The 115,281-nt window shown below is 44.1% G+C and overlaps 5 protein-coding genes across 8 annotated transcripts; 2 read left to right on the top strand and 3 right to left on the bottom strand.

Moving 5' to 3' along the window:
• Positions 1-24,399: 24,399 nt before the first annotated feature.
• On the bottom strand, positions 24,400-44,348 carry CCDC25 (coiled-coil domain containing 25). Of its 2 annotated transcripts, XM_054988935.1 has the most exons (9): positions 44,222-44,348; positions 41,235-41,282; positions 40,179-40,218; positions 37,711-37,762; positions 36,374-36,449; positions 34,863-34,966; positions 31,226-31,428; positions 29,532-29,577; positions 24,400-28,400 (listed from the first exon to the last, which is right to left on the bottom strand). In XM_054988935.1, exons 1-9 carry the CDS (start codon positions 44,244-44,246, stop codon positions 28,371-28,373), a joined length of 624 nt encoding a protein of 207 aa, XP_054844910.1. In that variant the 5' UTR covers positions 44,247-44,348; the 3' UTR covers positions 24,400-28,370. The 2 variants fall into 2 exon arrangements, with proteins under 2 accessions (XP_054844910.1, XP_054844917.1); XM_054988942.1 differs by lacking the exons at positions 37,711-37,762; positions 41,235-41,282; positions 44,222-44,348 and having other exon boundaries at positions 40,179-40,217.
• Positions 44,245-66,747, top strand: LOC129325177 (uncharacterized). Its single transcript, XM_054972760.1, has 6 exons — positions 44,245-44,491; positions 56,949-56,985; positions 59,872-59,964; positions 63,852-65,477; positions 65,652-65,716; positions 66,032-66,747. The coding sequence occupies exons 1-6, from the start codon at positions 44,245-44,247 to the stop codon at positions 66,745-66,747; spliced, it is 2,784 nt and encodes a 927-aa protein (XP_054828735.1).
• A 2,855-nt stretch (positions 66,748-69,602) lies between these two features.
• Positions 69,603-82,539, top strand: ESCO2 (establishment of sister chromatid cohesion N-acetyltransferase 2). Its single transcript, XM_054987154.1, has 11 exons — positions 69,603-69,662; positions 72,667-72,732; positions 73,270-74,299; positions 75,120-75,210; positions 75,400-75,451; positions 78,018-78,150; positions 78,348-78,479; positions 78,848-78,937; positions 79,369-79,509; positions 81,017-81,192; positions 81,915-82,539. The coding sequence occupies exons 2-11, from the start codon at positions 72,683-72,685 to the stop codon at positions 82,045-82,047; spliced, it is 2,028 nt and encodes a 675-aa protein (XP_054843129.1). The 5' UTR covers positions 69,603-69,662; positions 72,667-72,682; the 3' UTR covers positions 82,048-82,539.
• A 4,036-nt stretch (positions 82,540-86,575) lies between these two features.
• PBK (PDZ binding kinase) lies at positions 86,576-96,384 on the bottom strand. Of its 3 annotated transcripts, none has more exons than XM_054986146.1 (8): positions 96,297-96,384; positions 94,882-94,953; positions 94,211-94,307; positions 92,940-93,082; positions 91,885-92,054; positions 89,665-89,794; positions 87,732-87,914; positions 86,576-87,259 (listed from the first exon to the last, which is right to left on the bottom strand). In XM_054986146.1, exons 2-8 carry the CDS (start codon positions 94,937-94,939, stop codon positions 87,069-87,071), a joined length of 972 nt encoding a protein of 323 aa, XP_054842121.1. In that variant the 5' UTR covers positions 94,940-94,953; positions 96,297-96,384; the 3' UTR covers positions 86,576-87,068. The 3 variants fall into 3 exon arrangements, with proteins under 3 accessions (XP_054842121.1, XP_054842113.1, XP_054842128.1); XM_054986138.1 differs by having other exon boundaries at positions 96,118-96,305; XM_054986153.1 differs by lacking the exon at positions 96,297-96,384 and adding an exon at positions 95,914-96,032.
• A 5,915-nt stretch (positions 96,385-102,299) lies between these two features.
• On the bottom strand, positions 102,300-107,786 carry LOC129325185 (interferon-induced very large GTPase 1-like). The gene has a single exon (XM_054972772.1). The coding sequence runs from the start codon at positions 107,784-107,786 to the stop codon at positions 102,300-102,302; it is 5,487 nt and encodes a 1,828-aa protein (XP_054828747.1).
• Between the last annotated feature and the right edge of the window lie 7,495 nt (positions 107,787-115,281).

Consider the following 115,281-nt stretch of genomic DNA (forward strand, 5'->3'; position numbering starts at 1 on the left):
TTATAATCCTGCTAGTGCCTGTACCAATGTAGGCTTTGTGCTTGACCACTGGCAATTTAGTCTTTAACTGCTGCTGGAAATTTATTACTTTCCACCCAAGATGCTAGAAAGAGGCAATGTGGAACTCAGGACTGCTGTTTGCAAAAGGAAGGGAATGCAACCCAACAGCAGCCTTGCTTGGCAAACTATCAGATTTCTGCAAACTAAACAGGATGATCAAAAGATGAATGACTAATTTCCATGACTGGAGACAAGTGAATCAAAATGCTCGTGCCTGTTATCGAACAGAAGCAATCTCCCCAAGCAGGACCATAGCCTGGGTCAGATTACAGGCAAATTTTACAAGCCAAGTGCCATGTCAACGTACCATCAAGGCTGCATGGCCTGCCATAGGATTGTGGGAGAGGGAGCCACTCACACAAGAAGCCCCCCCTCCCATTGCAGAATTGGGTTTTTCATTGGTCCAAAGGAAGAGAGACACCACCAACCTTTTCCCTCCAATCTGGGGGACAGAACATCAGTGACCAGCTGAATCTTGGAGAACAAGCCTTTGAGTTCTATACGGAGGTATCCTTCTTATTTAAACAAATCAATAGCCTAATCCACTGCAATTCCTCCTGATCCATGGAATTACTAGGATGCTGGAACATGAGAAGTCCCTGCAACAAATGAACTAGTAAAGATAACACGTTCCCCAGGAAACAGTCTTTTTCTCCTTTTTTAATGCTAACAGCAAACTCAGTTTTGAACAACAAAACAATGGATGTTGAGTTAATCCTCTTCTTTCTTCCCAGTATAGCCCCAAGGCAAATTGAGGTGGCCTCGGACTGCAATTAGCAATTTATAGACAGAACAAAGCATGTGATCTCTTAGCCTCTTCTGCTTGTACTCTCAGCCACTGTGGGCTATTTTTTTAAAAACTGGTGGTTTAGATTCCAGCATTAAGCCTGTGAGTCACCTGATGACCTTGGTTGCTTGTACACTAGCTATTTAGTCTGGGATTGCCATGATTCCTTCACTCTGTTTTAATGGAAAATCCAGAGGGTACCACTGTTAACCCATTTAATTCTCATGTTTTCTATGGCTGTTCCCACATAGGGACATAAACTTTAGACTGGCAGTGGAGTTCATGTCCCCTCTGTGATATCCCTACAGGGGCAATGCCCCCACCCCTGGGCTGCCAGGTAGCATCATGAAGCGGCTCTGGCTGTCCTGTTCAGTCAGTCCTGGTTATCTTTGCAAGTTCATAGGAGGCACAGGGCTGGTTTTGTAAAGATAAGATGAGAAGGGACCTTCAGCGGATGACATGGGCTGGGTGAAGAAACAGCAAAGAGAGAGAAAGAGCCAGGAATTATGGAATCCATGTAGGAATCAGAAGGCCTCAGTGGTTGGACAGAATGTGTTTCCTGCAGCCAGCAACACAAACTCTGATGTAAGTCATGGATCAAGAAAATTATGATTTGCCTTTCCAGACTGGATAGTAATAATTGTAATAGTACTATTGTGTCCTTGTAGGCCGTGCCTTAGACAAAGAAATGGTCTCATCTCCATGTTATCTTTAGATAAGGGTGGGGGGAGAAAAACTGGTTCCCTAAAGGTGGCAAGGTTATTCTACTACCCAAGACCTCCTTTAAATAAGGAAATATTTTCCTCTCCATTGTATATTTAGACTGGTGTGTGTGGGGTGTGTGTGTGTGTGCAAAAGCCTGTTGCGCAGATAAGTTGTGTGTTGGGGGTAGGGTTGCAGTTCCCTCACTCCCACCCTCCACTCCCCGCTGCCACTCACCTGGCCAGCGGGGTGGGGATGCTCCTGGGATGATGCAAGGACATCACTCCCGGGAATCATTGCACTGCCCCACTTTGCACTGGGCCAATTTGGGCTTCAAATAGGGGACTTACCTTTTCTGCGTGTGGTATGAGCATGCACGTTCCCACACTCTCCCTCCACAGAAAAGTCCCAGAGTGCAGTTTTACTTTCAGTGAGCACTGGGATTCCTCTTCAGAAGGGGAGCATGTGCATGCTCTTGCCCCCTTCCATGCTCCCCCCACTGGCCAATTGAACATGGGCGACAGGTAGGGTTGCCAGGTCCCCTTACCTTCCTGGTGGAAGGGGGGACCCAGCACTTACCTTTCAGTCATCCACATGGTCCTCTTCATATGTGCATTTATTTCACTTCTGGGAGTGACATCATCGCGCCGCCCTGAGAGCGCTCCTGTGCTTCACAGCGGGCTGATTTGGGCCCCAAACAGGCCTGATTCAGCATGTCTGGGGCCCAGATTGGCCCACTGTCAAGTGCAGGAGCGCTCTCAGGGCGGCACGATGACATAACTCCCAGGAAGCGACATCGTTGCACCGCCCTGGGAGCATGCCCAGGAGGTCCGTTCTCGCACCTTTCTCCCCCGCCAACCAGGTAAGTGGTGGCAGGGGGTGCAGAGGGTGAAAGTGGGGGATCCTCCACCCCCACCAGGAGCATATGATTCCTAGCAGCAGGTGGGGGCAGGGGATCCCTGCCACAGGCGGGGGGATGGCAAGACTAAATGGAGATGGGAATATTTCTGTCTTTAGCCATTTTTGTTTGTGGGTCTATAGATAGTGGGGAGAGATAAATATGGAAAATGAGGTGATTCTGCTGTCTTGGACCATGCTACAACCAAACAAATACTCCCATATTTTCAGGCCAGGGTATCTGAGAAATCAGCATTTGAGTGGTGATTCATACTGAGTATCTAGTATGTGAGCAGTTTACTTGTTAAGAGTGCTGTTCTATGCCTCATCTATGTCATAGGGTAATAGTGAGGAAAAGAGAGAGAGAGGAAGTATTTCCTTTCATACACAAATGAAATATCAATAGATCTAATTCTCAACCCATCCAACCTGAGGATACAGGCAAAGCTCACAATTAAACAAAGAATTTGTGATATAGAACACCAACAAGACCTAATGAGATCTCCTGGATTTAGGGCTCCTGAGGCGACCAAATCTAGTATGAATATGGCCCAATATCTCAAGTTCCTAGATTTTCCCTCCCATAGCCAGTTTGGTATAGTGGTTAAGAGCACGGGACTCTAATCTGGAGAGCCAGGTTTGATTCCCTACTCCTCCACTTGAAGCCAGCTGGGTGACCTTGGGCGAGTCACAGTTCTCTGGAGCTCTCTCAGCTCCACCCACCTCACAGGGTGTTTTGTTGTGGGGTAATAATAACATACTTTGTAAACCACTCTGAGTGGGCATTAAGTTGTCCTGAAGGGAAGTATATAAATCGAATGTTGTTGTTGTTGTTATAGGAGGGCTTTTATATTGGCCAGATGTAGTGTCATGCCTTCAATGATCTTGGAGGGGAGATATAAAAAGATTCCATATTTTGAGAGGATCTGTCCCTGCCCCCTGGCTGAGGTGGAAACCATGGGACATGTTTTTTTTGTGCTGTCCACTCTATAAAGGAATTACGAGTTCAGACGATTTTTCCAGTTATAAATAGAGCTGACACAGTGATGGGCAGTGCATGTTTAGATAATCTATTAAAAGACGAATCTTTAGCCACTACTAAGGCAACAGCTAAATTTTGTGCGATGGTGATCAAATTATGCAACAAACACCAACCAGGCATATCCGGGCTTTAATTCAGACCACTTTAGGAGGTTACCATATGGTGGCTGTTTAAGATCTCTGCTTCCTAATTTCAAAGTGTTTATGCGGGGCTATATTTATAATAACTGTTATAAGATATGTGATGTATGCTAATTAGATTTTATAATATTTATATTTGTACTATTTTAACTGAAGTTTTAACTTGTATAATTCTTACCAAATAAGGGAATGTCTTATTTTACTAGTTTAAAGCTGGTCGTGAACCAAAATAAATAAATTCATTCATTCAACCTGAGGATACTTAAATCTGGAGACTGGAGCCATGAACAGACAAGATAGTTGTTTCAGAAAATTCTGAAATCTTAAAAAAAGTTTTTAAAAAACCCAACATGATAAAAGGAGCAGCTGTAGCTTTAAGAAAAAACTGCCATCAGTGGCAGATGCTAGGCAACTAAAAAAGTTTTACCAGCATTTCTGGCAGTAAAGAGCCCAGGGAGAGGGCAGGGACCTTTCCAGGGCTGTTTTGGCTATTGAGGGAGGAGTCATTGAGGCCAGGCCTGCCAGCAACCAGTGGGCAACACGCTACCACTTGATCTGCATGACTCACCTAGGCCTATCTACTTTCTACTGTTTCACAGCAACCACCCCACAAAAGCTATTGTGGGGTAGTGGTTAGATTCAGACTAGAATTTCAAATCCCTATTCTGACTGCGCCAGCTAGAGCTGCCAGCTATCTGGTTTTCACCCAGACAGTCCACTATTACGGGGAATTGTCTGGGGAAAACATTCCCCCCAAACTGGACACCTGGCCCTTCCTACCCCCCCCAGCTGTGTGATGTGGCCCCAGAGAGCAGCCAGCAGCCCAGGTGGCATCCTGTGTCTGTGTGATGCCACTTAGGAGTGGCACACAAAAGTGGGAATGGCATGATGGTGTCACCTCCTGTAGTGATGTCATCACAACATTCCAGGAGTGCATGCGTGCTCTGTGCATGTGCGTTGCTTACAAAAAGAGTAAGTTTCCTCCTACACCTTTCTCTGGCGTCCAGTATTAGTCCGGACCCCATCTGACAACCCTAGGATCAGCCCTGTGACAGAGGGCTGAGCGTGGCCCACCTGAACCCTTCACAATATTGGGGAAGGCAGGGCCCAGTTTGTCCAAGCCCTTTGTGAGGCAAGGGAGGAGTCATTAGTGACACCTGGCTCAGCCTGCATGAGGTAAGAAAGGTACGGTGGTGGAGGCCAGCCAGCCCTATGCCCCACCCCCAGGAAACTGAGTCTATGAATGTTGCCCCAGTTTCTTGGGGCAAGCTGAACTTTAAACCCTCGAATCCTCTGCACCACAGCAAGGGGTGGGGGGAGTCATTTTTTTAGACTGTGTTGCAGCTAGGACTGTCAGGTCTCCTGGTGGGGGTGGGGAATCCCCCGCTCCTAGCGTCTGCCTCCCACCACTACTCACCTGGCTAGTGGGGGGGGGGAAGGCCCTGGGGAAAAAGCCCAGTGGCGTGATGACATCACTTCTGGAAGCGACATCATTGTGCCTCCTGGGAGCACATGCAAAAGGACCAACAAGGTAAGTGGCAGGTCTCCACCCCCTTCCCACTGGGAGGTGAAGGGAACCTGGTAAACCTAGTTGCAGCCATTCTGGGCTGAACAAAATCTTGAGCCAGCTGTGGGCTTGCCAGCTCTGGGTTAGGACATTCCTGGAGATTTGAGGGGCAGAACCTGGGGAGAATGAAATTTGGGGAGGGAAAGTTTGAGGAGATTGCCTTTGAGTGTAAAGGGGTGCCTGGAGTTTTCTCCTTGCTAGCCTGTATATTAGAGTTGATGGTGTCTGCTGGCCACCATTCAGGACCCTCCCAGGCATTTCTGCAGCCTGTTCCAGCTTTCTCTGGACTCAGGCCATATTCTGCCAAGCGCCACATACTCAGAAGGGAGAAAGCTTTTTCTGGGCAGCTTTCACCACCCTAAGCATGGCAGACAAAGCTGCTGATTATATTTCACCACTTCACCCCTGCCCCAGCAAAACTGATGGCCTGATCCTCACAAGCTTCCAAGGAGATATATTTATTTATTTAAATGTGGCACCAGCTTACTGCATCCCTAGGACAGTATGTGCATGTCTTCATGTGCAAAAAGCAATAAGGAAGCATGACTCAAACACTTCCCCCCCCCTTCAGCTTATCTTTAAAGTTCTCCACAATCATTTCCCCAGCTGATCCTTCTGCCCTTTTTTCCTATTCCTGCTCATGACCTTAACTCTTCCAGCTCTGCCTTCCTCAGATGCTTAATAGCGCGCGCTCTCTCTCTCTCTCTCAAATGGCTCTACCTTTTCCATCTTGCTGATCCTTATTTCCTCCTGAACCCTCCCTGAAAACCCATCCCTCCGTGAGCAAGGGTGAGGTAGTGTTTACACTGTTGAACTAAGATCCAGGAGACAGAGGTTTAAATCTTCAATCTGCCATGAAACTTGCTAGCTGTTGGCCTCTGTCTCTCTCAGCATAAGCCATCTCACAGGGCGGTTGTGAGGATAAAACGGAGGAGGGGGGGAGACAACAATGCATGCTGCCGAGCTCTTAGGAGGAAGTTCAGGGTAACAACGTTCTGAATAAATAAACAAAGCCTTTGGCTTAATCCTAACCCTCAGCTGAAAGAAAGCATAAATATGTGTAACTGGAACTGTACATTTTGGTCCTGTTACCCTGGCCTGTTTCCCTTCTTCTGTTTTCTCCCCTTTTAACAGTGAGTTTGTAATCTCTCTTTTCCCCCTGTATGTTACTCTGTAAAGTGTCGTGTATGTTGATGGCATAATCATGATCTTTGTCAGAGGAATTTCTGTCCTGACTTTTTATTAAAAATGCACTTAAACAGGCTTACAAAAATAGAATAATAATAAAGCGAGGTTATCAGGAGCCAGTGAGCTGTGGCTTCATAGACCAGTGGACAACATGCACACCACAGTTTAGAAGACTGCCGATCTGATCTTCTGCACCATTACATTTTAAAGATGACTGCCATTAAGTGTTAACGGGTGCACACGGAAGTACCTTGAAACAGGAGCACATTTGTTTTCCTTGCTGGCCCCAGATCTGCTGCGTCTACTTTGGTAGAACATATAATGCTCTGCAGTACCGTTACACACAGAAACAGACGTGCACACTATGCTGCCACACAGAACTATCATCACCTTCGTCTGGCACAGCTGCTCTCTCCGCTGATGCAGGATTGGCCAAGGCATCACAACAACATTGCTCAAATTGGCTATTGGCCCCATAGAAGACAGCTGTATGTACCTGATCCAAACTAGAAAATGAGCTGTCCAGGGAAGCTTCAATGGTTTTGTTCCCTGGCTGATGTACCTTTATCTCTTCTGAAGAGACCACATGCCAACAATGTGAGTACTAAACCAGGCTGCCTCTAACTTAGCACCAGCCATGATTCAATATTTAAAACATTCTTTTGGCTGGAGGAGAGACAACAGTACCAAAAGTATTCTCCTCTGTTCAAATTCCTCGTGTCTAATAAAAGCAGGGGCAGTATGCATCCTGCAATCGAAATTTAAAAAACTCAAAATCAGGCTGTAGTCCTGAATCTTCCTTTGGGGACTCTATTTGGGTGGAAAGGCGGCATAAATATGTCTTAAATAAATATATAAAATAAATAAATTTCCCAATGAAGTGCAGAGCAGCGTAAGACCATTCTTGTTAAAGGGGCAAGAGTCAGCATTTGGTTAATAGCGGCTAATTAGAATTGTTTCTTGGTATGAGAGAAAGCTTGTGATTCACTGCTTATTTGTTATGTTAAAGTAGTAACTTCAAATAGTAACATTGAACATGTTATTTGAACATATTTATCCTTTTCCACCAGTGGGTTCAAGGGTTGTTTCATTGTACATCTCTTTCACATATAAGTCACATCCTTCTGTACTTTTGGACTTTTGTATTGTCTAATCTTTAAGATGTACATATACATAAATGCTTGTGAACCTGTAGCATTCTGAGTCAGGCCGTTAGTCTATCAAGGTCAACATAACCTTCTCGGACTGGCAGTGGCCCTCTTGGGTCTCTGGATCTTTCACATCACTGACCTCCTATTCATTTTAATTTGGGAATGTTAGGGACTGAAACCAGGACCTTCTCCATGCTCAGCAAACGTTCTACCACTGAGCTATGGATAGTGTTGCCACTCTCCAGGTGGTGGCTGAAGATCTCCTGGAATTATAACTGTCCTCCAGGCAACAGAGATCAGTTGCCCTGGAGACAATGGCTGCTTTGGAAGATGGACTCTATGGTTATACCTTGATGAGGTCTCTCCCATCCCCAAACCCTGCCCTCCCCACGCACCACCCCAAGATCTCCAGGAGGTTGTCAACCAAGAACTGGCAACCCTAGCTATGGATCATCCCCCAAAATGCCACAGGAGATCTTTCTACTAGGTTCTCTTGCTTGGATAGGCACTGCACATGAGTAGCAATAGCTCATGCTTGAGATGTGACAGGTGGTACCCTTTTTAAAAGACAGGCTAAGAGACTGAATCAGTGTCATTCTTTAGACACAAACATATTTACAGCATTCCTGGAAATCTGGGAGCAGTGCCTGGAGAGTAGAGTTTAGGGAGGGAGCTTAGTGGAGATGCGATGTGAGAGAGCCCGTCCTCATTTCCCACTTCCTCAGGGGAAATGATGTCTTTAGTCTAGAGATCAGTTGTGACACCTAGATGTTGGTAAGCCTATCTGAGTAGGTTTGCCAGCTCCAGGTTGAGAAATTCCTGGAGATTTGGTGGGTGGAGCCTGGAGGTTTGGGCAGGGTTGGTGAGGGGAGGGACCTCGGCAAGGTATAATGCCAAAGAGTCCATTTCTGAGGCCTGGAGATTAGTTGGAATTCCAGGAGATTTCTAGCCACCGCCTGGAGATTGGCAAATCTAATTTGAGGTGAAAAGACCCAGTTCAATTGTGGTCTGCCTTTTGGATTACTCAACCTCTGCCTTGATGGACCTTGTACTTGGTTAAGGATGGTGTGCTTTGCCATCTTCCATTACCAAGTGGTGCAGAGTTTCCTGCCTGGTCCGCAAGCAGCCGGGCCCATGTTCATTGCCAAGGCCTGCTCAGTTTCCACGGCTGGAGTAGAAAAGAGGAGGCTTAAGTGATTGTTTTGGTTGGGCTTTAAGGTTTTCCATTAAATTAAACTCTGGCATGCAGCAGCAGCCCAGTCACTGGGAATAGAGCCCACCCCCTCAGGGTACCCAAGTGACTCACAACCATGCGGGGTTATGTTGCAAAACAAGGCAAAAAACTGCCATCTCTGGTTGCCTAAGAAGAAATGCTGTGGGTATGTCATGAGAGACAAGAGTGCTGCTGAAGTCAGCTCTGGAAACATAGGCCTCAGTTGGAAGACGGGGTGCCAGTGAGTGACAGGCCCATTTCTGCAGCATGTTTAAAATTCTAGCCGCTGTAGTATATTACACTGGCTTTCTGTAGGCTCCAAAGTTGTTATTTGGGATTAAAGGCAGTTCATAAAGGCTGTTCCGCTCCACTTTCACTGTGATCATCTAAACCTGAACTACTCAGGAGGAGCCAACAACGTGTACCAAGTCAATCTGTCGAAAGCAGGAACTGTGTTGTCATGTTGCACTCATGTGACATCCTTGGCAACCCTTTCTACAAGTCAGGGAGACTAGAGGGCAGCCTCGGGCACTGTGTGAATTAATCTGTTTGGATGCACGCTGAAGCGCAACTGGGATGTGGTGCGCTTGCAGGCTTAGCTTGGGCTGGGATGTGGAAGGACCATTGCTCAGGGCATCAGCCGTGTACAGAGAAGGTGTGCCAAGTTCCTTCCCTGGTATCTGCAGGGAAAGGGCTCCAGAAAACAGGTGATGGCGAACAGCTGCCAGCTTGAGTAGGCAATACTGAGCTAAATGCAGCACCTTCAGATGGTGTGTTATAGGTGGGGCAAAACAATGCTCCCAGTTGGGTGATAGACCACCCCCCCATGACCCTAACCTGGTTACAACTCAGTTAGCTGGTATGAGCAGATCTTTGCCTACCCCAAAGGGATCGTGTAATTGCTTCCAGATGGGTACAGTTTTTGGTGTCTTCCAAAGGTTCATCTGGCAATGGGAGACGTCTCTGCTTTCCCTCACTATGCAACTTGCCTCAACTGTTGTAATAAATGTGATCAAAGTGAATCTTTTTTATTATTATTCCCAGGGCAGAGAGGTTCTTACACTAGAAAGCAACTAGCAGTGACAGAAGTGCCACCATTAGCAGAATGGATCCACAGGATCTGACCCCATTTCCTCTTCTTTCTTAAAACCACCCTCATTGCCCATCATGATGTTGCACTTCTGATTTTAATAATCCTTTACCTTGCTGGCTATGAAGGAACTATGAAGCGCTTTAGTCTTACCCTCCCTTTTATCCCACCCTCTTTCTAAGGCACTCAAGGATCCAGCATGCACATGCTCAGCCTCTTTCAGGTCACCTCAGGCCAGAGCAAATGCATGCACCAGCTTGCTCTCCACAAAACACCCCTACTGTGCACGGAACTGCAAAAAGAATGCCATCATCGTCTTTCCCTAGAACTCCTGGAACCTCGCCAGACTTCAGGAGGGGAAACAGAGGCCCAACCCAGAAGCACAAGGTCTGTGATGGTAGAAAGGGGTCACAAAACCCAAAGGAGGAGATGAGGTTCCCTGAAAACCACCATAGGATAACATCAGGCAGCAAAATGAGCCGACGCTTGAGGGCGGAAGCTCTTCCCATCTTTATTTTACAGAATGTGTTTGGGGGAACAGTTTTTCTTTTATAGATGGAAATTCTGCAAGGGCAGCACATTATGGTTGTTAACGTAGGATTGGAACAGAGGAGGGAGAGTCTGGCAATAGGAAGGCAGGAATTGCAGAATAAAATTTCAAACGGGTTAGCAAAAACGCTCAAACGGGTTAGCTCAAACGCTCAAACGGGTTAGCAAAAACGCAGCTCAGGCTGCGAAGGGCAAACAAAACACCCATGGAGAAGCAGCTCAAGTCTTCTTGTAACTAATGTGTGTTTTACATTGAGGAGGGGTGACCCAGTGAGAAACTAGTTCCCCAGTTTGGCTATGATTACACCCCAACATCTCCTTTGCAGGTGGAATTAGAAGCTGGTATATGGGCGTGTGAAATCAGAGACTGCCACCCAGATCACAACCTCAAGGGGACACAGTAGTGGGAAGGCAAAACGTAACTCTCTGCAGCAGCTATACCAGGGGCCTGATAAGTCATTGGCTGCTGCTTTTCTCAAGGGTGAGAGGCTGACCGATTCTTTTGTCCAGCTGGGCAAACAGTGAGTGGGCGGCAAGCTGAATCATTAGGGCCAGGCCGGGAAGGCAAAGCCAAAGCAGAATGGGGCTCCCTGCACAGCACGGTTACAAGTCCAAGGATATGCATAGATTAGCAAACAGGCCAAGCAAGGCCCAAGGGAGCTGGGGGTGGTAGTAGAGGTACTAGCTGGGGGAACAAATGTCAGGGTGTTTTCTTAAGAACAGTCTACTAACAAAGGCCAGATGTGCTCTCACCTTCCAGCAGCTGCCACAGCAGAGTATCTAGTCAATCTAGGCACAGCATCACCATAACCTGGTGCTTCTACCTTACTGGTGGTGTTCTGGGCAGTCAGATTGCAAAGTGTTCCCCATTTCCATTTTTTCAGCATGCTGGGCTTCAGGCGTCAAGCACCTTCTGATGCTGTCTGGGGGTATGCACAAACCAGAGTCCCAGTATGGTGGGAGTCTTTGACATCTTGTGTGACATCGCCTGCAAAGGGTTGGTGGAGGGGAGTGGGGTTCATAAAACAAAATGGGAAACCGTGACAAACATGATGGTCAGAACTGGAAATCTGGAAAAGGCAGTGTGGATTCCATGCTTGGTAGCAGCCTGGTGCTCAAGAAGCACTGACGAGCCAGTTTCAAAAGGGGGAGTTTGTACAAAGGAAATGTGTCATTTGGCTACTAACATGGAAAGGATTAGATATTGCAGTATGTTGACGGGGAACACAAAGTGGAGCAGCTGAAAAATATTTCTGGGGCACAATTTAAATTGCTGATTCTTAAGGCACTAAGTGGCTTGGGGGTGGTGTACCTGAAGAACTGTCTCTTCCCATACCTTTCAGCCCGTCAGTTAAAACCTTCTTCCCACACTTCGCACTCTCTGCATCCTCACCTGCAGAGGTGGGGAAGGTGGCAACCCAAAACAGGTGAGCTGCTGTAGCACAGTGGTTAAGTGGTTCAGCTGCGAATCAGCACTCTAACCGGTTCAAATGTCCCTACTGCCATGAGCTCTGCAGGTGGCCTTGAGTAAGCCACCCTTCTCAGCCCCAGCTCCCAGCTGTATTATGGGGATAATAACACTAACTTGTTCACTGCTCTGCCTGAGGCACTAATCTGTCTAGAGGAGCAGTATATCATCATCATCATCATCTTCAGTGGTGGCACCTCACCTGTGGAAGGCCCTCTCCCCTTCCTGGTGCCTGTTTTACTGTCCTTAGAGCTCAAAGCTAAAAAAATTATTTTTACCCAGGCTTTTTGAGGAGTTTCATTTTTTCTTAGCTGTTTTTATGGTCTGCTTCTAGTCCATTTTATGGCTATTATTTTAGGCTGCTGGATGGCATTTTTATGGCCTGGCTTGTTTTATTATTGATCATTCTTATGCTGCTTTTAAAAAGAGTTTTATTGTACTGTTCTCACTTTGAGACAGACAAAAAGAAATACGGGTAACTACTGCTGGGTGCAAGAGAGAGGCCAATGAGCACAAAAGGTCCCAAAGACGCAGGCTGGAGCAGGAGGCTCTGTGCCCACATGTTCGCCTGGATCTAAGGCAAGATGAAGTGGCAGAATGTGGATGCTCCTGAAGGTGGCAGAGTGGGAGACAGAAAGGGAGACTGTGCTCTTTGTACATTTCAAGGCGAATTCTTCTGCAGAGCTCCCTGCTAGGTTTGGCTCATGACAATTAATGGGAAGGGGTGCCATTTGGATTTCCGACTTCAGGCATCAGATCATCCTCAGCTGGGTTTGCCAAGCAATTTCCCCTTGCCCTCATTCCAACTCCAGCCTGGACCCATGCCAGGCGCCTTGAAAATAACCCCCGTGGCCTTTATGTTACCAGCGAAGCAAGACAAGAAACCCTTTCAGGCTGTGCCAGACAAGCAGCTGGTTACATTTATTGACCATGTTATCAGCAGTTGCCAAGTGGCAAGTAAAAATTACCATCCAATGAAACGATAAGAAAGTGAGGGAGAAAACCAGGTTCCCAGAAAACTGGAAAGGACCCCCCTCCCCCGCAACCTGGCCAGAGAAACAGTGTTAGAAAGTTACTTTGCTGCACACTCCTTGGCTTGCCGGCCAATTAACCTTTTAATTGCTAAATCACTTTAACCAGACATAAGGAAATGTGAATAATTTCCTCGCCCGCTTCCTTTCCTCTTTTACATGCTTTATTTGAGGATTGTTATTGTGAGTCAGGAATGTGAAAAAACACTTGCCCCATTTTTTCCCAGGAAGGTCCCAATTGGCAGAGAACTAGAGCAATAATCCTATAAATTGTCAAAAAGCGAGGATTAAAAAATATTGAATAAAAATATTGGTTCCATGGTTCCAAAGTTGGTGTGAGAAACACCCTTCTTCAATTCAGCGGTGGCCCTTGGGCAGAAATAAATACATAAATAAATAAAATGTTGCTTTGCATAACCCTTTCGGGAAGAAAAATCATTAAGCAGATCTTTAAGTTTAGATCTGGCCAGCATTTTCATGCAATCTCACCTAAATCCCCTCCGCATTCTAGTCCCCATTGCATGGGCTTTTTGGTTGTCAGACGAACCCTTTCCTCCTTTTTCTCCAACAGAAAAGCTAGTTGGATCAATTATTTCCGTTATATACCACCCTTCTCCCCACTGGAGAACCAAAATGGCTTATATTGTTGTCCCCTCCTCCCTTTTATCCTCACAACAACCCTATGTGGTAGGTTAAGCTGAGAGTGTTTGACCAGCTCAAGATCACCCAGGCCGTTTCCACACAACTTACTGGCCTCCAGAACGTTGCACAAAACACGCAGAAGATAGCGTCTTCTCATGTGAAATCGTGCCAGGAAGACACTATCATCCAGGAGTTTTGCGCGACATCACGTTGTCCTGGCGCAATTCCGCGCAAGAAGATACTATTTTCCATGTGTTTTGCGCAACGTTCCAAAGGCCAGTAAGTCGTGTGGAAACAGCCCCAGCAAGTTTCCGTGGCAGAGCAGGGATTCAAACCTGGTATCTTTCAGATCCTAGTCTGACACTAACTACTAACAACAACCTGTGCTCCTTCTTTGACCTAGTCACCTATGTTCCTGGAAGACAGAGTAGAATCTGGGGGCGTGATTAGCCCATTTCCTTGGAAATGTGAAGACAGCTGCTTCGCTGCTAGGCCTATCATCGAGCCAGGACAATTTTTCTACTCACACACCAGCTTTGAATTCAGAAGGCCCTAGGTTCAATCCCCGGCATCTCCAGCTAACGATCAGGTCAAAGTTGATGATAAAAAACCATGAGACCCTGGAGAGCTGCTGCCAGTCTGAGTAAACAATACTGACTTTGATGGGCCAATGGCCTCATTCAGTACAAGGCAGCCTCATGTATTATGTTCATGTGTGTATGTGACTGATCTGTGTTTGCCCATGAGCTTCATGGCAGAGTGAAGATTTGAACTTGGGTTTCCCCAGTCCTAAACTGATACTCTCATTGCAGGTCAATGGGCTTAGAACAGCTTGTCTGCTTTAGATTGCACCATAAATACACTGCTGTAGACAACTGTAAACAACAAAAAATTGTGCAAAACTGCATAAACCACCTTGGAACTCATCCTAGGTTTAGAAAGAGTAAGAACTGTTTCTCACTTATCCTAGGTTTGTATAGTGTTTTGTTTTGCATGTTGACACTACTAGAATTTTGCTGGGGGAGAAAGACATTAAACTTTGATTATTAACTTGATCTGTAAGGACACCCTGTCTCAAAGACTTTGAATGGTTAACACCATGGTAAAGCTACAAAATCTGCTTTAGCTGTTATACCCTGTATATGATCACCAAAGGAAGAAAAAAAACCCCACTGAACTAAAAATGCTGCTTCAGGTAAGATACTCCTCCTCAACTTTGGTAAGTCTGTAGGAAGACAATATTCCACAACTTAAGGCAACAAGCAAAATAAAGAGAGGGCAATTTCTTCTGCTGGTTACTAGGTGGAAATCTTCAGTCGACCACAAGGGCAGGTTTAGGGCCATTCCCAGACTGACAAGCTAGACTTTTATAAAATTATTTTATAAATGTTGTGAAATTCATGCAATTCACCATATCATGATTCCACACGGCTTACCTGAAGCTGGGACGTTGCGGAACATTGCGGATTGTGCCGGGAAAAAAGCGGGAGATCGCATTTTCTCGCGCGAGTTTTGCACGAGACAACGCAATCTTCCACGTTTTTTCCAGCATGATCCTCAACGTTCCGCAGTGTCCTGGCTTCAGGTAAGCTGTGTGGAATCAGCCCATGTCTGAAAGTTCTCCAGGCCATAATGAGGTGTTCCAAAATGCACTGGGAAATTAACCTGCCAGAAACCTCTCCCAAAATTCTCCCCAAGTTTCATGAGCATGGTAGCTTTCTCACATAAATAGTTTTTAAAAATCATACAAACAACCTCCGAGGCTATAGAAATCCTCTCCTCTCTTCAATCTGCTACAAAACAGTCATTCATAAACATCCCCCCAAATCTTGTTAAGAAGGGCATTGGAAAAAGTGCCCCCCAAGTCGCGTTACCCCTCAGTCAACCAAGATTTCCCCAGCAGTGCTGGCTCAGCAGGAAGACAAGTGATTACATAAAATGAAGTGCCAGGAACAGTCCAAAACCTTGGGTCTTGTTGAGTTTTCATATGCTCCAGCGGGCCAGGCCAAGGACAACATTTCCCCAGCTGTTGGGGCTGCTGGCAAGCCTGATTCTGATGACAAAGTAACTTTTAAAAGATGCTCCTTGTTATTTGGGAGCCTGGCAAAAGCAAATTTTTGATGAAAGCCTCTATTCAAGCGGGAAGGAAGGGCCAAAGCAGGTTAAATGGATATGGTTCACCCTGGGGAAAGGCTGGTAAAAGGAGGAAAGTGGAAACTAGAGCTAAGACAGGCACTCGGGCTTGGTGCTCAAAAGGTTCCTCTGATCACATGGCATTTTATCTCAGGGAAAAAAAGCAACAACTGGCTTGCCAACATTTGAGATTCTGGGACAGGGCTTTTAGGGCAGAAGGTCAGAAGTAGGGAAGGTCTGTGGGACTACTGGCCCTTAGAAAAATATATCCTCTCCTTTGCAAAAGAAAGGGTTGTATTGATGCGTTACACCTGATGCCAAAATCAAGTCGTTACTTCCGTTTCTTACCATGTGTATAGTTCAAGATTTATTTACTTCATTTCTCCCCATTGGGGACCCAAAGTGGCTTACATCACTTTCCTCCATTTATCTTCACAACAACCCTGTGAGGTAGGTTAGGCTGAGTGTGCGCGACTGGTTCAAGGTCACCCAGCAAGTTTCCGTGGCAGCTGGGGGATTTTGAACCTTGATCTCCCAGCTCCTAGACTGCCATTTCTAAGCATTACACCACACTAATTCCCATGAGGCCATTTTGTAGGTTGGGCCTATGCAACTGGGGATTCTAAGCCCAACTCAAAGCATTGGTTTTGACCTTTGACATTCTGAGTACAGTGAGAGCGGGACCACCAGTGATGCCTGACACAGGTTGGACACTTGCCAGCTTCCCTCAAGTTTTGATGGGAAATGTAGGCAGCTTGGCGGAATGTTGGACAAGTGACAGTTGAAAAGTCCATTGGACAGCAGTCAGAGAGTCAAGCTGCAAGACCAGGATGCCTACATTTCCCATCAAAACTTGAGGGAAGCTGACTAGTGTCCAACCTGTGTCAGGCGTCACTTGTGGTCCCGCTCTGAGTGAGCACAGATGAGAGGAGGCTGGATCTTCTGAACTGCAACTGCATCTTTGCCCACCTTCCTTTTCCTCCAGCAGACCTATAAAGTCAAGGCGGAGTGACAAAGGAGAAAGAGCCTTACAGACAGTCCCATGAGGCACAGGGAGCTACTGCAAGGATGGTAAATTGGGCAAAGTCACTCTCGCCTCCTTCCCTCCACTAGTGGAAGAAAAGCTTTCCTTCAGCACAAGAGGGAGAGGTGAACTTGAGATTCTTTGCTGCTGCTGCTACCTCTCCCCACCTATAGGGTTTTTTTGGCCTGTGAGGCTTCCCCACAGCCCAGCATTTGAGACAAGTCTCAAAGGGTTGCTGGGGAAAAGGGAAGTGGGCTGATTCACCACTACAAACACTTTATGCTCACAATTCATAGGCTCCAACCCAGGGCCTTTTTGGCGGTGGCTCCCAGCCTTTGGAAGTCATGCACAGGCATGGAAATAGCTAACCTTTGGATCTCTCATGTGATCTGACTAGTTCTGCTATATTTTGAATCTGATGCTGTATAATTTAAATTCTGTGCTATTTAATATGCTAATGTTCTCATTACTGTGAGCCACTTTACCCTCCAGGACCCAAATGTGACCAAAAAGACAAGGTAAAAAAAAAAATTGAAACAAATAACCTTGTGACCCATCAATCCCAATACAACCTCCTGGCTACCTATTGTGAGCAATGTTCACCTGGCCCACTTTCTCAGCAACAGGTATCTTTACTGGGACTTTTCAGAGCTACTCTCCAAGCCTTGTGGACTGTGTTGAGACTGGCTGAGGCGCCAAGTTTTCCTGCCCCAAAATAAGATGCTCAGTGTCAATACCCCAAGGTGGTACTGGATCTTATCAAAAAGGTAGCAAAAACAGGGTCAAAACTCGTCAAAATCTGGTGCTCAGTCTTTGTCTGCAATTCTCACCTAACACACACACACACACACACACACACACACACACACACAGAGTGTATGTGTTTGTGTGGGCTGAGTCACACCAGAGCATTTGTTCAATCTTAGATCACCAGAGCAGGGAAGAGGCAGAGGCAGCAACCCGGAGTTGGCCCCAGCACATATGCACTGACTCAGCCTTCCTAGGGGACCAGGAGGGAAAGAAGTGCCATCAGGACCATTCATTTTGATCCAAGCATGAGTTAGAGCAACATCATTTAAACATGAGAGGCAGCATGGTCCCACAGCTAGAGTATTGGATAGAAAAGCAGAAGCTATGACATACCAAGTTGGCCCATCTTTTTTGCACGCCAATCAGCAACAGTAGGAATGTTTCAATGAGAAAAAAAGTAATAGAGGCCAAGGGCCATTGGGAAGGGAGCTCGCTCATCGCTGCCGCTGGTCCTCTACAATGTAACCGTGTGGGAAGGTAGGGTACATTGCACAGCATATGCACGGTTTATGCTGAATGACCAGCTCACACAGCCATGTCTACCAAAAAACCTTCTGCAACACAATCTGCAGGAGACTAATGGAGCTTGCTCCTCCACAGCTAAGTCAGCATGGAAAGAGTTTTCTAAAATCTAAAACCGAGCAACAAGTTCTTCATTTATTTTTAAAAATATTGTTTTAAAACCACCACCCCAAAAGCATGTGCTTGGATTTAGGTCATATCTGCCAACCAATCTGTCAGGACTTCCCCCTAAAGAATTCTGGAGGGTCACAGGACAGGAGCACCCACTCCCAGGACTAATTTCCAGGATTCCTTTGGGGAAGTCATGAGAATTAAACCAGTTGAAACCTACACCAGGTTGCATTCCATTATGTTGTTAATGGATTTGTAATCCTCACCCCCAACACACAAACGAGAAACCTACAGTGACTAGTTTTTATAGACTGCCACCATCTCCTATTTTATATTTTTGAACCAATGGGTATGCAGCCCTTCTCTGCAGCAAAATTGGTTATATTTACAGGACTGCGGGTGGTGGGGCCTGGCTGAGTCAAACCAGAGGTGGCAGGAGCCCATCGCAAGGTCAAATTCCTAGCCCTGGCAGCCAGAACCCAGCAGTGAATGTTCAGCCAGTTCTCCCTCTGAAGACCACACCTACGGGACTCAAGCAGGCCTCCCACACAGACAGGGGAAGGACCAGCCAAGTGAGTGAGGCAGCAGACGAGCAGGAAAGACTCAATGTTCTGCAGAGGCCTCCAGAACAAGCAAGAGAGAAGGTGTCCCCACCCAAAAGCCTCTCCTTTGCACAACTGCAGCTGGAGATTGGCACCCACCAACCAGCCTGGAAAACAGAGACAGCCCCCTCTTGTGGGACACAACGGAGATTGCTTTTAAGCTGGTCAAAAGAGGAAGTAGGTGCTCTTGGCTGTCTCCTAGTCCAAGCCTGATACTTCATTACACAGGAGAAGCATCAGGTCCAGTGAAGCTCACTTGGTTATGATCATATAGATGGTCTATGGCAAAGTCAGTTACAATGGACTACAGATCCATTGTAACCCCAAGCTCTATCACTGCATCTTAGGTCAAAGGCAAAAAAGGTCTTACGAGTTAAGGCAGGGAGTGCCCACTGACACCTTTTCTGACACCCGTCAAGTGTTTTAGAATGTGGGTAGGGCCAAGTGGGGCTTTTGCTCAGCAGGGCTTCTGATTGGCCACTGGAGATATGGTTGGCTGTGCAGATTAAAATGTTGTTTCTGTGGCAGGTGCCACCACAGAGTTGGTTTTATTCTCACTCCTCTTTCCTAGTGTCTTTTAAAAGTCCCTCTCTTCTCCCCAGCACTTGGGGTTCATGTGTGTGTGTCCCCACCTCCTGTGGCAACCATTTCGTGGTTGCGCCCACCAGCCTGTGTCAGAATTCCAAAGGTCCCTTCAGGTTGAAAAAGGTTAAGGACCCCTGAGTTAAGGGAGTGGTTAGAAGCAAATTAGATGCTGCAGGAGATGTAAGTTGTCTCTTTAAACATATTAAGAGCAACCATGGAAGGCTGTGACTGAGCTGAACGTTACTCTTAAAATCAGCCTTCTGCACATACATATCTATGGTAGGGAAAATGCACAGAGAAACAATCATTTAGCAGCTGGTTAATCTACACACTCAAAGGACTCCAAGACAATTCAGCCACATGCTCCTTTTTAAATTACTTCATTCCCAGTTCAAGGACTCTAACCATGGAACTATGAAGTTCACCCATCAGAAATGAGAGTTCTTGTTTACTGAGGATGAAAGATGGGGGGACAAGAGCCAAATTCAGAGATTTTCAAACTGTGCTCAAGGTAACCACTGCCTCCTTACAAGCTTATCAGCTAACTAAGAGTACAAGAAGTAAAGAGCAAATAAGCTTTGAGGGACTCTTGGGACCCACAACAGCAGGAAAATGTCAGGGAAGGAACTTTATGATGCATTAAACAGTGTCGGGAGACTCAGTGACAACTCTTGCATGTTTAGTTTCACACCAAAAGACCACTACTCACCCTTAAACATCTTTCAGGGAGAGCCCTGGGTTCACATGCTCAATCCTTATAGGTTAGTCTTGAGAGCCAACTGGCCGGATTAGCGGCCCACACAAACACAGCCCATAATCCCCTAAGGAAGTCCCATAGCAGACCTGTAGCAGTTGCTTATCAAGCAATCCCCACAGGAAAAGAACAATTCCTCTGACAGAAAAGCCCAAGACAGATAAGTAGCTCAGCTGCTATCCCAACATACAACAGTGAACACACGGTTCAGCCAGCTTGGTGTAGTGGTTAAGAGCAGCAGGACTCTAATCTGGAGAGCCAGGTTTCATTCTCCACTCCTCTGCTTGAAGCCAACTGGTGATCTTGGAACAGTCACAGCTCTCTGGGGCTCTCTCAGCCTCTCCCAACACACAGGGTGTTTGTTGTGGGGATAATAATAATATACTTCGTAAACCTCTCTGTGGATATTATGTTGTCCTGAAGAGCAGTATATAAATCGAATGTTGTTGTTATTCGTTTACTACTACTACTATTACACAGTAGAACTCAAAGTGCCATAATCAGAAGCAATCAAGTGGATTGAAAAGAATGCAATGAAATGGCCTCACTGGTCTGGGGCTGCCAATTTTCGGGACTGATCCTGCCCCTGTGGCTTTATGAAGAACAACCTGGAAGCTGTCTAGGCTTGGAAGAAGAAGTAGTGAGTTAAGTTTCAGCTGCTTCATTTTTTCCCCCTCTGTGCCAGCTGACTGTCAGAGATAGAACTATGTACATTAAGGCAATGCTCTGTCACCCTGTTTGATTTTAATCAACTAAACAGATCACAGGATTTGGGCACAAAGCTGGGTCACGTGGGTGCAGGATTGTGACATTTATTCTAAGCTGACGTAGCCCTGCTAAAAACTCTACTTGAAAGCTTCTCCCTGGTCATTAGAAGCCAACCCAGACAGGAAGTTTTCACCATTTCGAGGAGGAAAAAAGAGGCCAGGGAACAGTGTGCGCTTCACACTATGAACAAATTGCCAAAAACAAACTTCTTACAGTGAGAAATACTTGTCCCAACTTTAACGTGAAGAATTACAGACCTAGTGGACCACTGTGTTGGTCTAGAGACTCACAAAGCCAGAGATTCAAAAAGTTTCCCCAAATCCGTCTTTTCCTACGCCTGTCTCTCCCTCTCCTCCCTTTCCCATTGCTTATTTTGTATTGTAAAGTTCCTTTGAGGCAAGAACAGGTCCTCTTTAACTGACAGAATTCTGTGTAAGGTGCCATGCACCTCGACATATGTGTAGCTCCTATGTACAAGTCCATCCTTGTTTTACTTTGTACTCAGGACTGGCACAAAATGTCTCAAGACGTTTTGCTGTCACTTCAAGAGATCTTTGCCACCGTAAGGGGAGGCGCTATGGCTTGCTGGTAGTGCCTTTGCTTTGCAGAAGTTCACTCCGTGCTATCTCCGTTTAAAAGGACCTTAAGGTAACAAGCGAAAAGAGCAAGAGTCCAGTAGTACCTATAAAAATAACAAAATTTGTGGTAAGGTATGAGCTTTTGTGAGCCACAGCTCACTTCTTCAGATACTTGTGGCTCACGAAAGCTCATATCCTACCACAAGTTTTGTTAGTCTTATAGGTGCTACTGGACTCTTGCTCTTTTCTACTGCTATACAGACTAACAGAGCTACCCATCTTGAAGGTAACAGGTGTTGGGGAATACTTTTCATTTTGGAACTGAACAGCCAAGACAAATCGGAACTAGTTGTCTAATTTAGAGTAAGGCAGTTTCATATGGCTATACCTGCTCATGCTCATACCTTGCAATGGAGCCTGAGGTGCACCTCTGAGCTCTGTCTTCACTCTCTCCCTGCAAAAATATCGCCGCCCACTTGGGTTGCTTATACCACTGAGCTATACAGTACTAAGTCGTAACTTCCCTGCTTGGAAGACCATTTCACACTTTGGAATGATTGCTCACACACCAAAGAATGCAGAAGCCTTTCAGAAAGATGCACGTCTTCTGAAGAACTTTGGCCAACCAAATTAAATGGCCCAATGTCAAAGTTCACAACACAGAGAGAAGCATCTGACACGAAGGCTTCAGTGCAGGGCCCCACCACAAAACGGACCTTTATGGAGGCTTCTGGTATTCAGAATTCCCAGAGTGGACACCGGCATCCCTTCTACTGCCACCTGAGATTTCTAAAACTCCTTAATGCCTCTGCCACTTTAAAGGCAAACTTTAACCCAAAGTGGATCATCACAGGAGAGAGAGACCATCTGAGAATAAGATGTGTATGTGTGTGGCTACATGGAATTTTTAAACCATGTTGCCTCCTGGTGGCCGCCACACAGAAAAGGAGGGGCACTTAGGCGGCTGCAACTGCAACCAGAATGCACAGTAGGATTCAAAGTGAAAGATGAAATGATGGGACTCCTTGCCCGTGCAGCAGCTTCTGCTTCCTGGGTCAGTAACTTAGAGACAAATTTTGAGCTGGTGGAGGGGTGGGGGGGAACCCAGGATATTCCAATATTTCAACATTTACATACCACTATTCCTACGTGCTTCATATAACTCCCCCCCATAATCCTCACAACAGCTTTGTAATGCAATCAAATATCACCCCTATATTCAAACCAAAACTGAGACGAAATGAACAATGATGCAAGGAAGGCAAGAGAATTAGTCTCTGCTCAGTTTCTCATCAGATGCTTTTCCTTGGCAGCTGCTGGACACACCTAAGTTTGGATGAAGATTTTCCAATACTGAGCCCAGTTTCTGCATTGAAACATCATATACTGTGCTATAGGATGATAAGAAAAGTCCTGTTGGATCAGACCAACAGTCCATTTGCAAACCCACGATCCTGTTTCCCACAACGGCAATGAAATGCCTTGGAAAATCCACAAGCAGGGGCACAGGAATCTTTTCCCTGCCCCCCGAAACTGGTATCCAGAAATATACTGCCTGTGGAAAAGACATCTCCTCTAGTAAAGTCTACTCATACTTTAACACCATCTAAGCTAGTGACCTTCATGATGTCCTGTGTCAGGTTTCATATTCTAATTATTCTGTCTAAACATGGAGCTTTGTTTTGTTTCACATCTACTGCCCCTTATCTTCATCATGGCTCTGAGTTCTAGTTTCATAAAGGGGGATAAAAAGTCTGCTTTCTGATATCTACTATTCACCACTACTGTCTGCTAATTTTGTGAGAAAACTGGTGCTTCTCCTAGTCACCAGAGACCCTGCCACTGGAAAGACTACAGATCCAAGACTCACATCCAAAGGCACTCTGCACACCTTGCAGCCTGTCTTTGACACTTTTAAAGTCTAGAAACTTGCAAATGATCAAAAGAAAGAAGCTTCTTTCTTTTGATCATTTGCAAGTTTCTAGTCTTTAAAATTTTGTGGCTAATGCCAAATTCTGTGCTTCCCTGGAATGAAGAGTTCAAAGAACCATGAAAGCCAGTGTCTTTAAAATGTGCTCCCTGGGTCTTGATCATTTGGGTCCTTCCAGCATTAGGCGTCTCCCCCTATATCCTTTCTTTATGAACTCTCCCCACCCCCCACCCCCAAAAACACACCTTTATTGGGCTCTCACTGTGCTGTGCTCTTCTCCTCACTGCCAGAGCTTCCCAAATTCTGCAGAATACCCCAATCAGTGTGAAAACACGGCAAAAAGATCAAGCAATTGTACAGCAAATGCAGAAAGTGGCAGCACAGCTCGGCAGCCCCAGTGCTGGGACTGGACCAGGACCCAAGTCCCCCTCCAGGCCACAAATGTGCTCAGCGGCCCTGTGCAAGGCAGTCTCTATCCCTGCTCTCAAACATGAGTTGTTTGGAGAACAAATAAGGATATCAAAGAATATACGTGCTTGTAAAGTTACTTCATATACTGCATTCAGTGTGTATGGCTTTTCATGACAAGCCTCTGCCCTGGCCTCCTTGTACTTTCTAAACTGACAAGCATAGCATGATAACACTGTCTAAACACCATTGATAAGCATTATTCCTCAGATAAAATGGTTCATTATTTAACTGAACAAGAACAGCATTCTCCCACTGTGCTTGTCTGCATCACTATGCAAAGATTCCCTCTCATTTCTTGGCACAACTTTTTAAACAGGGCTATAGACCTTCTCCTTCCTGCTGGTGTTACAGAAGTAGTCACCGTTCAGTTTATTGGTGCCAGTCGCTCATATGAACAACATTTAACCTGCAGGTTCCCTGTAGCTACAGGATTCCTGTTCAACATGGTCGCAGGAAAAGCATGGAACTATTTAATGTTTAAACAACAGTAACAAGAAAAAAAGCTGACCCTCATCTAATTCATCTTTAAATCCCAAAAAAGACATTTTGGCTGGAGACATCTTGAAAAGGCATCTGGCTTCGACTGTGCGTGATCCAAATTGTGCAAGTTACTTTATTTTTGCAAAGTGAAAAGCCTCAGTAAACAGTGGTTTTAGGGGGAAAAGGTCATGCATACAGATTTTCTTAATCTACTGGAGCTCAAATAAAAACAAATTGTTTCCCTTATTACACAACACACAAAGGGTAAAAATCTAGGAACTGCTCTGCTGCCTCAGTCCAAAGGTTCCTCTAGTTCAGCATCCTGTTTCCGTGCGGCCAGCCAGATGTCCTGGGGCTTGGGCGAACCTCGTTTTAGCAGGACACCTCTGGCCAAACTCCAGTCCCCCTCAGTGCATTTTAAGGGGCTCTGAAACCAACGTGTCTCCAAGTATCTCTCATTCAGAGGATGCGCCAACATGCTACGTAGTGTAGTGACAGGAAATGCTGTGGGGAAATTTACAGGGGTAGCTTGCTATAAACGAACTCTAAAACCAAACTTACCAGTCCCTTTCTCGAATACAAAGCTGCCTCTTAGAGTCTGACCGCTGGTCTATGTGGCTGAAAACTAACCATTCTTGCTGGCACACAAGCAACAGTGTAGCCAGATGCCAAAGATGAATCTTTTTATGCGCTAAGCATATGCTAAGGGTCCTCCCCAGCTCTACAACATCCATGGCCACTGTCCCTTTTCTCGTTACTGCCCTTTAGTTTTCTAGGAAGGCTACCAACCAACCCTGTTGTGGAGATTCTGGACATTCACAATTGAATGCACACTCAGGTATTGGCATTTACTTCCCTAAGAATTTTGCTTGGGTTGTTCTTCCTCTAAAGGATTTCAAGCCCTGCTGTCTATAGGTATTTTCCAAACATGTGAGCAAAGTCTTACAAACCAGAACACGTCTGAGAAGTGGTCAGGGGATTGAACTGAAATGCTCCACAAGCCTCCCTATCACTTCCATTAACAGCTTAAGGAGAATAAATTGAGAGATTAACAATGGCCATCTATTTTATCAGTAAAATTCACTGACTGCAGGATCTGCAGTATCTAAAAACAAAAAATTGCATCTTCTTGAAGTTTTAAACATACATAGGTCAGCGTTCCCACTTATTCACAGTGAGGCTTGGAGGGAAAGCAAAAGAGGATCAGAATTAATCACATATGCAGAAATTGTAGCCTGCAAACAAGCTCAGAAGTGAGCTAAACCGTTGTGGGAATTTGCATGACAATGGGATCAGCGTTAGTGCTGCTGTAGCAGGTGAGAGATGAAGCAGGAAGCTGCTGGTTCAAATCTCACCTCTGCCATGAACTCACTAGGTGGCCTCAGGCCAGCCACTCCCGATACGGAGGGATAATCATACAGCCCTACCTTGCAGGCTTGTTCTAAGCATGGCAACAAAACATGTGAGATGTTCTGAACAACCTAAAATTGGAAAAAATGTAAAATCTAAAGTGCTGCAACAATGCTAAGTATATTATCAATAAATCATCATCTCTGACAGCAGCCTCACAGTTACCTAGGATGCAGACATTTCTCCACACCCCCTTGTTCCCATTTTAATACAGCGAATACAGGCCCTTTTCAACAAAGCAGCATATTTAATTCTAGTGTATGTACATGGCTGTTGCAGTCTTCACCATGATCACTCTTAAGCATAATAGCATTCATGTAACACTACAGATTTTGGGAGGCAGACACTTTCCCACCAGCTCCAAGCTTAAAGGAGGGGTCCAAAGTGCATCCTGGGAACCAGAAACAGCCAATATTGGGAAGAAACAGCTTGCAACGAGGTTCATAGGAAAAAAAACTATAACCATTGTTCTCTGACGTATGTAGATTATGCACCTGCACATGGAAGCAGCTCCAGACATTCCCAAGTAACTAGTGCTCTTGTTCCTTCTCTTAAAAGGAGACTCTTGACGGCGCTGTCCATGCCTTCAGAGGCAGAGTCTTCTTGCTGAGGATCATCTCTGCCACAAATCTTCTGTATACTATGCCAGGAACAGAACAAGCAGCATAACCAATGTTACCGTCTCACGTTTCTTAGAACTTGCCACTGGATGATGTAGTTTGTACAACAGTTGAATCTGCTGCAACTCTTCAGAACCTTGAACTGCTTAGAAGGGTCCTCTGAAGACTATTTAGGAACCAGACCAGCAACAATGGCGAAAACTGGAGTGGGCTGAAGCTCCACCCTTGAGCTGTTCTCTGTACTCTGTGATGGAAAGGCTGGGATTGAACACAAAGGGGATGTCATGGGTCCAGGCCACTAACAGCAGCCCTTCCCCCCCCCCAGCATATGGAACGTTCCCCGACACGGCATCATTTGTGTGCTGCAGCAAACTGGAACCATGCAATCCAACCCAGGTTTTTTCAGTGTTGCAAGGGCTGATCAGAAACAGCAACAGCCAGCACCTTCCACCCCAAAGCCAAAGAATGCTTAAAAGAACAACTGCAACATGCTCGCTCAGTATAATTTAAACAATGCAGGAAGGAGTCCACCACATGCTCGTCACCAAGACAAACCAAGCAGCAATTGTACTCATATGTAGTAGAGGCCTCCTTGAAGCTACCCAAACCTTTTATTCATTCCATCAGGGATGCATGGGAAAACTCATGAGAAGGCCCAATTACACTAAGAAAAATACAAGGGGAAAAGGGGTTTTTTTTTAAGGTGAGGAAAGGTCTGGTCTAACACGTGTAGCACAATGAGGTGGAGGAATTCAGAGATGTAGGACAGACTTTACTACTTCAGACTAGAAGAAAGGACTACACTGTTTGCAGTTCCTCCACATTAATTCCCTGTAAATAGCAAACTGGCACAACATACAAAGAGCTAGGCTAGACTATTTCTCCCAAGTCTAACTTAGCTTTTCATAGGCTGTATCATTCACACGGATATATTACTGTGGGGGAACTGTGAACGATGTGATCCCTCACCGGCAGTTTGAAGTGGCGCAGTCCAGTCTATCTCCTCCACCACCACTCCCTGCCATCTCATTACAACTGCTTGTGTAGGCAGGTAGGCCAGGCATAAGGCTTGCTGTGGTGGGAAACTGCAGAGAACATTTCCCGAGTGCAGCTACCACAGAGAACAAGAAAGTGCTCAAATGCTCTGAAGGCCTGCACAGTGAGGATGTGTGTGGGGGAGAGAGTGCCAGTTCTTTGGGTACAGGTCTGGAACTTTCCTGCACGTGCAAACACAATGGGTGGGATTGGGGAAAGATGACAAAGGAAAACAAGCCAGAAGCTCAAGGCACATGCTGCTTTATCTCAAGCCAAACAAAAAGCAATGCTGGGCTTTGCAGAGTGCTTGAGGTGAAAGCAGACATCCAATATGGCTACATAGGTTGAATGAACAACACTCTGAGGATTGGTTGACTTGTTAGAGCTGTCTGCTCTTCACTAACTTCTGATGCTGTACACTTTGCCCCAACTCCTGGGTTGTAACACATGCTTGAGTCTGGACTATGGGTTAATTAATTAATGGGAGTGGTGGAGGTTGCGGCATTGATGTGCATAGGATCCAGGCAAGCCTTTTTAAACTCTGGAGAAACAGCTATGCAAAGCTTAAATCTTTGTGGAGTTGATCAATAGCAAAATTCTGGTGCACTACAAAACTAGCAAAAAAGGGGGAGGATAGCCCCCCACCCCATAAGATGAGGATGATGTCCTCAGGTCAGCAGTTCTAACAGCAAAACGTTCCAAGCTGGTCTGTTCCAAAGGGAGACTTAAGGCAGAAGCAGTGCCTCCTTGCCTCAACTGCTTTCAAATACAGCCTTCTCCTTCCCATACCCAGATAATACACACATCATAGTGGCTCAAAAGACAGAACTCATGTTCTTAGAGCCTCCCAGGGGAGGCTCTGTCGAGGATCAGACCACCTCCTCCCAGACGCTGCCAACAAGGAAACAAGTGTGGAGACGCCCAAGTTTGCTTGCTTGTTTTTAGCATCCACGTCAAAGAGATAAGATGTCAAAGTCCATCTTCGTCTTCTGGAAGGTGAGCATCTTGGTTTACATGAAGTCATCCGAGTCATAGCCTTCCTGTGGGAGGAAAAGCAGAAGAGGGCGGTGTGATTTTACAGGATGTCAGGAACCACAGTCTTCAGCCCCAAACTGTTCCTCTCTTGGTTGGGGTTTAACTAATCACTGCATTTGGAATCAGAAACAAAATTCTCCCTAGCGCTAATGCACATACATGTGCAGGATGTGTGTGTGTGTGCTTTTTTTCTGGCTTGTCTATCTGCTCCTCTTCAGTCTGGCGCAGTGCACTTCCTTTGCCCCTAATGTCTGATCAAACAACATGGACCTGGCCCATGAGGATTTAACTGGTGTGTATGTGGGGAAGCAAATGGTGTGTGAGAAGGATTCTGCCTTGGGGTAGGGAACCAGACTTGATAACTTCCCAGCCTTTTGATTTTTGAGTCAAAAGCAGCTTCCACCAAAGGTAATCTGATTTAACAATCCTCGTAAGTAAAATTAAGCATTAAACCAAACACCTTCCCAGAACTTTTTTTTTAAATTAAGCCCCAAAAAAACCCCGTCAAAGGTCAGTCACTCTCTTCCATTCCTTTGTCCCACAACAGATGTCTCATTTTCCACAGAGGGCTCTGCTGCCCATCCTTGCCAAGAGGTACTGGACAGATCCCACTTCTTCTGCAGAAGTGTGACGAAGTCACAGGCACAGACTGTCCCAGCTGAGTTTTACACACTCCGTGAGCCAAGATTCTCGATTTTGTTCAGGAAATGTTGGAAAAGATGTGGTGAGTGGAAGAGAAATGAGCTTGGCATCACAGCCACAATCCACTTGTCCACTCTTGGTTGGATCCTGTGATCCATGGATATGGTTTGTGCGGATTTTGCTGAAGTTTCCCTCCCACCAGAAATCTTCTTTTGACTTCAGGAGCCACATGGTCCTGCAGTGGGAAAGGGAGATGAAATCTTCTCCCTCTTCCATCAGCAGAGCTGTGTTAAAGAAAGAGGTAGAAGGGGAAACTTTGTCCTCTTCATCCTCTCCACTGCAAGCCCCGCTTCCCACACACACTTATGTGGCTATTAGACCACGCAGATCCCCAAAACTCAGGAATGATCCATGACTTTCAACACCTTTCACTGACAGATCATTGGATTCAACCCTCTGGCCACAAGCTCCTCACCGCAGCATCTTGGACATACCTGATTCGAGGACATGTTTTCAGCCTTCATTAAGGAAGAGTAATTTCTGCAAAGGAAAAAAACATTTAAATGCATTTTGAGTTTATTCGTACTTAAAAATAAAGAAAACTTCTACCAATTAAGGGACACAGTATTTGAATGGTGTCCAGTTTTAAAGGCTTGTGATCTCACACCTCTGCATATTCTATGTCAGGTGCAAACTTGCCCACAATTGTGTCATTTGTAACAACTCTTTGCTCCAAACCCAAACACCACATTAACCACCAATAGATGTACAACCTTCTTTGCCTTAGATCCAGAGGAGTTAGCCTTGTTAGTCTGTAGTTGCAAACGAGTAAAGAGTCCAGTAGCACCTTTAAGACTAACCAACTTTATTGCAGCATATGCTTTCGAAAACGATCGTTCTGATGAAGAGAGTGGTAGTTCTCGAAAGCTTATGCTACAATAAATTTGGTTAGTCTTAAAGGTGCTACTGGACTTTTTACTTCTCTGCCTTGAGACTGCTGTAAACTAGCCTGCAATTCCTGATGTCTTCATTAGGCACACTGGATGATGCAAGAGGATGTCCAAAAACCTTCATCTGTGCCTGCTCTCTAGGCCGCATCCTCTACTTCCTTTTTGTATTACCAGCAGGGGCTCTACAGGTGAAGTTTCCACCAATGCCAGCCTCCCCTTTTGCCATAAGACATGTATTGCTCCTCATTATTCCATACTGATTCACACCAACAAAACTACAAAAGGATGCCTCCCATGAGGGAGGCCTTGTACTAAAAGAATGCTAGATGAAATATAGGAGATGGACATCTATTATTTTCTAGCATAACAGAGAAAAGGTTAAGCCCCAGCATCCATCTCATGACTTTCATTTACAGCAGAGAATCATTTGGCTAGGAAGAAATGCCACTCTCAGCCCAACACCATGCCATGCCATGCCTGCCATTCAAAAGTGCTGATTTGGTTGTTCGACTACTTTGCAAAACTTCAGAAAGAGCATGATGTAGTGGTTAGAGCATCAAATTAAGATCTGGGAGATCCAGATTCAAATCCCAACTCTGCCATGAAATCTTGCCACTTTGGATCCCCATAGGCACAAAAGTAGGGCATAAATGAAGTAAATAACGCTTTCATTGCCAGAAGGTATGTTTTAAATTTGCTGTTTGCCATCACTCACCTTTAAGCAAGACCTGGTACACCAGGGCACCTCCTTAAACAATAAGCTAAGGCAACTACAAAATCAAGGAGGCAGAACCAAAAATGTATACACAATTTAGGTATATATCCAAAATCTTTAACAATTTTTTTAAAGTGCAAAGTGCTCTTGCTCTTTCACCAGTTGGCATATGTATATTGGTATTTATCTCTATGTTGATTTGGTTCTTGATTGATGGTTGTTGTAACTGTATTGTATTACTTGGGTACTGAGAAGTGCATGACTTATATTTTGCACTTTAAAAAATTGTTAAAGATCACTCACCTTTAAACAAATAAATGCACTTTCTGTACCAGGGAGAGAAAGGGCATTGCTTGTTTAGAGTAACAAGTGGCATAAGACCTAAACCCCAGCAGCCCTTCTCCGGTAACCTGTTGCTGTTTCACTCCTGCTACCTAATCAAGTGCAAGAACTACAGGGATTCTAGCAGCTGATAGAATAAGCACCACTGGCAACTGTGACAAGCTCCCACATCTCCCCTCACCGAAGCTCTTCCATCTCTTTCTTCTTCTTCATCTCCTCCTTCTCCTTCCGCTTCATCTCCTGGATCTGGGCCTTCTTCTCATTCCTCTCCTCTCGGTCACGGGCTTCCTGCTCGGCAGCCAGGTCTGGGAATCGCTCCGTTTTGGTTTTCTCCAGTCGGTTCAAGATCTCATTCACTTTCTTCTCCACTGTTAACATCTTCACCTTCGGGCAAGAAAGAACTGACTTAAAAAATGCTGTTCATAGATATGTAATATAAGGACAGAAAAGAAAGGAAACTCCTCAACCACATTTGTATAAAATGCAGATGAGCTGGGTAAATCTAGAGCAACCTCAAGTCAAGCAATCCACACGGTGGCTTCCCTGGAAATGCAGAACTCTTACGGGCACCAATGGCTAAGGTGTGCCGCAGCATTCACCGCAGCATTGCAGGAGATCCCGCAATGCACCTCTCAAGAAGACAAGATGTCTTACACTATTACACAAGCCCGAGCAGGCCTCCACACATGCACCAGGTCAAAACCCAGCAGTTAGAATCCAGGAAAGCTAAGGCCAGCCTTCCTTTCCTCCAGCTCTCCTCTCTACTACTCAGTTTACTCAGAAATCCCCTCGTGAAAGCTCTCCATTTTTCTGAAATCCCTGCACTGCTTTCTTCCTTCTGTTCCACAGCTTCTTCATCACAACTGCATCTCTACTCTCACCTGTGCTCGTCATCTTCTTGTTTCCATCTCAACCTCCTGTCTTCTACAATTTTGGAAATGAGCCATTCTTTTGCCAAATCACAGTCCTCTCCTCCTTCAAAGCTTTTCTTGAACCCAGTTACAGCCTACTCAAGATTCTTACAAGCCCATCTAGTCACGCATAGATGAGTTAGTTGATTGGGCCACGTTGGTAACCTGAATGCTAAAAGAATCAACTCTCTTCAGATCCTGACTTGCCACAGACAACTAGGCAAAGGGCTACTGACAAGCCAGCACTGCATCTTCACTTTCTCAATGCTGCTACTAGCCATTGACAGAGCAGAATAATGCAAATGTGTTATCGGACTATAAGCACAGACACAAACTTTGCACGCGCACATTGTTTCCACTTATGTAGGACAACGTTCCATGGCCAACAAAGGTCCAGCATCCAAGCTACAAAACAAGGGACACATGAAACACAGGGAAGTCTGGACTGGGCTCCATGGGAATGCTACAGAGGGATGGCAGCCTCCACCCAAATCAGATGCAGCCCCTCCGCAATTAGCATACCTTGTAAAACTTTCCTCTCCAACAAAAGAGGCAAAGGATTGGCTTATGGGAGCCAGACAGAAAGAAAAACCAAGAATACTAGCATCTTCATGAATTGCAGAGTCTGTAACAGGATAACCGTCAGGCAATAAAGCCATTGTTCCTGCCAATACATCTTCCCAACCACTACAAAGCCAGTTCTGCAAGACACAAGCAAAAACCTCTGGATCACAAGCAACCTGAGAATTGACAAGACTCCGAGGCTGCTAGGACTGAGCAGAAGGCTGCAACTCTCCCTGTTTTATTTATAATTACTACTAACTGAAGTTTGTGTGAACTTTCATTTGCCCTTCCATCAGGTCAAAATATTAACACATATGCTTCCTGCCTTTAAAAAGTCTCACTGTGTTGTGTGGGCCTCCACTGCCCAATTCCTAGCTCTCTGATGTAATTGGAAAAACTTCTTTTTCCAGGCTCAAGAGATTACATCACTTGCCCAAGGTAACAGAGGAAGTTTGCGGAACGGATAAATGCAACCCCAGGAGGCGAAGCTGGATGGCTGTATCCCCTCTTGGAAACTAGCCTCTTTCTGTACTCAGCCCTAGCCTGATCTCTGGCACTCCAGACTTCACAGCATGGTTGCTCATTCTGGGAAGAGGAGAAATGAAGGGCTTCAACGAGCAACAGATTCGTTTACGTTCTGAAGTTTAAAAAGCACATCGGAAACACAGAACTAATCAAGTGAAGTTTCTTGTTTCCAATTAAAGGGAAGAGGTAATATTTACATCTTGTAGATGGCTACAGGCTTGCTCTGGCTTGTTGTTTTCAGATTCCTTGAAGTCCAACTCTTATTAAAACCACACAACTGATAGTTGTTTAAAACATTCTGAAAGCTGGGGAAATGTTAACATTTATTTACTTCATTTACTCGTTACTTCATTTACTCTTCTCCCCAGTGGAGACCCAAAGTGGCTTACAACATTCTTCCCTCCTCCATTTTATCCTCCCAACAACCTTGTGAGGTAGATTAGGTTGAGAGTATGAGACTGGCCCAAAGTCACCCAGCAAGCTTCCATGGCAGAGTAGATACTGGAACCTGAATCTCCAACATCCTAGTCCAATACTTTAACTATTAAACTATGCTGGCTGTCATATACAGTTACCTTAAACCATGGCGGAGCATTGGTCCATCCTAACTAGTGTTTTCTATTCTGACTGACAGGGGGTTTCTAGAATTTCCAACACACAAAGATCTTGCCTAAAACTGCTACCAGATCCATTTTTGCACAGGAGAAGCCTGTGACTACTCTGACCCCTTCTGGGTTGAAAGCATGTGCTCTATAAGTGAGCTATGTCTTCTCCCAAATTCCAAACTACTGAGTACACAAACCATAAAGCATTGCTCCTGTATGTGTTCCACAGGAGCCTGGGGGCAAGCCTGACTGGTAAAGAATATTGAGCAACAGTGGTACCTGGAAGTGTTGGGGAGGAATACCCTCCACTCAGCATCTGCCACCAAAGGTGAGCTGAGTGGGGCTTTCTCAGTTTGTACCCCTCCCCACTGCTGCCCGTACATGCTTATGTTTCATTATGATTCAGCTTTCCTTCTCATCCATTATCCCAAACCTTTTAAAGATCGCACACCCTAACTCTAACCAGAAGACTGCAGATTGTGTGGACCTATGGTATATTAATCTTCATCATTTGATCTAAATGCAGAAAGTGGCAGCAAGTGGCGATTACTTTCAACAGAACTTTTGGCAGCAATAATGTGACAAAGTCACTGAAGATATGTAAAGACACACGTTTACTCATGCTGTTGTTATTACAACACATAAATATACAAGAAGGGTAGACTGAGAGGGGGAAAGGGACCTGGAAAAGGACCCCACCACTAGGTCCACCACAAACTCATCCCCCAGAGAGAGAGGGAGGAACAGACAGCCTGTATGCCCAACCAGCATCTAGGCTACCTCAGCCCAAGTCATGAGGCAGGCCATCAGCCCACCAGGAAAAGCCCCAATGGCCATCATGGCCAATCTACCCCTGCTATACAGTCATTGACAATTTAAACCATTAATTTTTACAGCTTCTTCAAAAAAGCCAAACACAGGCAATTTAATTGGGTAAGAACTTTCTCTGTTTGGGTGCTATATAACGATTAACTTAATATTGCCAATACGTATCTCCTTCGTAATCCCGGATCCTTCCATGCCTTGCACTGGCTGCCACCTGAGTGGCAGCTCAGAGATGAGCTGGCACAGATCTGTCCTTCATAAAAAATACCATGCCTGCTCTACAGGGCATATTTGCAAAGCTTCCCACTAATTTCTTGGGAAGTCGCCACGGCTCTGAAGGAAGAAGGTAGGTGCCTTTAGAGAAGCTGGCAAGAACAGACACACTTACATCCTTCTGTCTGTGGAACCCGATCTGTCCCACATCCATGTCTGCTGTTTTCTTTAGATTAGTCCATGGGGTGTAGACAACGTTGACACTGCTCATTTTGCAGCCTGAGGGGAGGGGAAAAGACATGCCTTTCACCAAGGGCAGAAGAAGCCAAGACAATATTTCTCTCCTTGCTTATGTATTTAATGCACATAAGAATTCTTCAGTTGTAACAATACAGTGTCAGAAGTCATTCTTTGGGAGATGGGAAATTCTACAGTGACATGCTGGTGGAACGATATTGATTAGGAGGAAAAGAACGAAGTCTGACACAAGTAAAACAATGGAAGAAAGAAGCTACATCACACTCTGATACAATTCTGAAGGTTAAAGCAAAGCTTAACTGGTCCCTGGAGGGCATAAGCTACAGAGAACCTTCAAGCCCTGGTCCCCTACCTCAATTGGCTCAGGCTACAACAAGAAAGCAATGCAAGGAGTCAAAAGAGGTTTAAAGGATGCTCAGGATGAAAAACCTTGAATGGCAACAGCATATGCTAAATAAGAAATCTACTTTACTTGAAACAGCAAAACCTGAAAGCGCTCTAAAACTTAGGGGCCGCAATCTAGCCACTGTAACTATGTGCAAGAAGCCCCATGAGTAACTACTGATTCTTGTTCTCTTCTAAGGCAGAATAAGTCCACTCACTGAACTAAGCTAATTTATGTACATTACAGAATGGGAAGAGCTCTGGATTAGGGAATTTATTTTTACGACAGGAAACAAAATGGCTTGGGTCCCACGTACCTGGCAGATCATATCTTCTATGACCTGCCCCTCACTGTTTACATCTGCTGAGGGCCCTCTTCATTATTCCAACTGTGACTCAAGCTCATAAAATGAGAGTGAAAAGAGATATTCTTAGTAGCTCCCCCCAAAATGTGAGATTCTCTTCTTTCGAAGGTCTGTTAGCAGAACCTCAGTACAGTTCAGACCTTCCTGTTTGCACTGGCTTTTGATAGATGGGATCAAGCTTGTAAGGTCTAAATATTATTTGATGTAGCATTTCCTATGTAGTGCAAACCATATTTCATTGCTGCGGTTCTTTTAAAAACTTCGTTACTCAACCTTAGTGCTCAGGGGTGGGGCAGAATAAACACAATCCAAAATAAATAAGGTCCAACTTGGCAAGCAACACAGGGCTCAACGTCATCTAATTGCACATGATGCCCAGATATCATGTATATAGTTTCCCCATTTCTCAGTGTCTCACACAAAGTTTTTCCAAAAGTCTCAAGGCTGAAAATCACCTCTAGCACAGGCTCACCCACCCTCAGGGTCTGGATAAACAAGTATCTGTAACTTCTCTGGGGCACAACTGCTACTTCGTCCCATGTGGATCATGGTTCTAAGCTCCTCATGAGCGGCTGCTTCAAAGCCCTCCCCCCTCCCTCTGTTGCTCCCCTCTCAAATTCCTGCCCAATTGCTAGTATCATCACTGATGCAATGACCCTAATATAAAACAGAGCTTTACCTTGAATGCTGTTGGCCTTCACCAGGTGTGCACAATCTATCAAAACCTCTTTGGGAATGTCATCCATTGTTTGCCCCTAAAACAAGTCAATGTTGACATGAGAAACCCATGAACAGCAACAGACAAAAAGCATGCTGTGAAAATATCCTAGTTCTCCAACACAGCTAGGGGTGTTTGCACTGAGCAAGCTATTAATAGAGTATAGTCTGTGTTAGCCTTTCAACTACTTTATAGTAATCCTTACAACAATCCTATAAGGCAGACCAGGATTATTTCCTCCCGTATTGCAGAGAGTGAGAGATGGCAACTTGATCAAGGCCATCACGTCACTTCATGGCCAAGGCAATATTTGAGCCAGGGACTTCAGTCTTCCCATTCTCTTGCTTTCCTCTGAAGTTGTCACAAAAAAGCTCAGGCACAGCCTTCATTACAGTTACTAACATTAGGTACTTTGTATTGTCGAAGGCTTTCACGGCCGGAGAACGATGGTTGTTGTGGGTTTTCCGGGCTGTATTGCCGTGGTCTTGGCATTGTAGTTCCTGATGTTTCGCCAGCAGCTGTGGCTGGCATCTTCAGAGGTGTAGCACCTCTGAAGTGGTGGTGCTACACCTCTGAAGATGCCAGCCACAGCTGCTGGCGAAACGTCAGGAACTACAATGCCAAGACCACGGCAATACAGCCAGGAAAACCCACAACAACCATAAGGTACTTTACTGCTTACCAGTTGCATTTGAACTACAAGTGCCCAATTGCCTTTCATTCTTCCCCTCTGGCAACCTCAGACCTCCACGCCTTATTCCATCCCGCCCAGGATCACTGCAAACCTGTTCTTCATCCAGCAGCATTATGTCTGCTGAGCCTCTTCAGTCAGCCATCCCACTGGGGCACAACCTCATCTTTTCCCCACTACCCTATATGCTCTATTGCTTCTCACTTGGTGAACGCGCGCAGAAAAATAAGGTGGTAATGGTTAAATGGAATATACCACTGCAGGCTCAGCAAGGAGTATACCAGTTTGGAATCCTCCCCCAAGTAAACAATTTTGTGCAAAACAAAACAAGGGGGAAGGAAGTTTTAGTTCAGCCTCCTTCCACTCGCACAAATACACTAAGGGGAGTGTTCAAAAATGGCAAACTCATATCTGAAATTACAGGGTCCATTCTTTCACCTCATGCTGCTGCATGCTTAGATTGAGCCATTAATGGCTTCCAGAGCCTCAAGCCCAGCTGGGATGTTTCCTTACGCGACGCTCGCAGTCACTGTAAGCAGCAAAGCTCACAGCTCAATGAATCAACGCTGCCTATCAAGGAGGAAAAGAAGCAGAGTCCTGCAGTTACCTTGTGTAGCCTGAGGTAGACATGAGCAGAGGAGAGCTTGTCCACATGAAACCTACACAACACAGCACAGATTCGACTGAGGCAATGATTTGATCCAAAAGAAATGTTTCCATACATGTTGCCATTAGCAGGCTTGCTGCCACCTGGGTCTTAGCATTTTGAAAGCATGCATATTTGATAGCACCAGAAGGAATTCTTATAGCTTATCACGCACACATCTGCTAAACTGGCCAATGTTTTCTTTGCATTATAAAAAAAGCTGTGCGGCCAATTGCTCCCTCTAGTGATCCCAGAAGTCAGTCAATGAGATCAGGGCTGAAAGTGCTCATTTACAAGATCCACTGGACATTCCCTTGCCAAGAAATAACAGCACGTTTATGAATCATCCTAGATATATGTTTAGTTTCAGTATCTTCCAATCTCTGCAACTTCTAAATCAAGTTGTGTATTTTGTCATCTTGTCCAACTGCATGTAACCAGTGAGGAGAGGGAGATTCAATCCATTTCAGACGCCACTGCTTACCAAAGACTCAACACTTTTTAATAAGTTATGTGCGCACATATATGTATTTATATTTTCTGTACTGCCACTTTGGCTATGGAAATCACTCTTTGCAGATATCCATCCGGCACCTTATTTCCTCAGCTTCATGCATTAGATGTAAGCATTTGTACTGAGCCAGGATTTGGTTAAAGAGTGAGTGCATGTTTAACTTTATTTTTTGTTCCTTTCACTTGCTCATAAATTGTTGGGTCTTCTTTTAAAAATATATGGCTAGGCTGTTACCTGGCACTGATAGAAATTATTGATGCTTTAATTTTTGATGTTTCAACAGCAGTTTTATCAGCTATCAAAAAAGCCCTCATCTGAGAGGCAGGATTAAAACAAAATTAAATGAGATACACACACACAGAAATTCGTTCCAGCAGATGGCTGACAAACCCTCCCTCTGACTAGTCTACAAGCCAGCCCCATCATTTCCATCCTCACCAGGGTTAAAAAGACTTGATTTAAACACAGTGAACAAGCCCAGCATCTCATTTAATCTGGACCCTCAGCCACTCTCAGAGTAATCCAAGTATCTAAAAGATCCATCCCAGGCAGGCATTTCAGCTGTTATATGTACAATGTGAGAATGGCAGGTCAAACCCTGCTTTAAAAAAAGACACTGAGCATATGCAATACCACACAGTTAAATTCTTCTTGCCTGCCAGCCCCACATTTAAACTGGGCCAAAGAGATGACACTTACAAGGAAGTGTCCATAGGGAATTACTAATACAGACTAGGTTTGGCTCTTAGCAAATACCACCAGGCCCTTGTGGGACTTGCGCTGCCAGAACTAACACTGGGATCCTGAAATCATTTTAGAAGTAGTCAGCCCAATTTAAATGGGCTTATGTATGAACATGGGCTGACAGCGCCTAGTGAAAGGTGTTTCTATAGCTTATTTGTTTAAATGTTCCTACAACTAGAAAACTAGGATATCAAGGTAAAATATCCCAGCCCCCTCCCTGATGTGCTAGATGTTTACTTGCACATAAAGGTTTGTTTTTTCTAACATGGGACAGTACTTAAAAATGTAATCACTCAAGTGGCAGAAACCAGGAAAAGGGCCTGCTACGTGATTTTTTGAATTTGTTAATCAGCTTCATGAAAGCTTCATTGCACTCTTGGGTTGCTTATTTGACTGATCAAAAAAGATTTGGTGACTTAATCACATATTGGACCAATATTTTTAAAGCAATAGCTTCTTTAGAACAACAACAAAAGCTATCTTGCAAGTTTGAAACTTTTCTCCCCACTACAAAAATAAATTAGTCAACCTACTGATATTCTTTAAATGTAAAGAATTTTGGGGAGAGCATGGTATAGTATAGCCTAATCTCATCAGATCTTGGAAGCTAAGCACCATTGGTACTTGGATGTCAAACCACCTCCACTTCTCACTTGCCTTGTTTCTCTCTGTAAGTTGGTTGCAACTTGACAGTACACCCATACATAAAGCATTTTAACAATGAAAAGTAAGGTATTGATTCCTCTGAACTGTTACACTTTTTGGCTTTTACCTGGACAACCAGAGTCAGCCTACAGTTTCACGTTTTTAAAGAAAAAATAAATCAGAATTAAGTCGAAGTAATTATTAAACAAAAGTCCACTGTAACAGGCTAATTGCACCTAGCATTATAGCAAGTGGTCAGTAGGAGCAGCTTTACCATGATTTCCTTGATTAGAATTTTTAAAAGTACCTTAATACTGATCAAGTAGCCTTCATGCCCTAACAAATGACCACATCCAAAAGAAAACAGGTAAGCTGCCACCTACATAGGGGCATTCTTAGCTTCCTGGATTACTTGACAACATTTAACCCCCAGGAGATAACAGGCAATCAACCAACAATACCGGAACAGTTTACTGATCAGTGTGCTAAACCCAATGCAACCAAAGAGGATGCTTTCAGGACTTACCAAATATCTTCTGGCCAGCCATACTTTATTAGGTCTTCATCTACCAAAAAAAGCAAAGTCAATTCTGAGTAGACAATTCTCAGATCAAGAGATGAACCTTCTATGCCACATAAATCATTTGAACAATTATGTTGCACACTGCAGCCCACGTAAAAGATCTTTTGGAGGGAAAGGGAATCCAATACTGAGCTTTCAAAAAAATAACCTGTTTACTGAGTTTGAATTCTGAGTGATGGCCTTAGATCAGATACCGCAGCAGCTCTAATGAAGAGATGACTGGAACGCCACAATATGAGCTTCTCTAAAGAGACTGATGCACACACATTTTCCATAGTCTCATCAGGGAAGGAAGTGCTCTGTGATATGCTCAAAACATCCTAGAAAAATGAGCTTCAATCTTCTCCATTCACTGTTTCTACACTGCCAACATTTCAATAAGCTTTTTTAAAAATTCAAGCAAAATACTTTGCTAATATTTTAGAAACAAATTAAATGATTAATTTAGCTTATGGCAAAAATATACAAAGAAGTAACATACTATTATTTTAACTTCATTTATCTGTCCCCGACCCCTACACAGCACCTCTTGAACTGCTATCCCCAAAGATCAAGGGGCCTCAGAAATGGCACTGGATACAATGTTGTGGTCTGCTGTGGGAGAAAGGAATCAGCAGAAATTGTCTCTTCCAAGTTGAATGGAGTATGGCTCCATGCTGAGGTAATTATTTGAATGAAGGAATAAAGATTTTCATGGCGCACTACTACATATATTATCCTGTGACTTTATTCCCTGCATAGTAATGGTGGTTGTGAAATTGACAAGCACCTAGCCATTCTAAAAATACATGAATATTAAGAGCAAACAGCTTCTCTCAGAAGAAGAGATAGCCTTTTGTCACTCCAAGTTCCATTAACAAGAGCCAATGAGCTCTCTGGGAAGATGCATCCCTCATCAGAACATCAAATTTTAAACACAGGCCACAGGGCCTTTGGTTAAAACAACTGTGTAAAACTGATCTTATCTTCTCAAGTACCTATAAAGAGTTTTATACTTACTTTCATATTTATCTTTTCCCATATAAATGGTGTAAGCAGAGGGGACAACTGAGGGATAGAAAAGGAAAATAGAAAGTGTTACAGGTCAGACCACACAGAGATACACAGCACAAACAGGAATATTCCAGAAAACATAACCAAAATATTATAATCTATAACACTCTCTTCTAGGGCCTCGAGCCATTGCAAACTCTGCTATAGTTAAACTCTGCTTGAGAGGTCATCACTTGTCCCCCAGGCTCTTTCAGGTGGTCTAAAAGACTGTGCTGAAAGAGATGAAAGTTTAGTGTCTGACTCTTTAGTAGAAGTCTCACTGGTATTTCCACCAAACAACACACATTTCTTTTTCAATTTTAAATATTCAAACTGAAAAGCACTTGCCTCTTTACAACATGAAGCAACTGCATTACCAAGTTCCAAGAACCCTGTTTAAAGAATTCACACACACCCCATAAATTCATAAAACTTGATTTGATCATGACTACAGAAAGCAAAGGCTGCACTCAGGTGCCACATTAAGCCTTAGCATGAACAAATCTGGTCTGCTGACAGGCTCCTGTGTACTACCTTCCTCCCTTCTCACACACAGTGTAGTGAAGGAATCTTGATTCAAAATAAATTCTGGCTACTTATGATATATAAATGCAGGCACAAACCTTCACATTAGCTCTAGTTCAGCAGCACACCTACATTCGCATACCACAGGCAACCAGAGTTAGCTTTAAAGCTATATTCCTTCACTGCATTCAGTGCAAGTTGGAGAAGGAAAGCACGTGAACAAGCCTGCAACAGACAATGTCCTGGATAAATGTCACCCTGAAGGGCACCTGAATGCAGCCAAATTCAGCTACTGAGTTTTAACTCGGTAGTTTTTCAAATACATGTACTTGCTCTCAAAATACCAGGAAGTATTTCAGAAAAAAATGGCAAACCAGAACAGCAGTCCTCAGACTATTATAAGCATGGCTCTTGCTCATTCTGAAACAAGTCAGACAGGAGTTCAAATCACATCCCTTACAATGCAAGCAGACTGCAGGACAATTTTTCATTGCAAGGAGGGTCTCTCTTACACATTAAATGCCTAAAAAGGTTTTCAGAATTTTGGGTAACAAGAGAACTATTGGTTAGATTGCTTTAACAAAATACTACCTTGACTTAAACCAATACAATTTATTATTTACTTCATTTTGGGTACCGATAGATACCAAAGCAGCTTGAACTGTCCTCTCCTCCATTTTTGCCTCACAACAGCCCTGTGATGTAGGTTAGACTGAAAGTGTGTGATTGGTGCAAGGTCACCCAGCAACCTTACATGGCATAGTGGGGGATTCAAACCTAGGTGTCCCAGATCAAAGTCTGACACTCTAACCATTACACTACACTGGTATTAACTGTTATCATAATATGAAAGGTATCCTCAATTAAAATGAATTTATCTGGCTAAAGGAAACATTTTATTTCAGAACTTACCACTCTGCATTAATAGAAACATGATACAAATATAGCAAAAGTTACTAATGAAATTTTTGTGGATCCAGCAGTCTTCAAGGTCATTGATCCCATTAAAAGTGTTCTGCGGTGCCACCTACTGCATAGGGGGACTTTAAAAAATGTTTGTGATTTTTTTTCAACCAACCATGATCTATAGTTAGTTTTCAAGTCTAAAATAATTCCTCCTTATGCTCAGTTTAAACACAAACATTAACTTGAACCATACCTAGTGGATTTATTTAACTTACTTATTCAGAAAGTCTTTACATTGTTTGGAATCTCATATCATTTGCTAGTACTGATAGACAAAACACTTTTTTTTTACTTTCCAATTTTACTCACATGAGGAGTGTGTTGTAGAAGATCCAAACCCAAGTTTCTCCAGCAGTTATGGATGGATGAACTTGGTCAGATTGTCTTTTTCTCTATTTTTTTAAAAGTGAGACTTCCATAAACATATCCTGAAACCTGGGTCCCATTTACTCTTTGTACTAGACGGCTAGTACAAAACAAAGAGGAGACATACATAATAACACCCCTGCTTTTGCTGCTATGATTGATACCTATAACTCAATACTGTTCTACAAATTTTGTAAAATACTGTGAACAATTTATTAATAAAATATTTTAAAAGGAAACAGAACAATACTTTTCCTCCCACAAAGTGGTATTATCATACAAACACAGTGAAGCAGAATAAAGATTCATGAGTACCGCTTTAATTTGTTTTTCAGCTTTGGTCATAAGCTTTGGTCACATAAGGGAGAGTAGAACACAAGAGAGAAAATAATGCTTTGTACGTGTATTCCATATTCTTCCTGATGGGGATATGAAGGGTTGTTTTTTCATAATCCTCTGAAGGCAGTTTAGGTTAAGGGATGGTGGTCACCAAGTGCCTGTGAAGACTTGAAAATCCTGGTTTCCCAGCTGCAAATCTGGAAGGCACGCTTTCTCTACTCCTTTCTAGTCCACTGACAAAAAAGGAAACACAGGGCTTCCAACAGAAGCTGACCAGAAGTGAACGAGAAGGAATAAATACCGTATCTATCAAGCAGAGAGTAGTTTGGAAAAAAATCACAATCATATGGATTGTGACTGAGCCGGAATATTCCAGGCATATCATTTCCACTAACTTCGCCCCCTCCCCGGTGGGAGCCACTGAATTTGCCCCGCTGCTGCAGCCTGTATTACACTTGACCAAGCACATGCGCCTCTACATAAATTCTTCTCCGGCTTGCTTTCATCCCCGTCACAGCCTCTCTGCCTTTCCACCGTGCTCCCCCCGCCCCCACCCCTAGAAAAGGTTTAATTTTTCATTGCCTTCAGCTCTAAGAACAGATTCGGTTGAAAAATGAGTTTTAAAACTTCCTAGCTCCACCAATCAACCCATAATATGGACAGACACAGAAAGCCCTAGCACGGAAATCAAACCGGGGGTGGGCGGTCATAAGTTACCCCCCTCCCACGACCCGCGGCTGGAGTCAAGCTAGACCTACCGCTGGACGTGAAGTAAAACACCATGGCAACAACTGGCACCCGCCCGCAACGAGCCCCTCTGTCACCCTGGAGACGAAGCCAGAAACGTTCCTTAGAGCCCAAAGACCCACGGACAACCACTTCCGGTTTCAGCGGCACCGACTTCCCGGAAATGACGCTACTTCGGGTCTTCCCATGGAGACGGAGTGAAGCTGTTGCGGCTATCGACGGACGCCCTATCCTTTGCCACCTCTATGATGGACGCTCGCACAGCTTCTGCGCATCGGAGGGTAAAGAAAACCGGAAGTGTCTGTAGAGGCTCTGGGATGAGAGACTCATTTCTGGTGAGAGCGCTCCCTGTGATGTGGAAGACTGGTGGAAATATTTAGGGATATTCTGCTCATGTGAAACTTGAAATAAAATGTGGGTAGGAATAGAGGTTTTGTTTCGTTGCACGGTCCTGATAAAAATCATGCTTTAATAATCTCAGAGTTCTTTTGCTCCTGTCCTGACAAAAGGCCATTAATGAGTAGAAAGAGAAAGACGGCAGAGAAGTTCAAAGTTGATACTCAGTTTCATTGGTTTAATATATATATAGATACGAGTTATGAGAGTATTGAGTTGCTTTTTTTGCCTCTTAATCCAAGCGATACTCAGTGATGGAGCACATGTCAGGCATGTAGAAGGCACCAAGTCCACCCGCTGGTACCCCCAAAGTGATAAAAGTCGAAGAAGGACCCCTTCTTTGTCTGAGACTGTAGCTGCTAATCGTAGCAGAAGAGGCATTATGGGGGCTATGGTCTGTAGAAGAATACTTTTTTGTGTATTTATTCACACATATACTGTATTGGAGAGGGATGGAAGCAGCACGTGTTTTGCATGCAGAAAGTTCCAGGTGCAGCAGTCCCTGCTATCTCCAGTTGAAGAATCTGGATTAACGGGTGCTGAGAAAGGCCTTTCTGCAGCTAAGACCCAGGCTACTTGGTACTAATCAGAGCAGAAAACACTGAGAGTCTAGACCAGTGGTCTGATTCAGTGGGCTAGATCTGATAGGGAAGAATGTGCTTGATCTCTCCTCCCACCTGGTGTTCCAGACCTTCCTCTGGTGTCAGAAGTATCCATATAGTGTAGACATCATCTAGACCCTGTGTACACAAAACCATGATATGGCAGCACAGACACATTGGAAGTAGTCCCAGAATTTTAAGGGGGTGGAAAGGCAAGGCGTTTTGGTTTCTTCTAGGCTTCTATAGGAATTTGCTGTGTTTCCAAGCAGCCATCAGAATGCATTAAAGAGATGGTTGCTTACAATGTGATCCTTAAAGATTGTTACCAGATGACAAAACTATGTTTTAGTAGATCATAATGCATTCTTTCTTCAATATTAATAACAATTCCAGCAGGGATTACACAGATGTGCAACACAATCAGAGTTAGACTTAAAGTTACAATAAATATGACTACAGCTTGTCAGGATCAGAACGCCCTTTTGTATACCTATGCTTAACCGACTCCATATTTAATCCTTTCAGTGTTCAGTGCTTTCTTCCCCAGGTGCAGAGGTTCCCAGGCAGCTATCTCACAGACCCGCATTGTTTTGGCTACCGACGTTCTACCAGGAACCGGCCTTGGGGAAGCTTTCGCTTTTGCAGCTTCAAAGGGAATATTATGAGAACTGTGGGGGGAGGATGGGTCAGCTATGATATTTAATATTTATCTCTTGCTTTGCCGGGCATTGGTAACAATGAATATGTACCAACCTGGATCTTGCATTCAGGCCAGTGGACTATAATAATCTTTTTCTTCATTAAATGCTTTTTGGAAACAATGGACTTTTGTCTAATTGCAGAAGGCAGATTGGAGTAAGGATTTTATCTAGCCACAGTTCTGACATTTTGTTACCAATCATCTTTCCAATGCCTCAACCGGATCAAACGGACTCCAAAGCTGTCCCGCCCCGGGACCCTTTGTTCGATCCGTATGTCTCTCCCGGTCCTCGAGGCTCGGAATCTTCTCAAGTTGTGCCAAGGAGACAAGGGTCCACGGTTACAACTATTTTTACCCTCGCTCCCAGTACGGAGAGAACGAGGCCCAGCGCATCAGCCGTTCCATTGTTCAGCGTGCCGACCCCGACGCAGTGGGGCGCCCGGCCCAGAGAGACGAGGGAGCGGAGGATCAGCGCGATGTTTACCCAAATACAGTTGAATAGCCGGCGTAGCCTGGGGTCTATACCGGAACAAGCTGAGGGCCGTCCATGGCTGTTCTGGAACCGGACGGCCGAGCGAACGGAAGGGGATACCTCCCAACGAAGTGCTCTGAGCTGGGACTACGCCGAAGTCACCCCGAGAGAGGGGGAGCCAGATGTCGGAGAGCATCAATGGGCACAGCTCCAGAGTAGAACCATTGCCATTGACTCTGGGATTTCAGCAATCACGGGATTAACCAAAGGTGTACTTGCGGCGCGGTCGCATGAGGAACAAGGGGTGGAAGCACCCCTGCCGTGGCAACAGACGCTGAGCACGGACCACCCGACAACCCCTCCAACTACTGGGGATACGGGGGATCCGCAGCAGTCCACAGACAGAGTACAGAGATTGGAGAATAGACTACGGAATATGGAAGAGAGTCTAGCCAACGCTGTACATCTGCTATCAGTTTTGGTGGCGGGAGACAGAGACCGGGCCCCGCCAACGGGCCTGTCTGACATTAACCAGAGTCTGGCTAACTTGCAAGAACAGATATGGCCGCAGCAACCGTCGGAAACGGGTGAGGAGATCGGGGCCACTGGTGGGGGATCCCTGTTGACGGGAGAAGGTGGTGAACCGTGTCCGGATGACCGGTACCCCGACCAGCCCGCAACCACTGATACCAGCAGCAGCGAGGAGACGGAGACGGAGGAGGAAGAACCGCCACACAGACCGGCTTCCCCTATACGTCTTCCTCCAACCACCCAAGCGAGTCAACCCACCACACCGACGGTGGTTCCGGGAACTTTGCCGGCACAACCACATGGGCCGACCTCTCCTATAATTCACCCACCGACAACTCAAGCAAGTCAGCCAATTACGCCACGGGTGGTTCAGGGAACGCAAACCTCGCCGAGGGGACCTCTCCCCACCCGACCAGCGCCAACCCGGCCGACGCCGCGCCAGCCGACACCGAGGGGACCCCTGCCATCTCCGGGGTCGATACCGCTAACGGGGCCGGTGGCCCCTCCGCCTCTACAACCTCTGCACCCGCAGCCAACGCCAAGGCAACCGGTCCCCCAACCTCAACCGCATTCCCACCCGCGCCAGCCTCCGCTGCAACTGGGGCCAATGGACGTTTATCCCATGCCAGACCAAACCCCCAGACAGGATTTACCCATGGGATGGGTCAAACTGGACGCTACTTTTGATGGAGACCCATCCAAATTGGGATTTTTCCTGGTACAAGTGGTGCAATTTTTTAATCGTTGGGGACACCTGTTTGGAAGCGAAGCCAGCCAGATAGAGCATCTGGGATCGCGCCTCCAAGGTAAAGCGGCTGACTGGTACGTGGGACTATATAATCTGGGGGCCCCCGAGTTAGAAACTCTCCAAGGGCTAGTGGATGCTATTCGGGCGCAATATGAAGATCCCTTGGAGGAAACTCGGGCTAGAACGGAGTTGCAAGCAATTAGGCAAGGCAGCATGTCGGCTAGAGACTATGCCACACAATTCCGACAGCTCGCTGCCAAAAGCCCGAGATGCGAGGAGTCCACCAAGATCATCTTGTATAAACAAGGATTGAATCCAAAATTACTGGACCGAGCGCTCATGCAAGACAATCCGCCTACACTCTTAGGATGGATACAGTTGACTTGCGAAGTGGAAAATAGACTCCTGGAAGTTCGCCTAGCGGAACAACATCAGCAACCCCCGACTCAAAGACGCTCCTCCACACCTTTGTCTCTAAGAGGGAGCCGGGGAACTGGGTATGCCACCCGGGGAGCGCGAGATGCTAGATGGCAGCAGGGATTGTGCTTACAGTGCGGCCAGGGTGGCCATTTCGCAGCGCAATGCCCATATCGGCCTGTCCAAAGGCCTCCGCTCCAATTACGACGCCCAGCTACCCTAACCAGCCCGGCGCTGCCGCGTCCTTCTCCGGTACCCCGAGCTGCCCCAAGGAGTAGGGGAGCGCCCAGAAAAAGTTTCCCAGATAGAGGACTGGAGTTGGAGGAGATCACCGAAGACGATCAAACAGCCCTGATCGGGGAAGGAAATCCCGAGAGCCCGGAGTCGGGAAACGAAATGGATCTGTCGTAAAAGGACCCAAACGGCAGATCACACGTAAGTCTGGTCCGGTGATAAACCGACCCCCAGGGTCCATACTGTTCATTCCTGTAACGTTAGTAAATGCGGACAAGACGATGCACATCCGTGTGCAAGCCCTTATTGATTCGGGCTGTTCGAGAGATATTATTGCACCTGCCTTAGTTAATGGACTAGTACTTCCAGTGAAAGATTTGGATATACCTGTCATTTTTGAACAAATGGATGGCACTAACATGAATCCGGTTACCACAGAGACTGCTCCGATTATAACCGGCATGGGATCACATTGGGAAATCAGATCCTTTGTCATTAGTGCCACAGCTAAATATCCCCTGATACTGGGAAGCCGATGGTTGTGTGATCACAACCCCCACATCGATTGGGCAGAAGGGAGTATTACTTTCACCCATGAATCTTGCAAAAATCATCGTTGGGATCAAAACTGGGGAAGGAATCCCACTATATCTGATTCAGCTCTACTCACCCAAGAAGAAATTAACCAAATACCTAAACAATATAGGGCATTCACTCAAGCCTTCACAGAAGAAGAGGCCAATACTCTCCCTCCGCATAGGAGGACAGACTGTGCTGTGGAAATTTTACCAGGGGCTTCACTACCAAAGGGTCGGTTATACCCTATGAGCCCCAATGAAAGAGACGAACTTCGGAAGTTCATTGATCTCAATTTGCAAAGGGGGTTCATCCGCCCAGCTAATAGTCCCCATGCAGCCCCAGTTTTGTTCGTGAAAAAGAAGGATGGGGGCTTGAGACTGTGTACTGATTTTCGGGGACTGAACGCTGTGTCCACTAGCAACGCCTACCCCATTCCACTCATCAAAGATCTACTCAACGTCGTGGCCCAAGGTAAGATCTTTACTAAATTGGATTTAAAAGATGCTTACTTCCATGTCCGTATCCGAGAAGGGGATGAATGGAAAACCGCGTTTAATACCCCACTCGGACAATATGAATATTTAGTAATGCCTTTCGGCTTGACTGGCGCCCCGTCAGTTTTCATGTCCATGATCAATGAAGTCCTACATGAATTTCTGTACCAGGGTGTAGTGGTGTATCTTGATGATGTGTTGATTTACTCGCAAACGGAAGAGGAACATGTGGAACTTGTACAAAAGGTCCTAACTACACTCATGAATAACAAACTGCCTATTAAACTTTCCAAATGTGAGTTCCACAAAACAAAACTCAATTATCTGGGCTACTGTATATCGTCAGAGGGCTTGAAAATGGACCCAGAAAAAATACAAGCGGTATTAAATTGGCAAGTCCCCTCCACCAGAAAAGAATTGCAGTCGTTTCTAGGGTTTGCCAATTTCTATAGAGAATTCATTGCTAATTTTGCCCAGACCACGCTCCCCTTAACTGAACTATTAAAAACGAAAGACAAGGGGGAACAAGCAAAGAAACCTGGTGCAAAGCTTTCATGGACACCCGAATGCGAGGCAGCATTCAATCAGTTAAAAGAGCAATTTGTCTCAGAACCCGTCCTACAACACCCCGATGAAAACCGCCCCTTCATAGTACAGGTCGATGCCAGCGATATGGCAATTGGGGGTGTGTTATTGCAACGAGGAGAGGATGGGAATCTCAAACCTTGCGCCTTCCTTTCTAGAAAGTTTTCTGAAGCAGAGAGGAATTGGAATGTGTGGGAGAAGGAAGCCTTCGCTGTTAAAGCGGCGCTCACAAACTGGAGGCATTGGCTAGAAGGAGCCCGGCATCCGTTCGAAGTCTGGACGGATCACAAAAATTTAGAGGCCCTGCGCAGCCCTCGCAGACTAAATGCCAAGCAATTGCGATGGGCGGAATTCTTCTCGAAGTTCAATTTTACCTTAAACTTCCTACCAGGCAAAACTAACTTCCTCGCTGACGCTCTATCACGCATGCCCCAACATAAAAGCAAAAGGGAGGAGACAGTCAACACGGTGTTTTCGCCTACGCAATTAGGGGGTGTGATGACTACGCGCAGCCGCGCTAAGCCCTCCCCGTCACCCGATCAGGGGTGGAGAGAAAAGCTGAAAGCCGAAGTGGAGAAGGAGGGGGGGGGAGGCGCCCAAAGACAAACTACAACAATCCGCCACGGGGGAATGGCTTTGGGGAAACCGTTTTTATGTGCCTAAATGTCTGAGAAAGGATGTTTTACAACGATGTCACGATGCCCCCACGGTGGGACACTACGGTTACCTAAAAACACTGCACTTGGTGCAACGCCAATTCTGGTGGCCAGGCATGCGCAAAGACATTTCCCAATACGTAGCCTCTTGTCCCATCTGTCTCAGCGCCAAATCCCGAAAAGGCAAACCGCCGGGGCTTTTGCAATCCTTAGAAACGCCAAGTCGACCTTGGGAGATTATTTCTATGGACTTTATTACTGATCTACCTCCCTCTAAAGGACATAATTGTATTTTGGTCGTGGTCGATTTGTTTTCCAAGCAAGCACACTTTATACCGTGTACCACCATTCCCTCCGCTAGAAAGCTAGCTGATATTTTTATGAAAAACATTGTGAAAATACATTCTTTTCCATCCAAGGTGATTTCGGATCGCGGCGGGCAATTCGTTGCCAACTTCTGGCGGGAGCTTTTGCAACTACTGGGAATTGAACAAGGGCTCAGTTCAAGCCACCACCCAGAAACAGACGGACAATCCAAAAAAACTAACCAGATATTAGAACAATTTCTAAGATGCTACATCAACTTCCAACAAGACAATTGGATTGATTTGCTCCCGTTAGCAGAGTTCTCCTATAATAACAGTGTACACGCGTCTACCGGAGAAACTCCTTTCAAAGTAATTTATGGCTTCCACTTCAAGCCGTTCCCGTTCGAAGCGCTCCCCCCTCCTATTACAGCTTCTCCAGACGTTACCGAGTGGTGGGGGGAAGCAGCTCAGCAATGGGCTCAAATCAAAAAACACCTCGACAAAGCCAAACAAGACTACAAGAAATATGCAGACCGCCACCGTGCGGCGGAATGGGATTTACAACCTGGTGATCTTGTCTATCTATCCACGAAAAACCTAAAATTATCCCAAACCAGCAGAAAACTAGCTCTGAAGTTCTTAGGACCTTTCCTAGTGCGTAAAGTAATCAACAAAGTGACTGTAGCTTTAGATTTGCCAAAGAACCTACGCTACGTGCATGATACTTTCCATGTCAGCCTCCTAAAAAGGGCTCCAACAGATAACCAGTGGCACATCAAAGGGCCCCCTATTCCAACGTTAATCGATGACCAGACCCACTACGAAGTACAACAAATACTGGACTCAAAAATTAAACGAAACCAGCTGTTTTACCTAATTAGATGGAAGGACTTTGATTCTGGATTTGATGAGTGGGTCAGTGCTGTACATGTTCATGCCCCTAGACTAGTGAAAGCGTTCCACTCTCGCTATCCACATAAACCGGGGGGGGGGCTTCTTAGGGGGGGCAGAATGTCAGGATCAGAACGCCCTTTTGTATACCTATGCTTAACCGACTCCATATTTAATCCTTTCAGTGTTCAGTGCTTTCTTCCCCAGGTGCAGAGGTTCCCAGGCAGCTATCTCACAGACCCGCATTGTTTTGGCTACCGACGTTCCACCAAGAACCGGCCTTGGGGAAGCTTTCGCTTTTGCAGCTTCAAAGGGAATATTATGAGAACTGTGGGGGGAGGATGGGTCAGCTATGATATTTAATATGTATCTCTTGCTTTGCCGGGCATTGGTAACAATGAATATGTACCAACCTGGATCTTGCATTCAGGCCAGTGGACTATAATAATCTTTTTCTTCATTAAATGCTTTTTGGAAACAATGGACTTTTGTCTAATTGCAGAAGGCAGATTGGAGTAAGGATTTTATCTAGCCACAGTTCTGACACAGCTAAAGTTTATCATCCAATTCATATTGTCTTACTGGTCTCCAAACAAGAGTCATATTTTGTCATTCAAACAGTTTTTGGAGCTTACTAATTTTGTGTCTCCCAAACTATCTCTTGTTAGAAGCTTCTCAGTAAAAAAAACAGATGATGATGGGAGATGAAAGGAAGCATTGCAAATGCAAAATGGTCCACCTGGCATTGGGAGCATGCACAGCTTCAGGCAACGATTGCCATAGTATGGCAACTAACAACGGGGAGTGGGGAATTAGCAAGGTGAGAGAGAGGCTTCTGAGGTAACTGCCCTCTGGGTTTGTTTATTTATTTACTTACGGGTTTTTTGCTCTGCCTCTTCACCCTCATAGGGTCACTGAGGCAGCTAATGAAACATATTAAAATTTCTTCTAAAAAGTACATAAATACATCATTGAAACAATTTAAAACCTGCACTTAAAATGAATACAAACGATAAAAACAGCAGTTATTGCTGTTCACTCCCACACTCTCTGGTCCCTCCTTTTATTTGTTTAAACCCCAGTTGTCCACAATCAGTAAAAGCAGAGTGGGGGGCGGGGGACAAGCTTCAGTTAACTGGTTAGTAGCATGTAAGCTTCGTGTTTCTTAAAGGTCATTTGGGAGTTGGGACCCTACTAGAATAACGTACTTGTGAGGTAAGTATAAACTTGTGAGGTAAGTATAAACTTTTTTCACAGCTATTTTGTCTGGATAGACAAGGCACAGATAGGGATGAACAATAAATATTTATAGAAAATAAGATGTGTAACAAGGTAAAGGTTTTGTGTGGAATACTTCAGTATAGAATGTACAACCGGCTCACAGCTTCACTCCCCAAAGACTGTGAGTTTTCCTAATGGAAGCTGAAACTGAGCTTCAGTTAACTTACACAAATATTAAGAGGAGATTTGACCCTATCTTTCTCCCGAAAGATTATCTCAAAGGTGCACGTGTATCCTTTCACCTAACGCTCTGGTTCTCAGAAACTGTCCAGATAGATCTGGTACTTCTGGCTTTTACCAGAGTGCTTATTTAACTTCTAATTTTTTCCCTTCACCGTTCTAAATCTTGCCTAAAAGCCAAATTAAAAAATTCTAAACTTATCTAGAGCTGCAGTACTCTGCATGAAGAAAAAGTTTTCTCTGTCCCCTCTCTTAAGCTGAGGCTGGTTCACCCCCTCCCATCCGGTGGAATTCCATAGTCTCTGATTGGCTGATAAACACTTGGATTTGCATGCTACCAAAATCACACAGATTGGTTGAGAGTCCTGGAAGATGGATGGGACTTGTAGTGATGCGATGTCCCCCCCATGGGTCAGTAATGACTTGGTGCTTTCACAGAGGGACTACCTTTACCTTTAGGAGCAGGTAGTTAAGCATCCTTGTATAATGGAGGATGCTGATTTCAGATTGGTGCTTTCTGTAGACATAAAGATGATATTTCCTGAGCACTTGTCAAGCACCTTCTCTCCAAAGAGGTGAAAATCTGCAGTTGGCTGTTTGCTTTGAGGGAAGACACACTTTGAGGAGGAAGCAAGAGGGTGCTTGGAAACACAGTGGCAGGCCAGGCACTATGATTTTTGTGTTCAGGTATGCTTTGTTTCGTATTGCTACCATTTCTGTTCAGACCAGAGCCCATCAGCTTCATCCTTGCTCAGCGCTGATAGGAAGATGTCAGAAATGAAAACTTTCTGTTCTATGCTTCTTTGGGGCCTGGGGTTGCCAACAGGTCTGTAGGGGAAAATGGCTTTTCTCGTTTTTAGAGACTTAATGGGATGTTGTTTGCCAGATGTTACCTCCATGCCATGAAAAGCTTCATTTGCCCATTTCTACACATTAAGCCTCTCTTAAAGGGACAGGATGTTGTTCTCCAGGCCAACTGGCAATCCTAATTGGTTCTGGATGAGAACTGCTCTAGGACTGTATCCAGGGCTTTTTTTCTGGGAAAAGAGGTGGTGGAACTCAGTGGGTTGCCAGCACAGGGGGCAACTCCTGGTGGGAGGTGGTGCCCCTGGTACCACATGCATGCGCACAAAGTGCGCACAGGCTCCCTGGACCACACAATGATGTCACTTTGGGTCAGCTGGAACAAGGGGGAAGTTTTAAAAGTTTAAATTTCCCTCGGTGAAAATGGTCACGTGGCCAGTTGGTGCAGAGGGCAATCTAAATTCCCCTCTGTCTGGAGATCAGGGGGCGGGGACACTGGCCATGTGACCATTTTCAAGAGGAGCCGGAACTCCATTCCACCACGTTCCCGCTGAAAAAAAGCCCTGAATGTATGACAGCTGTTCCAGCTTCACTTTCACCCTCACCATCCTACTGACTTTTTCCGGGTCCTTATTCATCCTATAGGCCCTCCACACAGCTCTTCAAAACAGAAATGTATTTATTTAATTAAGGTTGCATTCTTAAGGACACTTCCCACTGAATAAGATGGGACTTACTTCAGATATATCTGCTTAGAATTGTTCTCTCAGTAATTTTGCTTATATCATTTTGCTTACATCACAAAATAGTTTGAATTCTTATTATTTGAGTAAGAGAATATGTACTGGGTGGCAACTTTTGCAGTAGTCTTGTTTACTGTAATTTTATTCAGAGTATTCTAAAAAAGAATGGTTTGGAAGATGATAAAAGCAGCAAAGGAACATAAGCTGGGTAGGTCCAACTACCTATACATTCTAACTATCTGATTCTCTTTATTCATGTGAACCACTGTGGGAGACAATTTCTGAAAACCAAGATAACATTATAATAATGATGATCAGATTCTCCTCCAGAGATTATGTTGATTCCTGATTTGATGGAATGTCCTGGAATAGTCAAATTGTTAACGTGATGGTTGATTCACACATTGCGAAGTCCACGTGTGTGTCCTCCACATGAACATTGTTCTGAGAGCTCCCAGCTGTGTGGGCCCAATTCTGTGGTTGCCAATTCCAGGCTGGGAAATTCCTGGAAATTTGGTGGTAGAGCCTTTGAGTGTGTAGCACACAAGTAGAAGGGGCTTCTGCCTTCCCTGGGTTTTCCTCCTATGAAATGGTCCAGAGCAGAAAAGGCAGTATTGATCCATCAGGAGAATTTCTGTGGCCAGGAGCAAATAAAATAATAAATGGAGTGTAATTTCTATGTAGGCTGGCTCGTTCGAAGCACATTTTCTTATTTTAGTTTCTAAACACTATATGGGCCCTGGCTGGATGGCAAATGAACAGCTAGCCAAAGATCACAGAAGGCCTTGCAGCCAAGCCAGGGTGGCCTGCAAAGGACATTTGTGATGCAGGCATGACATCAGGAGGGGAAAGCTATGGGATTCCCCAGCCTAGTGGATGTCAGAGCAGTTGCTGATATTCCAACTTGACTCCTGGACTATGCTGATGTTTCTGTTCAATGAAATCCCAAGCAGCTGCCAGTTACTAGTGCTGCTCCTAGTGGGCATGGGTCTTTTGTTCCTGAGTGCCACCCGCTGGACCATCCAAACAATTAAAGAATTGCAGGTAAGGAGCAGGCTTTGGATCAGGGTCCTGACTTCGAGCATTGAGAAGGATGCAGTATGGAATCCTCCCACCACTAAATAGAAATTAAGAACTGGTTCACTCTGCTTGCTTATTATATGTGACCAAGAATTCAGGTCATAGAGTCATAGGGTTGGAAGGGACCTCTAGGGTCATCTAAGTCCAACACCCTGCACAATGCAGGAAATGCACAGTTATCTCCCCCCCCCCCCACATACACACTCAGTGACCCTTACTGCATGCCTGGAAGATGGCAAAACACTGTCAGGATCCCTAGCCAAACTGGCCTGGGGGAAATTGCTATCTGACCCCAAGGTTGCGATTGGCCTTGCCCTGGGCATGTAAGAAGGGGTCATGTACTTGGGATCGCAGAAGTAAGTCCAGAGGGGTAGCTGTGTTAGTCTGATACAGCAAAATTAAAAAGAAATACAGCAACACCTTAAAGACTAACAAAATTTATTCCAGGATAAGCTTTCATTAGGGCTTGCTTCATCAGAAGCATCCATTGCAGTTATTTATACTTGAATTTACAAGCAACAGAAGGGCAGGATGGAGGAGATGTTACAGAGAGAGGACACTTTAGCAGTCAAAGAGAAACCGATCCATTCAAACTGGGTGAGGACCACCTGGCAGTTGAAGATGAGCAGAGTAGGATTAACATAAAACCACCAAAGCAATATGTATAGCACCCTGGCATCTGTGCAGAAAGAATCGGGCAAAAATGTAATGAGTAAATAGAAATTGGTACATTCATATTCATAATCTAGGTTCTGTGTTCTGAACCAGGTGACATTTCCAAACAGTTTTCAAGGGCTATTAAGTTAAACAACTATGAAGTTAAACAATCAGGAGATGGAGGTACAGTCTATTTACATAAGACATCTTATTCTTTTTTTTTTTTGGACAGATCCCTTGTTCCACAAAGAAATGGAAGAAGTACCTGGCACCATGCTTAAGTAAGCAGCCAGATGTGGCCAAATTTGCTTCTTTTTGTCTCACTAGATGGCAGTTGCTCCCAACTCAGCTCTTGTGACTTTCTTGTGTTTCATTTACAGCATCCTTGGGAAGGTCAAGGGACAAAGACCCAAAAAGGTGAGCAGCCCCAAGGCCCCTCCTCCCCAAAGGCTCAACCAGTTTGTTCTTTGGATATTCAGAGAGAACCAGTAGCAGGGGTTGTGTAAGGTGCCAAGAACAAGGCAACGGAGCGAGTCACCATTTCAGAGCTCAGTAGAAGGAACCAGAGCTTGGCCTGATCTTGCATGTGTTCAAAGTTAATTTGGGGGGAAATGGCATTTGTGATTTTCCACCCCATCTTCTTTTATAATAGTTCTTTGTTGAGTCTCACCAGTGAGGTAGCTAATGGAACAATCTAATACTAGGGATTGTAGCTCATGGGTAGAGCATCTGCTTAACATACAGAAAGACCCAGGTTCAATCCAGGTAGTAGGTGATGTGAAAGATCTCCATCCAGGACCATGGAGAGATGCTACCAACAGAGCAGACGATGGTCTGATAAGGCAGCATCATCTGGTCACCGATATATATGAACATCTGAAAGTGCCTACCATTGGTCCATCTAACTCAGTATTGTCTGCTCTGACTGGCAGCAGCTTTGCAAGGTTTCAGGCCAAGGAATCATAAAATCATAGGGTTGGATGGTACCTCCAGATTCATCTAGTCCACCCCTCTGCATAATGCAGGAAATGCACAACTACCCCCCACACCGCCAGTGACCCCTGCTGCATGCCCAGAAGATGGCAAAACACTGATCCCTAGCCAAACTGGTCTGGGGAAAATCGCTTCCTGATTGGCGATCAGTATTACCCTGGGCATGTAAGAAGGGGCTACGAGAACTAAGCACTGATGAAAACCTTCCTGCCCTCCTCCTCATGATCTGCCTAGGTTCAGAAAATCAGCATTGCTGTTTTTAAACCCATTGGTTCTGGTCCAAACTTCTGAGGCAACAGAAAACAACTCCGCACTGTCCTCTATACGAGAGCTCTTCAAGTACTTGAAGATGTTTATCATATCACCTCTGTCGTCTCCAGGCTAAACATACTGAGCTCCTTCAACCTTTCCTCATAGGACTTGGTCTCCAGACCTCTCACCATCTTTGTTGTCCTCCTCTGGACACATTCCAGCTTGTCTATATCCTTCTTTAGTTGCGGTGCCCAAACAACACAATACTCTAGAGCAGAGTACAGCAGTACCATCACTTGGGGTGAACTGAACACTGTGCTTCTGTTTATACAGCCCAAAATCACATTTGCCTTTTTAGCTACCACATCACACTGCTGATTCACTACACTACACAAGCAAAAAAAAAAAAAAGTAGATTCCTGCCCTGAGGAGCTTACAAATCATTTTGACAGTGCAGGAGACAAAGGAGAACCAGTGTGGCAGCCAGTATATTGTCTAGAGTGTTGGGCTAGGATCTGGGAAAGCTGGGTTCAGAGCCCCTCTTCTGTGAAAACTGCTGGGTGTCTTTGGACTAGTCACTCTTTTTAAGCCTAACCTACCTCACAGGGTTGTAGTGAGGATAAAATGAGGGAGAACCCTGTATAGCACTCTGAAGTCCTTGGAGGAAGAGTGGGATAAAAACGTGTTAGGAAGGCTAGGAAACAAAGAAAGAGGCAAAACTAACACAAGGTCATAGTAGTAGGGAAAATAGTCTCTCACACACTGGAGACTCAGCTGCTTCAGAAAACAAATACTGTCATAGTGTTGGGATCAAAATAAAACAAGCCAACAAGCACAATATAAATATCTTTATTGATTTGTTAGTTCATTTAACCTTATAACCTGTCCTATACAGCAGGCTCAGGGAAGACAGCAACAGTAATAGGATGGTAGAGTGTATGCATGTGAAGTGGTTGCAGACACAACACACACAGCTTTGGTCTGATGTAGCTCAAGGGCTGCTTCTACTTGTATCAACCCATCGGCTTAGGGGCCTTCCTTTGGCAACCAGCTTTGGCAAAATGTCTGCTGGTGGGGACACAGGTAGGGTTGCCAACTCTGGGTTAGAAAATACCTGGAGGTTGGAGGGAGGAGCATGGGAGGGAGGACTTCATAGCACTCTGAAGTCCTTGGACCATAGACCTCAGCATAGTATAATGCCATAAGGTCAACCCTCCAAAGCAGCCGTTTTCTCCAGGAAGATTCAAGTCCAGTGGCATCTTAAAGATCAACAAGATTTTCAGCATATACACTTTCAAGAGTGAACACTCCTTTTTTTAGATACCAGTAAGAGTTTATACCCCCAAAATCTTGTTCTTTAAGGTGCCACTGGACTCAAATCTTGCTGCTACTGCAGACCAACATGGCTACCCATTTAAAATTTTCTGCAGGAGAACTGATCATCTGGATATCAGTTGTAATTCTGGGAGAGCTCCAGGTCCCACCTGGAGATTGGCAACCCTCCTCAGCTATTGCTGGGTCTCTCTTCCTTGGCAGTCAAGAATGGCTGTTTGCCTAAAGACCTTCTAGACAGCGATTGAGTTAGATCAAGACGTGTTGTGGCAAGAGGAAATGCACTTTTGAAATCAGGCTTTTATTGATTTCTACCATATGTTATTGACTTCACTGTATTGTACCTTATTTGGATTGTATTTTACTGGCTTTTTCTTGTGCATGTGTCATAAACCACCTTGGGAACTTTTTAGTTGAAAGGAATTTGGTGAGTGAGAGATTAGCCAATAGGAAGAGAGAGAGAGATCATTTTAAAGAGGTGTTCTGAAACAGCCAGAGGAGAGAAAAACAGCAGGAGAGAATCACATGGTGCAATAGATAATGGCTGATTCCACACACGTTGGATAATGCATTTTCAATGCACTTTATCAATCGTTTGAGATGGATTTTTTGTTCTACACACAAAAAAATCTGTTCCAAATGATCTATAAAGAGGATTGGAAGTGCATTATCCAACGTGTACAGAATCACAGCACCCTAACATTCCGCTATCCCAATGTTCCACAGATCATCTAAGGACCTGAACCTTGAGTACACTCTGCGAATGTTGGACAAGAATATCCGGTACCTCGCATGGCAAATGAAACGCATCTCTGGCCCGTAAGGAACTACTGGAAGGGGTCAGGATCTTTGCAGGGAGGTTGGAATGCCGAATGCCAGGCTTCATAGCCCAGGGCTACTAGTAGGCCAGCAGCAACAGAAGCAAAAATAACCTTTGAGAGGTTGGGACACATTAAACGGTCCATCCATAGACCAAATGACTGTTCTCACCAGCAACTGTCCTCCCATTTCTAAGGAAGAATTTTTTCCAGCCCTGCTACCTGAATTCCTCTTAACCAAGAAACGCTGCTGTAGAAGAAGCATGAAAATATCTGGGATAGGATAGGATGGGATAGGAATGTGTCCACACTATTCAATTCTCAATGAATAGTTTAACCCACACCTAACACCAGGGCTCACGTTCAGGGACTGGGAGCATTGGTGGTAGCACCATACAAAGGAACGGGTCATTTCCTAGAAAAAAAGCTGGAGGAACTCATTAGCATAACTCATTAGCATATGCCATGCCCCATACCATCACCAGAAGTGTGTCATTAGCATAACTGATTTGCATATGCCACACCCCCTGACATCACCTATCCTGGCTGTTTTGGACCCAATCCTGGCCATTCAGGGCTGAAATTGGGCCCAAAATGGCAAAAAGGGGCTGAAAATGGCCGAAAAGGGGCCCAAAATGGCTGCTGAGCAGGAGAGTGAACCACCACCCGTCAGAGGCCCAATCTGGGCCGTTTCGGCCCCAATCCAGGCCAAAACGGGCCCACAATTGCTAAGAGTCAGGTGGGCAGAGCCACCTGTCATGTATCTTCTTTGAGGAACTGACAGAACTGTGTTCCTGTGCATTCCCTCAAAAAGAGCCCTGCAAAGGAAATACCACCTTATGACAACTTGAACAAGCAAAGGTCATCCAGACAATCATTTGTCATGTTTAGTGCAGATCCAGCAGTATTTTCCCCAAGGATCCTCCTTTCAACCAGCTGCAGACCTTGTCTTGCCTAATTGGCTACCTTACAATTCCCACACACTTGTATATTATTGGCAAGCTATACCCTGCAGGTAGAAATTCCTTTTAAGAAAACATCCTCAACCATTACCTCCCACTGAGAAAATATCAGCTGATCGATGGTTGTTGTGGATTTTCCGGGCTGTATAGCTGTGGTCTTGGCATTGTAGTTCCTGACGTTTCGCCAGCAGCTGTGGCTGGCATCTTCAGAGGTGTAGCACCAAAAGACAGAGATCTCTCAGTGTCACAGTGTGGAAAGATGTTGGCAGGTCATTTATATCTACTCAGGAGAGGTGGGGTTGAGCTGAGTCATCCTGTAAGAGTTTCCCAGGGTGTGGAATGCTAATGGAGGGAGCAAATGGCATTCAAGCAAATGGCTACTCCAGAAATGAAATCAGAAGAGCGAGTAAACCAAGGATAAATCAAACAACTAAGGAAAAACAGTCCACAGCTGCAGGGTATACGGTATACTCCTGCAGAGGTGAGGGGGTCTCTACTGTCTTTTGCTGAATGTAGCATCTGTTGTGTTTTTCTGGTGGGTTTGAATACTGTCTGTAAGTTGTTCTTTTTCATAAGCTTTCCCATCTGATCAGTGATTCCTTTAATATATGGCAAAAACACTCCTGTGGGATACTGTTTTTCCTTAGTTGTTTGATTTATCCTTGGTTTACTCGCTCTTCTGATTTCATTTCTGGAGTAGCCATTTGCTTGAAGTGCGTGGTTTAGATGATTAATTTCCTCGTTGAGAAAGTGCGATTCACATATCCGTCTTGCATGGTCTACTAATGTTTTTATTATGCCTCTTTTCTGTCGAGGGTGGTGATTGGAGTTTTTGTGTAAGTACCGATCCGTGTGAGTTGGTTTCCTGTAGACCTTGTGACCTAACTGAAAGTTTGCTTTGCGGATGACCAAGGTATCTAGAAATGGAAGTTTACCCTCGGTTTCTTTCTCCGAGGGTACCCTGCAGCTGTGGACAAGTTTACATCAGGACCACAAAGCGTAGCATCCAGACAAAAATAAAAGAACATGAAAGACACTACAGACTTGGCCATCCTGAAAAATCAGCAGTGGCTGAACATAGCCTAACTCAAACAGGACACAGTATCCTATTCCAGGACACTAAAATACTTGACAACACTTCCAACTACTTTGTCAGACTGCACAGGGAAGCCATTGAAATTCATAAGCATAAGCACAATTTCAACAGGAAAGAAGAGACTTTAAGAATGAATAGAGCATGGTTTCCAGTCCTGAAAAACACCAGGCTAACAAAACACTCTATACCCGACAATAGCCCCGCAGAGAAGCTTAGCACATCAAGCACCAATCCATATGCAAAAGAACCTCCTCAGGATACAGTGAAGCCTCCCTCCATTAGCATTCCACACCCTGGGAAACTCTTACAAAATGACTCAGCTCAACCCCACCCCTCCTGAATAGATATAAATGACCTGCCAACATCTTTTCCACACTGTGACACTGAGAGATCTCTGTCTTTTGGTGCTACACCTCTGAAGATGCCAGCCACAGCTGCTGGCGAAACGTCAGGAACTACAATGCCAAGACCATGGCTATACAGCCCGGAAAATCCACAACAACCATCGTTCTCCGGCTGTGAAAGCCTTCGACAATATATCAGCTGATCGTCCTGATCTGTCAAAAAGTAGTCAGCTAAACAAAAGGGGATTCCTTAATGGCCTTTACTCCACCATCTCAATGTCTTATAACATCACAATGGCTGAAGAGATGTTAAATGACCGTCTTTGGTTACTATGATCTGCCTCTAAACCACCTCTGGAATTTGTCAGTAGAGTGTTCCTTTATGCAGTTTGAAGGGTATCGTGATTTAGAATTCATCTGTTATGTGTTGCAAGAATAAATGTAACTGTAAAAATTCCAGATGGGTCTCTATAATCTGTAACAGCAAAAGAAAACAGGAGTCCAGTGGCACCTTCAAGACAAACAAAATATATTCCACTATAAACTTTCCTGAGTGAATGTTTACCTGACTGATGAAAATTTATGCTGGCATAAGTGTCATTGGTCTTTAAAGTGCCACTGGACTCTTTGTTTTATTTTTAGAGCTGCTGAAATAAACTAGAATATTAATATAGATCAAGATGGGTAGCTGTTTGTCTGTAGCAGTACAAAAGAGCAAGAGTCCAGTAGCACCTGTAAGACTAACAAAATTTGTGGTAGGGTATGAGCTTTCAGGAGCCACAGCGCTGTCGCTCACACCCTACCCTACCACAAATTTTGTTAGTCTTATAAGTGCTACTGGACTCTTTCTTTTTTCTATTGCTAAATAATTGAGGTTGAAGATGAACAAAATTTTATTCCTGCATAAGCTTTTGTGAATTTGAGCCTACTTCTTCGAAATGCTAAACATCATATCACCTGAAAAAATGGGCAGTAGTCTACATAAATTTATACTGGAATAAAATATTATTCATCTGAGGTGTTCCAATACTCATTTTGATTTGTGCTGCGAAAAACATGCTACTGGTCTAGAATCATAGCTGTTAACTAGAAAAAGAAGCATGTGTGATTGCTGGCTGAATGAAGGAAGTGACTTTGGCCCAGAGAGTTGGTACCTGTCAGAGTAGACAGTATGAAGATAAATGGACTAGTAGTTTGGCTCAGACTAAGGCAGCTGACTTGTATACAATCAAAGGATTTAAACCTCACTCCCAAAAACCTTTTTGCACACTTCCTTGCACTCTCGCAGAATAATGGCATGTGTGGAACCCTGCATATATTACTTAGAGGGCAATCTTAAGAAGGTCTACTTCAGAAGCAGCCCCATTTTATTCAATAGGGCTTACTTGTAGGAAAGTGTTTTAGGCTTGCAGTTGGGTCCAACATGGGGGTATTGTCCCAATGACTTTTCTTTGACTTTCTCTCCCCCCTCCCCAATCCTGCCTAGGATTGCACACTCTCCTGTATCTAGCACCACTGTGGAGACTGTCGCTTACAGCTGGACCCATTCATCAGCTGGTAGCCGATCCAGAACGCCTCCATCCCTGGCGTCTGTTGATCGGGGAAGAGATGTTCAGAGCTGGCAGCAGCAGCAGCAGCATCTCACCAGACCCACAGGGGTCCACCTGGAGGCCCTGTCTCATCACAAGGTAGATGTCAACATACATCAGAAGCAGCTGAAGAAGGAATGGGGAGGAGCCACCGCCCATTCCAAGTCCCTGACCAGACTGATCCCCCTGGCCCCTGTGCTGCAGCCAGCAACACAAAGGACAGATTCTCACATTCAGATTGGTGCTTCCAGGATCTTTTTCCTGAACTACAGGGAGCAGGAGCTGCTCAACTGGCACATCCAGAAGAAACGCCAACAGAAGGAAGTGGCCTCCTTGCACCTGCCCCCAGTTGCCACCAGGGCACTTATGGGTAGTGACGGAACTCAGGCAGATAGGCTGATGCATCAGGTGTCCCAGCAGCCTCCTGCAACTCAGCAGTCACGCAGCCACACTCCCCCTCAAAGCAGCATAGCAGACCGCCGCACACCACCCAAGACCCCTCGCTCGCAAAGCCCAGGGCCCAGTGCATGGCCACTGATACCTCCTCCAGAAGACTTGCCACTTCCCCCCATGCTCATTTGCAAGAGCGAAAGCCACAGCAACGTCCGTGAATCTGTAGAAGTCAAACTGAGCTGTGGGACTCCCAAGGAAGAACTGGCAGAAATGCTCACCATGTTAGGGCAAAGCAAGAGCCCTGCGTTTAGGGACTCTGGGAGACCCGGGACCCCCAAGGAGAAAGAGAAGGTCAGCCATGGCACTGGTGGGAGACCTGGCTCTCCCAAGGAGGATCTTGACAGGGTGGGAAGAGTTGGCAGCCCCAAGGCCAAGCAGGTGGAAAGCAAGGTCAGCTCGAGGACAGGCCAGGTAATGCATACATTAAGCTGGACTAATATGCCTGAAATCCAAAGGCCAAGTCAGACCCAGAAACAGCCAGATGCTGCCAGGCCAAAGTTCTTGGACCCATCTTTCATGTGCCAGAATCAACTAGAGTTGCCTTGCTTTGCCACAGCAGAACAGAACCAGAAAAGTTACACACTTGCAGAATCTCCCTTGCTTCCTCCTGCTAGATCTCCTAAGCCCCAGTGTCTGGCCCACACTATTCTACAGTCTCTGGACACTGAGCAAGCAATGCGGGACCTGAAAATGCATCTGGACAAAGGGCTGGAAACAGGGCACAACTCACCAAGCGTGGAGTACCCGATTTGCCTGCTATGTGGCCGCTGTACCCCGTATTGCCCCCACCCCCGTACGCGGCACAGCCCCTGCCTCCTTGTCTACCCACGGTTGGAAGTGCAAGATGGTGAGGCACATATGGCCCTCGGCTTCCTCCTTAAGATCAAGAAGTCTGAAGCTGATGAATGGGGGTTAACACAAAGAATGGACGTCCTCAAGACACCCCACAGCAGAGAACGTCTCTCAAAGGGAGAGAAGAGTAGGCGCAGCACTCCACATAGAAAGAGCCAGGCCCGTGCAGCTAGACCTCAGGAACCCAAGACCCCAGATAGGACACCTCGTGTTGCTAGGCAGCTCTTCTCCGAAAGTGATGACCAGATGACTAGAAGTCAGGTGGTTACACCCAAGACCCCTAATAGGTCACCTCATGTTGCTAGGCAGCTCTTCCCTGAGAGTGGTGACCAGAAGACTAGAAGTCAAGTGATTACTCTCAAGACCCCCGATAGGTCACCTCGTGTTGCTAGGCAGCTCTTTCCTGAGAGTGGTAACCAAAGGACTAGAGGTCAGGTGGCTACTCCCAAGACCTCTGATAGGTCACCTCGTGTTGCTAGGCAGCTGTTCCCCGAGAGTGGTTACCAGAAGACTAGAAGTCATGTGGTTACTCCCAAGCCCCCTGATAGGTCACCTCACATTGCTAGGCAGCTCTTTCCTGAGAGTGGTGACCAGAAGACTAGAAATCAGGTGGTTACTCCCAAGACCCCTGATAGGTCACCTCGTGTTGCTAGGCAGCTGTTCTCTGAGAGTAGTGAACAGAAAACTAGAAGTTGGGTGGATACTCCACAGGTGCCATGGGGTAGCTCAACTCCACAACCACTTAAAACGCAACAATCACCTAAAACTCAACAATCATCTATATTACAACAATCACCTAAAACTCAACAATCATCTAAAACTCAACAATCATCTATAATGCAACAATCACCTAAAACGCAATTCCGCCCATCAGCTGCAAGGCCACTCCCATCAACTCCAATGCAGGTTCATCCCAAGACCCCTGAGAAGCCCCCCTCTATTCTGAAACGGCTGATGTCCAGCATGAAGCGTGCTTGGGCCAGGATGCAACAGGAAAAAGAGAAATGTTCTGAAATGTGCCCTGAGGTATGCTCCACTAAGAAAAGCTCCAACAGAAGCCCCAAGAAGCCCCTGCCTGCCCCTGTTTCTCCTGAGCCCCGTAAAGAACCAGGGACTCTTTCCACTGCAACCCTCACATCTGTGGCGCAAAAGAAAGGAGAGTTTTCAAATGCCAGGCAAGCCTCTCCTTTGTTCACCAGTAAAGAAGAGGCTTCTTCCTTCAAATTAGCTGCTCCCCAGACCCCCAAAACAGTGGGGACTCCTATAATCAATCAGGCTTCTACCCATAGGTATAGTTCCCCCAGGGACCGCAAGAGATCATCCCTGCATTTTAAAGAGCCAGATTCACCTTGGGTCTCCAAGAAAGGAGACAGTAGCTATAAAAAGTCTGCTTCTCCTAGGACACCAAAGAGATCCCCCAGTCTTCTAAGGAAGACACCCTCCAGGCAAAGCACCCTCAGGGTCCCCAGTCACCCAGACTCTGGCTAGGACACCTGGCTTGCTTGTCATTGGTGCAGTTGCCCTGCAAAGACCTATCGCTTCCTGTCATCCACTTTCATTGCTGGGACACAGCAGGTCTGTGTTGCCTTGTTTCCAGGCTGCAAATAAATTGACTGGACTCTCACGTCTCTCTGTTCTTAGTCTTAAGGGGATGGTCACCCTGTGCCCAACTCACTCGGAGGCTAGGACAGACAAATCTGTTAAGTAGCTACTTTTCCTCCCAGCTCCTTCAGAAAGGTACAAAGCCTTCAAAATGTCACTCTAAGGAAAGGGATGAACCTGAGTCAAGCAGGGAGGAAGGCTGGGTGGAGATAATAGACATGGAGGACGTTGGAGGCCAGGAAAGCTACCTATGCCATCTTCAGCAGAGTTACACTCATCTATATCCATTAAAGTAAACAGGTTTAGAAGATATAAACTGTGGTCAGAGGATGGCATGGTATGGAGAGGAGATGGGGAGTTTCAGCAGCAGCAACCTTTATGGGCATTACATCCATATTAATGACAGAAGCCACACAATCACAGGTTGGTCTACAAATACAACTCTCCTCGTAGACGCAAGATACAAAAATTAAGCTAGTTTTGATCACCTTTTGGTTCTGAGTAGCTAACTGGAAAATAATTTTACATTCATCAAGTGTCCCTATTTGCTGTCTCAGCAAGGAATCAATAAGTATGGGGCAGATATCACAATAATAAGCACAGTACAGGAAGACGTGTTCCAGGGTTTCTATGTCCCGCCAAGCACAAGTGCATAACCTGTTTCCATCTGGCGTTTTGTGAAATCATGGGGAGTTTCAAGATGAGAACTTTTAAGAGCCACGTAGTTGTGGATTAGGAGAGTTGGAAGCTTTGAAGCATCATTCATGCTACCTCTCTGCGCCTGGACTTTCTCAGGCACTAGAGATAATTCTGCTAGTACATCATTACAGGTAACTGACCTGCAATTACAGTAGTGAATGGTCTCTCATTCTTGATTTGAGTTTTATATAATTCTATTTTATCCTGTACTTCCTGCATTTGAGGCCCTGGTGAGCTAGGAAAGTGTATTTTAACAGTCAACTATTCCACAAAGGTTATTGTCCCACTTCCCCAAGCAGTGAGAAATTTCATGGGTAGCACTTCTGTGGATTGGTTTCCTTTGGAAGAGAGAGGACTGGAGACCTAGTTGGTTTTTGTAGTATTTGCTTTATTTACAAACAGGGTTGCCAACATGCTTGGAGAAAAATGTCATCCCTTTAATAGAGGCTCCCCCCACCCCCAAGGATATATGTTTCTTTCTTCAAAATATTTATATGCTGCTTTTCCATCCAAACAGGGTTGCCCAGGCAGCAAACATAAAGACATTAAAAACATTGAAAAGCATTGAAAACCTATGTATATGTCCCCACACACACGAACAGGGAGGTGGCCAATAAGCATTAACAGGGAGACCCACAGGGGTCATGGTAAGTCAGCTGTGACTTGAGAGCACTCTCCACCACCACACCAAACAAAACAAAAGTCTTCTCCTGCTGGCAGAAGACAGCAGTTGAAAGATACAGAGGAATCTTCTGGAGGAGGGAGTTTCAATGTTTTGGTGCCACAACCGAGAAGGCCCTTTCTCAGGATCCCCCTGTCTAGTCTCAGATGTGTGGGGGGGGGGCACTCGAAGCAAGGCCTCTGAAGATGACAGGAGTGGAAAGGTAAGTTCATATGGGAGAAGGCAGTCCCTCGGGTGCTGACCCCAAATCATACAGGGCTTTAAAGGTCAAAAACAGCACCTTGAATTGGTCCAGAAGCAAATTGGGAGCCAGTGCAGAAGGAAGAAGTCTGGATTGATATGGTCCCTATCTAGGGTTGCCAGCCTCCAGGTAGTGGCTGGAGATCTCCCGGAATTACAACTGGTCTCCAGGCCACAGAGATCAGTTCACCTGGAGAAAATGGCTACTTTGTGGGGTGGACTCTATGGACTTATGCTGTGCCAAGGTCTTTTCCCTCCCCAAAACCCACTTTCTCCAAGTTTCACTCCACAGATCTCCAGGAATTTCCCAACTTTGAGTTGGCAACCCTATCCCTATCACCCACTCCAGTCAGCACTTTGGCCAGCCACAGCATTCTGTGACAACTATCGCTTCTTGACTGTCTTCAAGGGCAGCCCCACGCAACTACATTGCAGTAATTTAATCTACCCGTTACCAGGCATGCATTGCAATGACAAGATCTTGTCACTGCAGATACACAAAGTCTTTCCGCACTCACTGGGATTGTTTAAATGCATGGAGTGACAAGCGGACCACACTGACGTAGCAACTCTTTTCCTTTTAACAGCATCGTTTTATTAGCCAATAGCCAAACCACACTAATAAAAAAACCTTCCCCCTTGTGGGCTCACCATAACTATAAAAGTTTTAAAATTTTTATTTTACACTGGGATGTTGCAACTCTGTATTACTACAAGACGCCGCAAGCTGTAAGGATCGCACGCGCTAATAAACCAGCTCTGCCCAGTAAATGCTATCAGGGCCTATTTCAAAACTACAATTCCCAGAAAGCTTTAAGCAACTCGATCTTCTCTTCCCGCCTTTTCGAATTCTACAGGAAGAGCCGGACCAGTCAGCACGCTTGATCGAAGTCTCTTATGATTTCTTTGGTTGAGCAGCCTTTGTGACATTGAACCGGAATTTTCTATTGATCAGAAGTTCGTTAAGGCGGGGCTTCTTTTTCTTCCATTTGAGTAAGGAGACTAACGCGACGTATTAACGCAGCCAATAGTGGTTGAAACCCTCCTGACTTAACCATAGTTTCGACCAATAGGAGCAGGCGAGGCGTCTCGCGCGCACGGCGGGGGTTTGAAAGGTGCGAGAAGACTGAGGTGGTTGGCGCGAAGGAAGGAGGTTTCGCGGCTTCTTTTTCTCTTTGAGGTAATGACGGGAAGGGAGAAGGATGGCGGGGTATCTACTGAGGAGAAGCGGGAGGACGGCAGCGTGGAGCTTATTTGGTTTCATGACACGGATGAGGGAAAAACTGGAAGCTTGACTCAGGGTTGCCAACCTCCAGATGGTAACTGGTGATCTCTCGGCACAGAGATCAGTTCTTCAGGAGATAATAGCTGCTTTGGAGGGTGGACTCTAGGGCATTATACTTCGCTAAGGTTCCACCCCCAAAATCTCCCAAGAATTTCCCGATCTGGAGCCTGTAACCCTAAGTTAATTAACCAGTCAGGGTCGAGATCCCTTTTCGCAAACTTAGAAGGCGGCAGGAAGAAACCCAAAGGTGCCTCCTTGTACATAGAAATATAGCAAATTAGAAAGAACCAGTTTGGTGTAGTGGTTAAGAGCGCGGGACTCCAATCTGGAGAGCCGGGTTTGATTCCCCACTCCTCCGCTTGAAGCCAGCTGGGTGATCTTGGGCTTGTCACAGCTCTCTCAGAGCTCTCTCAGCCCCACCCACCTCACAGGGTGATTATTGTTGTGGAGATAATGACATAATTTGTAAACCTCTCTGAGTAGGCATTAAGTTGTCCTGAAGGGCGTTATATAAATCGAATGTTGTTATTATTATTAAGGCTTGGCCGAACTCCATTTCCCGAACTTAATAGCTTTCTACGGGAAAGAAGTATGTAAGCATGGCCCGGTCTCAGACACCCCCGTCTCCTGCAGCCTTGAAGATGCTTGTTTCCGTGTTTTTTTAAACTGGCAGCCAGTCCTACTAACTTTTAAGGGTTCTTGGGCAGTAAATTAAAAGGGATTACTGTAAATGGGCCTGTGACTATTGATTTGCTTTAGAGCCGAGGCTTTCCCCAGACCTAGGATTGCATTGCTCCAAGTTGCAGGAGATGAAGGGGAACTGACAGTGGGCTAAATAAATTGCTTGAATACTTCGTTTGCTTCTCAAGGCTTTTCTCAGACCATGGTGTTTATTTCAATTTAACCAGCTGTGGGTGTTTCCTCCATGGGAGCTGGTTATTAGGCGATGGTCTCCTGTGTTGGAAATGTAAGTTTACCAGGGCAAGTGATTATGTGTGAGGAAAAAGCCATCTAACAGTTTAGAAAAGAGGACTTTGGGTTGGCTGGAAGGGGGTTGCAGGGCTTGTGGATCTGTTCCTTTGCAGGCATACCTCTTTGTCTGCCCTTATGCTTTGCTTGTATATTTGTAAATACCCCATACAAATATAGTGACCCATCTTGGGCGGGCCTAGGAGCTTGAGAAGGAGTGAGGCGGGGAGCAGGGTTGAGGTGATACAGGAAGATGGCAGATGTTGGCAAAGAGCTGGGTGTCAAGTGGATCAGTGCACTACAACTCCCACAGCAGGTAGAGGCTAGTAAGGCACTTCAGGGGGATGGACAAAAGGTTGGGCTGCTAAAGAAGCAGTGCGAAGACAGAGCCTAGGCTCATATACACCTCTTTCTCACTTGTGTATGTGCTGAACAGCTCCCACCTGCTCTCCAGCCTTCCCCTCCCTCCCTCCACCTACTATCATGAAGTCGCTGGTTGCCAGACAACTTTCCCCCCTCATTATTGTAGCAAGGGGGGGAGGGGTAAGAATGTGAGAAGCTGGAAAGAAGGAGAGAAAGAGAAGGGTATAAAGGGCAGGAGCCACCATTAGGGATTGCTAGCTTGTGACCCACTTCCAGAGGCTGCGCACTCCTGACCCACAGGCAGGGAAATGCCGACCTAATGAGCTTCCATGGCAGAGCAGGGATTCGGACCTGGGTCTCCCAGATCCTAGTTTGATGCTGTAACCACTATATCATACTGGGTCTCACTGTGGCATACGGAGTGGAAGAGGCAGAGAGTCCTTTTATTCAGAAAATTTATACCCTCTGACCTTTCAACCCAAAGGACTAAGGTGCCTGACAAAAATAGTTTAAGTTGAGAACTGTCAAGTTAACACAATGTGTGGACAAGAAAGGATGTTTAGGTTGCACCTACTACAGCTGGATCTTGCTACAAACCTAATATGGACTGAAGAGCTGCACTTGCTTCTTCTACAGTAAAACGTAGTGTTAGAAGCTTGCCCAGTCCTGAGCTAGGTCACAGTGCTAGACTCTCAGCTCCTAGCCAAACACCCAGACTCACTCCATACCTGGAGTCCCAACTCACCTGCCTCACAGGTTTGTTGTGACGATACAGTGGAGGAGGAGATAATGATGTAAATAGCTTTGGATCCCTATTGGGGAGAAAGGTGGGGTATAAATAAAGTAAATAAATGGTATATGTATTAGGTTGGATTTGCATGTAGAAGAGCAGGTCCTGTATATAATCTGTAGATCAGGGTGAGGGAACAAAATCTCACTTAATTTGCATGGGGGAGGGAATTGTGCCCCCTTTTATCACCATGTATGATCCACATGAAGTCATATAGGCATAGATCCACTATAAGTAAGGACTGTATGTGGTAAAGGGTTTCATAGCATACATTTATGCAAAGAATCACTCTATCTGCCCTCAGATGTGCAGAAAATGCACCTCCCCCAGCCCCCAAACTGGGGTAAAAATGCATTGCAGACCAATAAGGCTGCATTTTGGGAAGCCTTAGAAAATCCAGCTGGTTGCCAAGGCCTCCAGCTCACAATACAGTGCCCTTGTTCAAGGGTCAGGTGAGATGCTTAATGCTTGGCATACTATACTGCACTGTACAAACAGGCCACACAGCTCAGTGGGAGCCATGCGCCTTGGCATATGGGTTTCCTACAATAACCCAATGTAGCAACTGAAGTCTTATAAGGACATTTTGCGAGAGATTAGGCAACATTTTGGGTTGCTATAGTAACTCAGCCAGAAGGCAAGAGAGGTGAAGAAAAGAACCCCCAACCCCATGTGCCGTAAGGCTATTCATGATAAGAAAAATGGGCAAGCTATACAGACTTTTTAACTTCAGAGCTGTAGGCAGAAAAACTACCTGTAAATGTTTCTAATTTCTAGGCACTTTACTGAAGACATGGCAACCGTTACTCCAAGAAAAAGAAAATACAGTTCTACTTCTGATTGGTAAGGCTCATGTTACACATTTCTAGAATTGTAGGATGATGTCTTACGCCTAAGTCTGCTATATATAACAGCTGGCAAAGATAAATAAAGCCATTTATATATATATGGACTTCTTCCTGTTCATTTTATAATATTACAAAACAGAATGAATACTTTTAAAAGCAGCTGGCTTGTTTGTTGATGGTTTTATAACTGATACTGTGTGATTGACAGGTTCTTTCCCACGCATCTTTAGTTCTTCACTGTACAAATTCCAAAATGAACACATACAGAGTCATCATTGATCTGTTCCCTGTTTCGAGGGACAGTGGTAAGATGACTGAGACTGATGTCGTAAGGCATTATATTTGGTCAAATCGAGTCTAAAAGAGGGAGCAGCAGCACCCTTCATTATAGTTTTGTATTTACAAAGAAAGTTAATTGCCTATGACTTCTGAAGTGACATTAAGTCACTTTTGAGATGAAACAGTGCCAAAATAGCTAAATTTATACTGAAATATGTAGGAAGAAATATTAACGTAACTTTACTTTTTGTAGCTTGCAGATAGTATATGGGAATCCAGTGAAAAAACTGATGCTAGAGTTCACTGAGGAGTCTTCTATGGTACAGATGTCTGCAGGTTGCAGTGTTGCATCTCTAACAAAGCAAACTCCTGGCTTTCAAGTTAAAGATAAAGAAAACCAGCACTTTCTCCAGAAGTCAACCAAATCACAGAGGTTTGATTCTTCTCCACTGCAGACAGCCACTGTGCCAGAGGAAATCCAGAGGGAGTTCCAGCAGAGAACATCCCCTAAATCTGGGGCCACACACAGTTCCATTGTATCCTCCAGCTCCTTTTATAACAAAGGGAAACCATATCTAAATATACTGGAGAGAAAGCTAGCAAATGAAATCCTTCCTCTTGCTCCAAGAAAAGATGAAGGCAACCTACCTATTGCCAACAAGACACAGACAGCACAGGTGCAAATAATGCCAGCCATGAATACCAACTCCAAAACATCCAAGCATTCAGCTGCTTCGAGGCAAGCCAAGACCTTGTCAAGAAATACCAAAAAGACTAAAACAGTGGTGGCCCCTCCAAAGCCTGTGAAGCAGAAAGAGAATGTTAATTGTGTTGTTGAAAAGAAAATGGAAACTCCTTTCAGAGTCTTAAGCATGAAATTCAAACCTGTGCTGAAACTCCAGGCAAGTGCCGCATTCTTCACCACTGGGAAGAAGAGGTCCTTTGGCTCTAAGAAAGAGCTTTCATCTCCATCATCCCTGCACTCTGACAGCAAGTCCATGACAAAGGAGAAGCAGGACGGACTCCAGCCCCATTCAGAACTCCGTTTGTCCATTGAAAGCAAAGCAATTGAGGTTGACAGGAAAAGAAACCAAACATATAAGCCCCAAAAGCAGGAGAAAGAAGACCACATGGAGGATGGTGGGAAACTGCCCCATGACACTAGCCAAGATATGAAGGATGTGTATGAACTAAAACTATTACAGAAAACTAAGGTCCTCCAGCCTTCTCGTTCTGATTGCTCTAACACCCTAGATGAAAAAGGAATTGCTGTGGAGACCCAGGTATATCAAATTTATGAATGCTAGCAATATGTTTTGTGTACACTAAAGTTCACATCTTCTTTGTTTCTGTAGTGATGCACATTGCTAAGGGCACAGTTTTGTTCTGTGGAAGGGTATGGAACGTTACAAAGTGCTATACGTGAACAAATTGTAACTTGCAGCATCAATATTCTAGCAGTCTCTGCTCCCAGCATATGTCAGCAACTCAAGGGTGCTGAAAATTACTTGGCAGCCCTGCCAGATCATAACTGTGTTGTAATGGGCAGAACCAGGAGCTTGGGGAGTGTGTGTTTTGTTTTGCCTTAGTTTTTCTTGACAAGGCTAGGCCAGAGTGGGAGCTATAAGCTTTGCCTTGTCCCGAAAAAACCTTTAAACACTCCTTTGATTAATGTCATACCCTTAAATTAACACGAGTCCACTCCTGTCCTCCAAAATAATCTTTTCCGTTTCTACTATCACATCTTTGTCTAAATCGAATGTTGTTATCTTTGGAGAAACCTGGGCAGTGCTGTTGTATGTTATAGTGGGGGTTCAGTCTTGCGGCATTTTCAAATATAACTGTACAATTGTGCTTTCGAATAGTGCCAACTGTATTTTGCCTTGCTTGAAAGGACACAGCAACAAGGCAAGACTGGTTACAGGTATTAGAAATTTTTAATTTTATTTAGGGTTTATATAAGGTATGTAGGCAGTCTTCCAGCAATGGTCTGGGCCATAGCTTCAACAATCTTGCCAAGTCATGTACCATGTCCTGGGGTCTAAATTGGAAATTATATCACCTAAAATTTTATTTTATTTAGAAAATGTTTGTCTGTCACAGGTCTCTGAAGAGGTCTCAGAAGGACCACTTAAAAACAGGGATGAACATGAGAAGTCCTCTTCCAGTAAGATCCCTGCTGAGACGACTGAGGGTAAGTGGTGTTGGAGCTACGTGGGAGTCCTCTGCACATCTATTGCGTTATACAAATTTGGTATGAAATATTTCCCTATTTCTCAGCATTTCCAAGCGAAAGCACTACCAGGAATTGTCCATGCATTCAGTAGGGGGCATACACTCAAGTGAAGTACAAGGTTGAAATCTCAATTTTTTTCTTCTCCAGCAACCTCTGTGGCAAATCCTTTGTTCGCTACACCTTCCAGCAACCAAAAAAGGTATGCCAATGTTATTCTGTTCTTCGTAACTAATAAAACATGGATTGACACATTCTATCATCTAGTTTTTCTTCTCAGGTTTAAGTACAAATATGGTGTAAAGTTGTGGGAAGGCTTACTGTGGCAGTGGGGCTGCAGGGAAACTATACTTCACCATTGTCCCTGTATTGGTCCTGGAATAAACATCAACTAGAGACTTAACAAAACCAATACAAATAACAATTTAAATGGTAATTTAACAAACTTCTTCTTAAGGAGAGAGTCTTAATAAATTCTATGTACAAAAAGGGCTTGACTGCTCCCCCTTCCACCCCTGGGATTTGTTCACTGGTTCCAAGGCAATGCCTCATTAGATCCTGGCATTAATGTTAACATCCAGGCTAGTACAATATCTAGGATCTTTGGATAATAACTATGGGAAAGGGTCTGTGCTGTTAAAGTAGGAGGTGCTCGCATAGCACAAAGGCACCCTTTGCTTATAGCTTCAGTGTGGCTGTCATCTACTGTTACTTGACATGATCTAATAAACATGACACTCTAGCTTCTTCAGTGTGTCATATGCTGTCAATTCACTTCTGACTAACAGCAACCCTATGAATTAACAACCTCCAAAGCATCCTATAGTTAACATCCTTGCTCAGGTCTTGCACGCTGGAGGATGTGGCTTCCTTTATCAAGTCAAGCCATCTCATTTTAGGTCTTCCTCTTTTCCTACTACTTTCAGCTTTTCCTAGTATTATTGTCTTTCTCCAGTGAGCCTTGTCTTCTCATGATATGACCAAAGAAAGATAGCGTTAGATTGTCATTTTAGCTTTTAGGGCAATTTCAAACTTGGCTGGATCAGGAACCCACTTATTTGTCTTTTTGACCATCCATGATATCCATAAAACTCTCCTCCAGCATCACATTTCAGATGAATTAATTTTCTTTCTGTCAGCTTTCTTCATTGTCCAACTTTCACATCCATACATAGCAATGGGATATACTATAGTATGAATTACCTTGAATTTGGTCCCCAGCGACACTTCCTTATCCTTAAGGGTCTTTTCTAGTTCCTTCATGGCTGCCCTTCCAAGCCTCCATCTGCTTCAGATTTCTTGGTTGCAGGCTCCCTATTGGTTGATGATCGAGCCAAGGAATAGAAAATCTTTCACAACTTCAGTTTCTTTATTGTCAATCGTAAAACTGTGTAATTTCCCAGTAGCCATTACTTTTGTCTTCTTGATATTCAGCTGTAACCTGCTTTGGCACTTTAACCTTCCTTTAACCTTCATCGGTAGTCATTTCAAGTCTTCACTATTTTCTGTCTGTAATATGGTGTCATCTGCATATCTCAGATTGTGAATGTAATGTTCCTTCCACCAATTTTCAGTTCACCTTCATCTCAACGTAATCCAGCTTTCCTTATGATATACTCTGCATAGAGGTTGAACAGATAGGGGGATAATTTACATCCTTGTCTGACACCTTTGCCAACTGGAAACCATTCTGTTTCCCCATGTTCTGTCCTAATAGTAGCTTCTTGTACAAAGTACATGTTGCACATCAACACAATCAGAAATTGTGGCACACTCATTTCTTTTAACACCATCTATAGCTTTTCATGATCCACACAGTCTAAATCTTTGCTGTAATCTATAAAACACAGGCTGATTTTCTTCTGAAATTCTCTGATGATATAAGAAGTGGTTATAATGATATAATAAGTGGTTATTATAATTGTTCTCTCTGTCTCTGCATGCAAATTGCTGAAAAGCTGCATTAAGAATTGGTTCTGTTTCTGTTACCTTTTACTTTTGCTTCTGCTTCTAATCTGTCTTTAGCAATTTTCATCAGTCATCCATCGAGGCTTCTCTTTTCTTTTGGCTGTAGGAATAGTCCTGTACATTCTTTCTTGATAACATCTCTGGCTTCAGCTCAGTTCATGATCCATTAAACTTAAGCTTCTTCAGTATCTCTGCAATAAAGGACAATTTTTTAAATTCATTGCATTTTATATTTATTCTACAATACTTAAGGGACACAATGTACTTACAAATCAGCTATCTAAAGAATTCATTTGGACTTGCATCTTTTTTAAAAAAAACCCTCAAAATCTCTTGCTCTGTACATTTCAGTGTCATCCTTTCAATATCTAAGCCCTGGACTAATTCTTGGAATCCCCTGTGCAGATAGAGCAAATTGTTGTTCTGGCTAGCTGTGTGATAAAAGCATCATCCATTTATTAATTCACAATGGACAAGATGCGCAGGAGAATGCACCAGTGGGTAGAAACTTGCGGGTATAAAACTTTAGAGTTATATATGTCAAAACTAATGCTTTAAAGAGTGCTCCAAATGATATGAAGAGCCAGAGCAACTCTTGACGCTCACTTCTGTAAATAGGTGAATCAAGTCAATCTAGTTATGATTTTCTGGCCGGGTGTGGGGACTGATTGCTCTGTGTTGGGGACCAACCCACCGATGTGGTCTGACCTTTGTGCAGAATGGATAGTTAAAGGAAAGATGAATTGTCCCTGAGTCTCCACAGAATCATGTTGGTGAGACACCTAAATAAATAATTCCAGGCCGCAAGTTCTCTCAGATGAGCAGCCTTCACTTGTGGAGTTCATTCCGGTTGCGCAGAAGGTTCCTGCCGTACTAAAAACCAGCAAGAAGGCAAAAGAATTGAGCAAAGACTTAAAAGATCAGATGGTCATTGTGAGTATATTTCTATGTGCAGCAGTTTGGCTGCAAGGAATATTGTAGTGTTTTGTTCTTTAAAGAAGATTTCTACTTAATCCTTTAGAAGGGAGTAATTTTCTTGTAGTTTTTGTGCACCCCTATTTTAGAACTCCTTCCAGATGTCAATTTATCCATGCCATTCTAAAAGACAGTCAAATTCTATGTCCTGACAGGATGCTGGTCAGAAACATTTTGGTGCCACTGTTTGCAAATCATGTGGCATGGTCTACTCAGTGGCCAACCCAGAGGATGAAGCTCAGCATGGACAGTATCACCAGAGGTTCCTCGAGGGAATAAAATATGTGGTAAGACAGAAGCTAGATTGGCCACAGTCCCTTTTCTTGAATCTTGTTTTGGACCACAGAGATCCAGGAGTAACCTTGTTAAATGAAATAGTAATTAGCAATTGCTGGGGAACTGAGCAGAAATGCTGTCTGACAGGCAACTGAACATTCCGAATATTCATTCCAATGGAGTTGTTTTGTGTATTCCCATATAAAACTTCACTTGGGCATTTTCCAGGTTGCCATTAGAGCGTAATGGTGGGGGAAGTAGGGGATGTGGTGTGTTCATTTCTTTATTATATTCTTAATATGCTGACGTATTTTGTTTCAAGATCAAAGTTTTTAGAAATCTACATTTTTCTCCCCCTCATTTTCTCTCCTCTTGGCAGGGCTGGAAGAATGAACGTGTAGTTGCAGAATTCTGGGATGGGAAAATTATCTTGGTCCGGCAGAGTGATCCAAAATATGCCATCAAGAAGGTACACTTTAGAGTTTTCTTCTCAGGTTATATATCCCAGTTGTATGAAGGGTTTTTTAAAAAAAATAAATAAATAAGGAAAATTGTTCACCTTCCTAATTCAGTGGTTTTCTTTGCTAGGTTTTGCTTTTTTTATTTGACTGCTATTAAATTAAATTGATTTGACTTTTGAAAATTTTTTATTTAAAGCAAAATATGATTATGATAAAGGACAATTTTGTAGCCACACAGTACCAAGAAGGCAAATGCTTATTGTTTGCAGCAGATCTTGACTGTTGCTTAAGATCAGTCAAGAATGTCCTGTTGGTTCCATAGCTAACTGCTACAAGGTACAGTAGCTTGTAGCTTGTTTTATCAAGAAATGTTGCATTTGTGACCTTGACAAGGTTTGTACAGTAACTGAATTCAGCATGCCTCATTTTTCTTGTATAGGTAGAAGATGTACGGGAGCTAGTCGATAATGAACTTGGATTTAAGCAAGTGGCTCTGGCCTGTCCAACCCAGACTCAAACGTACCTGTTTGTATCAGTTAACAAGATAGTTGGCTGTTTAATTGCTGAACCAGTCAGACAGGTGAGAAACATGCAATGTGAAGACTGTGGAAAGCTAATTCTAAGTATAACCTTGATGGAAGAACTCATTTTTGGAGGTGCTTCTGGCTATACAAAACATTTGAGCTTCTTATCCATTGCATTTTATCAAGCAATCAACTTTAATGTTAAAAAGTAGATCTTGCTGGGAACTTTTATTGCATCAAAAACAGGAGCTAGGTATTGGGGCAGCAAGGAATGTCTGTTTGCCAAAGGTATAGAGAAGATGTTTTTGAGAACTTCTCAAACCTTTAGCAACACAAATACTCCTTTCCCAAGATTGGCAAATCCTCCTTGCTTCCTTGTAAGCTTGTAAAGAGCTTTGTTAGCAGAGGGCATTGGTTGTGGGCTTTGTCCCTACATTTCTGGGCCCTTGCTTAAGCAGTTGTGGTCAGCTGTCATTTACTAAACAGATGGACTGCCTGTTGTACTATGTTTCTTCCCTAGGGACAAGAGGGAAATGCAATTTGATTGTAAGAGGTATATTACCTAGCCCTTTTAGAAATTAATCCTTAACTCTTCCTAGACAAAGAAAACAATGTGTATAGGGGAAAGAGAATGCTTCAAATAAAATGGAAGTTCACACACTGCTGGCCTATTCTTCAAACTGAATCCGTCTTCAGGATCTTTCAACTGGCAGTTCATTTGATTAGAATAGTCATGCTGAGATGCAGTTTTTGTGAAGTGGCCTTGTTCCTCAGGTATTATTGGTTCTAGCTGATGACACAAGTAGCTGTATTACTCTGTTGCACAAAAAAGTCTCATGGCATCCTAAAGAATAATGGATTTATTGTAGAATGTTGGATCTGGGATTTGAGCAGCTTGTTAACACAATTCATTACAGTAAAAACTTTGTCGTCTAGTATTTGTGGGGAATGGATGTTGCCAGCTAATCAAATGCGCCAAATATTCAAGTTTATTGCTCTGTCTTATCCAATGGAATCCACAGCAACCAGACCTCATCCCCTTGGAAATGCCATGGCAACAAGCCCCCATGCCTGGTAGGACCACCCCCTGAACCACAGTGCAGTCTTATGCAGAAAGAAACAAGCAGGCCAGCTGCCTGGGGAGCCCTCCAGCAGAGGCAGGCTAAGGGGGCTGGAGGCAACAGAGCATGATGATAGTCCGCATTGCTGGCTGTCAGAAGCCCAACAATAGCTAGAGCCATCACACTGGCCAGCTGGAGAGGCCAGAGTGGGGTGGTGTGCAGGGTTATGGTGGCTGGGAGGAAGGAGCAGTTTCCCCTCTAAGTGATGCTGGTTAACAGAGCATTCCAGATAAATACGTGCCAAATAACAAAGCCTGTCATAAAGCATCAATGAACAAATAAGAGATTTTGCAGCTCTTGATAGACAGTAAAACACCCAAAGTAACATGTGCTTCAGCAACCACAAACTTTGTCATCGGTCCCATAAGACTGCCTTTTGGTGCAGGCTTGTTGGTGTTTGCCCATTCCCATCCCCATGTGAGCTTATCTACGTTTTCCCTAGGCTTTTCGAGTGCTTTCTGAGCCTGTAGAATCTCCTACTAAGAACAGCTTGGAACATCATCGTGCCTGGTGTTGCTCAACAAAGCCAGAAAAAGTGGTCTGTGGGGTCAGCAGAATCTGGGTGTTTAGCCTAATGCGGAGAAAGGGCATTGCAAGACGCTTGGTGGATGTGGTCAGGTAAGAAACTATGGTGGGTCCCTTACAATAGAAAAAGAATGAATTGAAGCCCAGAATTCAACACAAGCCCTTTGCTATGTGATGTTTCCTGGAATATCCAGTTTTACCTTGGGTCAAATGAGGAATAACAAGGAAGCACATAGCCATTTACACCTGAAGTTGGTTCATCTTCTACATGTAGCAGGTTACAGAGAGCCTTGAGCTTGTATGCCAGCTACCCTCCCACTAGCAGATTCTTGGGAGCATAGAAATGTTGGATTCCAGCCAGAGAAGTAAGCCAGTTGTTAATGAGCGGAATGGTCGCCATCATGGTTTGTATGTTTCTACTAGTCTTATTTTAAACAATGTATTTATTGCATGGTGATTCTTATCCACATTGATAGGAGCCAAATGAACCAGTTCAATGGGAGAATATGCACATCTGCATAAAACTATGGATCAGTACTTGTGTGCATATTTTTGCCTGCAAATATGTCCTACATAAATGATTCATCCATTGTAAGAAAGAATTAACAAATATGTACAACAAGTTCTAGTCTGGTTGGAAATATTTTAAACAACCATTTTCCCCTAATCCTAGAAGCATGCACACTGGAAAGATGAGGGGAAGGGCATTCTGTACAGATGGGTACTTTATTGGCTTATTTTACAGGACAGCAAAGGGAAATAGTTATGAAGGTACTTGTACTGCATTGGTAATCAATTTTTATTTTCTGTTCTAGGCATAGATTTGTATTTGGCTCTTGCCTAAGCATCAATGAAATCGCCTTCTCAGATCCCACACCAGATGGCAAGCTGTTTGCAGCCAAATATTGCCAGACTCCCAACTTCCTTGTTTATAATTTCCTTAATTAAGGCTGTGTAACTTCAGTATATTGCAATGGAATTATGAGAGTTGCTTGTTCTTCAGTAAGTTGAGCTGCGGTGATGTTCAGTGTTAATTGAAAAATGGTATTAAGTTTCTGTTGCTTCTAAAATTAAAACTTCTAAAGTTGATTGTTTAGAAGAGAATAGTCACTAATACTATATTTAGTCTCTCTGGTTGTGGCTTTGTTAGCTACCCAGATCTGCTGCCTGTAGTGTTCCCATCATGTTCTGGTGGGTTGCTTGAAGGTGGGCTTTTAAGCGTGGGATTTAAGAATCTTCTGCGCTAACAAAAGGAGCTCTAGGCTGAGGAACTCGGTAGAAGCTGCTTTCCAGGAAAGAAGGTATAATATGTGAGTTTTATGCTGCTATGGACCAATGAGCTATGTTTTTGTGCCTGGTGTTGGATGTGCATCACTGGAAGTATTTAATGTGAGAGTAGAGACTGTGCAGGCTGTGTCTACAAAGCGCTGAAATTCTTGCACTAAATTTTGTGAGCTGATCAGATCTGTTCAAATAAATGTTTATGAATAAGCCTGTGCTGTATTTCTTCATGGTAGTGCTCTGTGCCCTTAATTACTGAAAAGAACTAAAGTTCCCTTCATATATCCTAGTAGTGCTTTCAAGATGTATTCATAGTAGAGGAAGTTACATGCTACTTACATGCTTGCACTGGAGCAAGAAAAAGCTGCAGAGGGATTCATTTTCTTAACGGCAGCCTTCTCCATCCAGAATCAACAATGGAGGGGCACCACAGAGTAAACTGCTCGGTAATACAAAAACCAACTGCGGATACAAATATGTTCGTTCTTAAAGTGCGCCATGCATTAAATGTATTCCAAAACTATTTAATCTCCAATAACTACGATTACAATAATGATACTTAAAAGTGCAGGGTGCCTCCTAGAACCACTCAACAGGAAGCTACCAATTCTCCTGATACAGCAGTCTGCTGTATCTGGGAGTCTGTTTGGATTAAGAGAAGTCATAAGCATTCTGAGTGACTGGAGTTGGAGATAACTGCTTGTAGAACGCTCTTGAAAAACCTGGATCGAAACAGAATTGTTGAGTGGTTCCTGTTGAGTGGTTCTAGGCTGCTGTGAACTCTTCCCCCTTACTGAGACTTGTGGGTTCTAGTGGATTCTCCGGCCCAGGAGATGGCATTGGCGCTGGCCACTTCCGACAGTTGGAGTTATACCTACGAAAGAGCAAGCAAGACGATATCACAATCGAAATACTTACCTTGACTCCAAGTCTCAGTGGTTATTATAAAGAAGAAAATCCCAGTAAGTGGTTATTGGGATTCTTGGATGTGAACACGTTATGATTGCAGTTCTGACTTTTGAATGTATACGACTTTTTGACTTTAGTATGCAAATACTTTTGTAATCTTTGGAGGCACCCTGCACTTTCAGTATCATTATTGTAATCATAGTTATTGAAGATTAAATAGTTTTGGCCTTCTCCATCCAAGACAAGAGATTCAAACAAAGGGAAGGTTCGTTGTATTAAGGGAAGACCCTGCTGTTAGCTGACTGGATGGGAGGGGTTCAACCTAATCCCCTACCTCTAATGCTTCACTGGTCTTAACTACAATAATCTTCCATTGCCTCTCCTAAGCAAGACTTCAGTTTTGCCCTTACAATCAATGCAAGAGAAAAGAGCAAACAGACTGGATAGGTATCCAGGAAGGTGCCTTCTGCATGATTATTGCAGATTGCTTGCAATTGCAAATGCTGCAGTTTACAAAGAACAATGTCTTGCAATTAAGACGTTCACAAAGAATTTCCTGCTTAGTTCTTCATAATGGTGGTGCTTGAGTATCAAAAACAGGCATGAATAGATTATGCTGTATCCTGTTCTGTGCTTTCTTTATGCCACTTAAAGGTGAAAGCAGCCTTGTCATGCAAATCTGCCCTTCTCCCTTGAAAGGGTTTAGGTTGCAGTGAGAAAAGCAAGTTGAAAGCTGCCTTTATGCAATGATTTTGATAATGGAAAAGGCAAGCCAGTTTCTTGAATGACCTTTTACGTTAAATGCTACTGAGTATATTACATAATGCCCATTTAGTATCACATAAAAGCCTTATTATGAACTGGCAACAGCTCAGATGGGACAGGATATATATCAGACTAACAATTACTGTCTCTAAGAAATGAGCTGCATTTTCTGTACTGGCACCCAGCATCTTTTTGCCTTCTCTGACACTACCCTTTTTCCCTGTAAGCATCTGTAATAGGAAATGAGTCAACATCCTATAGTCTCTTCTATCCTATCCCGCTCTATAGCTTAATAAAAGCTATCCTTCCTCCCCCTGCCCCTTCATCATGCTTGCAAAGCCTCGGCTTTGCTCAGAGTCAGTTAGAAATAACTCTTAATTGAAAAGCAAGTAACTAGGACAATACTGAGAGAGCTTTCATAGGTATGAAAAAGCAGCACATTTCTAAAGACAGTGTTTGCACCAGTCTCTTCAATCTTTCCAGAAATGCCATATTTGCTTTTGCAAATGACCCATTCTGGTGGCTTCCTATTCAGTACCTATATTTTTGTTTCTGGCCAGTTATTGGTAAGGCAGTCTAGTTTGTTTTTGATTAATAAGCATACTAACCAGCCCACTTGGACCTGTAAAAGTTAGCAAATGGCTTCAGGTAGCTGCAGACTTACCCCCAAATCTCCTCCCCATAAGGAGCCATAGGTTAGAGCTCTTCTTGATCCCAGATCCATGTGCAGAAATACAGGAAGACTCTAGTTCATGTCAAACCGTAGAATCATGATCAAGCTACAAGCAATAAAATGTGATTGCACAGGGAACAGCTAGGAAGGCTGTTTTAATATGCAAGAGCTATTCTGAGGCCTCATTACCAAGCCATGATAAACTGTAGACATGCCCAGAAACCAAATCAATCAAGACAATATCTGCCCCATCAGTATCTCTCTGAGTGATGTCAGTACCCTGAGTTTATTTTCTGGCACAAGCAGAAAAAGAGGGCATAAAATTGGCTTTATTCCATGTCCCCCCGAGGACATGGATACGCTTTTTCCTCCAAGGTAGTTTTTCTTAAAATAGCCTCAGGTTGGCTACATTTTGGCATAATTTAAGTGGGCACTAGGGCTTTGAAAATTAAATATTATTAATGTATTCTTAAATTGTCTCTTATGCTCTTCAACATCTACATGAAAGTTCTGGGAGACATCTGGAGATTTGGGCTGGGTTTTCCCAGTATATCTCAGCTCAATTTTGTGCTTCCAGCTAATCTCAGAGAAACTGTAGAAACCCTGAACCAGTACCTGGAGATAGTTTTGGAGTGAATGTAGGCTAATTAACTGAAGCTTAATCCAACAAAACAAAAATGCCCAGGATTTAAGGTGTCACCCATTCTGCATAGGGTTGCATTCCCCTTGAAGGAGTAGTTTGGGGATACCCTTGGACCCAGACCTAGTACTGGATAAGCAGGTGGCAGTTATGGCCAGGAGTGCCTTTTACCAGCTTCAGCTGGTTAGCCCAGCTGCAGCTTTTCCTGGGCAGAAAAAAATCTCTCATGTGGCCCCTTGCCCTGGTTACATTCATATTAGCTTTACATGGGGCTGCCTTTGGGAAGTGTTCGGAAACATTGGTGCAGAATGCTATAGCCAGGATGTTGACTGGAGTAGGTTGTAGGGACCATAATCCAGATTCAGCCTATCTACACTGGACCACAATCTGTTCAAAATACAATTCAAAGTGCTGGTGTTGACTTTTAAAGCCTTAGGTGGCTTGGGACCAGCATACCTGAAGGATCATCTACTCACAAACCTACCTTGACCACTGCAGTCATCTTCCAAGGCCCTGCCGTGTGAGATGAGGCAGGTAGCAACCCAGGAGGGCCTTCTCCGTCATTGCACCAGAATTCTCTCCCCGTGAAGATTCATCTGGCCCCTTCTGTTGCCATCTTCCATCAGCAGGAAAAGTCTGTGTCGTTTAACATTCCCTCAGTTATCATTCTTTCCTGCCCAATATTTTGTTTTTATACAAGAATTTATCCTTAGTTTTAATGAAGTTATGTTGGGGGGGGGGTTATGGTTTTACGATGTAATTTTTTTATGTACGTTTTAAATCAGCCCTGATAAAGGCAGGGTATAAATTTTATGAATACTGTCATTTAACTATTCCCATAAATGACTTAGAACTTCCCTTAACTTGAAAACTGCCTCTTTTTTCTACTGCTCCGTGCTCTTGCTCAGACAATAAAAATTATCCTCCCCATCTGCCTCCCTAGAGTATATCAAGGCTAGCCATCTCTATATGTATACCCATGGAATAAGATATCTATCACCTTGGGTCCAAGATCTGGGATTTGCCATGCTGGGCACGTTCCTGTGGCACAACCTACCAGAGATCTCATTTTTGTTCACCCCAAAGCCTGAGAACTCTATTCTTACTATAGGGGAAGGGCCTGAGCCAGGATACTTGCAGGTGATGCTTCCTCAGTGCCTATTTCCATGTACAGAAGTTGCCCTGCATCTGTGAGCAGATTGAAAAGATGCCCTTTATTTTATACTGTTACATAAAATAGCAGGTAAAACTAGTACTAGTGCAGGGTAGTAAATAAGCCATACAGTACATTACTTCCTCAGAAACTGCATTAGTGAAGACCTACAACTAGTTTTAGCTAGCCTCGGTCAACAAATAAGACAAGAGTATAAAGAATTAAGTTAACAAAAAATACTGCAAAACAATGGGGGAGGGGGATGGAAAAGGGAAACAATACAACATGGAACCTTCCAGAGGTTTATCAGCAACTCAACGAAGTATTTCTATCCTTGGAGAAACTACTTGGAACAATCTTTCAAGGCTATAAAATCTTTACACTGGGAACCATCCATTTTCTGAGCATTTACGTCACAGTTTCCCCATGTAACTATATACATCCAACATCTAGTCATTTCAATGGTGGCCGAAAGAAAAGTCAGGAAAAATATGAGAAACTGCAACAGCAGTGCAGGAATACAGAGAAGGTGGTTGTTGTGCGGATCCCTATGCTTCTAAGCAATCAACAATGAGCGCAGCTGCGGGACGTTTCTTAGGATCCTCAAAGGTGCAGACAGAGAACAGCTCGATGACATTTTGATACAGCGGGCCTAGCTCTTCCACATTGAGTAGAGGCCTTGTCCCAAGAGCCTCATAGTATGCAGATTCGTCAAAGTCGTCTTCATCAAAAGAAGCATCTGAGAAAACATTAAAATCAGGTCAATGGGAGCCATTTCCTACAAAGCCAGTTACAAGACCGAGTAAGTAGATGGTCTCTGACATTTCATCCCAAATAATGCAGCAAAGACAGTGAATACAAACATGCACAGAGACAGACCACGTAATTCTAGAAGGCTACAAAACAGTTACTTTGAGAGCCATTTTTACTATAAATCTGGGGGGCCCCTAATGTTATGATGTTAAATGCTAACAAGCATTTGTTAAGAGTTTAATTGCCTTTCCAATTAATTCATTTACCACCGTGGCCCCCTTTTACTGGAACAATGTGTTTCTTCTGAGCTCCATACCTAAAGTGACTGAACTAGAGTCTGTCCCCACCCCAGACCACACACAAACTAACTTTCTATTGAACCAATTACATCAAACGAGGAAGAAGAGCTATGAAAGCCATCGCTCAGTTGGACCAAGAGGAACCCCTGTCAAGCACACCTTCATCTGATACTTCGTCATCTCCGGGAAGGGTAAGATGAGGTATGGAAAGTGTCATCATTTCCCACAGAGTCAGCCCAAATGCAAAGATATCAGCCTTGTCGGTGATGGTGCCATCTTCCTCCAGAGCTTCCTTTGGTTTCCAGGGCTCAGTGCCAATGTAGTGGGCCTCTGGGTCACTCACTGTGTGGAAACAGCATCAAAATGAAATGCAGGAGCCAGTATACATCTCCCAAAGGAAAAGGGTGAAAGTATAAATTATACAGATGCACCAAAAGCCATGTAAGGAACTAAATTCCATTCCCATCACCCCAATACTCATACACCCCACCTCCCCAAGCAACTGAGGCTTGAAAATGTGCTGATGAAACCGTAGGAGCTTAGGGAGGGTGGGTGAGCATCATTTGGGGAAAGGTGGGATGCAGTACCCTACACGGCTTTTGTTTCACCTGTTTAATTTATACAGCACAGAATCCACATAAGGGGGTACAATTTGTACTTTGGTTAAAAAAAATAAGCCATCCACCTAAAATCATCCATGGGCACAGACCATGGTTTGCAGGAGAGAAAGGAGAGCCTCACAGCCTCATCCTGCTGCCCCTTCCTTTCCTACTGGTGAGAAAGGAAGTTGGGAAGACCAGAAAACAGAAGCAAGAGGATTCCACTCATATATTCAAGCCACCATCTCTCCCTATACTTTCAAGATGCTTAATGGGAAAGGAAGGGGATTGGCAGCCAGACAGACACCCCAGCCCTGGTTCCTAGAAATCTTGAATAGCTAAGCTACACTGAGTCTTCAGCTTCCCTTTTGGTTCTGGAGTACAGCAATTTTGCCTCTTGTTTTAAGCAAGTATCTTTTATTTTTACATGTCACCACTGAGCAATAATGCATTCAAGTCTTGGTAACTACAGGACAAACGAGGAAACTTCATGGATCAATACCGAAAAATTAAGCTTTTAAAGAGAACGCTTCTTCTTGGCTACTTAGCTTTTAGGCATCCATGTAGCCACAAGTTGTTCAAGTATTTTAGCAGAAAAACAGGTTTCTTAATCCTTAGACAGGCCCGTGGCACAGAGTGGTAAGCTGCAGTACTGCAGCCCAAGCTCTGCGCAGGACCTGAGTTCGATCCCAGCGGAAGCCTGGTTCAGGTAGCCGGCTCAAGTGTGACTCAGCCTTCCATCCTTCCGAGGTTGGTAAAATGAGTACCCAGTTTCCTGGGGGTAGAGTGTAGATAACTGGGGAAGGCAATGGCAAGCCACCCTGTAAAAGGTCTGACAAGAAAATGTCGTGATGCGACGACTCAGTGCTTGCACAGGGAACTATCTTTACCCTAATCCTTAGACAACTCTGCAGTTTACCACATTTACTCCAAAGACAACCCTGAATATTCTTCCAAATGGGGAAACTCCCAAAGCAGCTAACATCATTCTCCTCTCTTCCAGACAGCTAGTTTGCTCACTCAGATAATAGCCCTCACTGGTTTCCCTTGCCCATCTCTTTGAAACATTCCTGCTAGACTCACCTTTCTTCCTTCCTCACAACCTCATGTAAGAAAATCCTTTTAAAATGATATACACGTACAAATACTAGACACAACTTTTAACTTGTATGGAAATGTTAAGATGACCCCTCTTTTTATGGCATACTTGTGAAAAACCTAGTACTGCATTTGAGTAAATACTGTAGTTCTTATTCACTGCTGTCCACTGTGAATGCAGTTATGGAGCGTGTAAGAGACCCCAGCTTGGCCAAAGCAGTTCTTAGAGAAATGCATTATTTTTTACCAGAACAGACAATGAGCAGGTACCACCACCAGGACGGTCCCTTGAGCACCAAGGCCACATGCTTCCTAGATCACAGAAACAGGAGCTGACGAGTGGCTACTAAGAGAATGCCATACGCCAAAAAGGAACTACCACCAGCTCAACATACCCGTCATGTTCTCATCCAGAGGCAATGAAACTCCCACGTCACAGATCTTTATTGATTCAAAGGCACCTTTAATGACAACATTGGAAGATTTGATGTCTCCATGAAGCAATTTTTTGTCATTGTGTAGATACTGAAGAAAAGAAGAAGGGGGTCAGGATGAGATTTCAGGGAGTGGTTCGTTAGTTTGCTTAAGGCAACAAGAATTACAGGGCAGTTCAGAAGGCATCCGAGAGCAGAGGACAAGCCGGATAGCTAGTTTGCTCACTCACACAATAGCCCTCACTTGTTTCCCTTGCCAATCTCTTTAAAACATTCCTGCAAGACTCACCGTTCTTTCTTCCAATGTTATGCCCATACCATCTTCGCTCCTCCATCTCCTTGCTTCTAAACCTCTCTCCTCCCTATTTCCTCTTCTCTGCCACCACCTGGTTTCCCCCTTCTACACATTTTAGTCTCAGCACTGTCTCCTCCCACCTATATTTTAACATGGACTGTTAAGCCCCCTAAACAGGGACCAAATCACTTCCAGGCTCCTTATAGCATGTAGTAGTGTGTAATAGGTAAATGTAAACCCAGTAATTGTAACACACAGTGCCATCTAAGTCATGCCTTTCAGCAGATTCTGGGCCGTTGCTCTGTATCCTAGGAGCCCTTCTATATCTTCCACCAACCATAACACTCATTCCAAAGAATTCTTTTTTTTTTAACAGCTCAAGGAACTTTTTTCAGCCTTTGGGATAGACCCCTCCTGCTCTTTCCACCCCCCAACAAAGTGCTAGGCTGCTTCTCCTCTTTGCACTTGTGAGTGCGTGATGAATTGGGCAGTCATTTGCCTTGTGAAGCTTCATGCACTGGCATGTTTTAGTGGTCATGTGCAGCCCCCCAGTTGTTGCAGTAATATAGATTAAAGCACATCATACAAAGCAATACACATTTATTCTAAGTGAACTTCTGCACTTTGTATTAACTGTCTTGTATTTTTAAGGTAAAGGTAAGCACTGAGTCATTACTGGCCCATGGGGGGGGGGGGGACGACGTCGCATCACAATGTTTTCTTGGCAGACTTTTTGTTATAAGGTGGTTTGCCTTTGCCTTCCCCAGTCATCTACACTTTACCCCCAGGAAACTGGGTACTCATTTTACCAACCTCGGAAGGATGGAGGGCTGAGTCAACCTCGAGTTGGCTACCTGAACCAGGCTTCCACCAGGATCAAACTCAGGTTGTGAGCAGAGCTTGGGCTGCAGTACTGCAGCTTACCACTCTGCACCATGGGGCTCTTTTTAGGTTGTATAACATATTAAAAATATATTGTACAACAACGTCCTCCAATCATAGAATGTACCAATGGTAATATATATTGTCGAAGGCTTTCACGGCCGGAGAACGTTAGTTGTTGTAGATTTTCCGGGCTGTATGGCAGTGGTCTTGGCATTGTAGTTCCTGACGTTGACACTGACACTGAGAGATCTCTGTCTTTGGTGCTACACCTCTGAAGATGCCAGTCACAGCTGCTGGCAAAACGTCAGGAGCTACAATGCCAAGACCACGGCCTTACAGCCCAGAAAATCTACAATAGTATTTTGACTGGAAGAAATCTCATGAGGATCTAGGTGAGAATTTTACCATTGCTATGGTAATCTTAATGCATTTCACAGAAACTCTGTTTTAAACACAATTAATTAGGAAATGTTAGTAAACCTAATTCTTATTGCTTATCTGTGTTCCATCTTAGAAGGATTTATATTAATAATCATATATGTTTTGATATCTTGCATCTTTAAAAAGACTAGAGTGTATTTCAATAAAAAGAAAAACTCTAGAAGGATTCTATGTTTCTTGATGGGGGAAAGTATTGCAAGAAGAACCCTATGGATTTTTTTGTGTGCTGATAAGCAAATTCGTTCAAAGAGCAAGGTCTGTTTTGCAGGTCTTAACTAATTGCTGAAAACTATCCAAGAGTAAAGATAAATCTTTAGTCTTAAATAGTGGGACCCTTAGTAAAGATCACAGATAAGAACTCATTACACAGTTACTGGATTTGTTTTAGAATCTCAAAAGTGACAGCGTGAGAACAAACCCCAAAGGCTGGTTCCACTATCTGAGCACAAATAAGAGTAATTAAGACAGCCATACCTTTGTTCCCTCTACTACAACGTTTGCAGCATCTGCTAAAGGATTATAGTCACAAGTAGATTCCACAGCCAGGATCAGACACATACCTTCAGTCCTCTTGCCATGTGCAAGGCAACTTTGAGGATGGTGGCAGCTGGAAAGGGCCCCAGGTGTTGTGCTCTTCTCTCTTCTATTAGGTCATTGAGAGATTTTTCTCCCCCATATTCCATGGCAAGGCACATACTCCCATCTTTGGCTTCAGTAAATGCACGATATCCTTCAAGCACAGGTACAATCTATTTGTTTAGGGGCCGTGGAAGCCTACATCCAGCCCAATGCCTCCCAACGTTTACACTCCAAAGAGTAATTCAAACCTTCAGTGAATTTGAAATGGTAGGAAAGGACCAGTTTTTAATCCTTTGTATGGAATTTTCCCATGCACATATACTTCATAGTTTCTAACACCACTCTGTGTGGTAGGTCCCTTTATTCCTGTTTTGCAGTTGGAGAAGCTGGCAAGGGCTGTTTGCTCTTACTGCACCCCCATTGCAAAACTGATATCCACTAAGACCACCACAGACCTCTCCACATCTCCAGCTCCACTTCTTTGTACTTAAAGATGAATCTCTTTGAACACATTTTAACCTGACAGGCAATAGTCTTAAAGTACCACCCCTGCTATGTTTCTTAAAATATTTCTACCCCACCTTTCCTCTTGGCTCAAAGCTCTTCCTAGAGAACAGACTCATTAGGGCAGGAGAGCAGCAAATATAATATTAATAATAATAATAATATAGCAATAACATTTGATTTATATACTGCCCTTTAGAACAACTTAATGCCCACTCAGAGCAGTTTACAAAATATGTTATTATCTCCTCAACAATCACCCTGTGAGGTGGGTGGTGCTGAGAGAGCTCTGGGAGAGCTATGACTGACCTAAGGTCACCTAGCTGGCTATAAGTGGAGGAGTGGAGAATCAAACCTGGTTCTCCAGATTAGAGTCCCACTGCTCTTAACCAGTACACCAAACTGGCAAATTTCAGAAACTACCCTTGTACTTCAGTATGGGCTGGCCACTGCTTGTCTACCGATAAACAGAGGATGCCTTAGGAATCTCAGAATGAAGATGCTACCCTCCCCTTTTCTCATTCCATCTTACCCACAATGTTTGGGTGCTGAAGATTTTTCAAAATCTTAGCTTCTTCATTTAGTCTTTTCTGATATGTGTTTCGCTGATTGGAGTCACATTTAGGATTTATCTTCTTCACAGCCCAGGGGGAATGAGAGATCCCTTTTGGAGATCTAAAAATATACAGCCTCAGTTAAAGATTGGACTTGATTGCTAGGATCACATGTAGAATCAGTGGTAGAGTTCACTCAACTATCAGATTACCAATTTTAATCTGAGTCTACGTTACTATAACAGAGCTCAGGAAGGAATTGTTACCCCCCACCCACCCTCAATCTACCATAAAGTAACAAACCCAGAATGCATTTAACGACCTTGTTTAGGTAGTTAGGTATCATGATATCTACCAAGATCCCCCGTCTTGGGCAATTTAAGATTCAAGCATGCCAGAGCATAGAGTAAGAGCAGATAATGAGCACCATATCACCGTATTCACACAACAGCAACTAAGGAAGAGACACATGGGACTGACAAATCCCAGGCACCCAGTCAGTATGGTGTCTAGAAATTTCATTGTGATACCTAATATTTTCATCAGTGATTTTACTGTAGTCTCTCTTAGCAATCTTTAGTGGAAGTACAAAACTTGTTTCTTTCATTTAGTTGTATGACAAAAATCATGTGCATGAAGTTCTGGTCATTGCATTGTTATATATTAATTTTACATCATTCCATGATGGTGGATGAATTCATTTCTCAACCAATTGCTTTCTTATTTGCTCCAATATTCAATTAAATGCAGCTGTTTAAAGCAATAAAGCTAATAATTTGAGAAATGGAGGGAAATTAAGTTAACTTTTGTTGTGATGACAACTAGGGCTACTCCCCTCCACACATATGAACTTATCTCTACAATACTTTGTCATAGCTTGATTAGAATTACAAGAAACTGTGAAGAGTCTAGCATTAGGTTTGTGGTAGCAATAATTAGAATATCATCAAAATCCTAAAGGCTGAAAAATTACTGACACTTGAATTCTTGAGCTGGGTCCTAGAGCTAAAGAAAATTTGTCAAAGTCTGCCCTGACCTACTCCCACGTTCTGTGTCACCAGCCAATTTGAACTAGGGGAATATATTGCTTTCTGTACCAAATTTGGCATGCGGACTCCAGAAGCAAAACAAATTATTCTCTCCCCTGTGCTCACCTTTTTGAAGTTATCCCACATAAATCTGTTTCACTCAAATCATTTGTCTCTAGCCGTGAGCAACTCCTAACTTTACCATACAGGTGTTTTCTTACCTTTTCATAAGATAAACATTGACTCCAGTTCCATAACCAAGCTTCTGCATGAAGGGAGAAGCTGGGATAGATATTAAAGATGGAGAACAATCTGGTCCTATATTGGACAAAAAGGACAGAAAGAGATCCTTTTTTATTTCCATAGTCTGAAAGAATGAATTTATCTGACCCATGATCAGTTACTGACACCTGGTAAGCCACTCTATGGGTTCTTCACTTAAGATAACAGGATACCACAGCTTTCTGTTTTCAGGGGAATAATGTTAAAGACTTCCAAGATCTCCTGATAAAATGCTGAAACTTTACAATACTTTTGAATCCTTCACTGTGCACTATCACCCCTTTCCTCAAGCAAGTTTCGTCAAGAAGAGAAATAGTAGTATGTCATTTTAAGATATTTGTTCCTGATGCTGTGAAAGAAATGCAGCAGCACAGAAAAAGGAATCCCAGAAGGCTTGATTCATAGCATTGCTCCTTCCTGTTTCAACTCACAATGCTAGGGCTTGGGATGTATCCAAATCTTAGTTTGAAGTATAAGGAGCAAAATTCTACCTGGGACACACAAATCACCCTATGTACGGCAGTCTTTGCTAAGAAAGGTGTGTTATTAGCAGGAAACATTTAGAAGATAAAAAGGGTCTCGCTACAAGTATGACTAAATACTGGCTCACCTGCTTTCTTTCTTTCAGCTGGTTTGCTGGGGGTCTTGAAGATAGGTTCTGCCTCCATTGCCAAGAATTACCCTGCAGAAGAGAGAGAGAATGTTGCACTGTGACAATCATAACTCCTTTGCATAGCACCATTTGCTGTTGGGAAGGGATCCAATATCCTATACACCAGCACCAGGTTCTGGAAAAGCCCTTTGGTTCTTCATGTTCCTCACTATAAGACAAACTGAGAGTTCATGGAACACAGTGGTGGGATATAAATGCCAAAAAAAAAATCAGTATTTCAACAAATGCAAACAGAAACAGAAATCTTGCAAAACCTTAAAGATTTAACAAATTTTTATTCTGGCAGAAGTTTCTATGGTCTAGAATGCCTTTCATCAAATGGATGAAACAGGGCCTCACTAAGCAGACATACAAGGTTATGCAAACAGTAGGGTTAAAGAGCAGGGAAGTGGTCTGTCTGTCTAGTGCCCAGAAATTGCAGTGAGATATAATTATCAAAAGTACAAATGTCATCAAGAAACGTACAGAGACCATTCACAACAGGAGTAACTGAGAATCACATGATTCCCTTTGATATTTTCCACATGGGTTTTTGGACTGCGCTCAGTGTTGCTGGGTTTTTAATTTGTTTCATCACCGCATTCAGTGGGAAAGGGCATATCTCAGCAACAAAAGGAACCAGCATTTTTTTAAAAATGAAAGCCAGGAACATAATACAGGGATTGTTATAACACATCAACAGAACAATATTCAATTGATTTTTTAAAAAAATTGAAAGCCCTGGAAGCATGCAGGAGGGGCTGCCCGCAGACTGAGGCAGGGAAACAGCAGGGAACTTTCTCATACTGACACCTGCAGCAGCAACACGAAAATTACACGAGCATGTCCCCGTGTGGAAAACATCTTTGCTAAATTAGTTAAACTCTGGTTAGGAAGAAGCTTGCCGATCCTTTACTCTGCAGTTATACAGAGGAGTGCACATAAGACCCGAGGAAGCATCCCAGAATCCTCTGGAAAGAAAGGACATACCAGCCAACAGGATGTAGTGATTAAAATTATGGGACCAGGATCTGGGAGACGCAGGTTCAAATCCCTAATCGATCGTGAAAGATCCCTGGACGACTTTGAGGCAGTCTGGCTCTCTCAGCTTAAACTACCTCCCAAGGACTGTTTTTGCAAGGATAAATCTGTGGAAGGAAGAACCACTTTGTATTCTCATTGAAGGAAGCATACCTTAAATAAGTCCTTTAATGCGGGAAAACTTCCTTGGAATAAAAAGCAGGGAAGCTGATCCTTGTAGTCCCCCGTACCCACCTTCTGGACTCCAGTTCTGTTTTTGCAGGGCAGGAAAAGATCTCGGGAGAGACGGGAGGAGTTAAAAAAAAACAGAATATGAAAACAGACAATCCTACCAAAATTCCTTCCGGATCGTCCAGTTGCCGTTTGAATCTTGGCGCGCGCTCTTCTCCCCCCTCCCTTCAAAGCTGCAATGGTGGCTGCCGAGGTCCAAAACAATTCGAACGCGGGAGCGTCGAATCGCGGTCCGCGTAAAAGAAAGAAAGAGAAGGGCCTGGTTTAATGGAGGGGAGGGGGAGGAAACATTTGTGGGGCGGGTCCATCAGCAGGACGGGGGTGGGGGGAGATGTCTAGAAGGAGACGGGGGTGAGGGAGGAAGGCTCCGCGTCAGAATGTGTGTTTTATGTGGGGCAGCATGCTCGTCTTCCTCTTCGCCTGGTAGTAGAGTCATCTGCTCGGTGCGCTCAGTGCTGTATCCCACGGAAGCGCGTGCTGAAATAAAATGTTAGTCTTTCAAGCCCCACAACAGAATCCTGTCCATTGTTTTTTTCCCGCCACGTGAAGAAGTTTTTAGGTCACACAGCTTAACCCTTCAGGGGAACAGAACCCTATAGCCCTCGGGTTGGGTTTTTATTCTCCAAGCCTCAAGAAAATAAATTATATTTTAACATGTTAACACTGAAGCGGTAACAAAAAAGCCTCAGAGTCAGTGTGGTTAAAGAGCACTACTGAGACCCCGCCTTTGAGGTACAAATCCAGTGGAGACGGATGCTTCCAGTCTCCCCTGAGCGAGCTGCCTACACTCGTTTCCAAATAACAGCATTGCTGGGGGGGTTTTCCCCTGTTCAATGAACAAGGCTTAATCACGATATTTTGCAGGGTATACTTCAGTTGCTGTCAGACCGGTAAATAACAAAGTAAGTTTCAAGGTACATAGTCCAAATGTTTAATCACTTTTTCTGTTTGCCTTTCAGATGCAGACAAATGATGATGGAACATCCATTCAGTGTGTGAATTGTGATTCATGGAATAAAGTTGGCCAACAGGCTTTGCTTGCTATTTAATCCACCCATTTTGGGGGTTGTTCATGGGCTGTTTATTTGTCCACTATAACATCAATATTGTTCATAAAAGCATGCATACATCCTGACAGACTGAACACTAACGGTCATTGAACAGAAAAAATTAATTTTGAGTGTATTGTATCTTGAGGACATAAGTTCAAAGAATGTGTTGGAAGAGGAGGATCCAGTGCTGTCCCTCTCCTCAGGTCTCAGAGAGGGGCAAATCAAAGAGAAATAGAGGTCAGGGCACTCTGTTTACTGCTCTGACTGTCCTTTAATATGCAGATTGCTATTACCAGGATTTCCTCCTGACTGCCTCCCTCTCTCTTCCTTTCTCTCCCTCCATCTTGGCAGCATGGATGCAGGCCTTGTCCTGTCATCCATGCCCATCCTTAGACTAGATAGGTAATTAGGATCTGTCCTCCTTTCCTATGAAAGTATGGAGTTCCTGCAATAAAGAACTCTTATTTCTTTTCTAAATATAAACCAGGTATGCTTTTATTATTTTCATTCCTACCAGCAGAACCAGCTCACAACCACCTATAATCATGCTTCCTATGCCTAACGATAGACTCTGCTAATGGCCCAAACATGGAATCCTTTAATTAGGTTTCTGGGGCCTACATAATGATTTATTTATCAGAATGGATATCGGTGCTTATGTTTAGACATTTTGTGATTTGCACTGGATTTGAGAAATGCATTTAAGCACTTGCACTTTAAAACTTAAAAAAATTTTAAAATGAAAAAAAAACATGTTTGAGTTATAGTATTTAGTCTCTGGTGGAGTTTCCTTCTTTTTTTGGCATGGCTTTTGCTCAAGAGACTGCCCTTTTGCAGTAATCACTGGGGGCCTGGCACGACCCCTCTGACCAAGGCAGTTTTCCTAGCATTGATGAGGGAGATAGAACTGTTGTATATATACACTGAAAAATCTGTTCCTTAACAAAGGAAAGACAAAGGAGAAGGAGAAGAGAGCAAGCAAGGAGGAGAGGAAGAGAGAGAAAAAGAAACAGAGGGAAAGGAGGTAGTGGAGAGAAGGGCATGGAGGTTGCTGGTGGAGAACCCCAAGGAGAGGAAGAGTAATAACAGGGCAAGAGGAGGTAGGAGAAGTAGTAGGGTTGGCCCAGTGGCAGGTCCTCTGGGAGGAGAGTCTCATGGCCCGAGGTGAAGACAAGAACAGGAAAAGGGTGGGTTTAGAAAGGACAACTGTAAGAAAGCAGTGACAAAATTAGTGACAGGCTTCTGCAAGAGGTGACGCACACAGACCTTTAAAATGTGTTCCTCTTCCCTTGGTGGTGGAGACTCGTCAAGTCATAGCTGACTTATCTTGCCAGCTGGCAGAGAGATGGCAAGAGACTAACAGAGGTAGTTTGCCATTGCCTGCCTCTGCAACCCTGGTTGTCTTTGTTGGAGGTATCCCATCCAATGACTAACCCAAGCCAACTCTGCTTAGCTTCCAAGACCTGACAAGATCAGGCTCACCTGAGCTATTTAGGTTAGGGCAGCCTCTCTTTTATGTGACACTTTGCCTTGAAGACACAAATGTCACATCGTGATTAATGTTTAGGCAGACAACATCATTCTTGGGAATGAATACAAACTTTTAACTAGCATAGTCTTGCAACATTCGTACCTTGGAGTTAGTCTTCTACACCCGCAGAACTAGGGTTGCCAGCCTCCAGGTGGGGCTTGACAATATCCCAGAATTACAAATGAATACATGAGGGGGCTTGGGTATCAATGACTGTCATATTAATGGCTGTTCCCATCCAGATCAGCACAGAAATACCCAGAAAACATGACAAAGAGTTGGGTAGCCAGAATATGAAATGTCACATAAAAGCCCACTACTGTAATCAAAACAGAATAATTTATTCTACAGAAAATCAATTACATGGTATGTTTTTAAAAAATGTTTAAAAGCATACATACTTAGAAAATGTAAAAATGCATGAAACAAAAAAATCAAGCTAGCTGACATTTGTGGTGGTTTCCACACAGGGACAGACGACAGACGGGCTTTTGTGGTTTCTCTGTTGCTGGGGCTGCTGCAGACAAAGCACAGCAGCAATGGGGCTTTCATATGGCAGGTTCCCCTGCAGCTTCCCTGCCAGCAATGGCCATCTCCCCCTCCCCTAGGCCACCAGAGATTTAGCAAAATTTTAAAAATTGTCAGTTTCATATTCTTATATTGCTATATCTGTAATAAGTGTAATTCCCAGCTTTCGTAACAGTGCAGTTCTGGGCAGGGGAGAATGCACAGGGAGCTGACTAAGTGCTATGCTGGTGTGTCTCCAAGATACGCTGGTGTAAGCCAGAGTTGTGCCACCACAGCGCCCTGGTGCTGCTATGCTCCTGGCCACTAGTGTAGCCCTAGCATGACCATCTACCAGCAGGCCATTGGCGTAAGTCCTATATCAGTGTGAAGGGCAGACTCAGGGCAATGGCTGGAGTTATTCAGCTTCCTCAGCTGCTCCAGCCAGGGAGCACCCCCAACAGTGGTGGAAAGTTATGCCAGTAAAAAACATGGCATAGGCCATAAGTGCCCATGCAACAGAAAGGCCAAATGCATCTCCCACAATGCAGCCCTGCCCAAAAGCCCAGTGGAGCAAAGGATGTGAACTACGGCTGCAACCAATTGGCTCCCCCTAGTGGTGCCCCCCACTTACACACATCCTGCCCAATGCTACATAAATTCCAACCAGGATGCCCCGTAGTTCAGTAGTTAGGGCACGCAGCATGGAACTCTGTCTCAAAGCTCTCTACTATGCACAGAGTGCACAGAATTGCCCTTCTGTGTCAGGAGAAGTACAAAAAGGATGCAACACTATTGGAGTGCTTAGCACCAACACTCAAAAGGAAGTGCTGTGTGCCTCACATCTCATTTCAGAACCCTAACAGGTACCCCATCTCCAGAGGCCCAAGTCAAAGGGGTGACCATGCACTGACAGGTAAGCAGGAGTCCTCACCTACCTCCCCATACCCTTTGCACAAGTCTGGTCACACCCTGGCAATGCTGGCTCTCACACCCAAGACCAGTGGTGTGCTTATTTGGGAGTGACTCAAGTCAGCCCAGCTTACTCCTGGGAAAGTGTTCCTAGGAAAGCTGTTTATGATGGGAGGCAGGGATGTTCTGGGTTCTTGGCTCACTCTCCATAGGGGGGGAGTGGTGTTGAGGGGCAGTATCAGGATCAGTGGCTGGGACTGGCTTCTCATATGTGGGACTCTCAGAGTTGTCATCAGCTGGTATTGTCTGGTGGATGTTGCTGGGATTACTATGGACTCTGACATGCTTGCTATGCTCTGTGCCTTGCAGAGGGCATGCGTTGTTGTTTTATGCTGTGGAATGTCCATAGGGAATGTACTTGTGGCATTACAGTTGCACTGGCAGTGGTCCACCTCCACTTCAGAAGCCTTCAGGATTACACTGTCTATAGCCTCCTCTATTGTGAAGGTACACCTTTCCCCTTATATCTCTACAAGGGAAGGGGCTAGAGACTTACTTTTTAAAAAACAAAAGCTGAGAATTTAGATCTTTGTTACACCGATTGTTACAACAGTAAAATGATATAGCAACTTGAAAGTTATTTTTTTAAAAAAACCATTAAAAGTCCTCTGATGGCAAGGGAGAGGAAATAGCTGCCATGAGAGTGGGAAAATTTGGATTTCTCCATCCATACAGCAGCCATCCAGCCTTTACTGCAATCTTTCCCAAAACTTTGGAGCAAAGCAAGTTTTAAAAAGATTGGGAAAAGCCAGGGAATCCCTGGGAGAGCAGAAATTCACCATGATACTGTGGGGAAGCAGGGGGGGAAACACTTTCTAACATCATTGAACCCAAGGCAGATAACCCATGCAGAAATGACTTGTTTCTAACATCACACCAGATAGGGTTCAAATATTTTGGCACCGGAAGTCTTTTTGTTCAAGGCATTTTGAGATTAAGGGAGCTGCACAGTATTTCACAAACACAGAAACAATGAGAAACATGTTTGGTAAACTTCAGTTGGAAGCTGCACTTGAGATGAAAGCACAACAGACAACAGAACAAACTCCTGTTTAAAACTTTTGAATGAGAGGAAGACTAGGCAATCTCAAGGGAGTACAAAAATCAGGTCTGGATGCAAATGAACATTTCTTTGAGTAAATGATATGAAATACCTGATTTACTAGCTGATCAGACACAAAAGTTAGTGCGTGCACACACACCTTAATAGACAGCTTAATGATAAAGGGGATGAGAGAGGAAGAGGAAAGATTTATGCGATCTGAAGAGAAACCAGAGGTAGAGGAGATTTTTTTTGCTTTACAAAAATACTAGGGGTCAAGTTAGATGCTCTACTTTAAAAAACCTAGCCAATATAAGTCTGTTCTGTCACACTAATGATGCTTACATGGAATAAGAAAGACACATAAACTGAGAATAATCAACACTTCTTGGATTAATATTTCTAATATTAACCGCATGGTGCATAACAATAACTATGAAAGGAAAAAAATAACAAAAGTGATTTTGGCGAAAGTTTAAAAAGGCCAGAAAACAAAAGAAAGATCAGGTTCAAGCCAAAGAAAGGCAGTCAGGCTGACTGAATAATGGAAGTGGTTTCCTGAAGTCATCAGCAATCTTAAGGAGCCCCTCTTTCTGAATGGAAAATAATGGCACAGTCCACAATGGTGGTACTAGCATCACAGTTGCACATGACAGCAAAATAAATGGCTACAGACCAACTCTTGAAATAAACAAGATAAGGATAAAGAAGATATAGGAAAGCATGGACTGGAACATACATCATCTGGATTATGATTAATAATAGAGTGGAGTAAGAATTACAAGAGAATAACAGTGCTATCTTTAGCTGAGTTAATTCATATGAGCAATTCGCAATGCCATCCTAAGCAGAGTGACACTCTTCTAATGGCTTCAGGGGACTTAGAAGTGTGTAACTATCCTTAGGATGGCACTGTGAAGTGCTCATATGGATTATCTTCTGGTAGCTAAGCGAACAAGACTCTTGCCTAACTTCCAGAAAACCCCAGGTTTAAGACTTCTTGTTAAGAGACATTTTTACTGTTATGATTAGGATGTTTTTCTTTTAAAACAAGCCAAGTGCTCTCCTCAACCCAAGTGTAAGTTGACTGTATAAACGTTGATATGTCCCTTGGAGAAATAACTTCCTCTATAGATATATCTTCCCACTCAAGTGGTATTTCACCCTTTCCTTCAAAAACTCCTTGGTGGACATTTTGTAATTCATTTCTAAAGTGGCAGACAAACCATTTCCAATAACGTTGCACAGAGGTGTTTGGTTGGATATTCCACTTGGCATAATCAGATCCTGCTCTACGATACTGTTTGCAAGGAATTTCCTTCCCATCAACGATGAAGGTGGAATCACTTGCTACGATGCTGGAGCAAATATCAATGACAAAATGATTTGTTTCTGCCCACTGGATACCTGTTACAACCTGTGGACGATGGAGATAAGTGCTATGTTGTCCATCATGGTCTGGAATGGTGTTTGTGCAAACTGCTTTGCAAAACGGGCACTGCTTCATGCATCTGCAAAATTGCTCAAAGAGAATCTCATGAGGTTTTGCAAAAAATGGTTCCAAATCAGTCTCAGAGAATGCTCCTTCTAGGTTATCTAGCACAGGAAGTAGTGAATCAAAAACTGCTTCTTTAATCAATTTTATGCCTATGACTTCTTGATGTTCAATGCTGCTCAAGGTATGCCTTGGAAGATACAAGTAATCTCCTATCCTACTGCAGAATTCATCCAGCCACAAGAATACATTGCCTCCTTTATCTTCAACGACTTTTGTTGAGTCATTGATAGCACAGAGAATAAGATCTTTGAAAACATCAAGATGAGAATTTAAGAACTTCTTTAATTTTGAATTCTGTTTATCCAAACAATAGTTATTAACCCGTTGTCGGATAAATTCCCCCATTGAGTAACTTGGATTATAAATGTATTCCAAGTATTTCTCAAAATTTTCATTTTCAGCCAGATGAATCAACATGTACATATCTAAGTTCTCTCGATTACCACTGAAAGCTGGGTCTTCCGACTTCATCAGGTTGACTATGTCCATCGCAGTCTTTTCATAGATTGCATCACGAATTGCCAACTGAAGGCTGTTGCACAAAAAGGCAGCAAATGTTGTGACAGATTTTGCTCCTTGGTAAGTTATGACAAATGATTGAAACAATTCTTCTTTCTTGCTGTTAAGATAGAAACAAGGATCATTCTCTTTCTGGAAGATTTTATACTTTTCTGCAAAATTTCGTGCTGCCATCTGGCACAAATAGAGTGATACATCCACTCGGTATGAAGAAGAGGTCTGTAACTGATATTTATTTTCAAAGGCATGTATACTCTCATTTATTATTTCCACTAATTCATGAAAATAACTAGAAGTGTAATTCATAATATCCTCTTCTTTCTTCTTGATGTATTCATGGGTAAGCATCTCCAGCTCGCTTGTCAACTTGCAGGGGGCCTTGGGAGTTATTTTAGTTTTTCGAAAAATTTTCTTCAATTTCCTAAAGAAAATGTGATGAGAAGCTTCTGCAGGAAAACTTCTCCATTTAGAGGATTCTTTAATCCTGTTTCTAATATCATGTTCAGTTCTGAAGAAGTCGCAAAGAAAATGTTCCATGTCAGTCCTAATATTGAACGTATTTATGTGAGATGCAAGAGGAGATACTTCTGAAATCCATTCTTTCCACATACCATTGAAATACTTTCTCAGTTCACTTTCATTCAGCACTCTGTCTCTGCAGCATCGGGCTACTTCCTTGCTTTTTTTCAACAACTCATCTATGTACACAGATTTCCTTTGTTCACAACTCCTCTGACACTTCTTCAGATTAATCAGCTTCTCACAATGTTGACAAGTTTTGTTAATGAGCTCTTCTTTTAAACAGTCTAACTTTATTTTAACATTCTCTTTCCACTGAATCATTAGATGGCTGTATTTGTCTTCTTTAAAGTGCTTTTCCAAATCCATTTGAACATCTTCATATGTGCTCCGAATACTCTCTTCCAGGGTGGATTTGTCTATGTCATGGATTTTCCCATTTTGGATCTGGATATTCAGCTTGTGGTGAAGATAAAGCATGAAGCTCCTCAACTGCCAGGTCCATTTGCCATATTTGTTCTCTAGCCTACTGTAAGCAGCAAGCTCCAGGCTATTTCTAAAGCTGAAAACAAAAGTTTCATTCAGCAAAGCCTGCCACAGGTTCTGAATGCGTGTTTTTAATTCAGAGAATGTCAGAAGGCCCCGTTGGGATTTTTTCTGTCCATCCATAAGAACTTTGCTTTTCAGTTCCTGTACCTTTTGGCTGTAAATGGGATTTGGTGGTGCCATGGGTGGCTCTCCCTCCCAGAGATGTGGAAAGTAGTAAACATGAGAGTTCACATCAAAGTGGATCAATTCACTAAAGCAGCTGACATCACAGGACTCTTGCTGAGCAGCGGTGACTGTCATTTCATCTAGCTTTTGCAGGAGGCATCTTTGGCTTTCCCTGTTATTTTCTTCTGGGGTTATTTCCCCAGCATTTTGGCATACAAACAAACAGCTTGGGGAGAGGTTTACTTTCTTCATCCTCAGAAATGCCTGCACAGCGATCTGAAGCACATCTTGCATTTCTGAAGGGTTCTCTCCAAAAGTATTTATTATTGTCATATTGCCCAGGCCAATGACAAAAGTGGCTAGCTCATTATCGTGATTCAGTATTGTTCTGTTTTCTAGTTTTGTAGCCTGAAGTCCTTCTGTATCAACAACAAGCAAAAAATCAAAGTTCAGCCTTGGCCTGAACTCATCAGTCACTTTCACTAGTTGCATAGAAGCACCCTTCGTGCCTCTCCCTGGACTGACACTGAACTGAAGGCCAAACATGGTATTCAGGAGGGTTGACTTTCCTGTGTTCTGGCTTCCAAGGACACCAAGAACAAACACTTCTTTGTCCCCCAGCTTCTCAGCTAATGAGTCAAAAATGGCACTGATCCATTTTATTGGCACGTGTGAAGCATCACCATCCATCAACTCTATAGGATACCCTGAAACAAGCAGATCAACTGCTATCTGGGGCAGAAACTTGACAACCCGATTCTGTTGAGGTGGCACATCCAAAGCTTCATAAAGCTGACTGACTTCCCTAAGAAGATGCTCTAAGCCAAAGGTGGACTCACTTATTTCCTTGGATAAGTCTTCTAATTCACAGTGCAAGTCACCGTTTTCTCCTGACCTCATTTGTGTCCATAAATTATGGTACTTCTCTTGAAGCTCTGGTAGGTAATCTGAGGACCGGTTAGCCATAAAGATTTTCAGCCACTGCAGAAAGTATGTTTTAATGTTAGGTAAGGAAGAGCACAGATGTGTAAGGAAGGATTTCATAAGGTTATTAAGGGGGAACACCTGATTTAATTGGTCTTGCCTTATTTTTTGCTTTGCAGAATTTATTTGGCTTATTTGCTGCTCAAGTTCCATGTTCTCATGGTCTTGCAAATGGTTTTGCTCCCTGTCTTTCTTACACCACATGTGCCATAATGATCCCTGCAGAGGCAGGAGTGTGCTTTTTTCCCCTAGGATATTTTCTTCTTTCAGAATATTTACTATATTTTCTGCCATGGTTTTGCCTGCTTTACACTCCTGTTTGTCTTCATCTACAAGGAAGCCATGCTTTTGGGCAATGACTCCACACGTCTCAAGGCTATGACAGCTATTTGAAATTTTTAAAATGGACCTAATTTCTTCTGCCAGTTCCTCAACTAAAGCTGTCTCGTTGCGATTTTTAACAGCGATTTTTATTCTTCTTGGGTGCCTGTTAGTTAAAATTTGCTCTTTGTCAACACAAAGGAAAATGAAAGGTTTGGGAGACTTGAGGAGCTCTCTCAGAAATGTTTTGCTATCTCCATTCCCATTCCAGTCATTTTCTGACAAGAGAACCACGGTGACAGCAGCTATCTCCTGCAAAAAGTTAACCTGCTCTTTATGTTCTTTTGAGTCTCCATGAAGATTAGTGAATGCAATACAAGTGTCAAAGATGTCATTTCCCTTCCCATCTGGACAGTACCATGCAATTTCTACCACCCCTTTCATCAAGAGACCATTTTTGTTGCTCCCTTTACAGTATCGATGGAAAAAGATATTATGCTTTTGTTTACTCAACAGGTGGTTCAAAAGTTGGGATTTAGAAGATGAAGATGCGCTAAACCTGATGAAAGACACCACAGGTGTAGCTACCTGATAAATCAATTTGCTTCCCTTCTCTTGCCATTGCTTGTAGACCTGGCAGAAGGACCAAAGAGGTAACTCTATTTGAGAAGTACAGGGAATGGGCACCAAAAGCGGGAGGGCAAATTGGCAGAAGGAGAGCTTCATTGCAATGTACTGTCTCATAAAATCATCTGTGCAGTAGAAAATGGCCATCTGGACATCCATGGGGTGGATGGGCTTTTGAGTGGTTTGAAAAACTTCATGAGATTCCTCACGAGCATCTTCAAAAATGAAATCTAAATCATCTAAGTGTTTGCTTGCATGGTCAGCAATGTCTGATACTTTGGTTCCATCTTGCTGAAGGCTAGTATCATCTTTGCAAGCCAGATCTCTTGCCCGGTAGTCCAGCATGAGTATCTTTTCCAAAAAATAACATGGCAGTTCCTGGTCAGTACTTGGTTGTCTGTCAAATACAGATGTTTTGTGAATGAGATGGAAGTCTGACATTTTCATTTTATTTGGATAATACTGTTCCAGTTCAAGTGACTTCAGCAAATTGAAAAACTCCTTATTTTGATGATTGCTCAAAGTTTTGTTCCAGCTGGACTCTGCATCTTCGCACTTTGAGTTCCCAGACAGGTTGCTTTCCTGTAATATACTTTCTAATTCTCTTAAGACTTTCTCTTTCTGTTGATCACACTTTGTGGCTTCATAATTTCCATCAATAAGGTAAGCCAAATTTTTCTCCAACAAGTTCCAGTTATTGCAGGTATTATGTTTGCTGAGGACAGCAGCCATTTCATTTGTCCACAGGTTTTTCATGTGATCAGTCATAAAAACGAGGCGTTTCTTCTTCTCGTCTGAAGGCACGTCTTTATGGTCAGCTGATATTCTTAGACCTGTCAGGATTAAATAAGCCTGAGCTCTATAAGGATCTTTCTCACAGAGAGCCAGGTATTTCTCGTGTGCTGCTTGCATTTCCAATAACATGAAGTCAATTTCCGAAGCACCAAGGTGACACTGGAATGTATTATTTTCTACATCATATCCTGCACTGCAAGCAATTGACAGCAGCAACAGTGACATCTCCTCCTGGGAGCTCTTTCTCAGAGCCTTCAGTAAAGAGCACAAAGCCAAGCTCAAATCTGGGCAATTTTTGCCCTCTTCTGCAGCTGCTGCGGTAGAAACTGCAGGCTTTAGCACTGCATCCTTGGGGGCAGTCTTCATTTGCTGAAGGATGCGAATAAAGTCAACAAATTCTGTAATGGAGATAGCTTGTGGCTGCTCATTTTCAGTACAAGAGATCCACTGCATGATGAGTGATGAACTGGGAAAACATGGGACTGAATAAATGTGAGGTTTCAGAAGGTCATGGAGAAGAAATCTCATATAGCAGGTGTTTGGGGATACTAGATCTTTTTTCAATAATAAAACTGTATGCTCCAGGAAATTCTGGAGTACTGGATTTGAAAGGCATATATTAATCCATATATGTTCGGACTTGGTTTTTTCACATAGCTTCCTTTTGAAATTAACCAGCTCTACTAATTTATCTGGATTAGTGGTGATCTTCCACTCCTTGAGGCCCTCCAAGAATGTCATGACTACTTTCTCCCCATTGGCCAGTTCCTCTCCACACATCCCACTTATTTTTCTGCCACTTAAGGCTTCATAGGATCCCCTGAGACTGTTAAAAACATCAAGAACATCTTCAAAATCTTTCTTGTGATTGGACAAGACAATGTCCCATACAGGGATGAACTCATCACCCCGGTCGATAACACTCCAGGTTTTATTACTGGCCAATAGACCAGATTTCCAAGGTATGAGTGAATCCACTTCAGGAGGACCACCTGTTTTGTTCGCAAAGAGCTGAACTGTTATTTGAGATGACTTTTTATCAGTACTTTCAGATGACGCATTTGTTTTGGCTCCACCAAACGCAGTGCCACCAACTTGACCAATATAGCAACCTGTTATGAGAGCACCGAGAGCATTTTGGGTTTGTTTCTTCATCTCTTCTCGTTGATTGGACTTAAAGCCCTCAGAAGACGCTGTCCGCCAAAATATCCCACCCAGGTGAATATGAAAGTTAACATGAGAACCGAATCTCTTGAAAAACCTCCCACACCTGTTCTTTAAAATGTTATCATTATTCGAGTTGTGTCTCAAAAGACATTCAATCTCTCTTAACTCTTGCAAAGCGGAGCTGGAGAGCTTGAGCTGGTCCCTTGGAAAATGGCACAAGGCAAGTGGGATGTAGTTATATTGGGTTGTGCAAATATAAAAATTCTCAGAGGAAGACCTAGAGGTTTTAGCGGATCCTGAACCTCTATTGTAATTATCACGGGTCTCTGCATTGCATCCCTTTATGTCAATTTTAGAGGCAAGGCCAAAACTGAGACCCAAATGCTCCACAGTCTTCCTGAATGTAGATTCTTCTTTTGAAGATGAAAATTCCATTTGATCAAGACATGACCCTTGACTAGGACCACGGAGCTTGAATCCTTCTGGAATCTGGATGAGCTGTTCTCTCTTCCCCAGCAGGTCTATGATGTTTGTGGTTTGGTAAATGCCTTGCAGGGCCAGACCTCCTGATGCCCATGTTAAAATTTCATGGTCGGAGAGATTCTCACTTCTGGTCACTGACCCTTCTGGATGGGTCTCTTGAAGAAGCTTCTTTTCGATGACTTCCCTCAAAGTCTCTTTGGGTTCCTGCGAGTTCTCAGGAAGAATGTTCTGCCATTCTTTCTGCCATTCTGCATTCTGCCATTCTTTCACATTTTCTTCATGTTGGGTTTTACCTTTCTGTAGCTGTTTTTCTATATCCTCCAAGGCAGCTTTAGCTAATTTTTGGGGGTCTGGAGCAGTTGATTTTGAATCATCACTTGGGGATGATTCTGGAAGCTTCTGGAGGGGTAGCGTCGGTTCCTGGCTGGCCATGGTCAGCAACTGTTGTGGTTTCTGGTCCTCTTGAATACGCAACAGAAGGGATGAACTGATACCTCTAATTTGAGGGGGGAAATGCTAATAATTTTGTAATCAAATGTTCAGTCTCCATGTTCTTACTGAGATGCAAGGACATCAGCCTTCTTGGCAGGCGCTGTCAAACTGTGACGATTAAAAAACTGGAACACAGATCCAGTCGTCTCATTATTCCCTCTCAGGTATTCCCTGTAGATAATCTTCTTTACAGAGATGGCTATAAAATGGAGATTTAAAAAAAAAAGTCAGATATATTAATACAAATCTATGCTTTTCAGATTTGGGGGAGCTAGAGAACTCTTTAATAGTCTATATAAATATTAATTTCCCACACTCTAATTTTTTAATATAAAAACACTTTGATCTCCCACCAATTTTTAATATATGGTAGAATTCTCCAAACCAGCCTTTTGCAAATACAAACTAACATATATCATGAACAAAACTGCACACGTACAAAGAAATCAAATTTAAAATTGAGAAGGACAGATGTAAACCCATAAGTTCATGGAAATCAATAATTAAAGGAGCTATCCTAACCAGGTCAGCTCAGAATTCTACTCGGGGTTTCCTCACAGGGAAGTGTTCTTAGGATGGCAGCCTAAAACAGAAGCAGTTTGTTTAAATCAGATTAAGAGCATTCTAAAATGAAGCACTCCTCCCCTCCTTTCTGAAACTTAAGGAATGATGTAAGACTCTTGTTGGATCTGACCAAATATATAAGGCCACTATGTGGTGGTCATAAACAGTGATTCCAATGGGGAAGAGCAGTCCACAGTCCCGGCACTTCTTTCTGTTTCTTTTACAGACTTTTCAAGCATACTGCCTTCCTCCGTCTTCATACTATGACTGAGGCTTCTGACTAGGGCAAGGGAACTGCCCCCCTCAAATGAGCCAAACTGGGCATCCTATCATGTGTCAAACCCCAAACTGGCCCTGGTAGAACTCTAATCTGGAGAACTGGGTTTGATTCCCTACTCCTCTGCTTGAAGCCATTGGGTGACCCTGGGTCAGTCACAGCTCTCTCAGAGCTCTTTGTAAACCATTCTAAGTGGAAGTTAAGTTGTCCTGAAGGGCACTATATAAATCAAATTTTGTTGTTGTTATTAAACTTAGACTGAACAGGCATGATTTGCTGTTCTAGGAGGATTGGGGGGGAACCAAGGAGGATGTTCCTTGCTGCTGACCTTCACAGTTGGATGGGGGAAGGCAGAAAGATGAGAAATCTCCACGGCTTTTTTTCAGTGGGAGCGCGGTGGAACAGAGTTCCGGAACCTCTTGAAAATGGTCACATGGCTGGTGGCCCCGCCCCCTGATCTCCAGACAGAGGGGAGTTTAGATTGCCCTCCGCGCCACCGAGGGCAATCTAAACTCCCTTCTGTCTGGAGATCAGGGGGCGGGGCCACCAGCCATGTGACCATTTTCTCCGAGTGCAACCCACTGAGTTCCACCACCTCTTTTCCCAGAAAAAAAGGCCTAGAAATCTCTAACACCTCCCACGCCCCCCCCCAGAGCCAGTTTGGTTTAGTGGATAAGAGTGGTGGGACTTTAATCTGGAAAACTGGGTTTGATTCCCCACTCCTCCACTTGAAGCCAGCTGGGTGACCTTGAGTCAGTCACAGCTCTCTGGAGCTCTCTCAACCCCACCCACCTCACAGGGCGATTGTTGTGGGGATAATAATAACATATTTGTAAACTGCTCTGAGAAGGCATTAAGTTGTCTTGAAGGGCGATATATAAATCAAATGTTGTTTTAGTTACTGATGCCCAGTGTCTCAAGCTCCTCTTTCCCCCCACCCTTGCCAATCCCTATACTCCTTATGAAGGATACCTGCCAGAAACTTTTGCTGTGACTGTTTGTTCTTTCAGCCTTTTGAAGATGTGAGGAAACACCGAGTTGTTTGTAGTTGTATTCCTTGTTGCTGGCTGGGTAGCGTGCCTCTCTCTTATGCCTGAAACTGGTGTGTCCCACTGCTCACTGCCATGAAACTGGAAGGTAAGAATGAACATTGTACATTAAGGATGGAATTGAGGGACAGAGAACTTTGGCTGCTAGGCCTTTATTCTCACTTTCCTGTATATTCCTTTGATGCTCACTTTTCTGTAAGTAAATACTTTAAAACATGCTTATCTTCAACCCTGTCTTATAAATAACAGAATTAATGTTCACCCAGGAATGGCCCCCCTTTTTTGCTAGCAAGATTTAAGCAGGCATGGCCAGGATAATTAAAACAAGGGATTTTACTTCTGGCAAGTGCACCTTCTTGGGAGGACTTGGAAGAGCCCCCCATTTCTCCTATTCTCCTTTCCTGTTTCCACTTCCCCCCACCATTGCCAGCCCATATTCTCCTCCCAGCTGGCTGCTCCTATAATATCTCCTTTCATGCCTCCTCCTCACTCCTGCTCCCCCACCCCATCTTTCTTTTTTTCTTCCTGTTGTTCTGAACCACATCGGGCTGCTACTATAACCCAAAATGCCATCCAATGCCATCTGCACATACATTGATAGCACTGCTATGGTTAGGGGGGTTAGTAACTCTGATTTTATTTTAAGCCTGTCACATTTTTCTGCAGAAACACACTTTAGTTCTGTATGACTCCCTTGTGCAGATTTTTAAAATTTATACTGGGAACTAGCCATGGCTATTAGATATAGGACAGAAACTGTTATGCATCAGAAAAGATGTACTAGGTGGTGGATCCAGATTAAACAGACAATACCCACTGATTCCGCCTTTCTGCAGTTCTTCAGCATCCCCATTCCCGCAAGAGATCAGTGGGTAGCAGAAAGATGAGGGAGGCAGGAAAATTCCATACTACTGGTTGAAAATTAAGTCTAGATCCAACCTCATACAAAAAACACCTTAGGTCTGGGGTCCTGGGTGGGCAGAAGAATGATGAGTGGGAGGAGTGGGACAGGCAGGTGGGGAAGGCAGAGTGACGTAATTCCCCAGGAGCTTCATCCAGTGAATGCTGAACCCAGAACCATCTGCTGAATAAAAGCTTTTTACCGGCTACTTGCTGTTCATGAAATTTGCAAATGTTGTCATGGACCAGCCTGATGCACATCTCAGACTCAGAGCCTGTCCGCGTCCACCCCACCTACAAATACGTTACAAGGATGGTAGACTTTAATATATTATTGTTAAATGTTCTTCTGACATATGCAAAGTACCATTTTCTCACGTGTTCCTTATCAGAGCTATTCAGGTGGCAACCCTAATGCCTATGGCTCTTCTGCTAGTCATAGCAACATGTGTTACCGATATGCATACATGTATGCATGTGTACATATGCAGTGCCATCAAGGTGCAAGGTGCTTGTAATTTAACAGACAAAAAGCAAAAGACGAGGGGGAGTCCCCAAAGTAGACTGCAGACTATAGGGGGGCACTGCTCCAAGGAGACCCAAATGAGTATATCCAATATATCAGTCAATATAATAATTTTATAAAGTGCAATAATTATAAGTGCAAGGTGATAAATATAACTATAGAGTATACTGACTCCACTCTTCTTGTAATTTAACAACAAAAAGTCTGGTCCCTGCTCAAATGAGTTTACAATAAAGACTGACATGAGGAGGATACAGAGTGAAGGGATGGAAGAGGAAGTGAGAACCAGTGGGAAGCAGACGTGCTCTGTTCAGCTTCACATACTCAGGCAAGCTTCATTTTTGTTGGGGTCTTTTGAGCCCTGTTTTGAAGGAAGAGAGGTAGCTTCATGCAGGAGATCTGGGAGGGCGACTCAAGCATAAGGAGAAGAAAGGTTGGAGTCATTTAATACAGTCACAGATTTATGGACAGCTGATGATGGTGGAACTTGAGGGGAAAAGGTCACGGGCAAAAACATACCAGTGAGAGTTTGCAGTGGCTTCAGAAACAGCCAGCCAGCTAGTGTAGGGATTCAAGGAGGGGTGTTGCATGATTAGAGCAATAAGCAATGTGAATTATTTTGACTGAATGATGGATAAAGATGAAGAGGTAAGGGGTGTCCAGAGAGAAAGAGGATGCAGCAGCAGTCAAGGGGAGAGGTAACCACTGACTAGGACATAAATTAGAGTTTTCTGCTGAGAGGTAGCAAGAATTTTGCAAAGTTATTGATGTGACTTGCTCACAGATTGACAGCAAGAAGTATAAGGAAGAGCCAAAGACCAAGCCAAGGTTTCTGCCTGTACTACCGGGAGGTGGTGCTGTTGTCAATGAATATGGAGAAGTATGAACATAGAACAGAAACACAGAGCTGTGGATTTCCGGAATTTGAATAGCAAGCAGATTTCCCAGAAAGGTAACAAAAGATGATTGCCTCTAGGCAGAGTGGACAAAAAGGGCTGGTAGGGTGGAGGCTTCGTCCATGCCTGTGGCAGGATGATAGGAGACATTTGGACAGGGTCAGTACAAGTAATCAAACCCTTGATAGTAATTAGATTTTGTGCTCTGGAAGACTCATCCTTGCTGATGAGATTACATAGATCTAGGTGGATGCAAGCCCCTATGGCAATGGGAAGGCATGCAGATGTCCCATCAGTAAATCAGTCTCCCGCCCAAAGTTATGCCCACTCATTAGCATAGCCTGAGGAGAGCCTTGGCCTTACCTTCTCCCAGGTATGGCATTGTTAGCTCCTAAAATGTCTGCCAAATGAATTTAGCTGAGATGGAGTCAGAATGGACAGCACACATCTGGAAAGGGGGTCCCCGGTAGGGTTGCCAGGCCCCCTCAACCTCCTAGTGGAGGATAGGGGCCTGGCACTTACCTTGTGGAAGGGGGGGGGTGCGCACAAAGCACACGCGCACGCATGCCCCCACAAGCACAATGACATCAGTTTGGGAGTGACGTCAGCACATGCCCCCTGGGAGCGTGCCCAGGCTCCGCAGGGGTTCAAAACGGGCCCGATCTGCCCTGAAAAGGGCCCATTTTGAGGCACTGTGGAGCACAGGAATGCTCCTGCACTCCGCATTGCCCCAAAATGGGCCCATTTTGCCGCAAATTGGGCCCATTATGAGGGGCTACGGAGTGCACTCCTCTGCTCTGCAGCGCCTCAAAACGGGCCCGAAACAAGCCTGATTTTGGCCAAAATGAGTCCATTTTGAGGTGCTGCAGAGCGCAGGAGCGGTCTGTCAATTGTACACAAACATCCAGCAATGCAATCCTAAGCAGAGTCAAGCCCTTCTAAAGTTAACTGAAATCAATGGGTTGAAAAGGGTCTGCTTTGAACGGCACTGTAATTCTTTTGAAAACATGGCACACAGCAAGTTCCAAAGACAACATGGTACACCCAAAGCTGTCTCATATCAAGTCAGATCATTAAATCCATCTAGCACGGTGTTGTCTGTTCTGACTGGCAGCACCACCCTGGGATCTCCGGCAGAGAAAACATTTCCTACCTGAAATGCCAGAAATCAAGCCTGGGCCCTCTGCAGGCAAACTCTGGATTCTACCATTATGCCACAAGCCACCCCTAACTAATATTGTTAGGTTCTAAAGGAAGATTTTTGACAAGAACAGAAAGGTTAGGGAAATGGTAGAGTACCTGCTTTTAATGGGAAGACCTGATCTTCACCTCCAAGCCACGATTCATACAGGACTTTGCTCAGCCCCTCTCTCTGGGGTTTTGGCTTTCATGACATTCAGTAAAGTTCTTTCGGTTTCTCGCTTCCTTTCTACAAATAAGGGAGTGTTTCTTGTAAATGTTGTGCTCAGAAGCAAGTGAATGTGTGGGAACTGACCCCCAAATAGGTATGCAGATTTTGTGGGGCCACAAGACTTCTGTTTTTGTTTGTTTCTCCAGAAACAAGAGCAGTTGTAACAACCATTAACATGTATTG

The sequence above is a fragment of the Eublepharis macularius genome, chromosome 1 (genome assembly GCF_028583425.1).
Source record: "Eublepharis macularius isolate TG4126 chromosome 1, MPM_Emac_v1.0, whole genome shotgun sequence".
NCBI lineage: Eukaryota > Metazoa > Chordata > Lepidosauria > Squamata > Eublepharidae > Eublepharis > Eublepharis macularius.

Excerpts from the sequence above, each read along its gene's own strand:
- LOC129325177 (XM_054972760.1), top strand. The coding sequence starts at position 44,245 with ATGGCAACAACTGGCACCCGCCCGCAACGAGCCCCTCTGTCACCCTGG. Across the intron at positions 59,965-63,851 it reads ATGAAACGCATCTCTGGCCC|GATTGCACACTCTCCTGTAT; the intron begins GTAAGGAACTAC and ends AATCCTGCCTAG. Across the intron at positions 65,478-65,651 it reads AGGACACCTCGTGTTGCTAG|GCAGCTCTTTCCTGAGAGTG; the intron begins GCAGCTCTTCTC and ends TCGTGTTGCTAG.
- LOC129325185 (XM_054972772.1), bottom strand. The coding sequence starts at position 107,786 with ATGCAGTGGATCTCTTGTACTGAAAATGAGCAGCCACAAGCTATCTCC.
- PBK (XM_054986146.1), bottom strand. The coding sequence starts at position 94,939 with ATGGAGGCAGAACCTATCTTCAAGACCCCCAGCAAACCAGCTGAAAGA. Across the intron at positions 93,083-94,210 it reads AATGTTTATCTTATGAAAAG|ATCTCCAAAAGGGATCTCTC; the intron begins GTAAGAAAACAC and ends GTATATTTTTAG. Across the intron at positions 92,055-92,939 it reads TCAGCACCCAAACATTGTGG|GATATCGTGCATTTACTGAA; the intron begins GTAAGATGGAAT and ends CTGTGCTTGAAG.
- CCDC25 (XM_054988935.1), bottom strand. The coding sequence starts at position 44,246 with ATGGTGTTTTACTTCACGTCCAGCG. Across the intron at positions 41,283-44,221 it reads GTTTTACTTCACGTCCAGCG|TTGTCCCCTCTGCTTACACC; the intron begins GTAGGTCTAGCT and ends TCTATCCCTCAG. Across the intron at positions 36,450-37,710 it reads TCTACCTCAGGCTACACAAG|GGGCAAACAATGGATGACAT; the intron begins GTAACTGCAGGA and ends GACTTGTTTTAG.
- ESCO2 (XM_054987154.1), top strand. The coding sequence starts at position 72,683 with ATGGCAACCGTTACTCCAAGAAAAAGAAAATACAGTTCTACTTCTGAT. Across the intron at positions 74,300-75,119 it reads GAATTGCTGTGGAGACCCAG|GTCTCTGAAGAGGTCTCAGA; the intron begins GTATATCAAATT and ends TGTCTGTCACAG. Across the intron at positions 81,193-81,914 it reads CGCTTGGTGGATGTGGTCAG|GCATAGATTTGTATTTGGCT; the intron begins GTAAGAAACTAT and ends TTTCTGTTCTAG.